Source organism: Erythrolamprus reginae, chromosome 4 (assembly GCF_031021105.1).
Source record: "Erythrolamprus reginae isolate rEryReg1 chromosome 4, rEryReg1.hap1, whole genome shotgun sequence".
NCBI lineage: Eukaryota > Metazoa > Chordata > Lepidosauria > Squamata > Dipsadidae > Erythrolamprus > Erythrolamprus reginae.
In genome coordinates, this window is record NC_091953.1 from 41,322,922 (window position 1) to 41,467,100 (window position 144,179).

Consider the following 144,179-nt stretch of genomic DNA (forward strand, 5'->3'; position numbering starts at 1 on the left):
CATCTTTCAGACTGTTGATAAAATATAAAGACCTGAATGTTCTGCCAAATATTAGGATTGGATCTGCCAAAGGTATTGTTGGATGTTTAGCTGAAGGATGGTTGAGACACCAATTTTGGTTGAATTGGTGAAATGGGACTGTTTTTTTTAATTACTGTTGTTGCCCAGAATTTTGAGTCTTGTTGGCAGCCATGGTAATCTTATATATAAATAAATATATTTTCATGAGCAGAGATGTTCTGGCCAAACATAGAAAAAAGACAATTCTTTTCTAATCCACCTAGAGAACATGGCCTCACTGGCTTGATGTCCTTCATGTCTATTGATCTTCAATGTTCAGGATGGTTGAGGAATTAAGAGACCTGAAACCTCAAACCTCTAAATAATGTGCACTGAATTAGGATATTGAACTGTCAATATGGACAGAATGACAGAGAAACTGTATTAGTGGTCTATAAGTGTTAAACCATGTCACTATAGTAAATCCCGAGTACAGACCAAGGTGAGTACAGAATAAAGAGAAGTTGTACCAAGCTGACTTGTTCAGGCAACGGTTACAGGCACAGGTCTTTCCTATGGCAATCTATGAAGTACTTTGAAGAATCAAGACACAACCTCAACACTATTGTTAGAAGGAAAGCTATTATTTCTTCCAGCAGCACATTATTTTCTTGCCACAGGCTGACCCACAACTCACAATGTCACAGCTGTCCTTAATGCCTGGCAAGGTGTTCTCTTCCTGACGTTTTCACCCTTTTTTTCTCCAATTTTATTTTGCGTGTTTGTGGCTAAACAAGTTCACTTTTTGTTTCCTCAGTCTGAAACACTTTGTTCCAAAATATTTCAGGCTTATCAGTTTTATTTTGCATACTTTAGATGATGTCTTTGGTGATGAGGTCATAGGATAAAAAATGCTCTTCTGACAACTTTCACTTGTATGAGCAACGCTGCACATGGATTGTGGACAACCACAACAGCGTCAGCTAAACTTTTCAGAAGCTGGTTTCTTGGAGGGTGGGTGTGTTGCAAATCTGGCCAATTTTCAAAAATACTAGGAAATATCTTTCTTAGTCTTCCAGTTTCTGCTTTGATTTCAGTAATGTCATGTAACTTTTTTTAACAATATTTTTCATACTGGAAATGGATAGCTGGAAGTGTTTAGAGATCTTTTATAGCCCTACTGTGCTTTATAAGTGTGAATTCTTCATGTTCAAATGATCAGACATCTGCTTAGAGGAGCCCATGGCTATTAAAAGTAGGCAGAACAGCAATCACAATATGAGAGCTGAAAGAGCTAGTATTTGTTCCTCTGTGGAACTGTGTTCATCTGGATAATAATAAATCTAATGTTTGGGGCTTTATTAATTTACATTAAAAAAAAGTAATCTCAATCAACTAGAATGGTATTCAAAATTGACTTGCCATATTCACTATTTTTTTATTTTGAATTTGAAAAAAACTGAACTCGAAATTTGCACAGGTACTGTATATTATGTGTTATTTTGTATTATGTAGAAACTGCCAGCCTCTTTTCACATAGGGATTAATAATAATAATAATAATAATAATAATAATAATAATAATAATAATAATAATAAAATCATCATCATCATCAGGCAGTCCTAGGTGGTTGAGAAGCGCCCGACCGGTGATGAAATACGAAATCCAGCATAGTGATCTTGTTCGCTGTGTTGTATTGACATAATAATAATAATAATAATAATAATAATAATAATAATAATAATTTATTAGATGTGTATGCCGTCCCTCTCCTAAGACTCATTGAAACAGACTTATTGAAACAGAATAATTTGAGCAGTGGGATGGTGGTGGAGGAGTTTTGCTTTAGATAATTTGCAGGTAGACCAAAGAAAAAATGAACTGGCAGGGACTTATCTAAAGGTCAGAAACCCAGTCACAAAATGCCAGCTCCTGAAATGTTACCTGTTCAAGTGTCTAGAACTGAGTCCTTGGATCTGAGCCTAAGAATCAGACATAAGATTCTTATCATATGAGGATTTAATCCTATGTGCACAACACCTCTGAGGATCCCACATTACTCCGTTTCCAGTTTGAAGGATTGTAAGCCACTCCTTCCTAAAGATAAAAGTCTGGAATCTGCTAGGTACTCTGAAATAATTCCTTCAGCAGAGCATCCAGAGTGTTTGCATGTGAAGCTCACATTTTAAATATCAGAGAATATTTGGGAGCAAGGTTTTCACATGGCAATAAACAGTGCAGTATATCAGTCGTGGGTTCTAAAACCCATTGCTACCAGTTCGCATGCGCAGAAGCATCCCAGGTGGAGGGGCAGAGCCTGCCACCACCACTACTGGTTCAAAGAACCAGGCCAAACCGGAAGCAACCGACCACTGCAGTGCATGTGATGAAATAGTAATTACTGTTCTTTGGGCTTCATCAAAAAAGCTTCTGATATTATTATTTAAGGCAATGCATTAGGAAAAAAAACTTGTTTTAGTCTACTTATCTTTTATTTATTTCTTCTCAAGGATTTAACATGTTAGACACAAAATGGAACATAAAATTATTCAGTGTCCATACCATATACGTATATCCAAAAGAATTATTAGGAATGTGACCTTCATACTATATCCATAGCTTTATAGGCGTTTATATAGGAACACATCTAAATAAGTGTGTATATGCTGTATCATAAAAGAGCATAGTAATCTGCATCATTTATTTCAAATACCATCCCCCAAATTACTATTTTTATAATTAATAAAAATTAGGATATCTTTAATCTTGAGCCTGAACCTTTTTATTAATATGGTTCATGTATCACACTAAGATACGATGGTTAACCATGTTTATTATTGAATGAATCACAGGTTTTGAGTTATGTATTGCACTAAGCCATTAAGTTAGGACATCACTTCTAACTCAACCTCTGTACCTGCTGACAAGATGGTTTTTCAATAATATGGATATGCTTGGATATCAAATTTCTACTTAAGAAACCGAGCCCGGAAAAATTTCCTAGTAAATTTGAGAGCGGCATGAAGGCCCGGCCAGTTTCCTGCCATTCCCCCTTTAATCACGGCCATCTCAAGCTTTTCTGGGCTGCCAGAGGAGCCTTTTGGTGGCGCTTAAAGAGGCTTAGGGAACCCAGAGCGAAGAGAGGGAGGCGCATGCTCCTCCTCACCACTTCAGAGTCCCTTTTTTTTAAAACCTTAAAGTTTTGGATTTTTTTGATTCCCCTCACCTCACCTTCTTCCTTCAGCGACTGTACTCCTCCTCCTCTTCTTCTTCCTCCTCCTCCTCCCACTCAAATTCCGAGCCTTTATTTCTTTCCTAATGGGTTTGCAAGCATTATTTGCTTTTATATTGATTCCTATGGGGAAAATTGCTTCTACTTAAGAACTTTTCTACTTAAGAAGCTGGTCACGAACTGAATTAAGTTCTTAAGTAAAGGTACCACTATATATGTATGTATGTGTGTGTATGGTTTATTTTTCTGTGGAATGATCTATACTAGTCTCCCTTTCTTTCCATTATCAGCAACAATGTGTTACATATACATACATACATATATACACATATAAAAGCATATTTAGGAAACATTATTAAACTCAAAAACAGACAACATTACTATCCATCCAAGATAAAGACATTTCATTTCCAAAAATATAGAAGACAAGAATATTGCTATGTTGGTTACGTTGGCTGTTTCTATCATTAGCAGTATTCATATTTCAACAATTACAAAGTAATGCTATAAAATTTCATTTTGCATTTATTTTGAAAGTTTTATTTATTTATTTATTTATTTATTATTTAGATTTGTATGCTGCCCCTCTCCGTGGACTCGGGGCGGCTCACAACAAGGCATAAACAAATCGTAACAAATCTAAATAAATTTAAATATTTAAAAAAGTTTAAAAAGAACCCCAATATACTAACAAGCACACACACAAACATACCATACATAAATTGTACATGCCCGGGGGAGATGTCTCAGTTCCTCCATGCCTGACGACAGAGGTGGGTTTTAAGAACTTTACGGAAGGCAGGGAGAGTAGGGGCAGTTCTAATCTCCGGGGGGAGTTGGTTCCAGAGAGTCGGGGACGCCACAGAGAAGGCTCTTCCCCTGGGGCCCGCCAACCGACATTGTTTAGTTGACGGGACCCGGAGAAGGCCCACTCTGTGGGACCTAATCAGTCGCTGGGATTCGTGTGGCAGGAGGCGGTCTCGGAGGTATTCTGGTCCAATGCCATGAAGGGCTTTAAAGCTCATAACCAACACTTTGAATTGTGACTGGAAATTGATCGGCAACCAATGCAGACTGCGGAGTGATGGCGAAACATGGCCATACCTAGGTAAGCCCATGACTGCTCTCGCAGCTGCATTCTGCACGATCTGAAGTTTCCGAACACTTTTCAAAGGTAGCCCCATGTAGAGAGCGTTACAGTAGTCGAACCTCGAGGTGATAAGGGCATGAGTGACTGTGAGCAATGAGTCCCGGTCCAGATAGGGCCGCAACTGGTGCACCAGGCGAACCTTTTTTTCTATAATTATATCTCTCCATCCATCCAGAAATGATATTCCTTAAATGGATATATAATCAATTTTTTTCATTATTGGGATAAATTTCTAATTCTCAAATTGGACTTCTTAATAGAATACCTTGTTATTTTATTAAAAACATCTATCATTTGCATCAACATCGGAACAGTAGTATAAGGTTTGAAAATGAACGTAAGGATGTCAACTGGAAAAGCCATTTTGTGTTCAACTGAGTTATGGACATTAATTAAGACAGAGTCTGATTTTTACCTGCTTTTGATATAATTATTTATTATTTATTTATTTATTTATTTATTTTATTACTTAGATTTGTATGCCGCCCCTCTCCGAAGACTCAGATCAAATGTGACTGATAAAATTCCCTCATCAAATATTTCATCATACAATTGACAATGTTGAGACACCAAGAAGTTTATAAATGTTCTATACTACCCAATGGGGAAACTATCTAATCCTGGTGTTTCACCACTTGCCATTTTTTAAAATTATGTGTTTGGCATATCTACCTTAAATACAGGAGCAAGTTAAGTATCATATAACTGGTATATATATAACTTTATTTAAACAATATTTTATGTCTACATTTTCTGATTTGCCAAAGAATTCTGAATAACATTTAAAAAGTAAGAGTTTGGATGCATTGAAGTTTTATTTAGTTCATCCTTTTCACCTTTAATAATTGGAATTGCCCTAAGTTTCTTTTGCATTAAACGAATAGCCAAATTCTTACTAGGTTTTTCACCATGGATGTGAGGGCCATCTGGCTGCGCCACTCTCATTCCATAGATTAAAAGCTCTGATATGACCAGTGCAGGTTGCTATTTCCTTCATCATTGCTTCCATCATTTTCCTCAATCATTACTTCATATGCACTCATGTGTATCAGGATGAGGATGACCATCCCAGAAAGATTTTACCAAGCTCTGTCAACTATGTACAATAGCTGCACTCCCATTAGAACCTCCAAACAATCGGATCCAAGTAAAGAGTTATGGGCAGGTAAATGAATGTCTGAGTTAAATATGTTGTGTTAATGCAATCTGTGGTACTTTCTTCCAGAGAAATATGACTAAGATTGTACAATCAGAATAGAAGTCCTCTATTAATCTCTCAGTAGACCTTTTCTTATAATATCTTGTTTCAATGTCAATACAAAAAGATCTGACATCTCCCCAGTGAGATAAATTCTATCATTGTAACATACGGTATTTGTCATTGATATCACAGCATGATTTTACAGAGTAAAGTGTTTACTCTTCCACTGAGATCCCACAGTTGGTCTCCTCCAGGTCCTGTCAGCTAAACAGTGTCAGTTGACGGGTGTGCGGGGGGAAGGACCTTCTCTGTAGTTGCCTCGGATCTCTGGAACCAGTTACTTCTGGAAGTCAGGACTGCCCCCACCGTATTGGTGTTCTGAAAAGCAGTTAAGACCTGGCTTTTCCAGCAGGCCTGGGACCGTTCAGCTCGCAGCTGTAATTAGCGAGATCCGGCCATGGAATGATATGTATGGGTTTTAATTGTTTTAATGCTTACAATGTTTTTAATATTTGATTCTATTGTTAAGCCACCCAGAGTCCTTTGGGAGTTGAGTGACATATAAATTTAATAAATAATAATTCATAATATTACTTGATCTGATGATATAGCTAATGTTCTAGTAGTTTTTTCACCTGTCATACTCTACTCAGACCTTATCATTTAATAAGATGGTTCAAAACTTGTGGTATATTGTCTTACTATTTTGATATGTGAAAACATTAATCCCTAAAAAGCTTTGCATAAATGTTCTTCTTATAACAGACTCACTTCTCCAAAAAATGTTGTAGTGCTAAGCCCACCAAAAGTTTTGACTAGTTAGGTTGTGAATAATTGGTAAATTAAAGTAATTGTGAAGACAGAAAACTATCTCTACTAACGTGCCTTGTAAATTTTCCTAATCTCCTAAATTGCTATGGACTGTTTGTTAGCAAATATCCTTAATACATAACTGGATTTTGATAATCAGGCCATTATTAGAAATAAATTTAGCTGATAACGAGAATTTGTTCACTATTTAAATTCACCAGCACTACAGAATTAAAACTGTTCATGTTGATTAATGTATTACACATTTTATCACATTTAAGATTATTTTCCCCATATGAATATTTCATTGAATATTACTTTGTGTTGCCTATGTACTAGGATGTGTCCAAATATTTTCAATTGTAGCAGCTTACAACTTAAAACAAATACATTTTAAAATACATCTAAATAAATCAGAATTCTATAGAGGAACAAAGGATTAGCTCCACACAGCTTCAGAATACAGATGAAAACCTCTTAATATAATATTTTCCTATCAAATAATCTTCTCTTTTTTCCCTACAAAATAGCATGTTAGAAAGAAAAACTGAGACCTTGGCCAGAAATAAACACATTTACTCAGTGTTGACAGTACAAACATGTAGTGCCAATCATAAAACTGAACTAGGAATGATCCCAATATATTACATTATTTCAATAACTATCAAAATAAAGGTGATAAGATTACTTTATCAGCTAAGAAATTAGATTATAAGCACAGTTATTGGATTTTTAATTATATGAACTTCCGGAAGGAATCCTGAACATAAAAAAGCTAGTAGCTGCATAGTATTCCAATTTACAGCTATCACAGTCTATCATTTAGGTGGTGATACTAGGAATCTCCTTTGCACTTCACGCTACAGTTTTTACTTTTGACTCTGCACACTTTTGCCCTTCAAGCACAGCATGTTCCAAGTAAGCAGAAGGAATTGATGCAATTTGGATTAAATTGTTTCTGTTAGGGACTTCCCTGCCTTGGGCTGCCCACAGATCCAAGTGAAACATTGCCTGCATAACACAGAGAAAAATATACACATAAAACCCAGCCCTTGTACTATCAAATATACTATATCCAGTTTAATCTTGTTTCTAATAGGGACAGCAATTAACCTCCAGGAAAAATAAAAGCAGGCTGTAAAGATAATGTCCCCCATCTCTCCACTGCCTGTCCAAACCATTAAATAGTGACGATTTAACACTATAATACCTGGTTATCTTACCAAAAAATAGGTCCCAGTTTTGAAAATCTATTTTGTGTACTTATTTATTTGATTTTTATCCTGCCTTTATTATTGTTTATAAATAAAACAAAGTGATTAACACAACAAACAGCAATAGCAATAACACTTAGCCATTTATTATTATTATTATCATTATCATTATTATTAATTAGATTTGTATGCCACCCCTCTCTGGAGACTCAGAGTGGTTCACAACAACAAAACACAGTACAAATCCAATAATTAAAAATAGTTAAAACCCTTAGCATAAAAACAATCATACACCCCAAACAAACCATACATAAAATGAAATGGCCAGGGGGAGTCAATTTACCCATGCCAGGTGGCAAAGGTGGGTTTTTAAGAGTTTGCAAAAGGCAAGGAGGGTGGGGGCCGTCCTGATCTCCGGAGGGAGTTGATTCAAGGGTCGGAGCTGCCACAGAGAAGGCTCTTCCCCTGGGTCCCGCCAGACGACATTGTTTCGTCAACGGGACCAGGGGAAGGCCAACTCTGTGGGACTTAATTGGTCGCTGGGATTCATGCGGCAGAAGGCAGTTCTGGAGGTATTTTGGTTCAATGCCATGAAGGGCTTTATAGGTCATAACCAACACTTTGAATATAGTCACAGTGCTTTACTCCTTTCTTCTATTTTCTTCACAACTACCATTCTGTGAGGTGAATTGGTTTGAAAGAGACTAGCGCAGTCATCTAACCATCTTTCATGCCTAAGACAAGACTGGAACTCCCAGTTCCCAGGCCAGCAACTTAACCAATACACAGGGGGCCCGGGGGAAAAGCATTTTGAAATTTCCTGATATTTCCCTGACATTTCACTGTAACTTGCGATCTAGTTAAGGTGCAGTTGTACATGACCTCATACAAAACGGATAAGTCGTGGAAGAATATCGGTAACTGAGGAAGCAAGTTGTTGCCACAGTTATGCTTATTTTTGCTTGACTTTATTTATTTATTTATTATTTAGATTTGTATGCTGCCCCTCTCCGAAGACTCTGCTAGGCAGTGCGATCCGTTGAGGGGTTTTTTACATTATTTCCCCCTGACTTTTAAACATTATAATACAGATGGTTTTTTCCCCTGATTTATTCCGTTTTTTTCACAAATTCCCTGATAATACCCTGATATTTCCAGAACCGTCGATTTCCCTGATAATTCCCTGATTTCCAGTTTTGCTGGACACCCTGAATACAACATACAGGTTCTATTCTATTCTAAGATATTTATTAAGATATGCTTTCCAACATGCGGTAAGATGTTTGATGGCTGAAGTTTCAAAATAAATATTTACATACACAATTACAGTGAGCCAGGTATGAAAAACTCACAGCATTAAGACACCTACACTTAAGACTATACGCTGAGAGCATTTGCACCAAGACAAATTCCTTGTGTGTCCAATCACACTTGGCCAATAAAATTCTATTCTATTCTATTCTATACACAAAATTCAAAACTTGGTCATTTTTTTTCAAACACGACACATGTTCATTTAGCATAGGGAAACTAAATATATACTCTTAATTAAGAATTGTACATACTGTGATAAATAAAACAACGCTATGTATATGAAACCATTTAATTTGAATCTTTCTATATGCTGAATTCCTTCTATATGCATTCATATTCAGAATAAGGCCATCATTAGCTACCTTACATTATTATTCTTTTCAAAAGGTGCAGAATAAAGAACAAATCATTACAGTCCAAAAGATCTCTCTGGGAAGGACCACATATCACAGAATCAGGGTCTCAGTATGTGCCAATTTCTCAGAGCCACACACATGACATGTTCATAAACATTCTTCCATCATCTCCTCATTTCCAAACCCCATTATTTCTAAAGAGATCTGATTGGCTAAAAGGATTGGGAACATGATATGCTGCTTTTCAGTCCTGCCAATTCTAATCTCTTTCCACAGTGCAACAGCTCACCACCTCAGACTTTAATGGACTGTGCAAAATGAGCTTTGGGGCTACCTTACCAGTACAAAGCAAGCATCCACAACAACAACAACGACCCTACGAAAGGACAGTTGTTGCAGATAGGTAAGCAAGTAAAACAAATCCACCCTCGAAAATAAAAGACTCTTCTAAAGTTTGCACCGTCACGGTCTCATTTTTTTCCTCCTCTCCTATTTCTACTCGCTTCTGTTGAAGAGATATACAACTGAAAAATTACTATCTACTTCATTGGCCATTAACTTGGCAGACAGCATCACATTTTTAATTATTCGGTAATAGAGTGTCTCATCCTAACTTTAGTCAGCCAGACTATTTCCTTCCCGTCTCCTCCAATTTGTTGTCCATCATCAGCCACAAAGGCAACAACGTAAAACTCCACAATTTTTTTTTTTTTAAAAAACACAATACTCTTCAGGTTCGTGCAAAATCGTCCCCACGAAGATGCGGGATGGGGCGGGAAGGAATCCCACACTGGCGTTAGCGTGGCGAACCACTCCCGGCGCAGGCAAATATGGGAAGTCGTGTCACGGCTACACGATATTGGTGGCGAGGAATTGCTGGGTTTTGGGGCGGGAAAGCTGACGATGGTTTGCATCGAGTCTGGGAGTAAAAAAACCCCGATCTTCATTTCCTTTCTCCTTCTTGATGTGTGTTTGTAGTACTCTGGTTCACGGCTCTTTTAGCTGGTCGGAGGACACAATTATTCCAGGGATAAAGCGAAAGAGTGAGCTAGCAAAGGCATTTTGTCAGCAAGCCAAGTTTTTTCCAGCATCGTGAGAGATTTTGCAGTAACAATGCCAAAGAATAAATGAAGAGGATGGGAGGAAAAGAAAATAAGGACTGTGGAAGTAAGAAAAAAGATGGAAGGAGGAAATTATGGCCAAGAACTATATCACCGGTTAGAAACAAAGAACGCGCAGAAAGACTCTACGGAGAAAGGAAAAAATGTGGATGAAGCAAAAAAAAAAAGCGAGAGAAAAGAAAAGCAATGATTCCACCCTCTCCCCCCCCCCTTTTGGGTTGGTACAAGTGAGTAGGGGGAAGGAATGGAACGAACCAATGACATTTACGGGGGGACGAAGAAGACATTGTGACATATCCGAGATGTCCAGTTTCCCAGGAGGTCCTACGTCACCCAGACAGGGGACAACTCCTTAGGGAATGGCCTTCAAGAAGGGAGACGCTTCGGGCGCCGCGGCTCAGCGCGCATGGGGGGAAAGTCCGCCTTTCCTCCCCCCTCCTCTGGCAGGCGGGGTGGTGTGTCCCGTTCCTTTGAAGGGAGGGGCGGCGGGGGCGGTGCCTTCCCTCACAGTGACACACGGACCCGGCGCAGGGAAGAGGAGAAGGAGGCTGTAGCGGGAGCGCTTGGGAGTCGTAGCGGCGGCGGTTGGGAGTAGTTTCTAGCCTCCAGCATGGCCGGGTCCATAGAGACGACCGTTCCGCCCGGCCGCGAGTTAACCTCCTCCTCTTCTTCCCCGTCGGCCCAGCATTGCTGCTGCTGCCGCCGCCGAACCATGCCTGCCTTACCCGGCTTGCTCTCGTTGGGTTTGCTCCTCTCCCGCGTCTGCTGCGGTGAGTAGTGCAGAAACTTTTTCTTTTCTTTTTTTTTTCCGGGAAGGGGGCGGCGGTTTGCCGGACCAAACCAGTTTTCCTCCCAGAGTCCGTCTCCAACGTGGAGCTCGAAAAGGGGGCTGCTGTTGGTGAGCGGAGTGGGCGGGCGGGGACTTCGGGGGAAACTTTTTCTTTCGGCCGCTCCGCCAGCGAAGTTTCGGTCGGGGAATAAAGGGGGGCGGCGGTGAGGCGAGAGAACAAAACGCCCCTCGTGTCTTCAGAAAGGGGCCGAAAAGAATAGTGTTAACACTACCCCCACCCCTGACAAACCCCGTCTTCTTTCGTTCCTGAGGGCATTTCGTTCCAGCGTTAATATTTCACCCGCATGTAAATGCAGCGGAGGAGAGGCGGTAGTATAGGGTGGCCGCTGCGGACCGGCCGTGGCATTCGCGAGTGCAGGCGGAGAGAGACCGCGAATTCAGCGGGGAGGGGGAGAAACCAGGTGGCGAGAAAGGGAGGCGTGAGGGAGAAAAAAAAGAGTTGCCTCGGTCGGCGTTTCTCTTTCGCGGGACTTTCAGTATTTTGGTGCGAAACTTGGTTTCAACGCGCGTTGCATCGTTAGCCGGGATCCGAGCCTGTGTGGAGAATAAACATTTGTGACCGTCGCGCCCTGAGCGTCTCTCTCTCCCCCGGTAGGCGTTTCTTTCCGGCGGTGATTTGGTCCAAGCCTGCAATTCATTCTTTTAGAAACGTGTGTGTGTGTGTCTGTGCGTCTGCCTCAGGCTTACGTTTCTATAAGAAGCGCGCCTCCCTGCGGGCGGACGTTGGGGGGGGGGGGAGAGACGGAGGACACACGAAGTGTGTCGTCCCGCCGCCTTGTTATGGTTTGTTGTCGGCGCTGTTGCTGGGAGTTAAAAGCTTGTTAGGGATATTCCACTTGTCACTTGGAGCCGCCGCCGCCGCCGAGACCGTTACACGTCCAGCATTCTGGGAGGACCGTGACGGGCAGGGCAGACTGGAAGCTGCATTTTTGCCTGCTTCTCCTCGCCGTCTGGGCTTGATGGAAGGGGGGATAGCTCTAATTGGGGGGTGGGGAAGGGGTGGAGGACAGTCGGGTGTCATTATATAGCTGGACTCCGCCCTTTTCAATGCATTCCATTCTGGATTCCCTACCTTTCCCGGGATTGGGCGGGAGACGAGGGTGGGGGTGGGGAGAGAGAAACTCCCACTAACTGATTAGGATTGGCAAATAACTAGCTTGATGTTTATTAGCAGGTGCTGAAGTGAGCGCGACACTGTAGGACATTCGGGTTCTCTACTTCAGTGTTTCCCAACCTTGGCAACTTGAAGATATTTGGACTTCAACTCCCAGAATTCCCCAGCCAGCATTTGCAAATGCTGGCTGGGGAATTCTGGGAGTTGAAGTCCAGATATGTTCAAGTTGCCAAGGTTGGGAAACACTGTTCTATTTCAGAATACTGTATACTGTATATATATATTAGTCTTAAGCCTACTCCTTAGTTTTGTCTTTGTTTTAAAATCAGCTCTACCTGTTAGAGAAAGCGGAAAGGCAGGTATCGAACTCAAAAAGAGAATGAGGACCTAGCTAAACTATAAACTCCATAAACCTACTTTGGGAAGGATTAAAGGTGGATTTGTGTGAAGTGATTGCAAAAAACAGCATGTAAAGATTATTGAACTTGCACAGTGCTAAGGCTGCCTTATCTGATCTTCTGGGAGCTTAATCAAAAGTAAATACTGCTGAGTTTGTTTCAGGCAAGCAAGAATGGCACTGCAAACTTAATTTTCTAGTCTTTTGTAGCTGGAATATGAAGGGCAGAGGATAATGCCTAGTTGTCTGTGTTAGTTCTACTCTGCCATAGAGTTGTGATATGAAAAGGGAAATAAAATGTCCTATGGTGAAATATTTTGGGTAAACCTGGATGTATGGAAGACTACCTACCACAAGAGTTAAATGGCTGCATCCTTCGAAAGGTGAGAAGAGTGAGCATACTGAATGCACTTAATGGTTTACTATTGTAATAAAGATTGTGACTTGTGACCTGAAACAGATTTTAAATGGAAATAAAATAGTCCTATATATATGATAGAAAGCTAATCTTTTTAAAATAATAGCTTGTTTATTATGCCTCTTGAGTTTTTCCAAGAGTAAGTTTTACTAGTTAAAATATGTTGAAGTTTGACAGGATGATTTGATATTGGAAAAGGCTGAAGGCAGAAGATGAATCACACTAATCCATTCATAGAAAATTGTCATTGTATACAAATTTATAAGGCATTTATGAGCATAAGAAAGCTTTTCTTCAATTTAAATCATTTGAACTTGGAGGAAATTGTTATATTTAACAAAATGTTTTTTTAAAAACCCTTAATTTACTGTGCTTTTGCATGCTATACTCAAACAGGTATTAATCCATTTTGGCTTGTTATTTTGTGTAGGCAGAGATCAATACTAGCTGAACTCAATGTGTGATTTAAAGTTAATGCCTCCTCCACTCTGCTGGCATACCTTTAGAAGCAGAATAAATTCAGTAGAACTTAATTTAAAATACATTTGGATAAAATTTTAAAATGTTGACAAGTTATAAGAGCTACGTGTGAATCTAAATTTGTTGAGAAAAATATGGTTTCTAGAAAAGCCAGAATATCCTTAACATTGTATTTGTAATGAATAGCTAATCCCACAGAAGTCGTGTGTGTGTGTGTGTGTGTGTGTATAACATATTTTTACTGATAATATATATATCCTTTAACATGAAATGTCTTTCAACATTCAGTACAGCTCTTGGATTTTTATTAAAAGTTTCAAACATATTTGAAGGCTATCTATTGAGAGGTCTATTTCCTTTTTAATAGTCCTGGAATGTGCCTCAGTTTCTGGAAATGATTATTTTTTTTAGTTGTTTTTTTTTTTTTGCTTTATTCTACATAGAAAACCATTTATGAATTCACATTCTCTCTTATTGAGCTTAGTTTGAAAAAGTATGAAGCTGACATATTTTTCAGCTCTATTATGTTTTTTTTTCAAGTTATATGAGACTGGAACAAAACACGTTGAACTCCAAAGGATGTTATGCCAATTATTTTATCTACTAAAACAAACTTTTCATGCCACCAAGAGACTGAAATAAATTTTGAGCTAAATTTATTGCAGAATTCCTACTCAAAATGAAATTTGTAAAAAGTGATTTGTCTAGCAAAGATTAAGATGGAATGTGTGAGCCTTATCATATGCTCCTTTACCATTAGATTTGAATAAACCTAGAGTAAATTCTTTGGGATGTAATGCTATTCATAGGACAGCTGACTTATACAGCTCTTTTTGCTGCTGAGTCATCTAAGCTTGAAGTAATATCTGTGCTTCAGAGTTTATAGGATATCTCGTAATGTAAGGGAATTTAGGCACTACCAGGGATTGTGACTTAGGTGTGTGGTTATTGGGCTTCTTGGTCCCTGGATAATTTCAGAAAGCAATCTGCAAAAAGCTAAGAATGTATTGCATTGGGATAACTGACCTTTATTTACATGCATACTTTAATAGTTATGTGCAATTAGGCATTATACGCTACTATTTATATAAGTCATTGTTCTTCCTCTGAAATAGTCAAATTAAATTGGAGTTGTCCTTCTGTTCCAGTTGAAATACTTGACAATCTGTGTATAGAAAATGTATGCCATGTTTGATTTAGAGAAACAAAAATGGATAGATAGAATCATGTTTTGTGCAAAGGTGGTAATTCGGGTTATTTGCTGAATATAGTAAAAGAACATATAATGAAAAAAGTATGTTTGAGAATACATAGCTATGCTTAAGGCTCAACACAGAACAAGAGTAAACAATCCATAATGTCTTAATCATTTAATGTATGTATAGATGAACAAATAATGTTTGTTATGTTAGAGATATGTTGGTTAAGGATGTGGATGTGTGAGAATTTTTATCTGTAGGTGAGTTTATGTTAGCTGAAAATCCAATCAATCCAATAATGGCTCAGTAAAGAATATGGATTTGAAAATGTACAAAGAGTGACATACTTATTGTAAGAATTATTGTAATTATGCATACATTGTGAAAATCTACCGTAGAAAAAGTAAATTTGTATACTTTGCCAGAAACATTTCTAAAGATGAGAAAGTGATCATAGAACTTTTTAAGATTTGAAATTCTGGCATAAAGAATGGTTAGTACATGTTCCCTTTCACAGAATGTTTGTTGAAAGCTAAAAAGTTAATAAAAACTTTTGCCCATTTTCCTATATAGAAGTGAGAATTAGTTGTGTCAGGAAGTGAGATCTGAGTTGAATGCATGGGAATGGAGTGAATTTATTGGAACTGGAATAGTTAAATGTCCATACTAGTCAGATTGTATTTCCATTTTTAAAATAATGTTTGGGAAAAAAATGTGAGATGGAGGTATTCACAATTACTGTATAAGATGCAACTTTTTCACCCCTAAAAGAAGGTGGAAATGTTGGTGCATCTTATACATTAAATACAGCCATTTGTGGCCTCCCGAAGCCCCATTCCCGCATCCCATTTTTGTGAACATTGGGAGTTTGGGAGTGCTCCTGGGGGCCAGGGAGAGCAAAAACTTTTTTTCCTTACTTATCTCTTTGAAATCTTGGTGCATCTTATAGTCTGAAAATACGGTACTAGAATTTCAATTTAAATTTCACCCATTTATCAGCGGAGTATTCAAGCTGTCTTCAAGGTAAGTTTGAATGCCATAGAGAGCATACACGTTACAGATAAACTAACATATGAAAATAAATATATGTACAATCATAAAGTTAGTCGAGACCATGTAATCTATTGTATCAGATCTTCTTTTTCATGCGGAGAATCCAATCTAAAGTATTCCCAACAGGTGATACTTTAATGTGACTGGGAAAGAAGAATTAACTCTTCCATAATTAGTTATGTATTGATAATTAAGAAATCTTTCAGTTGATGTCTGCCTTTCTGTAATTTAAGACCATTCCACATTGTGCTTGTGAAGATAACAAGGAACAAATCATCTATAGCAGTGATTCTAATGCCACATCCCCTTAAATACTTTCAATTTTAGTTTCCTTTGTTTACAATGGTATACAGTCAGTGCCCAATGTAAACGCAAGGACTGGTTAATTTTTCAATGTCATTGTAACTTTGAATGGTCATTAAAGAGGGCAATCAAGAACTATCTAGACCAATGGTTCTCAACCTTTCTAATGCCACAACGCCTTAATACAGTTCCTTATATTGAGATGACCCGCCCAACTATAAGTCTAGCACCAATTCTTGCAACAGAGCTTTAAGCTGATTGGCAGGAAGGTCAGAGGAACACCCCCGTTGATTGGTCAGATTGAAAAAATATGTTCCAAGGCACCAGAATATAAGCTTTAGTTCCTAACGCCACGGGAAATTTGTCTTTTCCATGGTCTTAGGCAACCCCTGTGAAATGATTGTTTGACCCCTAAAGTGGTCCTGACCCCCAGGTTGAGAACTACTGATCTATAGCACATAGTCTCCTTTTAAATACATATACCAATTTTCTCATTCTTTGCAAAGTTGTGTTTCCAGGCATCTAATAATAATCATTATATCATTTTGTATTCTTTTTCATTTTCTTTGAATATTTCTTTTATGCTGAAGGAAAAAATAATATTGTGATTATGCAGTCTGAAAGTCCATCCATGTTCAGGAACATGTTTTCATTTGTGCGAAGAGCATCATTAAAATTGCAATTAGTGAAATGTGTTAGCTAAATCTGAAAGTCTGAATATCAGTACGAGGTAATGCAAATGAAGAATAAATGCTCCAAACTTCCAAATGTGAGTTTGGAGGAAGGATAGAATGCAAATATATAAATAGGTACCACTTCAGTGGGAAGGGAAGAGTGCTCCATGATGTCTTGCTGGCCACATTGTGGAAATACATTTGGACAGTACTGGCTTAGTGGCCCCCAAAAAGGAAATGAATACCTGTTCCTATAGTTGCCAATGATTAACAGAGTAAAATCCACATTTATCTTTATCAGAAGGTGATGGTTAGGATCAGTTTAATTATATCTTGAATTGCATGGAATCATACACTCTTCATATTTGAGAAAGTGCATGCATCTCTTTATATATTTTTCTACCTCTACTACACTGCTCAAAAAAATAAAGGGAACACTTAAACAACAGAATATAACTCCAAGTAAATCAAACTGTCCACTTAGGAAGCAACACTGATTGACAGTCAATTTCACATGCTGTTGTGCAAATGGAATAGTTGTGCAAATGAAATATTCAATGAGAGTATTTCATTCAGATCTAGGATGTATTATTTGAGTGTTCCCTTTATTATTTTGAGCAGTATATTTTCTGAGTAAAGATTTTTGGAAATAATAATAATAATAATAATAATAATAATAATAATAATTTATTAGATTTGTATGCTGCCCCTCTACAAAGACTCGTGGCGGCTCACAACAATAATAAAACAATATTACAATGAAACAAATCTAATATTAAAAAACATCTAAAACCCCATCATTTAAAACCATGCAGCACACGCATACCAAACACAAAGTATAAAAGCCTGGGGGAAGGTGTCTCAGTTCCCCCATGCCTGGCGATACAGGTGGGTCTTAAATAATTTGCGAAAGACAAGGAGGGTGGGGGCAGTTCTAATCTCTGGGGGGAGTTGATTTTGGAACTAATCTTGCATTACAGTACTCACCTTATGTTGATTAGTGTACCACTTTGTATTTATAGACAGAAACTGAAGGTAAAGTCTTGTAAAGTGGCATAAAAAGAACAATTTATTTGCAGATAATCCTTATGACCACAATTGTGCCTGCTTTTACAACCATTTTGATGATCACTGAACACAAATCACTACATTCGTTAAGCAAATCACATGGTCATTAAGCTAATTGGGTTTCTCCAATTGATTTTGCTTGTCGGAACCCCCTCCCCCCCAAAGGTTACAGAATGGCAATCACATGACCCTGGGATGCTTCAACTGTCGTAAATTCATGTTGGTTGCCAAGCACCTGAATTTTAGTCATGGGACCATGGAGATAGGGCAAAGCTGGTAAGTGCAAGTACATCACTTTTTGGGTGCTTTTGTAAGACTGAATGGTTGCTAAACAAAAGTTGAGTACTTGTATAGATATTGTATGTGCTGTATATCACATTCAAAAACTAAAAGATGCTTCAAACCATGTCGCTATAGTGCAGAAGGAAACTTTTTCTGCAACTCCTTATAGCAAGTGTACTGTATTTTTCAGAGTATAAGACGCACCTTTTTACCTCCCAAAAGAGGGTGAAAACTTGGCTGTGTCTTATATGAATGTAGCCCCACCCAGTGACCCCCAAAGAATAATTTACCTCCTTGCAGCAAACAGCAGCAGAGCCTGATTAGCATAAACTACTGATTATCTGCCTCCCAACACTCCCATGATTGATTGAAGTTGCTGCAAGCCCACCTGTGGTAAAATGAAAGTGAAACTAAAACTACACAGAGACATTGCTGCAGGGAGAGGTAACTGCTGAAACTGGCTGTTTTTTTGCTGCATGGAGGTAAGTAAATAATAATAACAACAACAACAACATTCATCATCATTATTTTATTTATTAGATTTATATTCTGCCCCTCTCCGCAGACTCGGGGCAGCCTATAGAATGTTCAAATTATTGGACTTATTTTTTAAACACTGCCTTATTATTCTAGACAACTTAACAAAATGAAGAAGCTTTTTAAAATAAATTCTTGATTTGAAGAGGCCCAGTGCTATCGTATCTTTTAAATAGCAGAGAATACTTCCAGAAAACCAGATCAGTTTTAAAGATCTGTAAAAGTATAATCTGCAATGTCCTGGTTTTGTATTAAGTATTAAGATAAAGCAGCTGAGTTAAACCCTCAGTCATGTTTGGAGAAGATCTATTTAAATAATTGGGAGGAGTTAGTGCGATTACATTTAAAAAAACTTTCTGGGATTAATATGCTGTCATAATGTACATTTCTCCAAATCTTTGCTTTTTCTATGTGTCAGGCACACATGCATAGAAATATACAGTGAACAGTGTACATCGTCTGTGCTGTTTGGCAAATTGCTAGGAGGCAAAAGCCTTTTTTCCTTGTTTTCCTCCCTCAAAACTAAGGTGTGTCTTATACTTCAGTGCATCTTATACTCAGGAAAATACGGTGTATTTACTTTAGTTATTTGGTAGCAACTGCATCCCAAATAAGATACATCTGCTTTAAGGAGTTAGACAGGTGTCACATTCATGCTCCAGCATACACTTTTTGTCTTAAATTTGAAGTGCTGGGAAATCATATTATTTAGTGAAATGCTAGCAATAAAACACTCAATTTTAAGAAAAAAAGTACTGATTCATGTTAATACAAAAATAAACCTAAGGAAGTATTTTGGGAAACAGTAAATCTATGATTTAGGCAAACAACTCCCAATCTTGGCGGGTGAGTGGATGGATGGATGGATGAACTGGATTATGAGAATAATAAAAATTTAATTTGTCAACTATCTTTTAAATATTTTTCATAATTATACATGTAAATATTTTTATAATATGGAAATAATAATACATTTGTTCTAATATTGTACAGGTAGTCCTCAACTTACAACAGTTCATTTAGTGAATATTCAAAGTTACAATACTGAAAAAGTGACTTATGACTTTTCACACTTACAATCAAACCATCGTAGCATCCCCATGGCCACATGATTAAAATTCAGATCAAAATTCAGGTAGCTGGTTCATATTTAAGATGGTTGCAGTGTCCCAGGGTTATGGGATCACCTATTGATATCTTCGGACAAGCAAAGTCAATGGGGAAACCAGTTTCACTTAACAACCGTGTTACTAACTTAACAAATTCAATGATTCACTTAACAACTGTGGCAAGAAAAGTCATTAAATGGGGCAAACACACTTAAATGTTTCACATAGCAAAATAAATGTTGGGCTCAATTGTGAACGTAACTTGAGGATTACATATATTTGCAAAATTACCATGTTCCCCTGAAAATAAGATCCTTCCCCGAAAATAAAGCCTTCCTCGAAAATAAGCCCTCCCTAGAAAATAGCATTTCCTCTGGTTAAGGCTAACCTGACTGGTGACTCCTCAACCATGAGAAAGAGCGTATCAGGTGAGTCAACACTATTTCCTCTGGTTAAGGTTAGGGAAATGGAGCTAAAAATCAGCTAAGACAGCAAGAGGAGCCTGTCTTGTTCCACGCACCCCAAAATAATAAGGCCAAGCACTTATTTCAGGGTTCAACAAATAAAAGACTGGGTCTTATTTTCAGGGAAAGATGGTACCAGATATAAAATAAGTTTGAATCAGAACTATTGCTACTGTTTTGAATGAAATTCAATAGGCTTTCTGTGCTACCTGACTTGAATTTTATTAGGAATTCTTTAATCAAGACCAATTAAGTGAATAATACTTATTCAGAATGCTAGCCTTCAGCATCCTGTTCATTAAAAAAAAATAATCTGTCTGGACACTGCAATTTTTCTGAGCAAACCTCTTATTCTGCAAACTTTTTTTGCAATCTTAACATTTCATGTAGCAGATCTGTGACTTAAATCTTCAAACGTGTGTTCAGAACATCATTCTCTTTGTTTTAATTGCAATCTATTGGTTCTTATACAAGCAATGTAAATTTTCATTCTTCACAAATTCAGATTCGTTATGCACTTGAAAGTCAATTTTATTCCTAGAGCATAACTGAGACGCATTTAACAATAGAAATTTGTTTTGCTTTCCTCAATATCCATCACTGTCCCTTTTTTTGGTAAGACTTGGCTCAACACTATATATACTTCAAAGATTCTGCAAACTGGATGAGATACTCATCCCCTATTGCAGGTTTCTGTTTAATCTCTAATGAAGCTTTTTTTAGAAATGAGTATTAAAAACCTTTTTAAAAATTCCCTTTAAGATTCTATACTACCTGAGAGGGAGCAGTTGGTTCTGTTGGGCATGTTCTAGATACTTCTATTTTTCATATTTTGCTATCTTCATTATTTCCAACTTGCACCTATAGTTGTAGAATTTTACCCACCAGCCATTTCTGCCCAGTCCACCCATTGCATAGCCAGCTTTCTTGCCATTTCAACAATAACAGAACCATCACCATTATTCATCTATTTTTCTTTTCCAACTGGCATTTGGAGATAGTTACTCCTATCATATTGGTAGTGTCCCATGAAAAAGGCAAAGAAAAAATGAGTATGGTGCAAAGACCTATATTTTGAATAAGAAAAAAATCATATGGAATATATACTGGGCATGGAGAATAGTTTCTCTATATACATGAAAGTATGTATCCACAGCCACATCTTAAAAATGCCATGTCCATTAGCATGTAATGGAAGACTTTTATTATTAATGTAATTCTGTTATAAACTGTATATAGTTTATCACAATTAGATACTACAGAATATAACTTAAAATATTCTTTGAATATTATTTTGGATTTTTTTTTCTGTGAATAGGTAGGCAATAATCAGTGTAGTGAATGAATACAACTGCTTTGTTTGCTATGATCAGAGTACATTATCCTGTCTTGTTTTATTTCTGCTGCCTGTCTTACTAATGTGTATAATATAATAATATTATAATTATCATATAATTCTAAAATGTATATTAAACTCAGACTGAGCAGTATCTAAATTGGTGAGAAAAATTCCTATTAAAATTAGAGGAAGCCAGTCAAGACCAAGCCTCATAGATAGGGCCCCAGAGGGTCAACTTAAAAGGGGGGTGCAATCTAGAGAGATCTCACTCATCATAGTTAGTCCCTGCAACTGCAGCCGAATGCATGGAACATACAAATTCAGGCCAGCCACCACAGATATATGCCCGTGAATTACACTCACTGTGAGGACGCTGCTCCTGATCCCAGGAGACTCACTGCAGAATGGCTGAGAGCTTGGTGGGTCAGTGTTCTGGAGCAAATACATGGTTGCAGCCATAATCTGCTGTCCCCCACAGCTGGATTGCCATCATGTAGCCTTTGGCAGGCTCGGATGAATGCCCTTCATGCCGGAATAGCAAGTGTATTGCTGAAGCCGCCACACAGCCTTTGGTGGGTTCGAGCGAAAGCCCTTCACGTGGGAACAATACTTAAAGTCAATTTGCCACCACATAGCCTTCAGCAGGCTCAGGCCCAAGCTTTTCACACTGGGATCATCCAAGGAAGGAAAAATGTGTCATGCTGCCTTCGGTAATTTTGGACAAGAGCCCTTCATGCCGGAAAAGCTTTGAAAGGAATTTCGCCAGTACAGTGATCCCTCGAGTTTCGCGATCTCGATCTTCGCGAAACGCTATATCGCGTTTGGCTTCAGGACTCAGCTGGGAAGCGGCGCGGCTGTTTTAAAAGGTCGCAGCCGGCCTGGGGGGCTTCCCAGCACCCCCCCGAACCCCCAACCCCAGGGAGGCCCGCCCCACTATTTAAGAAACACTGGCCTAGTGAAAGATGATAGGGGAGAAAGGGTCATGGGAATTGTGGACACCTTCCTGTATGAGGAACTATAGGCTTCTTATATCTGACAGCATAATTCTTAACTATCAGTATTGAAAGCACACTTTAAATGCTCACTATTAGGAACTTGCTTAATTTAGCAAGATGATCACTTGACATTTGGCTAGATCACTGTTTCTCAACCTTGGCAGCTTTAAGCTGTATGGACTCCAACTCCCAGAATTCCCCAGTCAGCATATGCCAAGGTTGAGAAACACTGGGCTAGGTGGAAAGTAATATTGTACAGGTGCCCCAGTCTCCCTAGGATCACCAGTCATCTGCCACTCACTGATGATCACAATGCTGATATAAAGAAGGAAGTAAATAAACTATTTTGCTTGAAGATGACTGATTTGTTTCTTCTTCTTTTGTTTATACCTAAAATAGTCAGACTGGAAAAGAGTCTGCAGAAGGAGAAGGCATTGAATTGATTAAAGGAGACACTTCTGGCCGCAAGAGGGCATTCCAACCTAGGAAATAGGAGAGAATGCTTTGAGATCATTAAATAAGTTGAGTGGCATATTATTATGGTTAGTTGTATATTTAGGTGTTTACTGGATTTTCCATTTTCATCCACCGATTGAGCCTAACCCAAGGACTTGGGATAGGCAGATGGTGTTTTTTCATTATGTTAAAACAACATTATGGATGTTAACTGTTCCAATAAAGTTGCCTCTGGAAGTTATTTTGTCAATGCCAATGGCGTTCAGTGGTGTTCCAGATATTATGGGATTGCATCCAAGGCATCTATTGCTATTGGTACTGACTTTGCTTTCTATTTCTGTTTGCAGGCCTTTTGTAGAAGAACATTTAAAGGAGTTGTAGTCTCTTATTTAATTGCCTGCATAATTTTATATTTCCATCATGCAAGTCCAGTGGCTTCTAATGAATGAATACTCATGAATTCAGGACTTCCACCTTTTCTCTAGAATAAAAATATGGAAATGACCCAGCATAGTGATAAAAGCAGGCCTAATTTCTATATAACCTTTCATCCTGATTTGTACATACTGTAAAGATGAGTGAGAAAGTGGAATAGTAGTGTCAGAAAGTCTACAAGTAATCATAAAGCTGCCCTTTAGTTCCACCCTAAAAATGTATGGCTCATCTCCCCAGAAATTAGATTGGGCCTGACCCTATCAGCATTTAGTAATATTATGAAGACATGGCTCTGCCATTTTGCTTGGGAGACCAGTAATAGTTGTGGACTTTCACAATGGTTATTTTTGTTTTAAACTGATTATTGACATTTTATGTTACATATTTTTAGCTTGTTTTTATTGGATTGTTGATTTAACTGTCACTTAGATGAGTTGGTTTAACTGTCACTTAGATGAGATGGGCAGCCAAACACATTGAACAGTTTATTAATGTATATTAGGATTATGCTTGTTCGTTGTGAAACTAGTCCTTGAAGATCAATTGAACAAATTAATGTTGAGACAAAATATGGGAAAATATTGTTTCTCCACATGTCAAGTTGTCTAATTGTGTCTGAGTCTGTAGCTGAGCAATGTCAGAAAGTTATTTTTTATTCTGTTCTGTGCATTTTTATCTGTTTAAATTTAATAAATTAGTTGCTCCAGAATTAAAAATAATATGGGATGTTTAGGCTGATCAAGATTTGAGTACTTCACAACCAGCAGATGGTTATGAATATTGCAGCATCCCATAGTGAGTTGATTGCCATTTGAGAGCTTTGTGGGTTCTGACAAGCAGAATCAACAGAGAAGCTGGTACTAAAATCATTAGTCATGGTCATATGATGACTTGGTTAAAAATTAAATGAGAAATGGAGTAAGTCCATTGCAGTCACATAATGTGTTGTTTAAAGTCAAATCATTCAGTAATAGAATTGCTTGTTCCAATTATAGTTGCTAAAACAAAAGTCTATCTATACTGAAGACATTTTAAACATCAGGAATGCTGCCACATTTGTACAACACCAATAACCTTATAACTTAAAGAGCTAGTTTGGTGTAGTGGTTAAGGTGTTGTCTTAGAAATCAGGAGACTGGTTCTAATTCCCCCTTAGTCATGAAAGCTGGTCGGCCTTTAACAACTGAAAATGCCTCTCTGCCCAGAGACCCAACTTCAGGGCTTCTCTCATCAGGGCCTTGGACCTGGTGCCCCCTTGTCTGCAAATATGACTCTTTGTGGATATATTGTCCGCAAGAATCAGAACATGTTGATTGATGATGTATGGTTTGAATTGTTTGAGGGCTAAGGACACTGCTCTCAATTCCAGCCAGTTGATAAGTCTGGTAGCCTCCTCTGCTGACCACGTGCCTTGGGCTATCGCCCTGGGCATGGGCTCCCCAGCCCGATAAGCTGGCATCCGTGGTGATGGTGAATTGGTCTGGACACCTGAAGGGAGATCCCTTGTCCAGGGCAGAGGAGATCTACCACGTAAGGGATCTTAAAACTGTGGATGGGATAGTGATGAGGTGTGTCGAATTGCTGTTCCCTGATCTCTGGAACGGTAACAGAAGCCATTGGAGATCCCTGGCATGAAGACGGGCCCAGGGGATAATGCCAATGCAGGATACCATCTTTCCCAGTAGAGAAGATAGGGTAACGATGGAAGTCCTTCTCTGAGATCGTATTTGGGAAATGAGCTCCTTAATACTGACTTTTCTCTCAGTAGAGAGAAAAACCTGAGAGAGATCTGAGTTAATGATGGCTCCCAGCTGTTGAATAGAAGTAGACAGATGGAGCTGACTTTTTTTGAGATTAATGGAGAAACCATGATCCTGTAGGATAGACATGGTAATGTTGAGGTCTGAGCTGGTGCCCTCTTTAGAGGCCCCATGAATTAATACGTCATCCAAATAGCATAAAATATGAATGGGCGTGGCTCGAATGTGATCCGCCAGGGCTCCTAGGAGCTTAGTAAAGACTCGAGGAGCCGAGGAGAGCAAAGCATAGAAATTTTCTGTGACCTTTGGCAATGGGAATATGAAGATAGGCTTCCGTGAGATCCAAGGAGACCATAAAGTCCCCAGAATGGATAGGGGCTAAGATGGATGACAAAGAATGCATCTTGAATTTCCTATATTTAATAAACTGATTCAAATTTTTAAGGTCCAAGATGGCTCTCCATCCTCCAGAAGTCTTAGGGACCACGAAGAGGATGGAGTAGAAGCCCAGACCTCTTTGGGAAAATGGAACAGGTTGGATAGCCCTGATAGACAACAGATGTTGAATAGCTTCCTCCATTCGGATACGAGATGGGGAAGACCTGGGGGTTGGGCATGAAATAAAACGTTTAGGAGGTATGGAAATAAACTCCAACTGAAGGCCCCATTCCACAGTAGCAATAACCCAGGGGTCTTTACAGGAATGGCGCCATCTGGAGGAGAACCAAGCCAGGTGCCCCCCTATGGGAGTGGAATGAAGCTCACCATCTGGGCTTTCTGGAAGCTCTGGTCGAGGAGGAACCGCTTTGTTAATGGGATCTTCTACCCCTGGGGTTTCTGCCAGCTTGGGAGCGAAAACAAGGGGAATACTGACCTGAGTTTCTTTAGAAAGTGAGACCTTGATCCTGTTGACGATTAGGACGTCGAAAGGGTTGAGTTTTGATGGCATTTTTGTTGGTGGGCCCCAAAACTTTTCTTTTTGTCAGCGGTTTCAGTGAGAATGGGGTCCAGGAGGTTGCCAATAGGTGATCGCGCTTTAAAGCAGAGGTCCCCAACCGCCGGTCCGCGGACCGGGACCGGGCCGTTGGGGTTTTCCAGCCGGTCCGCGGCGTCGGAGACCCAAAGCCCATGTGGAGGAAGACGGAGCCAAGCGGGGCCACCCGGAGACCTTTTCCCGTCTTCTTCTCCTCGCTCGCTCCCCTCATAGCCAGCAGCCCCGCTCGCGGGGGGATGCCCGTTCGTAGCTACCAGCCCGCCAAGCGTCGAGGGGGCTTCCGAGGCTGAAGGGAAGAGCCGGAATGCCCTTCCCGGGTTTAGATTGCTTGCTGTTGGGGGAAACGGAGGAGGCGGCGGCGGCGGTGGGGCGCGATCGCCTACTTTCTGGAGCGAGGAGAAAAGAACCGCCGCCTCCTCCGTTTTCCCCAACAGCAAGCAATCTAAACCCGGGAAGGGCATTCCGGCTCTTCCCTTCAGCCTCGGAAGCCCCCTCGACGCTTGGCGGGCTGGTAGCTACGAACGGGCATCCCCCCGCGAGCGGGGCTGCTGGCTGTGAGGGGAGCGAGCGAGGAGAAGAAGACGGGAAAAGGTCTCCGGGTGGCCCCGCTTGGCTCCGTCTTCCTCCACGCAGGATGGGCTTTGGGTCTCCGACGCCCTCGCCCGTTCCCTCAGGAGCGATGAGTGGGACGTCTTCTTCTCCTCGCTCGCTCCCCTCATAACCATCCCTCCAGCGTCGAGGGGGCTTCCGAGGCTGAAGGGAAGAGCCGGAATGCCCTTCCCGGGTTTAGATTGCTTGCTGTTGGGGAAAACGGAGGAGGCGGCGGCGGCGGTGGGGCGCGATCGCCTACTTTCTGGAGCGAGGAGAAAAGAACCGCCGCCTCCTCCGTTTTCCCCAACAGCAAGCAATCTAAACCCGGGAAGGGCATTCCGGCTCTTCCCTTCAGCCTCGGAAGCCCCCCTCGACGCTTGGCGGGCTGGTAGCTACGAACGGGCATCCCCCCGCGAGCGGGGCTGCTGGCTGTGAGAGGAGCGAGCGAGGAGAAGAAGACGGGAAAAGGTCTCCGGGTGGCCCCGCTTGGCTCCGTCTCCCTCCACACAGGATGGGCTTTGGGTCTCCGACGCCCTCGCCCGTTCCCTCAGGAGCGATGAGTGGGACGTCTTCTTCTCCTCGCTCGCTCCCCTCATAACCATCCCTCCAGCGTCGAGGGGGCTTCTGAGGCTGAAGGGAAGCGCCGGAATGCCCTTCCCGCGTTTAGATTGCTTGCCGTTGGGGGAAACGGAGGAGGCGGCGGCGGTGGGGCGCGATCGCCAAGTTTCTGGAGCAGATAGGCTTTGAGTTTTTGGCTGGGGGGGGAGAAGTAGGACCTTCCTAAGTTCCCCCCCCCAGTCAAAATCACAAAGCCAGGCAGCCCCCAGCCGCCAAAGGAGCCTCCTCATTCTCCCTGCCCTGTGGAGAAGTGTGGAGGGCTGCGTCACTAAGCTCCACCCCTCCATAACCCCACCCCCATATGACCAAAGCCCCCCCCCACCGGGCCGTAGAAAACTCGTCTAACTTAAAGCCGGTCCCTGGTGCTAAAAAGGTTGGGGACCTCTGCTTTAAAGGACCCATGGCTAGCTGCCATTTTTGCCTCACTCCCGCCTGCCACGGGCGCAGCCATAGAAGCCTTCTGGCCATTGTTGAGGCTGCTACTGACCTGGCTGCAAATCTTGATGATTGCAGGGTAGCATCAGCTACATATTGGGCCGCTGCAAAAACTTTGTTAAAATCCTCATAGATCATCGGGGGATGTGCTGCTTGGATGTGCTGCTTGGCCTCGTAGATCATCAGGGGAGATATGCTGCTGGAGCTGTTGAAGCCATAAAAGCATAGCTCTAGAAAAGAAAGATGCTGCTGCTGCACTCTTGATAGCCCAGGTATCTGTGAGGAAACATCTTTTGAGCATTTGCTCTAAGCGTTTGTCTTTGGGTTTCAAAACCTCCTCTGCTTCACCCGGCATAGCTGTCGCAGAGTGTAGAGTCTTAACAGGTTCATCAGGTTTAGGACAGACAAGGAGATCTTCATAAGAAAGAGAAAGCTTATATAATTTCTTGTCCTTGGTTGTGGGGTTGAAGCCAAGGGCTGGATGGTCCCACTGCTTGAGCAGAGCATCTTTAAACAATTTGGGCATTGGAATGACCTCTTTGACTTCCTGTTCCTCCATGAAGTATGGTAAGTTTTCCTCAGGAGGATCTGTGGAAGGAGCAGACTGTTTATCTTGCCTAGCTAAGCCTGTAGAAACTCTTGCTTTAAATAGAAGAGATTTGAAGAGTTGGAATGGAAAGATCACAGCCGTGGCTGGAATCTTAATTTGAGATTCCTCATCTTCTGACAGGCGCTGAAAAGGGTCATCATTATCCTCTATGTCCACGTCCTCATTACCATCCTGGAAAGAATCCAAATCCTCATTAATTGGAACTCTGTAGGATGAGAGGGAACTCACGGGCCGGGGAGCGCGTGAAAGGGGACGAGAGTGAGAAGGCACATTGATAGCCAAGAGCTTGGCATCAATGGCTTTTGACAAGGCAGAAAATATAGATTGAAACTCTGGAGGCAGATTAGTAATGGTTGCAGGTAAAGATGGAGATTCCCTAAAGGCCTAGGATGGTTCTGGCTCGGAGGGATCCTCCATAATATGTGACTCCTCTGGACCTAAGCCCCATAAGTTAGGTTGGGGTCTGTTTAGGTTTGGCTCATCCAGAGAAAACACAGGGAGGCAGGTTAGAAGCCTCTGGGGGGGGGGGGGGGGTCAGGGCTAATGTGCACTTGGGCCTGCACCTTTAAATGTTTAGTTGATTTTTCATGGATTCTCTGCAATGCTAGGTCCCTTCTCTTCTCAGCCCTGGTAGGTCTAGCCATTGTAGGGGCTCTTGAGGAAGAGGAGGAAGAGGCCTGGGGGATATTATCAATTTCATCACCAGTAGGCCTAACCTCTCTGGGACCTTTAGATGTGCCTCTCTTGGGAAACGAAGTCATGGCCTGAACAAATTACAGGGACAAGACCTGAGCCAAAATCTGAAGGGAGAAGCTTCTAGGGCAACGTTCACAAGAGGAAGGGGGCCCTGCTCCTAGGCCCAGGAGCGTCTGCAACTCAAAGTCAATCTGGTCGGTACCAGAGTTCGTGCCAGGGAGTGCAGAAGGGCAGGCCTCGCTAATCTTAATCAAAAAAGTAAACCAAGGCACACTGGTTTGGAGGCCTAGCCAGGGAGAAAAGACCTTAGGGACTCAAAGCTTACTCCAGGGCCAAGCGGCGGACTTACTGGTGCGTGTGGGCGATCCGCAAGGGCTGACAATTACTGGGCTCTGAGGGCCTTTATGCCAAAATAAACTGCTTCAAGATTTTTAAAATGGAGGGTAGTCTAAAGTCCGGGGACAATCAAGGGAAACTTGCTAACAGTCCCACTCCGCAGGAGGAAAAAGAGCCCTTTTTTCCCCTTTTTAAATCAATCCTTAGCTTGCCGGTAAACCTCCTGGCCGAGTAGATTTACTTTTAAATGCAATCCGGCAGCAGCGTGAGCAGGACGTTTATAAAAATACCGCAGGAGCCGCGCTGTGGCTTCTTCGGCGCCAAGCCCAGTAAGGCTGGTGCGCAACCAAGGCAAGCTCTAGTAAAAAACAGAATTAAATTTTACTTATCTGAATAGAAAGAAGGGAAGGTGTTTTGTGAGAGGAACGAGCCACCACATGTCCTGCTGGATCACAGGACCGAGTGAATTCTGGGGAAGGGGCGGATCCAGCAGGCTTTTTAAAGACTAGGCTCGGTCCTCGACGGATTGAACAGCGAGCAACCCACGTGACTGCTGGACCCGCTCTCTTAGTACGGAGAAGGACACAGGATATTTTGGATACAATTAATCAAATAGTGTCCAGTAGTAATCAATCACAGAATAACTTTACATAACCTGCTATTTTGTGTGGTGGAAGTTACTAGTTTCCAGTCTTTGGGGGCTTCCTACTAACTATACGATTTGTTATATACAACTTTCAGTAATTAAATGATGTTCTCCTTTGTTCAGATATGCAAAGCAAAAACATTGGGATTTCAGATCAAGAAAAGCCCAGATACCCCTCATTTATCAGACTTCATAGGAAAGTGGTGAATTCTTTTTCCTTGGAGTTTTTAAAATAGGTACTACCTCTTGCTTAAGCAACTGCATTAGCAAGAGGTAATAAACCGTGTGCAACCTGACAAGGCAGACATATCTTTGATGCTTCAAACAGCAAGTATAGAAAATCATAGCTGAGCCAAGTTCTGCCCATTACCAGTTCTACTTGAATTCCAAGGAGTAAAGTGCTTTGAGAAACAGAGGAGTTGTAAATACTGTAGTTGATGAAGTAGAAATCAATAGACATCCACATATACCAGGTGGTTTTGAAGGCTACCAAGGAAAAATCCACGTAGCCATTCAGTTTGCAAGATGGAAGACCTTTAGTATCAAGTTTGAATGCAGACCTATATAAAAGCTCTTGACTTCAGAGTAATACTGTGCACAAATCATTTTGTGTATATAGTTTTATTCTCTGCAATAAAGGAGCATCATATCTAGCTAGATTGTTTTCTTCTGAGTAAATTACATTTTGAATAAAGGTAAGAGGTGCCTGTAGAACCAAGATTTATAGCTATGACATTCAAAACCAAGAGATGTAGTTTTGGTCAATTGAAACCAGTTTCTATTGCTATTTACTTGAAACCAGTTTCTGTTACTTCATTGCTGAGCTCAGTTCTATGATTAATTATACAGATGCATTTTTCTTTTTAAAAAATACTTTCAACTTTAGTTTCCTTTGTTTGCAATGGTATACAGTCAGTGGCCATTGTAAATGCAAGGACTGGTTAAGTTAATTTTTCAATGTCATTGTAACATTGAATGGCCGTTAAACAGGGCAGTCAAGAACTACTTAGACCAGTGGTTCCCAACCTTTCTAATGCCGTGACCCCTTAATACAGTTGTGGTGACCCCCCCAACCATAAGTCTAGCGCCAATTCTCCCAACAGAGTTTTAAGTTGATTGGCAGGATAGTCAGAGGAACACCCCCACTGTAAATGCCTGATTGGTTGGATTGTAAAAATACATTCCAAGGCACCAGAATAAAATATTTAGTTCCTAACACAATGGGAAATTTGTCTTTTCTCATGGTCTTAGGTGACCCCTGTGAAATGGTCGTTCAACCCCCAAAGGGGTCCCGACCCCTAGGTTGAGAACCACTGACCACTCTTCTATTTCACAATATTTATAAACATTTTAAACAAACAGAGGCAAAAAGGTATTATCATCTTAAGTTGTTACTATCTTGCTTAGTTAAATTAGTTAATTCCAGAGGTGAGTTCTTCCCGGTTCAGGTTGGTTCTATAGAACCATTAGTAACATGGTGGCTGGGTCACTGGAACCAGCAGCAACCCAGGCCTGCCACACCTCAGAGCTTGTTCTCTCGGCACCATAGGCATTTCCATTTGGTTTTCTGCACATGTACAGATGGGGTTTGTACTGCGCATGCACAGAGGGTCATTTCTGGGAAGTGCGTGAGTGAGTGAAGCACACATGCACAAAACATGCATTTTCATTGCGATGCGAACCGGTGGGGAAGGTAAATAAAACCCACCAATGTTTCCTCTAATTATTTTTGGTGCGTGCAGAAAGTAGAGTGTCTGAGCAGCACATTTTCATTCCTGAGTATCTAATTTTTTTTCACAGATGTCACCTAAAACAACAACAAAATCAGTGTTATTGATTTCGCAAAGCTTCCTTTGCAGAATATGTTCAACAGCTTTCTGAGATTTCAGTTTGGGATTGTTTTTATTTTGGTATGTTCTTCACACCTAAATAAATAAACAAACAAAATATTTTTGCTGATAATAAAAAAAATAGGAGAAATAGGAGATTACTATTAGTCTACTTCAAACTCTTTTGCTCTCTGTGGCTGTCTTACCAGAATTTGAACCTATGGGGTTTGGTTTACAAAGCTGCAGCTTTAACCTCTAGACCACAGGATTTCACCCCTGCAGCCATATGGTTTTTCTGTAGAATCACCCTGGTATACCCAAATAAGGGAGGGAGTGCACAGCTTCCTTTTTGCCTATTTGTCCCTCCAGAGTTCCTTAAAAAATAAAAAGTGTAAAGAAATTTCCCCTGAATTTTTTTTCTTTCCTAAACCAGTATCCTTCTGGTATTCCAAAATAATGTGAATTTTTTTTTCCAATTTTCACATCCCCCTCCAATATGAATTAACCCTGCTGTTCTGTTAAAAAAAAACTCCCTAATGTTATGTTCCCGGGTCTATTTGACCCGGACTGCAAATTGATCATTTTAGGTACTTATATTTGGTCTTTTTGAAAGCTTTTTTCACCTGGAAACAAGTTTGAACATTTCTGCACACAATGGAATGAAAATTGAACTGAAAAAATTAATACTTATTGGTTTATTTTGCACATAAATGTGCCTCCCCCCCGTTTTTGTGAAAGTTTTTTCAATTTATGGATAGTTTTGCTTGCAAAATCCATTCTATTTTACTAAAGTTGGTGTGTGATTGGTAGCTTGTACCTTTCTGAACATAATGATATGAAAATTGAACTGAAAAAAATGATCCTTATTGGTTTATTTTGCTCATAAATGGGCCCCCATGCTTATACTCAAATAGGCTTATACTCGAGTAGGCTTATACTCGAGTATAAAATGATATGGTCTTATATTCAAAAATAAACCAATAAGAATCATTTTTTTCAGTTCATTTCTATTTTTCTTATGTTTAGGATTGTTCAATTTAGTATATCAAAACTTGAGTTTATTGATAATTTTGCCTGCAAAATGCATTCTATTTTACTATTCTATTTTGGTGTGGGATTGGTAGCTTGAACCTTTCTGAACATAATGATATGAAAATTAAACTGAAAAAATGATCCTTATTGGTTTATTTTGCTCATAAATGGGCCCCCATGCTTATACTCAAATAGGCTTATACTCGAGTAGGCTTATACTCGAGTATAAAACAATAAACCAATAAGAGTCATTTTTTTCAGTTCATTTATATTTTTCTTATGTTCAGGATTGTTCAATTTAGTATATCAAACCTTTTGGGGGGAAATTCCTTAGGGATTTGTAGCCTTAAAAAATATAAATTGACACGAAATTCAAAAAGGATGGGGGGAGGGGCTTTTTGATCAAAATAAAAATATAAGTCTCAATTTTTCCAGTTCAATTTTCATATCATTATGTTCAGAAAGGTTCAAACTAGTTTTCCAGTGGAAAAAGATTTCAAAAAGACCAAATTCAAGTACCTAAAGAAAATCATTTTGATCCGGGTCTATATGACCCGAACAGAGTAAACGTGACTTTTTTTGCCAAGAAAAAATTTTTTCCCTCACCCCACAAATATTTTTTTGATGATCAGCATTGTTAAATTGAGTAAATGAATGCCTAAGATTTTAAAGAATATTTCGGATTTGGAGCATAAAAAAATAAAAAGTGAAAATGGTTGCAAGCAGCCAGGGGGGGGGGGGGGCTTATTTCTGATGTTAAAAAAACAGTAAGAATCATTTTTTTCAGTTCCTTTATATTTTTCTTATATTCAGAAATGTTCAAGCTACCAATCCCACACCAACTCCAGTAAAATAGAATGCATTTTGCAAGCAAAACTATCCATAAATTGAAAAAACTTTCACAAAAACGGGGGGGAGGCACATTTATGTGCAAAATAAACCAATAAGGATTAATTTTTTCAGTTCAATTTTCATTCCATTGTGTGCAGAAATGTTCAAACTTGTTTCCAGATGAAAAAAGCTTTCAAAAAGACCAAATATAAGTATCTAAAATGATCACTTTGCAGTCCGGGTCAAATAGACCCGGGAACATAACATTAGGGAGTTTTTTTGCCCAGCAAAAACTAAGCCCCCCACCCCCAAAAAAAAATTCTCATAGAGAGAACCCCTGAAATGATGAAAAGTCATGAAATTTCAAGTTTCAGATATGCAGGGAAAATGTTTTACAGGGGACTCAAACTTGGTTTCGGGTCACATACGACCCGAACAGAACAGCAGGGTTAAGGTAACACTGGAACTCTGCTGATGATTGGCCCAAAGTTGCCCATTATTCATGGCTAAAGCAGGACTAGAACTCAAGTCCCCTGATTGTCTACAAGTCGTCCATTTGTCTCGGCCCTGCGTTGCTGTAGCCTCCGAGGCTGCCCACCGTGGAGATCCCCTTGCTCTAACGGAGGCAGCGGCAGCAGCAACCTCAGAGGCTGCAGCAACGCAGCGCCGAGAAGGACCGGCTGTTGGTCCCTTGAAGCCACCACCACCTTCATTTGGGCAAGGGGATCTCCGCGGGGTCTCCAAAGCCACCGCCCACCGTGGAAATCACTTCGCCCAAACGGAGGCGGTGGTGGCAGCAGTGGCTTCGAAGCTGTCCCCGGGTTGTCGTAAGGACGAAACGTCGTACATCGGGGATTATGTAACTTGGGGACTACCTGTATTCAATTCATTTAAAATTTTAGATACATCTAGGATGTACTAAGACCGCTATAACTCACTTGAGTTGATAACCTATGGCAAAAATGAGACTGATGTAATGCAGCCCTTTTAATTTTAATGTGATAAATCTACTAATGATGTACATTGTGCCGCTCTACCTTGTTTCCCTGGTGCTACTGTCAACAGGGAAAACTATGAGCCTTCTTGAGCCAGTCAGACTTCTTGACAAATGGCCACAGTCTGTTTACCACTAGTTTTGGCAATCCTTGAAAAGTTGCCAAAAATTGTAAATGGTAAAAATTAACAGCAATATGGTAAATCACATAATATGAAAAGATTAGCTTTAGGTACCAGTTACCTATTGAACACAATTTAAGATATAATAAGGCAGCAACTCCCAACCTTTTGGGCACCAGGGATTGGTTCCTTGGAGAGGGGTGATTCTCCAGAGTGCTGCGTGGAGAATCCAAGCATGGGTTGACTTCCATCTATTTTCTAGAGACTTGAGTGTTGATTTTTTTGTTGTTGTTATTGACCATGCCTCTTCCTCGACTGAGCTTCCATTTTTTCACTCAATCTAGCTAGAGAGACATGTGTTTATTGTCTCTGACAACTAGATACGATTTCAATCTATGTTTTGGATTTTCCAATCAGACAGGAACTGAAGATTCAGGAGCAAAAGGAAAAAGGATACTCTCTTTTTCTGCTGCAGTACACTCTTTGGGCTGTCAGCAGCTTCTAGGCTGCTGGCAGGTGCCTTGGTCTCCCCTGAAGCTCCAGGCTGACCCCCACTGCTTAACTAGGCAGCATCTGGAGTTTAGCTCTCATTGTGGGCTTTTCCAGTAGTTACTGGTCTGCTCCCCCATTTTAATTTGCCACCAGTGAGTGAATGAGCTGTTTCCTAGTCCATCAGAACAACCACCACCACCACTTCAGCTCCACTTGCTCTGGGTGGCTCTGGAGTCACTGCCCAGTCTGCTGGACTACACTCCGAGATACTACCTGCTCTTTCTCTTTTTTTCCATAGATAAATAGGATCTTCTTTGTAACTTTTGAGTTGATTAATACTTTTGGAATGAAAGTATTGTACATCTGTATATTTTTATTTAGCTTTTATCCCACCCTTATGAGCTGTTCTCCCATGCCTCCTGGAAGGAGAGTCCAGCATGGGTTTAGCTCAAGTCTTATTGGTAGGACTGAGTTTCAAATTAACATAAATAAATAATAATTAGGTACCGCCCCCTTGCTGCCCCAAGTACCCAGTTTTAAAAAACTCAGTCGAGGTTAAGGACATGAGTTTTTTCTCTCCCTTTTAGGTTGAGTATATAAAGTGAATTAATGTATAATAAATATTATGTGAACCTTTTAATTTTGTTCCCTTTTCTTTTCAATAGGTTCCTGATCTGATGGGGTCTCTGCCCTCCGCGGGCACCACCCCCACCTTTCTCCTTTTGGGGCCTCTTCTCTCAGCGGGTACTGCCCACCGAGGAGCAACGGGGCTATAATGGAATCATTATAGGGCCTGATGGTCCAATAAGCCCAAATCACCCCAGATGGGGGGGGTCCGTCCCTCCCCATTTTCGGGGGCTGCGGATGGCTATGAACGCCTAAAGGAAGCCGCGGCGGCCCTTCAAAGCCGCCTAACAGCTGATTGACCGCTCGCAGGGGCGAGCGGCAAAGGGAGGCGTCGGCAGCCTCAGAGCGGCGGCGTGGGACAGAGAGCGCCTAAGGAAAGCCGCGGCGGCCTTTTAAAGCCGCCTAACAGCTGTTCGATAGCTCGCAGGGGCGAGCGGCAAGAGGAGGCTTTGGCAACCTCCCTGCGACGGGCAAATTGTCGCTGGCGGCGGCGGCGAGGCTTCCCGACCTCGCTGAAGTACATACTCGCCCTGTGAGGCGTTTTTCCTCTGGCCGCCATGTTTTTTGTTGGCAACGGGCCAAGAGCGCGAACGGCATAGCCTTGCCGTTTTAATTAGGCGCGAAATGGCAGCGGGCCAAGTGTCAGTCTCCTGAAACCTGCCCGGAGACAGCCGACGAGGTCACGTGGTAGGCTGTCAGCCTATTGAAACGCTTCCTTTTTCACTGTCAGCTCTGTATTCATGCCATTGCTTGCAAGTGAGAGCCTTCTGTTTCTCAATATAACTGTGGCTGTGCACGTTTTGTGGATTCGATCGTGAGTACGCTGCCCCATATTAATTTCATGAATATGGCAGACCAACTGGTTATTGCAGAGGAACAGGCCCAGACTGTCACTCCTATCAAAGGGAAGGATAAGGCCACCAAGCCTAAGAATAAGTCCTCCCAATCAGGTTCCTCCCTTCGTGAGGCTGAGAGGAAGATCAAGGCCCTAGAGCAACGTTTGGAGGCGGCCTTGTCCCCCCCCATCGTAGGTGGACTCACTATAGGCCCTTTCCAGCCTCTTCCTCCATCTGCCCTTCCACCTGCTGCTTCCATGGGTCTCCAGGGCACCGCAACGGAGAGAGACTGGTCCCCTGACAGGCAGATCCCCCCTCCATTGCCATCACCTGCAGCGAGGTCTGAGAGGCCTACCTCTTCTCATAGGCAGGTTCTGTCTCAAGTGGAGTTACAGGCACCATGTTATTTGCCTTCATCTACCTTCACCCCCACGGCAGCGGGGCTTAGAGACAATGCAGATGCTTGGCAGGCATTTGCCCCTGCCATACAGGACATTGTGGCCAATGCATTTACGCAGGGCATAGCTGCGGCATCACAACGAGCCAATGTATTTCCCTCTCAGCCTATCCAGCCCAGAGACATTTGGTCAGCACCACCGCCCCCGACTGGGTTGGGTTCTGTATCCATTGACCACACTGAATTTGAGGAGGACAGTGACCACGGTGACGGCCTGTCAGATGATGAATTCACTGTTCCAGAGCAGCCAGCAGTGGCGGGACTTTTTAAACCCTCCTTGTATAGGGTTTTATTGCGCAAGGCAAAGCAAGCCTTAGATGTACCAGGAGCAACGTCATTAGTGGAGTCTTCAGACGGGCCACGCACCTCGGCTGCTCTATGCAAGGAACCCGCTAAGGAATCGGACAAGGTTCCTGCATTGGAGATTTTCCTTGAAAATGTCAAGCGCCCGTGGCAACATCCGGCGGCGGCGCAAGGGCCTTCTAACCTGGAACGCCGGTTTTATACCTTTGATGACAGCATGGAGACGCTGCTCCAGTTCCCCCCCGTGGACAAGCCGGTGGCCACTTTGGTTTCCCGCACGGTTGTGCCTTCAGAGACGGCGGACAATTTGAAACCGGATGAAAGGAGAGCGGAAACTCTTCTCAAAAAGACCCACCAGATGGCCGCTTGGGCTCTTCGAGCAGCTTCCACGGCCTCCTTCTTCAGTCGGGCGTCCATTATGTGGATTCAGGAGGTTCAGGCGAGACTGGCTCCTGAGGAGACTCGACTGCGGCAGGACCTGAATAAGCTCCTCGCGACTGCGGAATTTTCCACAGATGCCACCCTGCATGCCGCGAAATTTGCCTCCAGGGCTATGGCTTCCACCATTGCGTCAAGGCGCCTGCTTTGGCTCAGGAACTGGCAGGTGGATGCCAAGTCCAAGTGGACTCTGTCTTCAGCTCCCTTTGAGGGTACAAAATTGTTCGGGGAGGCCCTAGATCCTGTCCTGGTGGAGGATAAGGATAAAAGAAAGGTCCTCCCAAGATCTTTCCGCCGCCAGGACCGCAGGGCTGGCCCGTACTCCCGTAGGCAGTCCTTTCGGTGGGACTCGTGGTCCGCCCCTTCGCAGCAGACCAGACCTTACTCGCAGGGGGCCTTTTCCACATCCTATAGGAATGACCGACAGTATTCCCAGGAACGAGGCAGAGGCTTCTCCCAGACGAGACGCCCATACCGGGGATACCAACAACGGAACGCCAGACGTGCCAAGTGACTGCCTGGACGACATTCCTTTGGGGGGCAGGCTACAAAAGTTCAGCGACAGATGGCGAGCTACCACCTCAGACCCTTGGGTCTTAGCCACTATCTCGCAGGGGCTAAAGATCGAGTTTCTACACGATCCTCCAAACCATTTTACTGCCTGTCCGGTCCCCAGAGACTTCGAAAGGAGGTCTCTGTTAGATCAGGAAATTCTCCACCTTTTACAAATCCAGGCGATCGAACCCGTTCAGGACAATTCCAAGGGTACGGGATTCTATTCAAGGGTGTTCCTTGTACCCAAGGCCTCCGGGGGTTGCAGGCTCATCTTGAACCTCAAACGTCTCAACCAGTATATTCTGTACCGACGGTTCAAGATGGCCTCCCTCCGCTCCATCCTGGCCTCTGTTCGGGCAGGGGACCTGCTTACTTCAGTGGATCTAAAGGAGGCCTACCTGCACATCCCCATACACCCGTACCATCGACAATTTCTTCGATTCTGTCTACACAACGTCCATTACCAGTACAGGGCCATGCCCTTTGGCCTATCATCGGCCCCACGTACCTTTACGAAGGTACTGGATGCACTACTGGCCGATCTGCGGTCCCGACCTATACGGATTCTCGCATATCTGGACGACATCTTACTTCTGTCTCCAACCCGCCAGAGGGCGCACAAGGACTTACGAACCACGATGTCTTGTCTACAGCGTCATGGTTTTACCATCAACATGCCAAAAAGCCATTTGGCTCCTGTCACCAGACTCATTCATCTGGGTGCGGTGATAGATACGGTCTCTCAAAGAGTGTATCTATCTCCGGAGAGACAGCACCGCATCTGTTCTCTCATAGGCGGCCTTCAGCAGAGCCGAACGGTGCCGTTGTCCTTCCTGTCAAAGGTACTCGGGACCCTGGTATCCTGTGTGGACATTGTCCCTTGGGCCCGTTACCATTATCGACTGCTCCAGTGGACCTTGCTTCCGTTTCAGCGTCGCAGACTGAGCCATACACACCGTCTAACCGTCGTGGGACGCGAGTTGCAACTCTCTCTCCGCTGGTGGAGATCTGCAGCACTGCGGCAGGGCACTTCCTTCGGACCATGCCATCACACGATCCTCACCACAGACGCCAGCCTGTTGGGGTGGGGGGCTCACACCCAGTCTCAGGTGGCTCAGGGCTTCTGGAGCCCCCAGGAGCTATGTCCAATAAACATCAATTTCTTGGAGTTGAGAGCTGTCCGCTTGGCCTTGCTGGCCTTCGCCACCTTACTGGAAGGTCACCACGTCCTTGTACGCACGGACAACGTTGCGACCAGGGCGCATTTAAATCACCAGGGCGGAACGCGCTCTCTCAGGTTGATGGAAGAGACGGTCCTCCTCTTCAACTGGGCGGAGACTCATCTTTCCTCCCTCCATGCAGAGCACATCGCGGGGGAGGACAACAAGCAGGCGGATTGGCTCAGTCGCCAGGAACTGGACCCGGCGGAGTGGCGGCTCGATCCGGACCTGTTCCAGGAAGTCTCGCGTCGGTTCGGGGAACCGGTGGTGGATCTCTTCGCTACCCCCCAGAATACCCAACTCCGGAGGTTCTACTCCCGGTTTCCGACCCCGGGAGCCGAAGGAGTCAATGCACTACATCTTCAGTGGCCAAAGGTCCTACTGTACGCCTTCCCCCCATTCCACTCATTCCATCAGTGGTAAGGAAGATCCTGTCGGAGGAGGCGGAGGTGATCTTGCTAGCGCCTCATTGGCCTCGGAGACCGTGGTTTGCGGACCTCAGAGAACTGTCCATTTCTCCACCGTGGAGGATACCGGACGACCGGATATGCCTCAGCCAGGGGTTCGTGTACCACCCGGAACCTCAATGGTTTCACTTAACCGCATGGCATTTGAAGGGGACAGGTTGAGGAGCTGTCTCCTTCCCGAGAATGTTATCGCGACTATTCAAGCGGCTCGACGCCCTTCCACAGTCCGAATTTATCAGGCAACATGGGCAGCCTTTCATTCCTTCTGCAATGACAGGAACCTTCGACCACAGGATTCCTCAGTCATCCCTGTCCTGGAATTCTTGCAGAAGGGTTTGGAGAACGGTTTGGCGCCGAACACGCTAAAACGCCAGGTCGCAGCGCTTGCCACCATTATAAAGCAGGACGATGGGGGACCTTTAACTAGTCACCCTTGGATTAAGGATTTTCTCAGAGGGGCTACCAACACGCATCCCCCTCCTGTTCGTCGTTTTCCCACATGGGACTTGACCTTGGTCCTTCAGGCCCTCACGGGGCCACCGTTTGAACCGTTGAGAACTGTTCCATTGCGTTACCTTTCCTTTAAGACGGCCTTTTTGGTGGCAGTCACCTCGGCAAGGCGGGTTTCCGAACTGTCCGCCCTGTCGGTCAGATCAGACTTGTGTCAATTTTATCCAGACAGAGTTTGTTTACGTCTGGACCCCACCTTTCTTCCAAAGATTAACACTCACTTTCACAGGGCTCTAGAGCTGGTGTTACCGGATTTCTGTGCTCACGGTACTCACCCTTTAGAGCTTAAATGGCACAAGATAGACGTACGCAGAGCACTGAAGCTTTACATCAGGCGTACCGGCAGTTCACGCAAGACTGAGGCTTTGTTTGTTTCGTTTAGTGCTAGCAAACTGGGCCTCAAGGTATCTTCTAATACTATCAGCCAGTGGGTGAGACTATGTATAGTTGAGGCATACAAGGCGAGCGCCAGGACTCCACCGAGTGGTATACAGGCTCATTCGACAAGGAGTGCGGCTTCTTCGGCAGCTTGGGCGTCACAAGCCCCCCTTGAAGATATCTGCAGAGCCGCGGCCTGGAGTTCACCCACAACTTTTATTCGCCATTACAAATTGGACACCTTCGCTTCAGCTGAAGCTGCTTTTGGCAGACGGGTACTCCAGAAGGTGTGCGGGGAGGTACCACCCATGGTTCACAATCTCCCTCCCTGAACCTTGGACCTTGGGTATATCCCATGCTGGACTCTCCTTCCAGGAGGCATGGGAGAAGAACCGTTGTACCTACCTGAACGGTCTTCTCGATGCCCTGGAAGGAGAGTCCATACCCTCCCGAAGAACCATGGGAGTTTGGTTTGATGATACTGTTTTCTTATGTTATTATGGTTGTTAATAAAGTTCATTACCTTTACATCTTTTCGTTTTTTAAAACTGGGTACTTGGGGCAGCAAGGGGGCGGTACCTAATTATTATTTATTTATGTTAATTTGAAACTCAGTCCTACCAATAAGACTTGAGCTAAACCCATGCTGGACTCTCCTTCCAGGGCATCGAGAAGACCGTTCAGGTAGGTACAACGGTTCTTTCCTAGTCCATCAGAACAACCACCACCACCACTTCAGCTCCACTTGCTCTGGGTGGCTCTGGAGTCACTGCCCAGTCTGCTGGACTACACTCCGAGATACTACCTGCTCTTTCTCTTTTTTTCCATAGATAAATAGGATCTTCTTTGTAACTTTTGAGTTGATTAATACTTTTGGAATGAAAGTATTGTACATCTGTATATTTTTATTTAGCTTTTATCCCACCCTTATTTTTATTTGTAAATAAGTCAAGATAGCATACGTACTTAATGTTCCTCCATCATCCTATTTTCCCGCCAACTCCAGGAGTAAACAGGAGGTGTACCAGATAATAGGTATGATATAAACATGAACAAAAGCAAAGTAGGTATAAGTAAATTTGAACAATAGAACAGGGACGGTAGGCACAATGGTGTGCTTATGCACACCCCTTACAGACTTCTTAGGAATAGATTGAGGTAGACGGTCTAAACTTAAAGGTTTTGGGGACTGGGGAAAAAACCACAGAGTCAGGTAGTGCATTTCACGCATTGATCACTCTGTTACTGAAGTCGTATTTTCTGCAGTTGAGTTTCGAGTGGTTTTCATTGAGTTTGGATCTATTTTGTGCTCATGTGTTGTTGCAGTTGAAGCTGAAGTATTCATTGACATGTAAGACATTGTGGTAGATGATTTTATGAACTACATTTGGATCAGATCGAAGGCGACATAGCTCTAGCTGCCACCCTGATGATTTTAAGGAAGTCTCAGAAACCCTGGCTGTTCCTCAGGTCTATGATCTTTACTAAGCTTCTATAAACTTCTCTATTTTTCTACCTGTGCATAAGGTCCCCCCCCCCCTTATTTCTGAGTGTGCATAGATTTTTGGTATTAAATGGCCTTTTAATTCTCACAAAAGGAAGGAAGAAAAAGATATGATACATCTATCTAGTTCCTAAGCAAATTGGCACCTAAGGATGAAATTGGATTACCAATTAAGACAAAGTATCCTACAAACATACTTGTGGAACATATAACTTAACTAATACTTTGCCCTATTTTCCTCCTCTTTTTTAGGTGCCTTAGCTGGACCAAGAGTTGATCCACATGTGAAAGCAATTTGGGGAAAGAATGTTACTTTGAAGTGCATAATTGATATCAACGATACATTAACACAGATTACATGGGAAAAGATAAACGGGAAAACTGTTCAACTTATTGCAGTTCATAACCCTAGCTATGGATTTTCTGTTCAAGGAGAATATGAAGGAAGAGTATTATTGAAAAACACTTCACTAACTGATTCATCTATCATCTTAATTAATGTTACCTTTTCTGATTCTGGTGAATATATGTGCAAAGTAGCTACATTCCCTTTAGGATATTCCCAGTCATCAACAATTGTAGCTGTATTGGGTAAGTCTATTTTATATTTATTTTATAAGTCTTCTCCAAAATATTTGAAATTCAAAATTAAATTTGGCAACCTTACCATGAATCAATCAATAACATTTATTTATTAGCACACAACGAAACATTACCGTGAACAAAAGCCAAAACATATTATATTTGTAAATTTGATTTACTTATAATAGAGATCCAGTGGAGATACTCTGTTGAAGGAAAAGTTAGAACAATTACTGCAGTTCAAATATATTCATTTCAAAGCAGATATTCAGAAGCATAGATGACAGGGCATGGACATTTGGAAATAATTATTTCAGCAGGAGTATTCAGTTCATCTCACAATTTGGATCGTTTAGTGAATTAGTAAAATGATTAATATGTACTGTATCTGGAGAAGGAAGCCTCTGATTTATTTTTTCATTTAAAAGAATTGCAAAATTACACATTTTTGGGGGGGAAATATGAAACAATGAAAGATGATCTAGAGTCCCCCTTTGGGTGGATGTGACTATAATTTTTCAACCATCTGGGTTTTTTAAAAAGAGTTTTTACTTAGTGCCCACTTCACTTAATGACTTAAGTGCAGCCACAGTTGTTGTTAAACGAGGACTACCTGTATTCTTATTGAAAAAGTCTTTAGGCTACCAGTATTTAATAAAGGTAGAGTTGAAATTGTCTTTCTCAAATAGTTTGAAAGATGGTTTGAAATTGTTCTGGATAATTTTCATTGAAGATTCCCTAAAGCTGAGACATAATTATATCTCTAAGTTAAAAAAAAAAGATATTTGAGATTGACTAGGAATTAGTTATGTGGTGATCAAATTAGAACAATTGGTAGAACAATTTCTTCAATTTTCTGATTTAGGTTATACAGTACCACAATCTCAACCTCATATGATTCAAAATCAAACTGTAATAGTTGCATAACCAAATTTTCAAAGCAAGAAATTGTAGTTCTTGTTTTAATATATATAAATGGCAATAGCTGCCAAGATTTCAAAGGTGAAATGTGTTTATTTCCAAATGGGCTCAGAGAGGAAAGTAGTCAAAATAAGTCTCATTCCAGAAAGTTAGAATTGGTAAGAAAAAGTCCAAAGATGTACTTGAAAATCTGAAAGCTAACACTGGTATACTCATTAAATAACTACAATTTGAACAAAGATGTTCTAGGAGCATTAGCCTACTGTAATATTTTCATTAATTTGTCCATCTGTTTGAAATATGTAATGAAATTTACATTAAAATAATCCTTTAAAAGTAGACTAATTTTGATACAGTATTCACTTTACTAATGTTAATCTTACTGTAAAGAATTAATGGGAGTTAAATTAATGACCATCAAATTAATTTTCACTGAAATTATATCAGTACATTTAGGTCTTTTTAACTCAATCTTTTGTGATATACCTCTGAAGAGAAGTGAATCCAATCATTTAATAGATTATATAGAAAATGTAAATTCTAATCTCCTACATTGATATATAATAAGAATTGGTCCCAAAGGCTTTTACAGATTTACTCCAAATAGTATATTCTCCAACCTGTGGTGGAACCAGCCTTTACAAAAGGGAGTTCCTCGATCAGTCATCTTGAGAATCGAGTCAATCAATTTGAATACTTGCTTGGATCCGCCTTGCAACCCCAGATCTGACTCGATCCTTCAAGAGAATAGATATGGCTGAGCTCCTTCCTGGGATTATAGATTTTTGGCTTCCTTTGACTTTTTCTGAATTACCTTCCAATCTGCCGTAACCTTTCTTTAGCTCCTGATTACTTCCTAATTGGTTTAATCCTTTCCTATCTTTCCAAATTACGAAAGTAGATTTAAATTAGTTTCAACCTTTCCTTCTTCAACTGCCCTTATCAGGGCTCACCTCACCAGCTCTCATTAGAGCTGGGGACTCGTGTTCTTGGCTAAGCTGTCGGATCAAGATTTCTGTGGAGGAGGACTCAGCGAACTCAACCAGCTTCTCAGGCAAGCACCCGGCTATGGGAATTCCCACCCCAGTACCAGTTAAACAGCACCTAGATTTAACCATAGGATGCCTCTGGAACCATGGCTTGGAAACTTGGAAAAGAGCCATCTCTTACCCTCCACAACCACCCAACACCTAAGAGCCATCATTCTCCGTGACATGTACCGTATAAGGGTTCAGCTCCCTCCGCAAGTGTACAGATCCCTGTCCTGGTAGAATTCGTCAGCCATCTCCAAAGGCAGCTCCTTCTGGACTTCTCCCAGAATAGTGGTAACCATGGATGCCAGCTTGACAGGGTGGGGAGCCCACGTTCAGAGAGCAATAGCTCAAGGTCAGTGGTCACCCCGCGAAGCCTCCCACTCAATCAACTGGTTGGCGCTGAAGGCTGTCTACCTGGCTCTAAAACAATTACTACACCTCATCTCAGGATGTGATATTCTGGTCCTGACAGACAATACATCACCAAAGGTCCATATCAATCAACAAGGGGGAGGGCCCACACTCCAGTTCCCTCCAAGCAGAAACTAGGAGGCTGGGCCTGTGGGCAGAAAAGCATCTTCTATCACTGACCTTGGACCACGTATCGGGGAGCTGCAGCTCACAGGCAGACTGGCTAAGCTGCTCGCAAGTGGATCAAGCAGAGTGGCAGAGTCCCATTTCCCTTCCCAGAACGCAGAACAGACAAACGCTCTAAGGAGCCCGTGTCCCCAGTGTCTCCTGTACACATTCCCACCACTTCTAGTGATACCGGAGTTTCTATAAAAGGCCCAGGTAGAGCAAGCAGAGCTGATCCTGGTGACCCCATTCAGGCCTTGGCGAGCATGGTTTGCCAACCTTCAGGCTTGCTCAATCTCCCAGCCCTGGTGGTTGCCTCCTTCAGAAAACATGCTCTCACGGGGCACCTTGCGTCATCCAGACTTGGCCTGGTTACAGCTGACCACATGGAGATTGAGAGGTGTGACCTAGCAAGACAAAACTATGACCAGGAAGTTATCTTCATCATGCAGGCGTCTCAGCACCCATCTACCAATCGCATATATACCACCACGTGGAAGACCTTTTGCAGATAGTGTACTAGGAAAAAACTGTCCATTGCACATCCTTCTTTCTAAAATCCCGAAATTCCTGAAGGATGGCCTTGACAAGTGCCTCTCTCCCAGCATCCTTCATAGGCAAGTGGCGGCATTCTCATCAGTTCTATCCTGCAACCAGTGCAAGTCACTTTCACAATTCCCAGCCATCCGCCATTTTCTCAGAGGGGCTACAAATATACACCCCAGACAATACATTGCTATCCCACCTGGAACCTTCCCCAGGTCTTGGCATCCTTTATGGGGTCCCCCTATGAACCACTTTGGGAAGTGTCGCTGAGACACTTGTTGATAAAGGTAGCCTTCTTGGTAGCCATCACGTCTGCACAACCATTTTGGAGCTGTCAGCGCTTCAGTCAGAAGTCACTTGTGCATCTTCCAACCAGATAAGGTGATTTTTAGATTCAATCCGTTCTTCCTCTCAAAGGTGAACTCGGTCTTCAACCGATCTCAAAAACTTCTTTCTGCGCTCACCAACTCATCCAATGGATGTGCAAAGAGCACTCAAGATCTATCTGAATCGCACAAAGAGCTTCCAAAAAACGGAGGCTTTCTTCGTAAAGTTCCATCCCAGATTTCTGGGCAACTGAGTGTCTTCATCCACCATGGGACACTGGATCAGGAACGCCATCGGCAAAGCCTACAAGCTAGCTTCCTTGTCCGTGCCGTCAGAAATCACAGCACATTCAACCAGGAGTGCGGCTGCATCTGCGGCCTGGTCCACGCAGGCGTCACTTGAAGATGTCTGTTGGGTGGTCACCTGAGAACATTGTTTCCAGTTCATTAACCACTACAAAATGGACTCTGACGCATCAGCAGACGTCACCTTCAGCAGGAGAGTCCTGCAACAGATGTATCACACTCATTAATTCAGACAGTACAATCTTGCCCCACCTCTTGGGACCTCTGCTTTGGTAAGTCCCATTGTGAAGGCTGGTTCCACCACAAGATGGAGAATAAGCCTGTAACCTTACTTGAACGCCTCTTTTCATCCGGTGAAACCAGCCTTCAGTTCCCACCCTTTCTCTTTCGCTTCCCTTTGCATCTCACTTCTTACTTCTAGTCTAACTCGGAGACTCAGGAAGGAGACTTCGCTTAGTCCAAATACCATTCACCAGCATGCCACGTTTGAGTCTAGGCTTCGGATTCGTCACATCTGGGGTCGTATGGCAGTTCCAAGCAAGTATTCAAATTGATTGACTTGATCCTCAAGATGATTGGTCAAGGAACTCCCCATTGTGACGGCTGGTTCCACCAGATGAGAAGAGGCATTCAGGTAAGATAACAACACCTATTTTACAAAATATAAACAATATTGTTCTATTCCAACTAGTTTAATTATATAATTGCCAAGGATAGCCAAGATATCACTGGTAAATAAGTGCAATTTATATTTAATGTCAAATGCCGCCATGTCCATCTAACAGGAAAAGTAAAAAATCAAAAAATATAGGAAATAAGAACAATCCTTACCAGAGTTCACAATTTAATTTGAAGTATTGAGAGTCAAATCAAATGATGCTATAGATAACTGGCCACAGACTGAAGATATCAGATTGTAATTTAGTGATAAAAAGATAAGAGAAATTAAAGTAAGTTTTTAAAGTAGTTAAAACATTTGATTATTATTATTATTATTTGTATTTTTTCTGTAGTTGAACCAACTGTGAGCTTAACAAAGGGACCAAATCCTTTAATAGATGGTGCCAATCAGACAGTTGCAGCCATTTGTACTGCAGCCACTGGAAAACCAGCTGCAGAAGTTTTCTGGGAAGGCGATCTTGGTGAAATGGAATCCACTTCAACGTCATATCCAAATGAAACAGTCACAGTGCAGAGCAAGTACAAGCTTGTTCCTACTCGCTTTGCTAGAGGAAGACGTATAGCTTGTATTGTGAGACACCCAGCCTTAGAAAAAGAGATAAGAATGCTTTATGTGCTTGATATTCAATGTAAGTAATGATACATTTATAGGTATATATTTTGTTTTTGTATGCACACCTAAATTTTTGGACAGACGTGGACTATAGGTCTGGGTCAGGTTTCACAAGTGGGTGTGAGAAAAAAATTCCTATATTTTTCTTGGTTTGGAATAATATATCACACACGCACATTCAAATCTGTTCTTTCATACATGTCATGGATCAGAATGATTATGATCATTCTGATTTTCAGCAATTGTAGTTCAGAGATGCCTTCAAGTGCTATAAAATGGAGGCTTGCATTTTAGTTCTATCAGTTTTCAAGTGATGAATGTTAGCATAATCTTTAATCAGCTTCAAATGGGTCTGAAACATTATTATTATTATTCAATGCTTTTTCATCAATGTTGATACCTGATGACTGCCTGGACAAGATCCTGCAGTTTTTTTGCCAAGATTTCAGAAGTGGTTTGCCATTGCCTGCTTCCTAGGGCTAAGAGAGTTTACTGGCCCAAAGTCACATAGCTGGCTTTGTACCTAAGGTGGAACTTGAACAAACACTTTACCAGTTTCTAGCCCAGTATCTTAACTACTACAGCAAACTGACTCTTTAAAACAAAAATATTTAGGTTACATAAAAATTGAGTTAACTTTTTAAATATGTATTTTATTATAGGCATGTAATGATGCATTGGCACAGTAATAATGGAGGCTATGTAATTTGCCACTATTTCATTTGGAATTGTATGCTTTGATACTCTTAAACATGTTTAAAGTGCTTTTCAGAATTTAGGCCTCGTGAATTTGCACATCAACATACAGCTGTATTTTTGATTCCCTAATTATCTAAATTTTGAGATGCAATTATTCAGGTTGAGCATACTAAAATAAATCTTAAAAGTGTTCAGTTCATGAAAATGTTTAAAGAAGTTAAATTGTGTTTGAAAGTAACAATAATGGAACATATATTATGAATGAACATAAAACTAATATACTGAAGATAACAAATTTGTCTGCAACTAATTATTTCTGCTGATATTGGATTTTGCATTGTAAAAATTGAGTCTAAATAAGTTATCAATCAAAAGAAAATTATTTCTTGTTTCCATTTAGAGAAGCAAAGTCAGACTAATTTTGGCTCTGTTTCTAATATATCCATAAAACACAAAACAATAAAAAATAGCATTGCTGCCTGGTCATTTTATTATGGGTCTTGATAAAACCATTATCAACTTTATCAGATTTGCTGTGTAAAACGTGCTTTGTTCCATCTATCACATTTTAAATATTATGAATCAGAAGTTGTATTCAGCAGTTTCTGACCAGTTCTGGATAACTGGTAGCATAAATTTTTAATAGTTGGAGAACTGGTAAATACCCCCTCTGACAGGCCCCCTCCCCATCTATGGTGTGCCTGCACAGTCCAAGCTGATCAGGAGAAAATGGGGGGTTTGCAGTAACCTTCCCCTTGAGTGGGGAGGAAATAGAGATTTACAGTATCCTTCCCCTGGAGTGGGGTGGGAATGGAGATTTTACTGTATCCTTCCCCTACAGTGCCCACCAAGTAATGCCACGGCCACAAAACCAGTGGTAAAAAAATTTGAATCCCACCATATGAATGGTTAAGAACCAATTTACATTTATCTTAGAAGTGTTGATATAGGTAGTTTGAGTTAGGAAGCTAACATAGATTATTATTTTGTACTAGTAGTGCAATCCTTTAAGATTATGAAGTAAAATTGCCTGTCTTTAGATTCTATTCTGGACTTGAATTTAAGTACTTCCATAATGGCTTATGCAACTGCATATAATTATGTATATTTATAGATTCTCCTGAGGTTACAGTAACTGGATATGATGGAAACTGGTATATTGGAAGAGAAAATGTTTTGCTCAGGTGTAATGCTGATGCAAATCCATTACCAATGGAGTTTACATGGAGTCGGTAAGTCATTCTTAAAATAAATTAAATTTAGATAAATTAGATCAATTTAATAATAGTTTATAATAGTATATTCATATCAGAATATATTGCACAGGTAATCATCAACTTATAGCAGTTCATTTAGTGACTGTTTGAGTTTACAACATCATTGAAAAAATGAATTATGACAATTTTTCAACTGCATCCCCATGGGTCATGTGATCAAAATTTGGATACTTGGCACCTGGCTCATATTGATGACAGTTGCAGTGCCCCAAGGTCATGTGATCATCTTTTCTGGTCTTGTGACAAGCAATCAATGCAGCAGTCAGATTCATTTAACCATGTTACTAACTTAACTCCAGTTTTTCACAATAGTGGCAAGAAAGGTCGTAAAATAGGGCAAAATTCATTTAACAGCTATCTCACTTAATGACATAGGTTTTAGGTTCAATTGAAGTCATAAGTGGAGGATTTCTTGTACCCACAAAAGTATTTAATTGGCTATAAAACTATAGATTAAAAGGCACTTTTTCTGAGCCAGTAAATCAAAACTGACAAATAGCAGCATTGAAATGCTGGACTAATTTTCAACCAATTTAGCATAATTACATTTCCTAGATACTAAATAACTTAAATATATGTACAATTTGAATAATTTATTTTTAAAAAGTTAAACTAATTAAGTGTATCATAAACACTGCGTTTAAAGCATGCATAAAACTGAATATTCCTAATTGATGAAATAAATTAGTTTATTTTATATCCAACCTGTGTAGAACTAACCAGAAACTAGGCCAAAATAGTTTATTTCTTGTTGATCTTCTATTTACAAGAATCTTGCCAAACTAACTGCATTCTATTGTGAAAGGCTTCAATATTCTTGTCTCTGCCACTTTCTCCCACAGAGCAACTGCAAGCTAGGCTGACTCTTTTCTCCTCACTTCTCTAATTGGTGATTTTACCATCCTGATTCCACAAGTTGTCTTAAAGAACAAATAAAAATAAAATATTATATTTTATTGTAGTAGTTCATACCTTATAGAAAAATGTTCATGATTCATATAGAACTAATTACAGGATTCCAAAGCAATATTTTCAGAAAATCTTGGTAACCATATACCATATTTTTCGGAATATATGACACACCGGAGTACGAGACACACCTAGATTTTAGAAATGGAAAACAAGGAAAAAAGTATTCTGTGGTGTAGTGATATATTATTTTAAAAAGCTTCTTCATTTTGTTAAGTTGTTTAGAACAATAATAAGGCAGTCTTTAAGAAATAAGTGTAATAATTATTATAATTATTCAAATTATAATTTCAATATTGCATAGGCATTTATAGTTATTCACTTACCTCCTTGCAGCAAACAACGAACAGCCAGTTTCAGAACAGCTTGATTAAGTGCAAGAAAATAAAAAATCTGCCTCTACCTCCCAGCAATTTGCCTCCTTGCAGTTTTATTTTCACTTTCAGTTTTAGCACAAGCAGCTAATAGTTTCACACTGCAGGGATTGCCATAATCTGTTGCCGCTTGCCTACAGCCTGAATCATCTGATGGTTGGGAGGCTGATGATCAGCTGCTTGTGTTAATCATGCGTTGTGCTGTTTGCTGCAAGGAGGCAAATTGCTAGGAGGCAGAAGCCAAAGGGTGGGAGTGGCTGAGTGGATCTATATTAGGTGTATAAGACGCACCTAAATTTTCACCCTCTTTGGGGGGGGAGTGCGTCTTATACTCCTGTATATATTCTAAGGAACAGATTTCAGAGTATGAATGCTGTAAATAACTATCTATAAAGATGCTTTTTAAAATATGTGGTTTTATTTCCATTAACAAAGTTTTATACATTATGTTTTTGTATACTTTTGGTGTTCCGTTGATACTATTTACCCATTATAAATTCTAGATAAGACTTCTGGAAGTGATTAGACACCTTTGTAAATAGAACTTGCTTGTCTTGTATTTCATGACAAACTAATGATTCTGTTGAATTCTTTTGTTAGTATAATCATTGGTTTCATGAAAGTGAGAATATTCTGTTCTGGAAAATGAGAACAATCAGTATTCCAAATGAATTATTATTTGCAAAATGCTCATATTGCTCTAAATATTTTACAATTCAGGCTGGATGGACATTGGCCTGAGGGATTACAACCTTCCAACAATACCTTGCATTTCAACAGTCCTTTGTCTTACAATTATACTGGAACATACATTTGTAAAGTGGCCAATTCACTTGGTCAAAAAAGTGATCAAAAGACTATTTACATATTAGGTAAGTTTTCCCCCTCCCCTTTGGTTATTCCCCCTCCCGTTCTTTCCCTTATATATATATTTTTCTTAAATGTTATATCAGAGTATTGTCTAATATAGTTGACTTCTAAAATCATTTTTCAAGATATGGTCTCTACTGCATAATTGCTTATCTGCATAAGACCTGGTTTTTTTCACCTAAGCCCCTCCAGTTGAAAGGCAAAAGCAAACTTCTTTTCAGAACTTTTATTTTAAATATGCTTACTGCTTTATCCTATATTTTGTGGTTGGTATTGCCTCACTAAATCATTTTTTTGTTAAAATGTTTTATAGGACGTAGCAAATAAATAATAAATTATATCATATATAATTACATAACATTTTACATTTTGGCTTGAAAAATAAAACTTCCAAATTATTTATACATTAAATAAAATTAAATGCCAAGCACTCATGTTCTTTTTGTTTGACTTCAGGTTTACTTCAACCTAATTGTGATTTTAAAAGTATAGATATCTATACACAACAGTGACAAAAATGGTATAATTATTGTTACAGTACTGGTACAAGAAGCTGATCACAAATTGTATATTTTTGAGTAGAAAACTAGTGTAGCATAAGGCTACTTGAAATATGAAATTGGAAATATTAGTACCAAGAATTAATTCTGTCTTTTTGTCAATTACTAACAAGCCAGTCTGTTTCAGTTTCAGCCCCTCTACATATGTCAGGGTGTCCAGCAAACCTGGAAAACAGAGAAATCAGGGAATTATCAGAGAAATCGGTGGTTCGGGAAATATCAGGGAAATTGTGTAAAAAAACGGAATAAATCGGGGGGAAACAAACTGTTTGTTTAAAAGTCAGGGGAAAATCATGTAAAAAAAAAAAAAAGGATCGCATGCCTGGCAGAGTCAAGCAAAACTGAGCATAATTGTGGCAACAACTTGCTTCCTCAGCTACCAATATTTCTCCACGGCTTAGCCGTTTGGTATGATGTCATCTATGACCACGCCTTAACTAGATCGCAAGTTACAGGGAAATGTCAGAGAAATATCAGGGAATTTCAAAATGCTTTCCCCCTGGACACCCTGTAAGTAGATTCAACGATATAGCTGAGTGTGAAAAATGACCATGAAATGGGGTTACAGTGTTCCCTCGATTTTCGCGGGGGTTGTGTTCCAAGACTGCCCGCAAAAGTCGAATTTCCGCGAAATAGCGGTGCGGAAGTAAAAACACCATTTTTGGCTATGGACAGCCAAAAACTACCCACACACACACTTTTTCAAGGCAGCACAAGGAGCCGGGCTTGAAGTTGGGGGCGGGGAGCGATGAAAGTGCGGAGGCCGGCAAAGATTGTTTTGAATGTCGGCTGCCCCCGCCCCCCCAGCGCCTCCGGCAACCTCGCCGCTACCGCCCGCCCGATCCACCCCTCTCACCGGCTTTCTTGGGACACGTGTCCTCCTGCAGCAGCGCTGGCGGCTACGGCTTCTCACCCTCATTCGGCCGGTAGCCGCTCTGAGCGCTTTGAGAATGCCTGCCTCGCCCCTCTCACAGTCCCTTAGCTGAGAGCGCTTTCGTCCCAGCTATCAGCGAGGGGGCTGCAGGAGAGGTGGGGCAGGGGTTCTCACAGAGAGGGAGAGAGAGGGGGAGAAAGAGAGAGAGAGCAAGAGGGGGGAGAGTGGAAGGTAGAGAGAGAAAAAAATGATAGAAAAAGGGAGAAAAAAAGAGAAATGAGAAAATGATTGAAGCAGAGAATGACAGGAAAGAAAGAGAGAGAGAAGTGACTCTTGGTGATGACGTATGACGTCATCGGGTGGGAAAAACCGTGGTATAGAAAAAAAACCGCGGAGTATTTTTTAATTAATATTTTGTAAAAAAACGTGGTATAGCCGTTTCGCGAAGTTTGAACCCGCGAAAATCGAGGGATCACTGTATTACAAGTATGGAAGCATTTTAGGTTCAAACTGATTGATTCTATGTTCAAAACAATATTTGAATGGCCTTTTGCACTAAAAAGATTTTCAACTTCCAAACATGCAGAATTTTACACAGCCGATTAGGTCCCACAGAGTTGGCCTTCTCCAGGTCCCGTCGACTAAACAATGTCGTCTGGTGGGACTTAGGGGAAGAGCCTTCTTTGTGGCGGCCCCGGCCCCCTGAAACCACCCCCATCCTCCTTGCCTTCCGCAAGACTCTGAAAACCTATTTATGTCGCCAGGCATGGGGTAATTAATATATCCCCTTTCTGACTAGTAAGATTTATGTATGGTGATGATTGTGTAATTTTGATTGTTTGAATGATACTGGGTTTTTAGCTATAGTTTTTCATCATTAGATTTGTATTGCATTATTGTTGTTGTGAGCCACCCCATACAAGTCTAATAAATTATTATTATTATTATTATTATTATTATTATTATTATTATTATTAAAAAACAAAATATTTTATATATTTAAAAGATAATTCAGTTGATCTGAATTTTACTGAGTTATAAAAATATATGCAAAATATTTCGAACCTATGCTATATATTAAAGTAAATGATTTATTTTAGATTCCAGACAAGTAGGATATGTGTCTCATGAAAACAGCATGGTTCCTTCCATCATTTTTCAGGCTATCTAGAAAGTTATTTAATGACTTTGTGCATGAGCTGTGCTGAATTTTCATACATAAAGTCTGGATATAATGTGATATATGTTGTTCAAAAATATCCTTTAAAATCTTGAACTATGTTAGCATTTCCCCCCCTAGTAGTTGTACCTCTGACAGAAATCCTGTTGGTTCAGATCAGCATCTAGTTGTCTATTCTATTTCCTAGTGAGATGTAAGAAAAGCATGAGAGCAGAGAAAGAATTATAGACTATTTCAAAATACAAATAAAATAGTAGGAGTGGGTGAGTTTCCCAGGGTTTTATATGTCACCAAACTGAAGCAATTTAATATCATTTCCATTAAATCAAAAAAGAAACCCATTACTGCTAAGCCAGACCTAAAAATGTAATGTAACAAATGATGCCATCAAAAAACATAATTGGGCTGTAGTTCCACACTTTATATTGAAATAATAAGGAATCGAACAAATCTTTCCCTAGATGCGTAATCCATGTTGCTCTTTTAACAGCATGCCCTCTGCTGGGTTGGTGAAAATAAGGCTTTCACATCTGTTGAATGTTGAAAACCAGAAGCATCCTTAATGCATGATATAATGATTGAATCCATGCTTGGAAATGTCATTAGTATTTAAAATATGGAGATAATACATTAGTAATACAAGAGCAGAAAGTATCAATAGAGAAAAATTCTGTGATATTAGCTGCAAAATCAGCAAGCATTCTTTCACAAAGAGGCAAGTAGAAAAGTAGAAAAGTTTGTAAGTAGAACCAATTTTTCCCAGAGGAATCAATGTAAAAACAAATAATGCATACAAACCCATTCGGAAAGAAATAAAAACTTAGAATTTGATTCAGTCAGTGTGAAGCGCCCCCTTTTGCCTTTCCGCACCCAGACGCTCCGGGAAGCAACCTCGCGCTGGAAGGTATGAGTTTGTATGGGAGGCAGCGCAAGAGAGTCACCACAGTGAAGTGGTTTACTGCCCAGAGCGAAGGGAGTGTTTCTTTTCTCTGGGCACTGGCAGAGATTTATTCCCTCTCCAAGCACCCAGAGAAAGGAAAATGCTTTGTTCGCTCTGGACTTTGTTCGCCAAAGCCTCCTTAAGCGCCACTAAAAAGCTCCTCTAGCAGCCCAGAAAAGCCTGAAATGGCCGTGATTAAAGGGGGAATGGCAGGAAACTGGCCGGGCCTTCATGCTGCTCTCAAATTTTCTGGGAAATTTTTCTGGGTTCGGATTCTTAAGTAGAAAATGGTTCTTAAGAAGAGGCAAATAAATCTTGAACACCCGGTTCTTATCTAGAAAAGTTCTTAAGTAGAGGCATTCTTAAGTAGAGGTACCAATGTATTTAGAATATATTTTTGATATTTTACATATGGGAATTGCTATGACTTCTGTTAAAATATGAGGGCATTTATTGCTTTGTATATTAAATGTATTAATGCCCTATTGATAGATTATGTACCATCTGACTGATGAACTCTGATTAGTCATATAGAAAGATCTTCAAAAGTGCTAACCACATAGATAGACATTCTCCAGAATTATGACTCCCCAACCTGGCTTTTTACAAAAACAGGGTCATTATCGCTGTAACCAAGCCACATTTTTATATATATTTATTTTATATTTTTTTTCCTATTTCCTAGCAATAGAAAGTTCTCAGTGGGAGGGTCTCTTCATAATGTATACAAAATATAATTGGAGCCTAATTATTTGTACCTTGAGTGGGAACTTTGTATTGAGGTGTTCTAAAGTCTATGTATTTGTTGGGGGGGGGGGGGGTTGGCTATTTACTCTAGAGTCTCTTTTGCTTTTGGTATTAATTTTCTCCAAAATTCAAAAGCATCAGTTTTCCTTTTGTCTTGTTTCTTGATTCCATTTTCCTAAGGATATTTCACACTTGACATAATTCAAACAAAGGCTTTTCTATAATCAATGAAGCATTAATTTAACTTCTGTATTCTTTGACTATTATCTATTGTCAATCAGCAATATAATGTCATGTTCCTTAGTTTTTTAAAAACTCTAAATTTCTGGCCACTCTTTCCATGTGATGCTCTAATTTGCATTGCCTTAATCCCAAACCTTATTTTGCTAGTCTATAAAGTTAAAGATGTTATTTGATAGTTTGTATGCAATGTTAAAGCTCTCTTTTGATTGGTAATGTAGACTGATATCTCTCTGTTGGACCCTGTCATTTTTATATTTGCTGACTTAATATGCTTTGAAACTATAGATTCTTCTTGTGTTATTTGCTGTAATTTTGTAGATATTCTATCAATTTTTACCTCCTTCAACTTGATAATACTACTTGACCTAGTTCTACTACTAGAAGATCATATAAATAGAGAATACCTTCTAAATCAGTGGTCCCCAACCTTTTTTCCACCAGGGACCAGTTTCAGCAAGACAATTTTACTATGGCCCGGTGGGGGGCGGAAAGGGGTGTGGTTGGGGGCGGGATTAAGCATGGGGGTGTAGATTAGAATCATGTACACATGAAAACACAAGATAAAGTGCAAACCATATAATTTTTATTATATTTAATGTGACTCAAGTCACCATAAGGCAGAATCAGTGGGAGCACTGAGCTTGTTTCCCTGTAACGAGATGGTCCCAGTGTGTTCCTTATGTCCAGTCTACTCCGTAATCTCGTTTTGGTTGCTGTCATTGCAGAAAACCCTGTTTCACAAAGATAGGATGTTGCAAATGGAAGCAGCGTTTTCAGTGCTTGTGAGGCGATATCAGGATATTCTGCCTTGACTTTAATCTAACTTTGGGAGATTTGAAGTGTCAAACATACTTTTAAGGTCACCGGCATTTGCAATCTCAAGCAGTTGGTCTTCCTCCAGCACGGACAAGGTCGATTCAACTGGTTTGTTCACAAATGGGTTGTGGACCCATTTCTTATCAGTTCTCGGGTCTTTTGTGGATGGAAAGTAACGTTCAAACTGTTCTAAAAGCTGAGATAGGTGGTCATGCAGCAGTTGAAAGAATGAAGACCCAGGATCAGTCTCTTCCAAAATTCCTGCTAAAGTTTGAAACATGTCAAATATACTCCTATTTTCACTCACTGTCCCCACAATTCTAGTTTGGCTATGAGTGCAGCCACTTTATCTGCCAACTTAAAGATATTTGTCATTCTCCCCTGAAGTGACAGATTTAGTTCATTCAATAAGTTGAATATGTCACACAAGTAAGCAAGTTTTGTGACCCATTCTGTACTACTGAAATGTGCTGCAAGTGGCGATTCTTTTTCTAAAAGAAATCTATGAAGCGGCTCTCGTAACTCAAAAACTCTGGCCAGTGCTCTTCCTTTAGAAAGCCATCTCATTTCTCTGTGTAAGAGAATACGTTTGTGCTCCGTGTCCATCTCTTCACAGAACTGCTCAAAGAGATGAGAATTCAGGGCATGTACTTTGATGTGATTAATAACTTTAATGACATCTTGCAAAATGCTGTTAAGTTCAGGTGACATTTTTCGGCTAGCTAGCATTTCTCTATGGATCACACAGTGTGTAGATTCGCATTCAGTCGCTACCTCTTTAACCCGACTAGTTAAACCAGAAAGCCGTCCAGTCATAGGCAGCCGTACTCCGACACAAAAAGACCAGTTTAGTTTGCCCGATATGTAATCATCCAAAGATTTGAATAGTTCTGCACCTGTGGTGTTGGTTGGCAACAATAATGCACATAAAATATCCTCATACACATCCTCCTGAAAAATATATCTTAACATAAACAAGCATCATTGCCTTGTTGTCAATGTCAGTGGACTCGTCAACCTGGATGGCGTACCACGGTGATGTATTAATCCTCTCTATCAATTGTTCCTCAATGTCCTCTGCTATTTCATCTATTATTCTAGTGACAGTGCTAGGCGAAAGAGAAACCTGCGCTAATTTTTTAACTGCAGCCTCTCCTAGAAGTTCACGGCAAATGTCCTTCGCAGCACAGCAGGAAGGATCAAATCTTCACCAATAGTGAAGGGCTTCTTTGCCTTGGCAATGCGGTTAGCCACTAAGAATGATGCTCTCAGTGCACATTTTTTTTGTTGATGTGGAGGCCTTTAATGACTGCTTCTGCTCTTTGTGTTCACGTTTTTTTCTTTCAAAAAACTCCAAAGGCTTGTCTTTTAATTCAGGGTGCTTGGTCACTAAGTGTCTAACCAGTTTGGAAGACTTCATGGATAGTCGATCGCCACATATTAGACAGAGTGGGCTTGGGGCATGTGAATCACCTGTTGCAATAAACCCGTGATTTAAATAAGACTCTTGGAATTTTCTTTTAAATGCAGCTTTCTTTCTTTTTTGGTAGTCATAAGTTTGTTTACCCTTTTCAAAGAAGCTTCTCAGCAATGTTTGTTTTTTGCTCATTTTTAAGGGTTTTAGGCAGAGGTGTAACCAGGTTTTCAACACAAGGAGGTGCTAAGAAGGTGGGTCTAAGTGCCGCCTAAGATGGCTACTGATGACGGACACTGCAGGTTATGAAGATGGCTACTGATGACTTCCTAATGCTTCTATTAACTTCACTACAGCCTCACTACAGCTACAATGTAAATCTACATATCACAGAGTTTAGCTAATCTCTCTATCTATACAGATAGAGTCCATCATATAAACATGTATATCATAGAGCCCAGCTTCTCTCCTCTATTATTTTTTATAATTTTATAAAAAATTATAATTTATACTTATAATATAAAGTTTATATCGCAGTCTGCTTCTGCTTCTCTCCACTTGTCCCTGTGACTGTAATGTAGCTGCTACATTACACATCACAGGGACAAGTGACGTGTAATGTAGTTGCCCAAAGTTTGGTGGGCGAGTACAGGGTTTAGCCAAGACCCGCTGCATGTCCTGCACATAGTACTAGAATCCCGGACATACAGTGGGTCCCAGCTCAATCCCGCACCTTATCCCGATGAGTGTCAGTGTTGTGGAGCCGGCTGGCAGGTCCTGGATCACTCGCCGGCTCCACAGCAGCTGCTGACTCCGCAGACCGGTGCAACAGTACTAGTCCGCGGACCAGCGGTTGGGGATCCCTGTTCTAAATTATCTTGAATGTTGGCATCTACAGGATTTCAGTAGATTGCTATCTTAGTTTGTACTTCTTTGAATCAGTTACTATCTGTCCATTGGCATCCTTTAACAAAGCAGTTTGAAGCGGGAACTTCTTCGTAATCTTGCAATCATTGGAAGAATATTCTTATTTTTCTAGTTTTTACCTTCGTAATCAATGTCTTTACAAATTTCATTGCCATTTTTCCTTATTTTTTTTTAACAACACTCTGAAATGTTTTGCTGTGTTGCTTCCCGAGTTTTTTTTTCTTATTTAGCTTTGATTATTCGTGGCAATTTCTACTTTCTATTCTGACGTCTATCTTGCTTTCTTTTATTTCTTGGTTTTTTTGCCAATTTCTTTTCATATTATCCTTAACTGACCATTAATGAGATCAGAACTTTGAAACCATGTCTGATAGTCTCCTCGAAAATGGTGGATTTCTGTTCTGCAGTCAATCCTGGCCATGTCTTGACTTTTATAACTTAGTTTTTCCATCTCCTTGCTCCAATAATATAGTCAATTTCATTTAGTCTACATTTGTACTATATATACTCTATATCCATGTACAGAGGTATTATTTTGGTTGTTTAAAGACTGTTAGCAATGATGAACCATGTGATTAATAAAATATTTTCATAAGATCTTTTTTTTAAAGGAGGCAACGTTTGAGATACTTTTGTTTGAAGAAAATGCAGAAGATTAGGCTTTGAGTTTTGCTTGTTTTTAAGTTGTAAGATGGTGATGGGAATCAGTGGTTTTCATTCATTTTTTAAAACTAAACCTGTTATAGATCCATTCATTTATCTCTGTAGTACAGTATTTCTAAGTTCATCTGTTTTATATTTCATTTAATACAGTTCAATATGGGCATAATTAATTTAACAAATTACATAACAACAATGAATAAGTTACATATGGTGTAGACCTAACAGTAATTTTTAACTACCCTAAATGTATTTTTAACTTAATGTGTATTTTTTAACTTGATAGCAGGACATTACAAAAATAAGCTCTATAAGCTGTTTAAAGAAATGAAAAAATGAATTTGATTAATAGAAATATTTGGTATACATCATTGTCGATTATAATCCTCCAAGTAATTAAAATACCTTAGTTTCTTACATTGAGCTTAGATTTTGTCTTGCTACATTGCTAATGATATCTTTTAATGTTTAAATATTATTCTTAATAACACCTACTATAACTTTCTACAGTTGTTAATAGCCTGCTGCTCAGAAAACTATTTTTTAAAAACACTAAATGACCATCAGCTTTTTTTAACACTTGCATTTTCTTCAAGATACTTTTCATAATATGTATAATTTATTTTCACATGAATCATAATTGTTAATGTTCAGTAGAGACTAGAGATCCACAATTTGCTGGCATGTTTGGCATATTTTAACCCATTTTTCTAGATACATTGGTAATGTCATAGACTAATAAAACTAAAATTATTTTCTAATATAACATTAGAACAGAGCATGTTTGTTTGTTTGTTTGTTTGTTTGTTTGTTTGTTTGTTTGTTTGACTTACATGCTGCCCTTCTCCGAGGACTCAGGGTGGCTCACAACATATAAAATACAAAAACCAATTCAGAAGTCCAATATTAACACAATCTAAAAATCCCTAATTTAAAATCATATAGCCGTATTCACTCATATCACAGTCATACTAAATGCTGGGGCTAGATATTAAAGTTCAGCAGCCCCAGGCCTGCCGGCAAAGGTAAGTTTTCAAAGCCTTCCGGAAGGCCAAGAGAGTGGGGAGGCAGTACAAATCTCTGGAGGGAGTTGGTTCCAAAGGGCCGGTGCCACCACAGAGAAGGCTCTTCCCCTAGGTCCCGCCAGACAACATTGCCTGGCTAACAAGACCTGGAGAAAGCCAACTCTGTGGAACCTGACCTATCGTTGGGATACATACTGCAGAAGAGGGTCCCATAGGTAATCTGGTCCTTGTTTCATATGCACAGCTTTCTAGTTTGTATCTTCAGCTTTTAACATGCCATCTATATATAGCAAAGAATTCCAGTGCTTCAATTTAAATAGGCATTCAGTTTGCACAATTAGTCCCTGTAAATGTGAGCAATGCTGATAGTCCACATTGTTTATATGCATTTCCTAGACTTAAAACAACATTCCCATAGTAGAGGAAAAGTCTTTGTTTTATGTCAGGTAGACAATTCTATACACTTCATATAAAATTTTAAAATGATTTTAATTTTAGAATTATTTCTAAGGGTTAATTTTAGTTTTTGTGTTTGATTAACTATTTAAGCAGAAACCAAGAATATCGTAAGCATTGTAATGAAAATCCAACCAACAATTAATGCACTGATTTCTAAATCTTAACTATAAATCATACTATATTTTGGAGGCAAGGTTTAAATTATACTTACCGATAGCTAACTTAGCATGCATTTTTTGTTTTTAGTTTTTCATTCTTTAATACAGTATTTCCTAAGGAATATAAAATCCATGAGGGTTTTCATTAGTTTATTTTGAACTCTGACTTGGATAATAAAGAATTGACTAACTTCTCAGCTGATGGAATTGTTCCATGTTTGCTACAAAACAACATGGAAGCATTGCCTTATTAAATTACTTTGATACTATATATATGTCCATCAATGGTAAACAGTTTTATAATAAAATGAAGAATGAAAAACTATGTTAAAGTACACTTTCTTACTCATCAACTGTGCTTTCTTATCAGCTCTTAACTTAAAATAGTTTGCATTGACATTTTCTGCCTTTTCTGTCTTGTGTATCTCTTTGCTCTTCCATTAGATCCTCCCACTACTACCACTTCACCATTCACGATTCCATGGCTTCCTTCAACTGATGACAACACAGGTTTAGCAACTCAACCAAAACTAAAGCTTTTTCCAACATCATCCTGGCCAGAAATACAGGAAGACAATTGGGGCACCATCATCGGTAGTGCAGTGGGCGGGGCTCTTTTCCTGATACTTGTATGTGTCCTGGTTGGAGCTGTCTGGTATAGGAGAAGGAGGACGTTCCGTGGTGACTACTTCGCTAAGAACTACACTCCACCTTCAGATATGCAAAAGGAGTCCCAGATAGATACCCTGCAGGTTGAGGATGTGGATTCTTACCCTGACAGTGTGAAAAAAGAAATAAAACTTCCTGTGAACAGTCTCTTAACTAAAGACTACATGGGAGAAACTGAAAAAACAGACTGGAACAAAGTAGATACTATTAACAGATACCAGGACAGGTATGAAAGACCAATGGATTACTATGAAAGTGGAACTCTGGGAATGAAATACTTGGGTGATGAATGTTATGATGAAAATGAAGATGACTTAGTTTCACATGTAGATGGCTCTGTAATATCTCGGAAGGAGTGGTATGTGTAACAGTAACATCCACTTTCATTTCTTGACTATATATAAAGTTCCTTCGTTAGCTGATCACTTTCAGATTGTTTATACTTTTTCTTGAGGAATAAGCTTTTCCAAGTTGATTTTCAAGCTTTTTATATTCTAACTTGACAAATGAAATGTAAAAAACCTCATTTAAATGTACTGAAGCTGCTTTATGATTTCCCCCCCCCCCAATGCTGTACTACTGTCTTTCATAAAATGAAAATGAATTTTAATATAGTGCTCTATTTGGCATTATAGCACAAGATAAGAACAACCTGCTACGTTTAAAAAATGAAATTCTTATAAAAAGTTTGAATTGAAACAGCTGTTGTTATTGTAAATTTATGGTAAAAATTACCTTTCTGAACTATAGTTCTACTTAATGGGAACATTATGATGACTCCTAATCAGAGCTGATCTACGGCACATTTTGTTTACAGAAATGACTTATGATATGCCAATAATCTGATGGCACAGTTTTTTCAAAGCTTTATTGTTAGGTTTTCCGCACAGAATGTAATACCTCTACATTTTTGAGCCTTGCCATAATTAGATACTGTACCTTTAACAGATTGTTGCACTGAACCTGCTGCAATGGACATTTCAATGAACAGAAATTGCAATGTAACAGGAACATTATATTTTTTTACACTGCATCTTATTTCCAAGCGCTGGAATATGAGAATTCAAATCTTTTAGTTCAATTTCCAGAACAATCCCTTTCATATATTGTTATATATTGTTTCAATCAAACAATTTTCCTTAAATATTGTTCAGGAAAGACTAAGTTTCCCTAACCATTCTACTGAATATTTGTTAAGCACAAACCTATAAATGCATTGAATCTGAGATGCAACTTCTATATTCAATGAAGGTGCATTTTAAGAAATAAACATTTGACTTATCACAGAATTGGTGGTGTTTCGAGACATATATGGGCTATATAAAGATTTTTTACAGAGCAGGGGCCACTTTAAATGGAAACTAACTATGGTAAGCTGCAATCGTGGATAATTTGGGGAAAAAGAATGAAAGGCAAATATAAAATATGGCTTAAAGAGAAATATTTCCTAACTCTTGTGAGATATTTGGGGAAATGTATGTTGTTTCAGAAGAAATGTTGTGGAAGCTTACTGTTAATCTAAGGAATTAAATAGATGGGAGAAGCAAATATATATAACAAAAGGGATGTATGATCTCTGCTGAAAAAGAGTAACCCTGGTGTTTTAAAATTCTATCAATAGATTTAGAACGTAGTTCATTGTACGGAGGATAATGCAGTGCAACCAATAAGAATAAAATAGTAGTTGTAAGCATACATGCTTAGATGCAAAATCCATTGAAATCAGTGGAATTTTTCTTTTCATTAACTATAAAACTGAAAAGGTGAGTGTGTTTAAAAAAGTTGAAGTAACTTTAAAATATTAGTTGAATTTGACGGCATGAATATATGAAAAATAGCGCTGCTTAGCAACTGTTTTCCAATATATACTTGGAGTATTATGAACACATTACAAAAAGATCCATAGTATTGTAGAGCTTTTCAGCAATTATAGTATCTATATATAAGGGTGCAATTTTGACAGTACACTGTGATTTGGTTGCAATGTCTTTAAAAATGTGACTGCAGCTTAGTAGTTATGCATTAAACTGGTTCTCAACATCTCTCTCTCACACACATAATTAAAGTGTTAACATTTTATTTGACCAAAATTACTTTTCAGTGTTTTTAGAAGTTAAATTATTACACCATATTTCCTGTGAACTCAAATGAATTTTTTGTGATCTGATTTATCATCTACCTGAAGAACTTGTTTATAATCAAAGTTAGCTTTTAGTCAGATGCTTAAGCTGATAATGGATTCTAAACTGTTTGGTTGGAGGAGGCACGATTTTGGATTTTGTTTTGAAGGATTTTTTCCCCTTTTGGATTTGAATATAGCTTGTGGTCCTAGGAACATCTCCATTTGTAATATGCTCTGTATGGTCTATAAATGCTGTTTTGTAACACAAAAATCTAAAAATACCCAATATTCTGTTTTTAATTATAATTTGTTATATTTATCAAGAGTTTTACAGTTGAATATGAACAGATTCATAATAGGTTTACAGTGTTCAATGTTGCAGTGTTTCTTAATGTATGTTTGGTGTAAATAGAGAAGTTTATTGTAAGTATGAATAGTTCTGTCAAATAAATCTTTTGTTAAATTAACTTCTTGAATGTAGGTCATGCATAAATGACTGAAATGCATATAAAATAAAACATCTATATTCAGCAAGTGCGGTAGGATGGAAAATTATAGAAAAATATAGAAAGTTTCAAGTATTTTGGCATAATTAAATATGGCAATTATGAAGTTATTAAACAATTTTGCAAACCACTTTTATAGTTGAAGTTTACATAATTTGCACAATTTACACTACGTTGTACCAGAACAAGTGTTTTTTTTATACTGTTGTTAAAAATTGTCAGTACAATTATTTGTTGACTATTTTAATTGAGGAAAATGTGTAAGAAAGTTAGCCATGAGTAAAATTTTAATAATAATCTTGCAAGCACATAAAAAGAAAGCATGTTCTGTGGATGGTCTATATAGACGAGTAGATATAACTCCAGCAGGACATAAGCATAATAGCTTTTTTTCCATTTCTATTGTCTATCAATAATTGTTGAAATGTATTTTAGAAGTACAGTATTATGATAGAAAAACAGCCCTTGTTAAATTTGTCTTCTTTGAATTTATATAATGGCATTCTCATTTAATTTTCCCTGGATTTGAAACAAAGTGCCAATTGTCTTTGCAGAAAATGTAGGTAGTGGACCATTGTAAAATCTGCATATTATGTATGATTTAGTAAGTTGGTAACTTTTTTCAGAATGCTTTATTAAGTTATTGCCACTAGTAGCTTCACTTTAAAGAACACACAAAACCGACACTTTATATTTAATAGAAATTATTTGCAAAATATGATTCATAGATGGAATTATATAATTTGTCACTTGAATCTTAATAAACAATCGTGTAGTTATTTATTTCACATATTCCAATTCATCAAAAGTGCTAAACTTGAAGCTTGCACATAAGTATCATATTCAAATATTTTTAAACAGACTGTTCTCCGTTCAGCATATGTAGCAAAATTGTCATTAGATGTTCATTTGTCGGCTTGGATAGCTTAACACAGGAAATTCATTCTGCATATGCTCATATAATTTGGGATATTTTTGAAAGATCAAAAACATGATATTGATGTTATTGAAATTTGAAAATACTAGATTACTGGAATGTTGCCTATATAATACAATATATATATATATATATATATATATATATATATATATATATATATATATATATATATATATATATACACACACACAAAATTAGAGCTAGTACTGAAATATTCTGAAGAATTATAGAGAAAATTTGATTTTGAAAATATGTGTATTTGTTTAGTAAATGTAAGGCTTTCTAATACAGTGATACCTTGTCTTACGAACTTAATTGGTTCTGGGATGAGTTTCGTAAGGTGAAAAGTTCATAAGATGAAACATTGTTTCCCATAGGAATTAAGGTAAAAGCAAATAATGTGTGCAAACCCATTAGGAAAATCCAAACTTTAAGGCTTAAAGAAAAAGCGGCAGGCGGACAAAGTGAAGGCTAATGGAGTGGAGACAGACAGCGAAGAGAAGCGAGGAATGGAGGTCCTAACGAAGGCTAACACCACCCCAAATTCCCCCAAAAATCGCCACTTCAAGAGCTTCCTATCTTGCCCTAAATTCCCCCAAAAACCGCCACTTCAGAAGCTTCCTATCTTTCCCTAAATTCCCCCAAAAATCACCATTCCAAAAGCTTCCTATCTTGCCTTAAATTCATCCCTCCAGCCACTTCCTATGCCACCCAAATCGATGTCCTAACAAAGGCAAATGGAGTGAAGAAAGACAGCAATGAGAAATGAGGAAGACTTTGAAAGTGATTTGGGATGGCTTAGGAACCTTTTGGACGGGTGATTTTTGGTGGTATTTAGGGCAAGATATAAAGCTTTTGGAATGGCGGGTTCGTATCTCGAAAAGTTTGTATGACGAGGGATTTGTAAAACGAGGTATCACCTTAGGCTTTGATTTTCGTACTTACCTATTTATATTTTAAAAATAGGTTTTATTTACTGTATTTTTCGGAGATACACCTTTTTTCCTCCATAAGATGCACCTTTTCCCCTTTCTAAAAGAAGCTGAAAATTTGGGTGTGTCTTATACTCCAAATGTACCTTTTTCAAATCTTTTTCCCCCCAGCCCTAAATATGTGCTAACAATCTTTCCAGCTTCCTACTTCCTCTGAAGAAGTTTTTTTCAGCCCTAAGTTTTTGCAGGCTTGTTTTCATTCCTACTCTCTCTGAAGGCTTTTTCAACCCTAACATGGTGCTAATGATCTTCCGGGCTTGCAGCATTCATTTTTATTCCTACTCCCTCCAAGGCAGTTTTTCTGTCCTGATGAGATAAAATAATATGCTGAAGCTGAACAGACTAAGGACGCTAGCCAGATGAATACCTGATAGGTAGACACCCCCCCCCCCATTTTCCTCTCCAAAAGTAAGATTTGTCTTATACTCTAGTGCAGGGGTCTCCAACCGCCGGTCCGCGGACCAGGACCGGGCCGTTGGGGTTTTTCAGCCGGTCCGCGGCGCCAGGGCCCCCTCGGCCTTTCCGCACTGCCCACCGCTCGCCCGATTTGCCCCCTCTGCTCCTCTGCCACCTCCTGCCTTTCACCGCAGCTCCTCCTGCACCCGGAACACACGCCCTGCCCGCCTCACATTTGCCGAGAGCACTTTCGCCCCGGGCTCTCAGCAAGGGGGTTTGCAGGAGAGGCGGGGCCGGCGGAAGGTGATATTGAATGTCGGGGGCGCACGGGCGGTTGCGCGCGCTCCCTATCTCCCTGCTAGCCCACTCGGAATATTCAAAATAAGAAAAACCTTCGCCGGCAAAGGCTTTTCTTATTTTGAATATTCCGAGTGGGCTAGGAAGAGAAGGGGGAGAAAGTAGAAAGGAGGATGGGGACCAAGAAACGAGGAGGAAGAAGAGGCGCGCGATCCTTCCGAAGGGCCAAGGAAAGACCGGAGCGCGCAGCCTAGCGGGGGCTTCTCTCCGCTCCGCCGGCGCCTCCAGACCTCTGAGTTCCTCGGGCTGCTTGCGGACAGGCTGGCCTCCTCGCCAGCCTGTCCGCAAGCAGAAAGAGAGGGAGAAAGAGAGGGAAAGGGGGGAGAGATAGCAAGAGAGGGAGAGAGAGAGAAAGAGAGAGGGAAAGGGGGAGAGAGGGGGGAGAGAAAGAGAGGGAGAGAGAGAGAGGAGATAAAGGAAGAGGAGAGAGAGAAAGGAAGAGAAAGAAAGAGGGATAGAAAGAGAGAGAGAGATGCTCAGTGAGCCTTTCTTTGAAGTTGCCTTTCTTTCTTTCTTGCTTGCTTTCTTTCTTGCTCTTTTTCTTTCTCTCTCTTACCTTCCCTTCCTCTATTTCTTTTCTTTCTCCTTCCTACCTTCTTCCCTCCCTCCCTCCCTCCAGTCCTTCCTCTCTTACTCTCCCCTTTCATATGTTTCCTTGCTTCCTTCCTCTGTTCCTGTCCCTTCCCTCTTTCCTTCTTTCTTTCCTTCCTTCCTTTCCTCCCTCCATTTCTTGCTTTCCTTTTCCTTCCTCCCTTCTTTCCTCCCTCATTCCCTTCTTTCACTCCTTCCTCTCTTACTCTCCCCTTTCACACCTTTCTTTGCTTCTTTGCACCCTTCTTCCTGTACCTTCCCTCTTTCCTTTCTTCCTTCCCACCCTCCGTCCATTCATTCACCCATTCCTCTCTTGATCGCCCCTTTTATGGCGCCGCTGACAGCTAGCTCCCCCCACCCCCACCGGGCCATGGAAAACTGGTCTAGCTTAAAGCCGGTCCCTGGTGCAAAAAAGGTTGGGGACCTCTGCTCTAGTGCATCTTATACTTTGAAAAATACAGTACTTATTTAGATGTATTACTGTAACAATCCATATTTACAGTTAGTACAGTGCCAAACTTTGTTGATAGAAAATAGATAATTCAGTTACAATAACAATTATTTTGCTGACAATGAACAAGAAAGATTGGTTGCTTAAATATGACTGTCGCTTCATATATTCTTGTTGATAAAATTTCACATAATGGTTTCTAAAATGTTTCAGTCTCTTATGTAATTAATACATGTATCAAAATCCAAATTTTTGCTAAGCTAAAATATATTAGAAATTTGTAAAGGCAATTTTCTCAATTTTTGTAGGCATGGCACTGAATTTTGGTTTTTTATTTTCAACATTTAAATTGTTGACCTTTTTCATACTACAAGGCTTTCTCCACTGCACTGCTTGGAGAGTCCAATGTGGGTTATTCTTCAGCCTCATTGGCAGGGACTGAGTTAAAAATTAACAAATTTATTATGCCCCGCCTACCAACTGCCCCATTAGGTCAGTCTTAAAAAAACTCAGCAATTGAAAGTGATTCCTGGTGCGTTCGAATCAGCTCTTTGTCAGCCCCTTTCCGTTGTCAATCTTTAGCAGCGATGCGTGCAGCCAAGCCAGGGAAGAGAGTGCTCTCCCAGCCGCCCGAAGTTGCGTCTGCCATTTTGGGGGTGTTTCCGGACCTACCAGGCAAGCGTTGGAGGTGACTGTGCATCTCCGCCATTTTGGGAGCTGAATTTCCCGCCAAGCTCGCAGCCGCCATTTTAGAGGGGGCATTACCATGGCGATCGGTGAGGTTGCTAGGCCTCTTGCCGGGCCTTCAACCCATTACAATTCGTCACATTGGTGACGCGTTTATCTGGAGACTCAGGGCCGCACTCACATCACCATTTTCTTGGGATTCTACATCGTGTAAAGCCTCTTCTCGTAGCAGCAAGCACCGTGAGTGTTACTGACCCCGTTTACCATGTCTCAGCAACCCCAAGTAAACCCCAGCGACCCTGCTGTTTCCTTGGTTGCCAAAGGGAAGGAAAAAGGCCATAGCTACCAGTCCACAAGCAAGGACTCTCAGGCCTCAACAGCTTTAAAGGAGGCTGAAAAGAAAATCAAGGCCCTTGAGGCACAGTTGGAAATTGCCAGAACTAGACCTGGGCTTAGCCCATCGGCCAGAATTATTCCAGCTCATCAACACAGCCCATTAGCCTCGGCTACCCTTCCAACTGTGCCATTTGAGGGACCCACCCTAACTAGAACAGGGAACCTGTCGCCAGACTGCCCACTAAGCATCCCCTTACCACCTGAAGGGGTTCAAAGGCCAGAGTGGATTAGGCCAATTTCTCAACCCTGGCCTCAACCATCCCAGCCACAATCTGCAGCAGCTACCTTCACCCCAACTGCAGCAGGCCTCCATCGTCCCATGGATAACTGGCAAACCATGTCCCCATCACTGCAGAACATGATTGCCTCTGCATAATCGCAGGGTATTGTGATAGGCGTACAACAATGCCCATCTCCATTATCATCCCATACCAGCTGTCAAGAGCTTTGAGCAGCATCAGCACCACCACCATCCTTACATGACTCCTTTCAGGAAGAACATGGACCAAGAGAGGTGGCCATAGCCCTGGATGAGCTTTCTGAAGATGAGGCTAACTTACCTGAACAGCCAGCCTTTGCCGGCTTCTTCAAGCCGTCACTTTTCCGGGTTCTACTAAACAAAGCAAAACTGACAGGTCAAGCTTTGGGCATTCTGCCGGCCGCTAGACTCTTTAATGAGCCGCAGAAAGACTCAGAACACATTCCTTCATCTCCCATTTTCTCAGAGAACATAAAGAGACCCTGGCAACACCCAGTTGTAACTCTAGGGCCCTCATCATTGGACTGAAAATTTTATTCTTTTGATCCGGACTTAGAGGCCTTGCTTCAATATCCATCTGTGGACACACCTGTGACCGCGCTGGTATCTAATGCCTTGGTACTGTCAGACATGGTGGACGACTTGAGACCTGATGACAGAAAGGTGGAGAACTTAACTAGAAAACTACACCAACTATCCACCTGGTCCCTAAGAGCAGCATCGGCTGCATCCTTTTTCAATAGGGCCTCAATCCTGTGGCTGCAGGATATCCTCCTTAGACTTGGTCCAGAGGACACTCGCCTGCAACAGGACATCAATAAGCTCATTGCTGCCACAGAATTTTCAGCTGACGCCACCTTATCCGCAGCAAAATTTTCATCCCGAGCACTTGCAACCAATCTTTCTGCTTGTCGTTTACTGTGTTTACGCTCATGGCAGGCAGATACAAAATCGAAGTGGCGACTTGCCACAGCTCCATACCAGGGATCAAAACTCTTTGGAGAATCATTGGACGCCATACTAATTAAAGATAGAGACAAGAAGAAGGTGTTACCAAGGACGGCCAGGAGACAGGACAGACGTGGGGCTCCATATTTCCGAAGACAGCCCTTTCAAGCGGAACCCGGTCGCCAGGTCCTATGGGCAAGGGGCTTACCCACAGTCATCTTACAGGTCGGAAACAACCAGCTATGGAGACAGAAACTGCCAATTTCAGCAGCCCCATAGATCCTTCAGAGGATCTAACAGGCGGATATCGCAGATAGAAGTGACTCCGCACACGAGATTCCCATCTGTGATCGCCTGCAGTTCTTCACCTTGGGAAACTATATCCATCGACGCCTGGGCGTTGGACACCATAGTGCAATGCCTGCAGATAAATTTCTTACAAACCCCGTCAAACAGATTCATGCAATGCCCAATATTGACAAATTTCCGGAAACAGGCTCTTCTATTCCAAGAAGTTGAACATATTTTAGACATTAGAGCAGTAGAACCGGTGCTGGCAACGCAGCAGGGACAGGGGATCTATGCCATAGTTTTTGTGGTTCCCAAAACCTCCGGCAGATGCCGCTTGATTCTGAATCTCACACAGCTAAATATATACATCCACTATCAGAAGTTCAAGATGAATTCCTTGCCCACAATTCTTGCATCTATCAGAAAACAGGATTGGATGACCTCCATAGATTTCAAGGAAGCATATTTACATGTTCACCTGCGACATCGTCGCTTCCTCTGCTTCTGTATTGAAGACCAGCACTTCCAGTACTTGGGCCGTGCCCTTCGGCTTGTCTTCGGCCCCAAGAACATTCACCAAGCTCTTGGACGTTCTGACAGCTGACCTCGGGACTCGTTCTCTGCTCCTCTTAGCATATCTGGATGATATAATCATCCTGTCCAGAAGCCCACAGCAAGCCAGGAGGGATCTAGCAGAGACTATAGAGTCCTTAGAGAAGCGAGGATTCATGATCATGATCAATTATGGCAAAAGTCATCTACAACCAACCAGATGCCTACTCAACCTGGGTACCACAAAAGACACATCGACCTGCAAGGTGTACCTCTCAACAGAACGACAAGAGAAAATTACAGCAATGGTGAATATACAGCATCACAGCAGAGTACCTTTAGCATTCCTATCTCAGTTACTAGGAATCTTCATCTCTTGCATAAACATTGTACCATGGGCTCGTCTTCACGCCCGACCGCTACAGTGGCTTCTGCTCCCCTTTCAAAGGGCATGGGTCAGCCAATCCAGACAACGAGTGTCGTTAACTGCAGAGGTCCGTCATTCCCTCCTTTGGTGGACCTCCCCAGCCCTAATCAGGGGTTCATCCTTCCTCTACCATCAAGAGGTGACCATTACCACAGATGCCAGCCTCTCCGGCTGGGGAGCACATTCCAGATCCCAAGTCGCCCAGGGCTGATGGACGACAGAGGACTTGATAGACTTCAACATCAATCTTCTGGAGCTTCAAGCGGTGTTACAAGCGCTGCAGAGCTTCATGGACTTGGTCGAGGGCCAACATGTCCTCATCTTGACAGACAACATAGCGACAAGTGCTCACGTGAATCATCAAGGAGGTATGAAGTCGGGCCACCTGATGCAGGAAGTCCACACTCTATTTACATGGGCGGAGTTACACCTAGCCTTGGCTAAGTCGAATGACTCGACCCCGGAGAGTGGTGCCTGAACCTGGAAGTGTTTCAGGACATTGTTCGTCACTACAGCAACCCAGAGGTGGACTTATTCGCATCACATCACAACAACCAGGTTCCACGGTTCTCCCGCTTCCCATCCCCGGGAGCCGAACAGGTTAATGCACTACTCTCACCATGGCCAAGAGGACTCCTACATGCCTTCCCTCCAGTTTACCTAATCCCCAGAGTAGTCTCCAAGATTATCCTAGAACGAGCAGAGGTGCTACTAGTTGCACCGTACTAACCCAGGCGTCCATGGTTCACGGACCTTATGGACCTATCAATCTCCCCTCCATAGAACATCCCACACCACCGTCTCTCCCTGACTCAGGGGTCAATAATCCACCCAGACCTACAGTGGTGGAGACTTGCCATGTGGCAATTGAAGGGGACCGCATGAGGAAAGAACGTCTCCCTGAAAACGTCATCCATACCATCCAAGCCGCTCATCGACCATCAACAACTCGCATATATCAAGCCACTTGGGCAGGTTACTGTAGATTTTGTAAAGCCCAAGGCCTACAACCTCAATTGTCTTCTGTACTTCATCTTCTAGACTTCCTACAGAAGAGCCTAGACGAAGGGTTGGCATCCAACACTTTACCTAGACATGTGACAGCTATAGCCACAGTTCTATGACCAAACCTCCTATGCCCAATTTCCCATCATCCGTGGATAAAAGACTTTCTCCAGGGAGTGGCGAATCTGTCTCCACCAGTCATCCATTGCTTTCTATCCTGGGATCTACCCTTGGTCCTGCAGGCCCTTACAGGGCCTCCCTTCAAACCATTAAGGGAGGTCTCACTTCGTATCCTATCTGCTAAGGTGGCCTTTCTGGTGCCCATTACTTCAGCGCGCAGAGTCTCAGAGTTGTCGGCGTTATCAGTCGGTCCAGACCTCTTTGTCTTCTACCACGACAGGGTAACCCTGCGATTAGTCCCCTGTTTTTTGACCAAAATCAACACAAAATTCCACCGGTCTCAAGACATAGTCCTCTGTACACCCGTCGCACCTGATCGCACCCGTCAGAGCTGCGATGGCACAAGGTAGATGACTATAGGGCATTGAAAATATATGTATGTCGTACTGAAACTTTTAGGAAATCAGATGAATTATTTGTTTCATTTCTCCCAGCATCCATGGGTAACAGAGTATCGGCCAAGACAATCAGCAGATGGATCCGTTCCTGCATTATGGAAGTGTACAAGGCGAGTTCTACACCCTTGCCAGCTTGAGTCATAGCCCACTCCACTAGGAGTGTGGCTACTACCACTGCTTGGACCACACAAGCTCCAATCGAAGATATTTGTTGGACTGCGACTTGGTCCGCCCCCACGACTTTTATAAGACACTATCATCTAGACTCTTGCCTCAGCGGAAGCAGCCTTTGGACGTAGAGTGCTGCAAAGGGTTTGTGCTACGGTGCCTCTGGTCCAGCCTGTCCTGCCCTGATTCAGTTTGCTTGGGTATATCCCACATTGGACTCTCCGAGCAGTGCAGTGGAGAAGGACTGTTGAACTTACCTGAACGGTCTTCTCGATGCACTGCGAGGAGAGTCCAAACCCACCTGGCCTATTTGGCCCAAGAATGCACTTCCCATTGTCTTCGTATTGATAGTTTTAAAGTTAATAAAGTTTGGTTGTCTTTACACTATTCCTTTGTTTTTTATTGACTGACCTAATGGGACAGTTGGTGGGCGGGACATAATAAATATGTTAATTTTTAACTTAGTCCCTGCCAATGAGGATGAAGAATAACCCACATTGGACTCTCCTCGCAGTACATCGAGAAGACCGTTCAGGTAAGTTCAATGGTCCATTCGTTCATATGCAATGAAAATAATTTTAAATTCTGTGAAATATTTTTAAAGGCAGAAACTTACAATTTATTTATATAATTTAAGATATATTAACCACATTGTTTGTACCAATTGGTGACTTACATTTCAGATGTGCCATATAAGCAGTCATCATCAGTAGCTGTAGCTGGGGCTGTAATAGGCGCAGTACTTGCTCTCTTTATTATTGCCATCTTTATCATAGTGTTACTGACTCCCAGAAAAAAACGATCATCTTATTTGGACAAAATGTAAGTTGTTTGGTATTTTATTTCAAACTTTATTCAAGTTCTTGGTTTGTAAAAGTATAAACACTGCTTTAAATATATGCTTTTACCTTTGTCCTGAATTCATATTGGATTTGGAAGCCCAGGTACTAAAATTAGTAAGGCAAAAGTGAGAACAGGTTTGTTTGTTGTAGAAATGCTCTTATTCTTAAGTACAGTATCTGCTTTTTAGAGATCAATTGCTTGGTTTTCCTTAAGCAAATGGCAATTATTGCATTAGCAGTGAAAGGTAATTGCATATTCTGTGTAAATTTAGCCTTTTATATATCTTACGAAAAAGTTCAAGTGAGCTAGGGAGAAAAAAATCTACAGTATTACGTGCATGTAATCTCTTTTACAGTAAAATTGTGACTAGGCATCAGAAATTAGACCGCATGTTGTCCAGTTCAAAATTTATCTTCAAAATTTAATGGCATACACCATTAAATACAGATTAAAAATACCATATTTTTGGAGTCTAAGCCATACCTTTTTATCCCCCCCAAAAGAGGGTGAAAACCTGGGTATGTCTTATACATCAAATGTAGCCCCACCCAGCCACTCCACCCTTTGGTCTCTGCCTCCCATCAATGTAACTCCTTGCAGCAAACAGCACAGAGCTCATTAGCACAAGCCACTTATTATCTGCCTCTGGAGGCAGCTGATTAATTGAAGCTGCAGGCAAGCCCACATACTAAAATGAAAGTGAACCTAAAGCTGCAAGGAGTCAAATTGCTGTGAAGGAAAGGCAAAAGCAGTATTTTATTTTCTTGTGCTAATTGGCTGTTTGTTGTTTGCTGCAAGAAGGTAAGTCAATATAAGTGCCTATAGAACGTTCAAATTATTAGACTTATTTTTTAAAATAAGCTTTTTAAAATAAATGCTTGATCTGAAAACACCCATTACTATTACTATTGTATCTTCTTTTAAATAGCAAAGAATAACTATACTTCCAAGAAGCCACATAAACTTTAAAGATCTGTACAAGTATAATCTGAAATGTAGCAGTGTCCTGTTTAATATTAAGATAAGGCAGCTGAATTAAACTACTCCTACTCTATTTTAATAATTGGTAGGAGTTAGTGTGACCACATTTAAGAAAACTTTCTGGTATTAATATATTGCCATAATGTACATTTCTCCAATTCTTTGCTATTTCTATGAGCCAGGCCCACATGCACAGAAATATACAGCAAACAGTGTATATCATCTATGCTGGTTACTGGAAGGCAAATTGCTGGGAGGCAGAGGTAGATTTGTTTTTTCCTTGTTTTTCTCACACCCCCCCCCGGTGCGTCTTATACTCTGGTGCATCATACTCCAAAAATATGGTAATTATCAAAAGATGAAGCAACATAGAAGTCTAAACTTCTATGAATCCTTAGTAGGCTTTTCTTATTGCAGAAATTTGTAGATGTTATTTGCCTGTATTAGATAAGAAATGATTGGGCAATTAATAATTTTATTGCTATTTAATGGGTATAGTTCTTTCTATGCACATAATGATTATTCTGATCCATAAAAAAGTTAATGAAAGAGACCTCAAATAATGAAAAATTCATAGATGAATATAAACAGCAGAATTGCAACAATCTCTTTTGAAAGGTTTTGCTGGCGTTTTGCCATTGTATAGAGCCATGATAGTGAACCTATGGCATGAGTGCACAGGAGACACGCAGAGCCAGATCTGCCAGCACTCAAGCTGTTGCCCTTGCTTAGCTCCAGTGTGCCAACCAGCTGGTTTTTGGCACACACGGAGGCTCTGGGAGGCATTTTCGGCCTCCAGGGGCAAGGAGGGTGTTTTCACCCTCCCCAGGCTCCAAGAAAGCCTCTGGAGCCTGGCGAGGGTGATTTAGGGAGAATCTCAGTCAAATAGCTATATTTGCTGTTAAATAAATATATATTACAATCATTCCAAGATGTTATTTCCTTTAGTGAAGTGAGGCAGTTGCATTATAAATAAAATCCGTACATATGATTCCTAAAAATATATAACAATTCTAATGAAATTCTAAATGCATCTTCTGAAATTGTATTAATTTCTTACCCTGTTTTCAGTTTTGGTTGATATTTGTTATGCCACTTTAAAAGAATATCAAATACAAAATTTGCAAGATTCCATCAATGTAAAATTACGCTACTGCAGAAATGCATTTATTCAACTTCCAATCTAATATGAATTTATTTTTATCAGGCAGTGATAATTACTAAATCATACATTTTTTAATTTAGGATTGATCTTCCACCAACACACAAGCCTACATCTTCCTATGAGAAAAGACATCTTTCTCGTTCTCAGAAAGAAATAATCAATGCAGTAAGTTGTTAATTAAAGTCACACTTTCAAAGCAAAGACTCATACACTCCTACTGTGTACGATATCCCATATTTGGAATTCGTATTTTCATTTGTAGATAACAGTTGATGATACTTATACCTGTCAGTCTAGAGCTGATTTAACTAAAATTTTAGATTGTGAAAGACTCACTGGGATTGTCCCAAGTTATTTGAAGAATTGTTACTGAGGGATGTGATACGTTCATAAAGTGTAGTTAGCACCATCTTTTTCCCTTTTCTTCTCCTGATATAATTACATAATTAACACTGACCTTTAACATGTCAGACAGACTTTTTATAACTGAATCAACCATAAAAGGTCAGGATTGGAAGGAGCAGCTTTTAGCTGTGCTAGATGGGTTTCTTACTTAGAATAGCCAGAAGCAGCTCCCACTATAGGGCTCATTTCTATCAAAGAACCAGACTAGCAAGGGAAGGAGCTCAGAAGCCAGCAACATCAGATGCCTCATTCCTTCCCATTCCCATTGCTGAGGGAACAACATTTAAACTCAAGCTATGCCAAGCAATTCGTAGCATAAACATAGTTATCCAGACTAACTCCTGGCTCCCTTGAAGTGGGCCTCTGAACCCAGACATCTTTTTACAAAGTCAGTTCTTCAAACAGGACTGTGTGCAAGGGACAAGCTCGTTGGAGAGAGACGGTTGGCTCAATGAAAACTGGACCCCAAAGGAAAAGATACAGGAGTTACATGCTTTTTCAGTAGGTAGGTTTGCTTCTAAAGCAAATGTTAGCAAAGTAATATTTTGCATCAATATCCTAATTTTGAAGTTTTATATCTTTCCTATGTGTTAACTGGCACATTTTGGGAGGGGGGGGGGGAGAGACATACTTATGAATAAGATAATTTTAGGTGGCAAAATATGATCACAGTTGATCATATTATATGGTAATAAAGTGCGATAATACACTATATGCAGAGACAGGCTGCTAAGGTGCAACAGTGACGTGTGCTTGCCCCCGTGACTGAGTGCAAGCGGAGTCCAGCGCAATTATGCAGTGTGCAGTTAGCAGAATCGCACAGAGACGCAGGTGCGCCTGTGTTTCAATGCTTTTTTTTTTGCAAAAAATGCATCGAAACATGGGCGCACCTGTGTCTCCATGCACAATTCTGCCACCTGCACATTTGCAGCAGCAGAATTGCGCTGGACTCAGCTAGCATTCAGAGCCACGGGGGCAAGCACATGTCACCGTTCCACTTTTGGAGCCCACCTCTGCCTATATGTACTCATGGGTAGATCTATCCATGGATACGCTGACTCCAGTTTTTAAGCAAATACTATTAAAAATGGTTAAATCAATCAACAGTGTACATTCTGGAACAATATATTTAATACCATCAAATAAGATCTGCTTATCGCTTCTTAAAAGCCACCTAATCCAATAATAGTATTATTGTGATGCATGAACAAAATCTAAAAAAGGAAATGGAACGTGGAAGGTCAAAGAAGATTTATTTATGATATTCATTTGCCCTTTTTCCACCCTAGAAAATGAAAAATTGCAGCCAATTTAGCTATGAAGATGAAAACCCTGCATCTCAAGGCAACAATCAACAAATGTACCCAGAAACAAAAGAAACAAATTGCAAATATTGGATCAATAAGAAACATCCAAATACAAGCAATGGAAGAATATACAGCAATCCCAGGGAAGATTATGTATGATTGTCTGTGAACTAATGTTGAAACATTTATTACTTTTTCTAATCATAATTTTACCTACCAGTAATTTTTGATAATCTGTTCAAGTTAGTGGCTTTCTCGTTTTGTGAAAGAAATATACATGTTTAAAGTATGTCATCAACCATTCTCTGTGCTGTTTAAGAAATATCATTTTATTATCTATTAATTATATGTGCATATAATAATGGTTAGAATATTTTCTACTATTCCTCTGAATTATTTCTACCTGAAACCTTATTTATTAGCATAGCCTTCCCTTCTGTATACATTTTCCTGGTCTTGCATAGTTGTTAACCTATTCTATTTTGTAGTAAGAGGAAAGGCTACATGGGGTTCTTTTGATATTAGTTTTAGCCCTGATCACAATGATTTGCTTCCAGAAAAAACAGTTTCTGTGTCATGCAGTGTAATGATAAGTGCTGCCCACTTCATATATCAACTGTACTTGCGCCTTTTTGCTAATGTCTAGCGTTGACACTGGCTAACATACCTTGTCATATCTTCAAATATATAGTACTATCACTTAAAGTTACAGACTGAAACTTTTAGGATTAGTTGTGATATAAATTATTTTTAAAAGCTGATGTATTGCCCATGTTGGAAATAACAGTTGGAGATTAAAAGAAAAGATTTAAGTGTTCCAGAATGAATTATACATGCAAAATTTAAGGATAACAGTAATTAAAGCTGTTTTGCTTCATGCAGTCATTGAATTGAGGGTGGGAAATGGGGAACCCAATTTCATTCAGCATTTCTTCTGTGTTTTCCACATGACCTATTCTGTGCTAATCCTAGCACAATAGTATATAATCTCATAGGCATAAAAAGCTCCCACATTCAATGTTTACATCCCACTGCAAGATACATCAAGCAGTTACTTTGCTTGCTTCTTCAGTATAGTTTAAGATTAACTTCACCTAGTGTGCCTTTTCTTCTTCACAAATGGGGAAGTTTTTTCATGCTGATAGTAACAGTAATAACAGAAATATAGATCCAGACACCTACATTACACTGCTTTTTTGTTGGTTTTCTTATTGTATGATGCTGTTTCATGGAATTTATAAAATGCAAATAGCTTTTAAACAGTTTTGAGTGTATTGCTAAAGATAACTATAGAATAAATTGCAAATAACTTTGAAATATAAATCAAGTACTAACATATATGTAAGGATAACATAAATGTAAGGTTTTACCGGTATGCTGTGGGAAGGTATGAACAATGCCATACTATCCATTAGGTTTTATATTTGCCTATATGATTTTGCAGTACAAATATATGTCTTAGGGAAAATGTAGAAAAAATGTAGATCATAATGTATATTTTCAAAATACATTAATTTGACATTTTTTAAAAAAAGGAGTTACTAAGTTTTCTTGAAATACTAAAAATATGTATTTTATTAGTCTGAAAATGTAATGTTGATTCTGAATTAAATCAAGAACATGTATTTTCATCTATATAATTTATTTCAAGACAATGTTTAGATGGAGCTTTTTAATTCAATTATTCTAAATCGGCATAGTCAGAATTAATAGTTTCAGACTATATTCATTATGCTCAAATGAGAGAAGAGGAAAGTTGGAAATGTTTGGTGAAATACTTCCAATCCACCAACGCAACTTTGATCTTTATATGGACCAGTTCAGAGCTTCACTTTGGGTTTTTTCTGTAGTCAAGCAGGATGAGAATAATTAATATTTACAATAATACCTAAAACTGATGTTCCTATAACTACTTATAAATCGAGTAAGGAAAGCAATTGCATTTTGGATGTAAGTGAATTCAAGACAAATTGCATGTTCACATTACATATTTATTGCCCAATATTTTTAAAAAATGAATGGCACAGAACTCTTGTTATTTAATTCTTGATTTTATGTAGCAGATATACATTAATTTGCATTTTCTTTTTCATTTTGGAGCAGTCCGTGGAAAACTACATCCTTGCCCACATTATCATAGTTCAACATGTTGATCTTCATTAACAACATAGTACAAATTTATTCACATGCTACTTTCTAAAGGATCATCATGAGACTTTATCTTAGCATACTTGATGCTAATAAGTCCTAGTGTTCAAACTTCTTATCCATGTTTCTTGTTCAAGAAGCTTCTAATAACTAGCATCTCTGTTTCAAAAGAAATGTAACCTCTGAGAAGCAAGGAGAAGATGCCAATTTCCTTAAGGGGAAGCAGAGAAAAAAGTTCCCACTCTCCCCAAAAGAAAGCAGTCCAGTGTAACCCAAACAAAGCAGTGTTATTTCAGGCAGAAAAAGAGTATGAGTAAAATATGTGGTTTGGGGAAATAAAAGGGGAGTCAAGTATTTATTTATCAAATTTATATAGACACCCATCTCACAAAGCAACTCTGGGTAGCATACAGTATTGAATGGCTGATTAGATTTATTTAGTGCATGGCATACAATGTCAGTGAAATCTACGTATGTTGGACACAATGCCGCCCTGGTGGCCTACAATGCTCATTCATTCTGTTCAGCGTTTATGCACCTGTCCTTGGTGCACCTCAAGAGGCAAACTAGCTTTACACCAGCTAACTACTGATACTTAGGTTGCTGGATCTTCTGCGCTCCGCCATTGTTCTTGCCTTGCCTTATGTCCTAATGCCTCTTGTCTGACTAAGTCCAGCACCAGCTTCTGCTCTCTGCATACACACAGGTTTTTTCCATAGAACTGGTACCCATTTATCTATTTGCGATATTATGAATAGATAAATTTCAAACTTCTGGGTGGGCAGGAGCTAGGGATTGAGCAGAGGGGGCTTATTCCATCTCATGGAGCTGGGTTCAAACTGCCAGAGTGCAGACCATCTCTGGCTGACAATTCCAGCATCATTAAGTCTCTGTACCATAGTACAGAGTCTCCCGGGTGATTAGAATCAAATGCCTACTAGGTCCTAGTAAGTAGGTATTGAATTAAGCCATAAAATAATGATGTGTCTAGTGGCTTATCACAAATGAATACTTAAAGCTGAAATAATGGTTTTGATCCAATTGGGGGTGGTCACGGGGACTAGATGTTTTGTCTTTGGCGTTTAGCTAGAGAGAAATTCCCTGAAGAGGGTTCTAGCCCGAATCCAAAAGTTTGGAAGACAAAATCTGCTCTTGGTGACCAACCCAGATTGGATCCTACAACATTATTCTGAAATATGTATATTTGCCTTCATAATGACTTTTGAGTTTTAATTAGGATTTTGGATAGATATAATTCAGTCTGGTGTAAACTAATATAAATGTTCACACCAAATTATGGAAATTACATGCACTGTTGGTAGTAATAATTTAAAATGCATTTTATAACTGATGCTATATTTTATAACTTAATAACTTAAAATAATGTTGAGTACATTGGAAACATCAGATAATAGGGAATTTTATGGATTTGCCTAATATGGAAACAAAGGTTTGCACACATTAACCATAGTTATGTTCATTTTATGTCATATTTAAACTTAAATTCTTCAATCACGTAGATTTTGCAATTGGTAAATTCTATTAAAATTTTAAAATCTTCATTCCAATAGAATGGTGTAAAATTGGGGGGAAAGGAACATAGGATTCCTATTTGTCAGTAAGACATTTTCAAAAGCTGAACAGAACAGGCTTAAATTCATACGGTGGTAGAATCCAGCAAGTAGAAAGTTCAACCATTGGCTAGAATCAATTTTGGAAGAAGAAAAACCTCTGTCCTTAATGAAGATGTTATAGTTGGAATGTTGCTGACTGCTCCACTCTAAATCCATCTAGACAAGTAACCCGGGATTTGCATTCCACCCCATGTTTCCCAGTGCTGATCAGTTGATTTTCCAGTTGATTGATTTGGCTTCTCAAAAGGTCCTAAAAGGTGATCTCATAACCTCATGACACTGCAGCCATCTTAAATACGAACCAGTTGCCAAGCATTTTAATTTGATCACATAACCACAAGTGTGAAAAAATCATAAACCCCTTTTTTCAGTATCCTTGAAACCTTGAACAGTGACTAATTGAAATGTAAGTTGAAGATTACAAGTATAATGATGATGGAACAACTGCTAAGATATGAATTTGTGTGATTCTTGGGACTGAAACCCATTTTTGAAATTTAATTCTCCAAAATATATTACACCGCAAACATGTTAATATTGTATGTCATTTTAGGCAACAAGGAATAAATATTGGGGAGATGAAATATCTAATATAACAATAGTGGAAGAAGTCATCTTCCAGTAAAGTCATTATTCCTCCAAATATTAGAATGGCCTCAACTCTAACACTATTCCAGAAGTTGCTGAAGACCTGGTTCTGCCGGCAGGCCGGGGAAACCTGGAGCAGGAGAGCCCGTTAAATGGTTGGTATGATGTGTAGTCGCTGAGGTGAGGGGGCTATTTTATTATTTCATTATTTTTTGGGTATATATTTTTTATTTTTTTTCCTCCACACCTTACAGAAATACAAATTTACATACCTTCAAATTAGAATACAATACAATATAGTATCAATTGCCAAATTCTTAATCAAAATTTTTAATTAATTGTTTTGTTTTGGTATACATCATTTATCTTGTGCTACCTCCTTTTCTGATTTTGTCATCTGGATTTCAAATATTGTTTTCTGTTCTTATTTGGGTTCAAAATGCAATTAGCTATCAAAATTTCTCTTGGCTATTTGCTTGTTTCTACTAAAACTATGCCATAGTGCTTCAGTCAATTTCTTAAATTCTTAGTTATCTCAAGTTTTTTAAACCTTCATTTTAATATGACTGCCCTTTACGAGGAAAGTTCCAAATTTACTTTTCTTCATACAACAATATTTCATTATTTTGATATATGATATTTTTATACCCCTGCAATCTGCCTTGAGTCACCATGTGCGAATAGGCAGCAATATAAATCTTCAAATAAATAAATAAATATACCTGATGTCGGTAAAACTCTTGTGGAAATACCCATTTCACAAGAGCAAATCCCTTAGTTTTGACTATTCAGAACAAACTATTCAGAACTATTCAGAGTTCAGAACAGAGTTGAATTTGCAATGTTCCAATTTAGGATAATTGAATATCTATTTGCTCTGTATGTAATAATTCTATGTACAGTGCCTATGAGAAACCATATTAGATAAAAGGCTATGCTGACTGAACTTTGACTTTGGTTATACATAAATTGATTTCTTGATAAGGTAGTTTCTTGTGGCTTGTGAGCCTCTCTGAGTCCATGGAGGGAGGCGGCATACAAATCTAATAAATTATTATTATTATTATTATTATTATTATTATTATTATTATTATCTCATTTAGCAGCGCTATTAGTAATCCAAAACATCCTTAACTGTGCCAAGCAACTTTAAGAAGAAAACTGTTGTTTTAATTCATCTTATTATTGTCTAATTTGTCTTTTCTTCTTTGCTCGCTCCAAAACCATTTATCAAATTAGAACTAGAAATGTGTTAGATTTATTTAATAAAATTAAATAATTGTCATTTAAAAACACAAGCTCTTTATGAAGTCTAATTCGAAATTTGGAAATCCCACTTTGTTTTTATTGCAGATACTATATACAAACTCTTAATTTTCTACTTCCCTTCTAACTATTTATAGTAACACAATAAGAATGTGTTTGTTCATTTATTTATCTGATGTCCATAATATCCAACTTCAAAGATGGTATTTACAGTAAGAAAATATATCAATAGTACATCAACAATTTCTGAATGAACAAATCTAACCACTTAACCATCCTTCTGAACTGCCTTTGGGGATAGGGGCACTGTATTGCAGTTCAGTGGTGAGTTGTAAAATATTTTGCCACCAGTTCATGTATGCGCTTGTGTGTGATGCTTCTGCGCATGCACAGTAGCTTCTGTGCATGCACAGAAGCATCCCAGGTGAGTTGATGGAGCCTCCCACCCCTGCCACTACATGTTCTAATAACCAATCTAAACCGGAAGCAACCCACCACTGTTCCAATCGTTGTGCTCCTTCCTTCTTGGATGGGTGGGGTAAAATCATTCCAAATGTTTCATTGTGTACTATTTTCTTTTAAATATGAACTTGGTGGAAGATGTCATCTTAAAGGTATAGGGTTCAATATTGTCAATATACTGTCCTGATTCTGTGGAGCAACCTCATATAAATATCTGATCACTCTCATTGCTCAAAGCAAAGCTTCCTGAGGATATTTGAACATTGAATGCTTGGTTTTGTTATATTTAAATTTATTTAATTTAACTTTATTCTGTTTCTCAGTAGTCTATTGTCCTTTATTTGTATCCCCAATTGATACCCAGTTATACATCCCCCCCCCCATGCCAATTCAGTGAAAGAGTTGATGCCAGTGCCTGGAAGCTGTGAGGGTCTGGATGAGAGCCAATAGGCTGAAGCTCAACCATGACAAGACCGAGTGGCCCTGAGCATTTTCTCTGAAGGACCATATCTGTCTGTCTATTGTTTTGGGGGGGAAGATCTTAACCCCCTTAGATAAAGTCTGTAATCTGGGTGTCATCCTGGATCCAAAGTTGAGATTTGACCAACTTCTCTAAGCTGTGGCCAGGAAACCTTTTCCCAGGTTTGTCTGGTCCACCAGTTACAGTCCTATCTGGATCTGGAGGCTCTGCTCACGGTCACTCATGCCCTCATCACCTTACATCTTGATTATTGCAATGTACTCTGCATGGGGCTACCTTTAAAAAGTGTTCGGAGACTACAGCTAATCCAGAATGTGGCTGTTGAGTGTACCTAGGTACACCCACATAACACCAACACTCCACAGCCTGCATTGGTTACCATTTAGTCTCCAGTCAATTCAAGGTGTTGGTTATCACCTATGAAGCCCTACATGGCTTAGGACCAGACTATTTACAGGACCGTATCCTGCCACACTCCTCCCAGAGACCAATTAGCCTTTTCAGGGTCCCATCAACTAAGCAATGTTATTTGGTGGGCTCGCAAGGGAGGGCCTTCTCTGTGGTGATCCAGACTCTTTGGAACCAACTACTCCCTGAGGTCCATATTGCTCCTACCCTACTGACCTTCAGTAAACCGTTGAAGACCTGGCTCTGCTGACAGAACTGGGGGCCATGAGAACTAACAGCTCTCTCAAGCAACATCATCTGACTGATGTGAAAGTATTGATTGAATTCAGGGATTATTATTATTATTATTATTATTATTATTATTATTATTATTATTATTATTATTATTATGGGTTTTTAGTCTTTATTAATGGGTTTATATTGAGGAGTTTTTACCATTATTAATTGTTCAAATTTGACTTTTTATTGTATAGTTTGTTATTATGAGCCACTCTGAGTCCTACAGGATTGGACAGCATACAAATCAAATAAATAAATATTTTTGTGTACTGTATCTCAAAGGTGATTCTGGTTGACATTAGACAATGAAAGCCAATGGGTCCTAAATGGGTGGGTTCCACTTGCCTTCCCTACTGCTTCGCATCGCGATGGAAGTACACGTTTTGCATGCTCGCTTCGCTCACGTGCACGCCCCATCCTGTCAAACAAAACGCTTTTGTGCATGCGCAGATGGGTATTTTTGCAAGCCGTGGCGATCATGGACGGCCAGTCATTGCTGCCAGTTTGGTGAGTGGTGGTAATTTTCTGCTAATGGTTCTAAACCAGTCTGAACTGGCAGCAACCCACCACTGATCCTAAAGTTTGAGACGCAGCTTGCTCTTCTCCTAATGGAAGTACTCATCTTCATCATGATGTCAGTACTATAGATTCAGTTCTCCACAATATCTGTGAAATAAGGGGCCATATGCATTTGATCAATAAATAAAATATCACCAGTGATGAGACTTGAGTGAATATATCTCCTTTTTACCAGAAATCTCTTACGGTGAGTGTGAGAGGGCTGTCAAACTATATGGTACTGGCCTTTGGGATTTGCTTTGCTGTCCACTCTGTAAAGATGTACCGGTATCTATTTCATAGGTTCTAGGGTGATTTTAATACTTAGTTGATAAGTTACGTTTATATTGTTATTGTTGTGCATTCTGCAGGAAATTTGGACCTAATTTAAGTAAATAAAAAGAATAGTTATTTTATTTCTGCCGAAGATGAAGGATGACATAGACAAACGTGTATGGGAAAAAATAAGTTTGCAACCAGGGATGTAGCAGACAAATGTGCATCTGATTTTTTTTAAAGTTCAGAATGAGTTGATTATGCTCAAACATTAATCCAAAGATTAGTATTAATAAATAACAAAATATTTTTAAAAGTAAAGAAAGAGTAAATAGTTAATAAAAATAATTCATATTTACCAGTGAAAGGCTCCACTTACTTTTTCCTACTGGTACTGGGTTTCCAAGGCCGGCGCAGGCGCCCAAAACATGTGCACACACTCACACATGAGATTTTGCGGATGAGATTTTGGCAAATTTCGCCTTTTTTTTTTTTGCTTCTGCGCGTATTTGAATGTTTTAATCAATAAGAAACCAAGCCATCTGGAGAAATGTATTTAGAAAAGAAAGTGCTAATGAGGGAGAAAATATAGACAAGAAGACAATACAACAAAATTTAAATGGAGCATATTGTATCACTCCTACTGATCCTAAATATCTCTAAAACTGTAGCAATTATAATTAATTCAGTTAGAACATTTCTAAACTGGTGCCCTTCACATATTTAAACAATCCAAGGAAAGACAGAAGTAGAAACTTAACCTATTACTCCCCGTTGCATTTATCAGATGTTATTTATATCAAATTCCGCTACATGAAACAAACAATTATCAAGCACTAAGAGTTTCTGTTTCTGATACATTGATGAAATGTACTAATTTTAAAAAAACATAATCTGTAACTTTCAAAATCAATAGAATGCATGCTAGGATACAATTTAGCTAGATGGATTTATCACATTAACCTATTTTTGTGGAGCAGTTAAAAGTATTTGATTAGGAACAAAAATACTGAAAAATTGACTTCTAGTCTCATCTATGGGAGTGGTCTAGATATTTCTCAGATCAAATATCAACTTTGGACAAAATAATATTGCTTAGCTCATCTCACCTTGCAGAATTGTATTAGAAGAAAATTGGAAGAAGAAATTGTTAACGATGTTGATTTCCTGGCGGAGAGATGGAATTGAAATCATAATAAAAATAATATTTTTATGGATTAAGGCTAGGTCTGCACATGGAGTTAACTACAAGGACTGGGCTCACACATAAATGAACGTTTATGAATATAGATATTAGTTAACAATGAAATGAAGTGAAATTCATCTTAAAACCAATGTCATTCTAACTAATTAGGACTATGGCAATGAATTTTTTAAGTTTTAAAAAAATGTAATAAAGCATACTGTTTTATATCTACTAGTTTTAGAAAGCTGGCACCTATTCCTGCCATAATTTCTATCAAAAAACAATTTTTTCCCAAGGTTTTCTAAACCTCTCTGTAATTGCTGCCATGTAAAATAGCAAAGAACCCTGTAGATCTTTTTCATAGTAATTGTATAATTCCTTGTTAATTCTAACCAACGGCTCAGCATGTGAATTAAGGAGTGTTTCATGGCTTTTTGTCTCCATTAACAGTCTTGAAAATGTGCATTAAGCACCAAATAAATGCCCTTGCTGCATAGGACGTTGGAAGATAGTGGAATTACCTTTGTTGTTGTTTGTAGCTCATTTATAGCTTAATCTTCGCCATTTGTTCAAACTGCCACACGCCTTTGTCAAACTACATTTCTTTGTTGCTTTAACTTCTGAATTATTTGTTATAAATCCTGTATTCTCGCTCCATTCATCAATGAAACAACCTTCACTCTGTCATTTAGAATCCTTGACTCCATGATTTCATATTGAAAAAAAGATTTGACAGACTCAGTCCTCATTCTGAATGGATGAGGTCAACCCATTCCTGGATGCTAGTTCCACCCTATGAGAAGAAGTGTATCAGGTAAGACCACTGCCCCATTTAGTTTTTTTTTAAAAAAAGGTCACAGGAATAAATTGCTCTACTTCTTCCCATACTGATTATTGCATACAGTGTGCATTTATAACCAATAATCAACCAGATCAGAGAGACAGAAAGATTTAAAGGTCTGGCAATGAATTCTGTCTGTAAGGCTTCTAAACACACCTTACAGACAGAAGGATTTTCAGCTCAGTGATAACACCCTCAATTTCTAATTGCTTTTTCTCTTCCTATTGTAACCCAATACAAATAGTCCTCAACTTACAACCATTAGTTTAGTGACCATTTGAAGTTATAATGGCATTGAAAACTGACTTATTATAAGCTCTCATACCTATGACTGTTGCAGCATCCAACAGTAACATGATCAAAATTTGACCGCTTGTCAAATAGCATGTATATACAATGATTGTAACATTTCAGGGTCCTGGAATTGTCTTTTGAAACCTTCCTAGGGAGCTTCTGATAAGCAAAGTCAATGGGAAAAGCAGGTTCACTTATCAAATGCATTATTCATTTCACTATTGTGGGATTCACTTAACAACCATAGCAAAAAAAAGTTATAAAATGGGGTATGGCTCATCTAACACTTACTTGACAACAGAAATATTGGGATAAATTGTGGTTGTCAGTGGATAACTACTTGAATATTCAAATCATGGGGAAGGGCAAAACATACACTCTATTTTACTGAGCAATCAGTTACTCAGCAATAGCAACACGCAACTATGAACGGTGACCACTGGATATTTTCCAACAGCCCCTTTCCCTACCAGTTTGATCCCTTTTGTACAAGTTTCATCTTTATAGGCTCACTCCACAGCAAATTGGATTATTTATTTAGCATAGAACAATGGTATAATTAACCAGGAAACTGCAATGTGAATACATAGTAGTTATTTGGCTGCCAAAGACTTTAGTCCATTTAGTTTGTGCTCACACACAAATCCAGGGCTGCACTACAGGGAGAGAACTTGCTCTGCACCAGAAAGATGAGCGGTATCCTATGGCATCATCCAGAGGCTTCTTTCAACACTGATGTCTCCTTGCAGTCAGGCAAGGCATCTGATCAGGTCCAACACCGTCAGAGGTCCAACTATCTGCATGAAACACCACTGTGTTTCTCACAAAAGTGGTACTTATTTATCTACTCCCATGAGCCGGAGTGGCGCAGCAGGTAGAGTGCTGTACTGCAGGTCGCTGAAGCTGACTGTAGATCTGTAGGTCAGCGGTTCAAATCTCATCACCGGCTCAATGTTGACTCAACCTTCCATCCTTCCGAGGTGGGTAAAATGAGGACACGGATTGTGGGGGCAATATGCTGGCTCTGTTAAAAAGTACTATTGCTAACATGTTGTAAGTCGCCCTGAGTCTAAGGAGAAGGGCAGCATAAAAATCGAATGAATGAATGAATGAATGAATGAATGAATGAATAAATAAATAAATAAATAAATAAATAAATAAAGTAGCATCCTGTCAAACTGCTAGGTTAGCAGAAGCTGAGGCAAGTGATGGAAGCTCACTGCCTCACAGTGCTAGGACTTGGACTACTGAAGCAGAGGTCATCTTCAGCATCTTTAAACCATTGAGCCACCTTGCTTCTTAGCAGACTGTATGACTGATAGATATAAAAGTTATTACCTCCGTCCCTCTCTCACACACACACACATACACACACACACACACACATCCTTCTGCCCTAGAATGTGTCACACAGTGATGAACGATCAGCTTTTAAAAGTAAACATCCAATCTGTGTTGAATCTTAGAGTACATATAAATAAAATTAGTGGCAATTCTAATAAGTGCTTTCATACTCCAGGCATCCACTTAAAAGCAGATGATTCATTTTTAACAGTTATGTTTAAATGAAGTGCACTAGTGCCTAAACACATATTGATATAATCTGCAGGCTGATAAAGGAGTCCTTGCTTAAAGTTCTATTCTACAAAATCAATCATTCAAATTTAATCAACCTGGAACATGCTGTATGTCTTAAACATTTTTGTTCATTTGTGGCCTCTTTCCACAAAATAGAAGACTCTGAATAGCCATTCTGTTTGATTCTGGTGTTTAATGTTGATCCATGGTGCAGATTAAAAGTCAGCAATCTGGTAAGAACAACAAAATGAATGTAACCAAGCACGTAGTTGGATGTCTAACAGGAAATATCAGAGTTAATTGTTGAAAGTGGTCCCATGTAATTTCAGCACATCCTTACAATGTAATGCCAGCAATTTTGCCAGAGCTATAATTTCCAAAACATAATGAGTTGGCCATTACGTGGGTAATGGATGCATATATTCAGACTAATAGAAGCTGTACAGCTATAGTCACAGTTATATTTGACTTTATCTTTCCTAGCCTAGTCACTCTAAAAATGAAATGTGTATGAGAGAATACTGAACAGAAAGGCTTAGATCTTGTACTCCCACAACTTAGAAACATAGAAACATAGAAGTCTGACGGCAGAAAAAGACCTCCTGGTCCATCTAGTCTGCCCTTATACTATTTTCTGTATTTTATCTTAGAAAATAGTGGTGTTTTAACTTAAAACATCCTATCCTGCACACAGAGTAGATTATTTCATTAGAACTTTATTTGCCTTCTGTTCTGTCTGGGTCACTCCAGAAGTCAATACCAACCCAAAAAGAGAAGTCAGACACACTGGTAAAAGGCAAAGGCAGTTTTATAAAATTCAAGAAAAACACAGGTAACAGAAAATGTCCTTACAAACAGGAAAATGCTGTATCTTCAGATATATCCACGAAGGCCAAAAGTCCATGCAGCAATACAGAATTCTTGCTGCCAAGCCAAGGCTGTAGATAGCAGACCTACACCTCCCACAGATCTTCCAAAGCTGCTGGGCCACAAGCCAGGAACAGAGACGCCGAGAAACAAGACAGGCTAACGCCACGCCAAGCTGATAACACTCCACATGGCTTCAAGGGCTTGCCTGCCTTTTAAACCCTGCTGATGAGGACCACACCCAAACCCAGCTGTTTCTAATTCAATGGTGATAATATTTCTTTAACTGCTCCTTTCGTTGCTCTGAACGTCTCTGTCTCATGTCAATGACAGCTTGTGCGTCATCACCTAATGACGCCAAGCTACTGGCTGGGGAGAGCCCCCCCCCAGGGGGCTCTCCTGCTGTTCTCCTTCATCCCATTCCTGAACTGATAAGGGACTTGTACAAATTACCAGTTTGGTTGGAGACAAGTGCTCTTTGCTATACCAAAAGAGGGCTTAGTTTAAGTGAATTTTCATTATAAAGAACATTGTTTTGAATTTTCAAATGTGTGTGTGTCTTAAATTTGTACCTGTGAATTTTTGGGAGGATTCTACTAGAGAGCCCGGCAGAACAAATATATTAACCAAACTATTTAATATAGATTAGACCATAATCTGAATTCCCAAATATTGTTTTATGTCTGTCTGTTTGCCTGGTATTGATCCCTACTTATCCATAACATTTTGGAAGACAAAGCCATGAAAATAAGTGACTATAAAAAAAAAAAGAAAAGAAAGAAAAAGACTACAATACATCCAGTGATGGGCCCCACCCAGTACGGATGGGATCGGTGATCCGGTTAGCATTTTTTTAAGAGGTTCCGTAGGCCAGGCCAGCCACATGCGCACCCAACGTGTGTGTGTGCCTCCATGCACGTTTTCACTTCTGCACATGTATGAGGGCACTTGCGTAGATTAGATTTCAACAATTTCTGCCCTCTTTTTGCTTCTGCGCATGTGCAGAAGCAAAAAAAGGGCAAAGATTGCCGAAATCTCACGCACACGAGCATCCTCACATGAGATTTCAGATTTCACGTGCTTCAGGCACATTCGCAAAATCGAAATCTCGCATGGGGAAGCATGCATATGTGTCGGGCGTGCCCATGCCCGCCCCGGCCTCAAGATCCTGTAATGGGAAGAAAAAGTAAGTGGTGCCCTTCACTGAATACATCTCTTCCAACAGCCAACATTGAGATAAACAGGCATCAAATGCTAGATAAAAGATCAGGTAGAAAACCAATCGAGGAACCAATAAGGAGAAAACCACATCCCCACCAATGGCAAGGCTCTATTTATTTACAGGGAGGAAACCTCTTACTCACTTGCACTGAAGTTACATAACAAAATATCTGCAAGTAAATACAATCTGAGAGTTCATAGTTCAACGCTGAGCAACTTTCTTCTATAATTGAAACAATTATTATTTTAGTGAGTGGATTTAGAATTTGCAAGTAAGAGATTTTATTTATTATTAGATTTGTATGCTGCCCCTCTCTGAAGACTTGGGGCGGCTCACAACACAATAAAACAGTTCATAACAAATCTAATAATTTACAATTTAAAAAACATTTAAAAAACCCCATTATTAAAGCAGACATACACACAAACATACCATACATAAATTGTATAGGCCAGGGGAGATATCTCAATTCCCCCATGCCTGATGACAAAGGTGGGTTTTGAGGAGTTTACGAAAGGCAAGGAGGGTAGGGGGAGTTCTAATCTCTGGGGGAAGCTGGTTCCAGAGAGTTGGGGCCACCACAGAGAAGGCTCTTCCCCTGGGGCCCACCAACCAACATTGTTTAGTTGACGGGACCCGGAGAAGGCCCACTCTGTGGGACCTAATCGGTCGCTGGGATCCGTGCAGCAGAAGGCGGTCTCGGAGATATTCTGGTCCGATGCCATGAAGGGCTTTATAGGTCATAACCAACACTTTGAATTGTGACCAGAAATTGATGGGCAACCAATGCAGACTGTGGAGTGTTGGTGTAACATGGGCATATCTTGGGAAGCCCATGACTGCTCTCGCAGCTGCATTCTGCACGATCTGAAGATGTCTGCACGATCTGAAGATGTCCTGAGGAAGAAACCTTCATTAGAATTCATTAAACAGTTTTATGACAAAGGAGATGGATGAATAGCTAACGGTTTCCCCAAACCTGTTATCCCCAATGAGCTGGAACAGCAGCTCCCCAAATTTGTGTCTGAATTTTCTCCAAACCAATTTTAAATGACAGATTCTAGGAATAATCCTTCTATTTTCCCACAAACAAACAAAAATTAGAGATGCTTTTAAGAAATAAGAAGCAAGAGAAGATGTTAAGCAGTAAAGAAAACAAAAGTTAATCATGCCTTGCTACATTAGAGACAGCTGCTGGGCTCCGTTGCTTGGTTTGATGGCCAGGAAATCATAGCATTTTCTTGTCACAGCTGCTTCAACCCATTTGGAGCTATTCTCTCATTATTTAACTTATTCTCTCTGCATTAACTCATCCTTCCCTCTTTCCCTACTTAATTTCATTATGTATTTAAGGTAAGCTACAGCATGGAAGAAAGCTTAGGCGATGAGTAAGCCATGTGATGGCTCCTGGCAAAAAGGCCAAACTCACTTAATGGAAATTATACCCCCAGGTCCAACCTGACTAGCTTTCTAATAAGTTTGTGCAAAACTTTAAGGAGCTATTTCACCCAGATGGTTCAAGCAAAATACTTCTTCAAAGCTGCTTCATGTAGAAATGTGGTCATTTTGCTTTTAAGAGTGGAATGTCTGTATCCTTCTGCTCTGGCTGGAGGGGTTGGGAGTGGGAGGCACTGTCCTTCAGTGGTTCTCCTCCTACCTCTCCGGTCGGTCACAGTTGGTGTTAGTGGGGGATCAGAGGTCGACCTCTAGGTTTCTCCCTTGTGTGGTGCCTCAGCGGTCGGTCCTCTCCCCCCTGCTATTTAATATCTACATGAAACCGCTGGGCAAGATCATCCAGGGGCATAGAGTGAGGTATCATCAGTATGCTGATGATAGTGCAGCTGTACATCTCCACCCCATATCCAATCAACAAAGCAGTGGAAGTGATGTGCCGGTGCCTGGAGGCTGTTAGGGTTTGGATGGATGTCAACAGACTCAAACTCAACCCTGATAAGATGGAGTGACTGTGGGTTTTGCCTCCCAAGGACAATTCCATCTGTCCATCCATTACCCTGGTGGGACCCAGGGGAAGAGCCTTCTATGTGGCATCCCCAACCCTCTGGAATTAAATCCTCCCGGAGATCAGGATTGCCCCCACCCTCCTTGCCTTTCGCAAACTCCTTAAAACCCACCTCTGCCGTCAGGCACGGGGAAATTGATTCCCCCCGGGCCGTTTCCATTTTATGTATGGTTTGTCTGACATGTATGACTGCTTTTTTATATTAAGGGTTTAAAATTGTTTTTAATCATTGGATTTGTGCTGTTTTGTTGTTGTGAGCTGCTCCGAGTCTTCGGAGAGGGGCAGCATACAAATCTAATTAATAAATAAATAAAATAAATACCCCTGAGTAAACCAACTTGTGTCAAATGCATAGAGGTTTTTTTGTTAATAATAATAATAATAATAATAATAATAATAATAATAATAATAATAATGATAATATGTTGCTGAGCTTCACAGACCCTCTAAGGGAGGGGTGTCAAACTCGCAGCATCATCACATGACGTATCACAACTTTTCCCCTCTTTGCTAAACCAGGGGTGGACGTGGCCAGTGAATGATACATCTGGCCTCTGGGCCATGAGTTTGACACTTCTGCTCTAAGACACTGTCTGCAGAACTTGTATTATGCAGGAGGACTGAAAGACTCATTCTATAGTGAATACTGAAAGATAAAGCAACCTACTGCTACAGCGTTAATTGCAGTTCTGGCATGTCTCCAAGCTGTCTAGCCTGAAAATACTTCAGCCAGAGTTAGGAGAGACAGGTGAGAAGTCATCTGCAGCATTGGCCTAAAGTGGACCCATGGTGGCACAGTGGTTAAAATGTAGTATTGCAGGCTAACTTTGCTCACTGCCAGAAATTTGATCCTGACCAGCTCAAGGTTGATTCAGACTTCCATCCTCCCGAGATCTGTAAAATGAGGACTCAGATTGAGGGGGAGGGGATAATATGCTCTGAAAACCACTTAGGGAATGTTGTAAAGCACTAGGAATGGGGTACATGAACCTAAGAACTTGTGTTAAAGTAGTTAAATGCAACATCCATGCTTCATCAAGGTGAGTCATATCCCATCTTTGTTTCATTGAAAGGAATCATATTGCCTCTATTACATGAATTTTTGTCAATGTACTTCTAAATTACTTTCTGGATGAGTTAAATTTGGCACTGGACTGATGTGTTGCTCTAAATATTTCTAATTGTACAGTTAAAAAAAGGATATTCCTGTAAAAAAGGCATCACAGTGATACTTCAATTGCTTACCCCTTAAAATGTGCTAGCATCATAACATGTCCATATATAGTTATTTTAATCTGTTTTGCTTAACTAGAAGGTCAAGTAGTAGATCTATATTGGCATTCAAGTAGATCCTTATTGGCATTCAAGAAAGAATTTTCTAGTTTTCTAGATATGTTCTTCTCTGGCTAACCAGGCTTTGGCACAATTGGGTCCTATGGATAGTACAACATGCTGTGTATAATCACAGTATATATATAGAACAGATATATGGTACATTTAGAAGATGAAATTGAAGGAACTAATTTGATGAAGTGAAAAATTATTTTAGATAATAATTTAGTGTATTAGACCTCATCAGAGTTTCAATTTTATTTACATCATATTTTAAGCAGGATATTTTTTGAAAACAGAAGTACCTGAAATATATTTATTGGGAATTTACATATACTATGTAAATACTTACATCACCAATGTTATATTTTTGCAGCATCCTATCTGTATTCCATACAGATGTTGCACTCATTATTTAGCAAAAGGTACTTTAATTTCTAAATTATATCATTGTGATAGATGCTATTCCTCAAGATTTATAGGTAGTGCAGTGGTTAGAGTGCAGCACTGTAGGCTACTTCAGCTAACTGCTAGCTGTAGTTCAGCAGTTCAAATCTCACCACTGGCTCAAGGTTGACTCAGCCTTCCATCCTTCTGAGGTGGGTAAAATGAGGAGCCAGATTGCTGGGGGCAATATGCTGATTCTGTAAACTGTTTATAGAGAGCTGTAATAGCACAATGAAGTGGTATATAAGTCTAAATGCTATTGCTACTGCTAATGTACTATAAATGGCTTCCTGTAACATGGAAGACTATTCTCAATTATTAAAATAATTGGACATGGTATGGCTTATGCCCATTTAGTTTCCACCTATGGACTTTTGGGCACTTTGCAAATACTGTAATCTTGATCTTATTGCAATTATTCTCTAAAATTTCCTCTGTGCACTAATGTACAATTGAATCCAAAGGCTTTTACTTAAGTACTAATGGATGGGCACCTGGAAAGTGTGTGTGTGTGTGTGTGTGTGTGTGTGTGTGTGTGTGTGTGTGTGTGTGTAAAATAACTGCAACAAGATTATTTCTCTTTTCTCATAAAAAGATTAAAGACAATCTCTACATATATAGCTGACTGGAGCTGAAACCAACAAAATTGCAGTTTTGTCTTGGTGTTTTGATTTTAATGAAAAATATCAAATAACAGAAAAAGCTAGGGGTGTTTTTTTTTAAAAAAAACAACAACCAATAGATTAAAAGGTAATTTTATAATCACTTTTGTATTTTATTTGTATGCAAGTAAAATCGAATGCTTCTTTCATTCTTTTTAACCTTTCTTTTTTGCCCCTTTGTCTTTGCTTTTTTTGTCTTTGCTCCTTTGCTTTCTTTGCTTCTTTATTCTGCATGAATTATGGTTTGTATTTTCTTTTTTAACAATTTAATAAAAGTAATCCTTTGTATAATAATTTGCAAGTATTATAAGTCCCTTTTCAGATCAACCTGGGCTAGTAACAGTGTTAATTATTAGTGCTAATATTGCTTGCAGAAAGATTTTAAACATGTGAACAAGCTTTGGGACGGATACAATCCTGACTAACTCTTGTAATCATCAAGATTTCTCTAGTGTAATGGCCTCATATTACAGTTGCGTTTATATTGTTTATGAATATAATGTGTGAACATAGGAAGCAACAAATGCTGTGTCAGTCCATCTAGCCCAGTATTTGTTCTACCGGCGTGTCTCAACCGCCCGTAATTACAGGGTAATTAGTCCAGGAAGACACACACCACACGATAAAAGGAAAACCCAAAGGTTTTTATAAACAGAAAAGCAGAAACAGCTCCCTTTTTAAATATCAAAGGGATTTTCTGGTACACACAAGGCACAGGTTAAATGCAGTCCAATTGCTCACCCAATAACTGGGAAATTGAGTCCAATTCTAAAGTCCAGAGAGTCCACACACACAATCCAGAACAGCAAAAACCACGATCTTGATGAAACAATGCATCTGATAAATTGCCATGAGGCTAAAACACCAGGCTGCACTTTTATCTATAGCACTAATTACAGCAGCCCCACCCAACCACAGGTGGCCTCATTTTCTCTTGTAATAATTCTTCAGTTGTTGTCTCCTATGCATCATTCTACGCATGTGTGGATGTGTCATTAATTCTTGTTCAGAATTCAGGGATGATACAGATGACTGATCTCCTCCTGGGCTGTTTGCCAAACTCCCCTCTTCCCTGTCACTCACGCTCCCTTGGTCAGAGGAGACTTCGTCGGCAGATTCTACTAGGAGCAAAACAGTCCTGCGGCATGTGGATGTCTCCCCCACATCCACCTCCACATTCCTTGGGGCAGGAGCTGGGCCAGAGCTACCCACAACAGTATTATTGACACTAATTTTGCAGCAAGTCTCCAGGATTTCAAGCGGTGTATTTTTGTCCTTACCCAGAGATATCTGGAATTGAATCTGAAACCATCTGCATCAATGCTTGTAAACCACTGTTAATTAATTACATTTCTTTGACTAGAGTATAGAAAATGGAATGTGAAAGAGAAAAAAAACATGTTACATGTTTCTAGAGAAAGCAACTAAGGAGCCTATGTCTGAAATTTCTTCTTATTCCAGACCAAATGGTACGAAATGGTATGAAATCATGCTATGGAAGCTGATTGTTCATTCTGATTAGCAATAGAGTACTTGCTACATGTGAAAATGTAATTGAAGTCAAGTCATCACTTGAGTCATCCCTGCATACGTTGCTTAAAAAGGGTAGAAGAATTACTTAGAAGTATTAATAATCTGCAGAGCTTCAGCTAATCCCTCAAACCAAAAATCACAGTGATATGATTATGCTTTGAAGAATAGCATGTCTGGATTTTCTAGGAACCCAATTCAAAAAATATTTTATAGATAGTTCTGGGCAGTTTACAATATAAATATATCAATATTAAAACTCATATTTTAAAACATTTTTTAAAAAAAATCACAAATCTATTGGATTAAAAAATATATAAATATAATTAAATAAAATTCCTGAAATCCTAAAAGATATAGATAAATAGGTTTGATGCCCTTTATAAATTTTAGTATCAGCTTTCTTCACAATGATAACCCCACTGTGGAAAAAGCAAATTTTTTTTATTTATTTATTTATCTATCTATCTATCTATCTATCTATCTATCTATCTATCTATTTATTTATTGGATTTATATGCTGCCCCTCTCCGAAGACTCGGGGCGGCTAACAGCAATCATAAAACAGTGTACAATAGTAATCCAATACTAAAAATGAATTAAAAACCCCTTAATATAAAAAACCAAACATACATACAAACATACCATGCATAAAATTGTAAAGGCCTAGGGGAAAAGGAATCTTAATTCCCCCATGCCTGGTGGCAGAGGTGGGTATTAAGTAGCTTACGAAAGGCAAGGAGGATGGGGACAATTCTAATATCTGGGGGGGAGTTGGTTCTAGAGGGCCGGGGCTGCCACAGAGAAGGCTCTTCCCCTGGGTCCCGCCAAGTGACATTGTTTAGTTGACAGGGCCCGGAGAAGACCCACTCTGTGGGACCTGACTGGTTGCTGGGATTCGTGCCGCAGAAGGCGGTCCCTATTGCTCTCATGTCTATACTAACTGGATAGCAGTTAAGGATGTATTTATAATCTGTCACCTCTCAAGTCATTCAACTTGTGACCAACCAAAACAAATATAAAGAGATTCCTATGATCTCTTTGTAAAGAACAATTCTCCAGAGTGAAAATAGGCAATGCTCTGATCTCTTATTCTGTGAAGATATTTTCATCAGACATATCCTATCACTTGGCCATTGATTTTGCCATAGTACTGTTTCTTCTTATGGATCTGCTTACCATACATCATAATACACTATAGTGACCATCTTGAATCAGGCTTAGACAGTGAACATAATGTTAACTGTTTCAATCTAGAGGTGATGAAGGACTTCTGGGAGATGTCACACACTGTCCTTATTGTTGAATTTTGGTTGAGTTGATATTTTGGAACTATCTTCAAGAGATGAAGTGCATTCAAATAATAACCTCAAGTTTACCAGTTTGCATGTCACTGACATGTGGCTTTCTACTCTAGAGGTGGGGGATTATAACTGGTTTATCTATTAAAGTCTGAAATGTTTTATTGTGAACTAGTTCTATAAAGGAAACTAGCTTGGAAACAACAACAACACTTGAAAATTTATTTATTTATTTATTTATATTTGTATGCCGCCCCTCTCCGCAGACTTGTCCAAAGATATTTCACCAGAAGAGCCCTTCACTCCTCTACTCAAAACAGAATATCCTACGAAAATAGACTAACAATCCTGGGCCTAGAAAGCCTAGAACTACGGCGCCTAAAACACGATTTTAGTATTGCCCACAAGATCATATGCTGCAACGTCCTACCAGTCAATGACTACTTCAGCTTCAACCGCAACAACACAAGAGCACGCAACAGATTCAAACTTAATACGAACCGCTCCAAACTTGACTGTAAAAAATATGATTTCAACAATCGAGTTATCGAAGCGTGGAACTCATTGCCGGACTCAATTGTGTCAACCCCAACCCCCAACATTTCTCCCTTAGACTCTCCACGATTGACCTCTCCAGGTTCCTAAGAGGCCAGTAAGGGGCGTACATAAGTGCACTGATGTGCCTTTTGTCCCCTGTCCAATTGTCTTTCCTTTCTCTCACTTATCATATATATTTTCTTTCTTTCATATATCCTCTTCTCTAAGTTCACTTTACCCTTATATATATTACTACATGTCTATTTTTCTTCCTATGTATTTGTGTATTGGACAAATGAATAAATAAAATAAATAAAATAAATAAATAAATAAAAATCCTGCACCTCAATGCCCAGAATCAGCCACAATTCTACCTTTTCTAAACCTAGCTGTATCTTTTTCTTTGATGGGGAACATTATAAAGTGTAATCATATAACTGAGATTTATTGCGACATCATAATCATGAGTCAGGCGCCAAATGTGTGGATCATGATTATATGACCAAGGAAACCCCAAGAACTCACTCTGATTCAGCATTGTCACAAATGTGAACAGTCACTTAATGAATGGTCATAACCTGAAGCCCACTCATATCAGTTTTTCAGTGGCAAACTCACACCAAACTCATAGATTATCTTTTCAAGACATTTCAACAAAACTATGTCTTTCCAGGATGACATAATCGTATCACAGAAATATATTTTTATATTTTAAAGCTTGAGATTCTGATAAGTTCTTCCACTAACTAAACTGTGCACATAAATGTGGAGAAAGGAGCATTTATAACGGTAGAATTGTTTCTTTGGGATGTTTTTCTAAGACAATTAATATGACAAGCATTCAGATATCTTTTTTTTTGGAACACTTAAAGATCTTTTTGTTTTTCTCAGAAATGTCAGATTCAAATTGTAGTTGAACTTTTGTTTACTTCATTCACATTCAACATGCATAAATTTATTATTTATTTATTTTATTGCATTTTGGCAATTTTATTGTAAGACACCTAATATGTTTGGAGAATGAGTATATGTATCTAAATAATAAATACAACTATTTAGTAGTTTAGTGGAGAAGAAAATTGCTGTTGGTTGGGGAATAGAATGCATTTTCTCAAAGACTCTAAATATAACATGTGCTCTCCGCCACATCTGTTTGCAACTTCCAAGCAACCTGCACAATTTTGCAAAACCTGAATTCTAAAGTAGCTAAAATGATGTATAAGTATAAGTATAGAATAAGTATATACAGTATTGGAATAGGAAGATTGACATAGTATCCATGATGATAATGTGTGAAAGACAAGCCTTTTTTGGGGGGTTCATGCTGTCGTTAGTGCTTCCCTACTTGAAGAACAACTAGTTACTTTAAATCTGTTTAAATTTAAGATAATTTAAAAGAGAAATAAACAGAACAAGGAAGTAATGCAGTTTCAAGATGCCTATTTATTCAGTTCAACTCTATTTTGGTTAACATTTTCAGAAACAAAAGAAGCTGTATCTGTCCGCAGAAATGTCTACAAATGCATTTGGTAGTATCTATGCCTGCCTTTTGAGAAAGATCAAGCACTGAATCCCAACTGGTGAAATAAGATATTAGTTCTTTTATTATATTCTCTGGTCAAACAGTTTGCAAAATTATTTTCTGTTGAAGCTTTATAAACTGACACTTGAAATCCCTAAATCAATTGCTACGATTTGTTTCTAATTTCTGAATATTACAACAGAATCCACATATTTCAGTGGTCTATATTTTCTCCTTCATCTTCTTCATAAAGAGGAAAGACCTGGAAAATAAGCTATTAGATTGGACCTCATCCTTTAAAAGTTTATCTTGGAAACTATCCCAATTTAATAGTGGTTTCCAATGATCAAGTAATTCAAGGGTACGAAACATCAAGCAACAGAATCCTTGAAACTTAGCTTGCTATACAACTTCTTCTCTGTAGTATTTTTTATTAAGATTGAGTTCATAGTTGGGTTGCTCCTGGTATGGACTAGTTCTATAGAACCAGTAGTGGGAATTTTCGCCACTCACAACTGGGAGCAATCATCAGTTGGCCATGCCCTCAAACCGGCTCTAATTTTGTTTTTGACGTCTGCACAAGTGCAGAAGCCATGTTTTTAGAACTGTGCATGTGTGTGTGCCCGTGCAAAGCATGCACGTGGCATGGCCATGCAACACGCAATGTGCACACAGCAGTGATGGGCTCATACGGGTTCAGTCAGGTAGGCAGAACTGGTAGAAAAATTTTGAATTTTTTTCTTTTTTTCCCTTCTGGGCTCTGGGTATGTTTTTCCTATCACAGTAAATGAGGTTGAATGTGTATATTTTTTAAAAAGATATCTCTGTGTATATACACATACAGTTTCTATAGCAGATAATGTATATTTTTGTGTGTCTGTGTGTAATATGTATGTACACATATGGCATATATACATAGAATTAAATACAGTGGTACCTCATGATACGAACTTAATTGGTTCCAGGAGGAGGTTCGTAAGGTGAAAAGTTCGTAAGATGAAACTATGTTTCCCATAGGAATCAATGTAAAAGCAAATAATGCGTGCAAATCCTTCAGGAAAATCCCAAACCTTAGAAGGGAGGCGAACAGAGGGCAGGGAGGAGCAGCTAAATGGGGCAGGTAGAAGAAGCAAGGCTAGGCTAAAGGGTGAGTGGGAAGGAAGAAAGGCAAGGGGGGCACCCCTCCCTTTTCTTTCTTCAAAAGACACTCTTTCAGTGCCTGCAAACAAGCTGTTCTCCTAGTTATTTAAATGCAGTCTTTTCCCCCTCCAAGCCGCCCCTCCCTTTTCTTTCTTCAAAAGACACTCTTTCAGTGCCTGCAAACACGCTGTTCTCCTAGTTATTTAAATGCAGTCTTTTCCCCCTCCAAGCCACCCCTCCCTTTTCTTTCTTCAAAAGACACCCTTTCAGTGCCTGCAAACACCCTGTTCTCCTAGTTATTTAAATGCAGTCTTTTCCCCCTCCAAGCCACCCCTCCCTTTTCTTTCTTCAAAAGACACCCTTTCAGTGCCTGCAAACACGCTGTTCTCCTAGTTATTTAAATGCAGTCTTTCCCCCCCCAAGCCGCCCCCCCTTTTCTTTCTTCAAAAAAGGGGGGAAAAAGAAACCCCTTCATCCCAGCAGCAGCGGCTTGGGTTCGTAAGGTGAAAACAGTTCAGAAGAAGAGGCAAAAAAATCTTAAACACCGGGTTCGTATCTTGAAAAGTTCATTAGAAGAGGTGTTTGTAAGATGAGGTACCACTGTAGTATATTTTGTATGTTCAGTAATAGTAAATAGGGAAATTGTATCTCTTTGAGGCGAGGAGAAGCCAGGCACCCTAACCCAAACTCTTGATGTGAGTGATGTCAAGTTGGCCACCTTTAAGCCAGTCACATGATCTTTAAGCCACCCCCCGGGTCACATGATCATCAAGCCACTCCCACCTGGTCACATGGCCGGCAAGCCACACCCACAAAATAAGCCACGGCCACAGTGTGGTAGTAAATTTTTTTGCAGCCCTTCATTGGCACACAGCCACAAACATGGGAGATAGCAAACCGGCAGGGTGGTAAGTTAGAACCCGCCCTTGATTCAGTTTCTCTATAACTCTTTTCATTTAAAAAATTCTGCTTATTTTAAAGGGCTGTGTGTAATATATTCACAACTATGTCAAGGTAGAGTAGGTAGGGTTTGTTAGTGTTATCTGTTCATAGCAACGTTAAGTCCAGAGGTGAGTTCCTACCAGTTCTAAACAGATCTTTAGAACTGTTAGTAGTTTGTGATGACGTCACAGATCAGGTTCTGTCAGTGTCTCAGTGGGTACCACTATCTTGGATTTTGCTTCTGCCCATACACAGAAGCTATTTTTTTATTGCTGCAGGCGCGCGCAGAGGCAAAGCATGTGCACACATGGCGCAACCCTAAGTGAACCAGCAGGAAAATGGTCCAGAATTCACTCCTGGTGAAGTCATAGTTGAAAATTATTTAGCTGCTGTTGACCTTCATACACATCAAATACTTCCCAGCAACTTAGGATGTCATGAAGTAGTGATGCAGATTCAAGGAGGGAGGCCTTTTCCGACTGACAAAAGATTTTCTAAGTGCCATCCCAAATGTTTGCACATGGCAGCCAGAAGTCACCACAGCCAGTTCATACAAAAAAAATATTAATTTCTGTCTTCGAATATTAATACTTTGTGACCCTCTTGAATTCTTTCTTCTATTGTACTGTTCCTGGATATTGCCACATCAATTATCTACTTTCTTCTTTGTGAAACACGACTATATCACTGTGTTATGATCAAGATTTTATCCATCTATCTTTAAATACACATAATAATTTAACCTGATTATTTTCAATTATTTTTTCAACTATGTGTAACTTAGTTGCATGGTGATTTTTACACATGCTCCAGTAAATCATTTTGGCAACTATGTTATATCCTTGTTGATCATCAATTTATCTACTTGCACAAGCTGAGTATATGATCGATTCTTCTTTGCATAATCTGAATTATTTGTTGCTTTTTCATTTCTGACATTTTATTGCATGGGTGTCAAACCTGTCATCTCACATTGCCATCGCATGACTTAGCTCAATGCTTTTTTTTTCCTTTGTGGAGTTGAGGTGACCGTGGCCTGTGCATGACATATTTGGCCCACCGGCCACCAGTTTGACACCCTGTTTTATTGCATTAGTTTTTTAAATGTTCCACTTGTCATTGTCAGGATTCATCTTTATTTACATTCATTTTAATCGTTTGTAGAAGTTGACTGTGTATTCCTTTTCCTTGTCAGCATTCTGTTCACGGTTTTATTACTTTATTTGGTTATTCGCTTTTTCTTTCCTGTATATTTAGTAACTTGCGATTATTTAAACTAGTATCAATGCTTGTTCTTGGCTGTCTTTTATATAATCAGACAATGCACACATTTCTTCTTCAACAGTTTGTTTAAATTGAAGTAAAGCCCTGTGTCCATTATTATATGGTATGGTATGGTATGTTAGCAATAGCACTTTTTAACAGAGCTAGGCTATTGCCCCCACAATCCAGGTCATCATTTTACCCACCTTGGAAGGATGGAAGGCTGAGTCAACCTTGAGCCGGTGATGATATTTGAACCGCTGACCTTCAGATCTACAGTCAACTTCAGTGGCCTGCAGTACAGCACTCTACCTGCTGCGCCAGCCCGGCTCCATATAATCTATCAACATCACTATGGTAATGTAATACATAGTGAATGCTCATCTGTTTCCTTGTTTTTCATGACAAGTTGTCCAGTTCAAATAATTGTCCAGTTCATAATTTCAGAAGTGTATCATATCACAGGTATAATCCAAGTATTGGTGACTGTGATGGTGCTTCCGTTATTCAATTTTCTGCTCTTGGATATATTCTTTACTGATCACCTTTTTAACTTGCTCATGCTTGATGATATCCAACTGTAAATAATATTTTTATTTTGGGAAATTTAGGGGAGGTGGAACCTAGCAATGGATATGTCATAAATAGACTAAATAAGATATGATGAAATTGCTACTACTATTTCATTATTACACTTTTTGTCCCACTATTCCTACAAGATGCTCATGAGGCTGCCATTATCTCACACCTCATAACTTTTAGATAAATAACTAAAGAATAAATAAGGAAAGAGAGAGAGAGAGAGAGACATACAGACAGACAGACAGACAGTCAGACAGAGAGAGAGAGAGAGAGATGGAGGGAGGGAGAAGGGGAAGAAAGGAAGGGAGGGGAGTGTGGGGGAAATTGTAAGATAGTAAACAAGCAGAAGCAAAGATATTTTGTCCATGAAATATACTGCTCAAAAAAATTAAAGGGAACACTTAAACAACAGAATATAACTCCAAGTAAATCAAACTTCTGTGAAATCAAACTGTCCACTTAGGAAGCAACACTGATTGACAATCAACTTCATTTTGTTGTCAACACATTCAACTTTGTACAGGACAAAGTATTCAATGAGAATATTTCATCCATTCATATCTGAGATGTGTTATTTGAGTATTCCCTTTATTTTTTTGAGCAGTATATGTTGTGAAAAAAGCACTGAACCATATGTGTTTTGCTACTGTTACTTCACTACTGTTTTGTACATTTGTTAATTACTTGCCTTTAATTAATAAGTTAAAACTTGGTTCACATTCACTGCACTGTTAATTTTGAGCAGATGTTTCACTGCAATTCAGCATCTTAAGCAGAGCTCTGGTTTGAGGACAAATGATGTTACTCTTTTAGTTATAAAATAATAAGTTTATGTTGTCCAACAGCACACTAACTGGGATTTTTAAAAGATCAAATGGCACAGTAAGAATGTCCTCATTTACAATTCAATCAAGTCAATGAGCTGAAAGAAGTTCAGATCAATCATCTACCTACTAATTAGTACAATTCTAAGATCTAAAGAAAATCCCTTCAAGGCATTAATGCCTTTGCTAAATTCTAAGCATACGTCTTCTCCCTTATAATAGGACAGACTGGGTAGAAATGTTGAATCAAAGCTTCAGTCTTTGAAGCTTAACTGTGCATTAAATATAGTGAGGAATAATAATACAGTGTCTGATTATACATTGATTAAAAACAATCAAACTAAACCTTTATTATTGTCAAAGATGAGCATAAGGATGGTGGCCTACAAAAATTATGAATCATAAAAATAAAACAGAATAAAATTACCTATATGCCGGCAGAACACATATGTGTTCGGAAACTTCAGATCGTGCAGAATGCAGCTGCGAGAGCAGTCATGGGCTTCCCCAAATATGCCCATGTTACACCAACACTTCGCAGTCTGCATTGGTTGCCGATCAGTTTCTGGTCACAATTCAAAGTGTTGGTTATGACCTATAAAACCCTTCATGGCACCGGACCAGATTATCTCAGGGACCGCCTTCTGCTGCATGAATCCCAGTGACCAGTTAGGTCCCACAGAGTGGGCCTTCTCCGGGTCCCGTCAACTAAACAATGTCATTTGGCGGGACTCAGGGGAAGAGCCTTCTCTGTGGTGGCCCCGGCCCTTTGGAACCAACTCCCCCCAGAGATTAGAATTGCCCCCACACTCCTCACCTTTCGTAAACTCCTCATCCGGGATCTGATCCTGGATGAGGAGGCCGACCTGGCATGTATTACTGAAACCTGGCTGGGCCCAGAGGGAGGTGTTCCTCTCTCTGAAATTTGCCCAGCTGGGTTTCAGATATGGCATCAACCTCGACCCCAGGGAAGGGGGGGAGGAGTGGCTATTATAGCCAGGGAGAGCCTTTGCCTACGTGGACTCATTGCCCCGGAAATTGCGGGTTGCGAGTCACTCTTGATGAAGTTGGACCTAGGGGTTCAGGTGGGCTTATTTCTCACGTACCTGCCTCCCAGCTGCGTGTCAAAAGCCCTGCCTGTGCTACTCGAGGAGGTAGCCGGGTTGGCGGTGGAGTTCCCCAGACTTATTGTCTTGGGGGACTTCAACCTGCCGTCACTCGGCGAAACCTCTGGGTTGGCACAGGAGTTCATGGCCACCATGACAGCCATGGACCTGACTCAAGTAGTACGGGGTCCGACTCATGAGGGGGGGCACGCACCCGACATGGTATTCCTTTCCGAGCAACTGAGTAATGGTCTGAGACTAAGGGGCTTAGAAGCAGTGCCTTTGTCATGGTCAGACAATTTTCTACTACGGCTTGACTTCCTGGCTCCAATCCTTCCCCGCAGGGAGGCGGAACCAATTAAGATGTTCTGCCCCAGACGCCTGATGGACCCAGAGGGCTTTCAGACGGCGCTTGGGGTTATACCAGAGGCACTTGTCCACAGTTCGGCAGAGTCTCTTGCGAAAGCCTGGAACGAGGCTGCAGCAGAGGCCCTTGACCGGATTGCGCCTTTGCGACCTCTCCGTGGCGCTAGACCCCATAGAGCTCCATGGTTCAACGAGGAGCTCCGGGAGTTGAAACGCCAGAAGAGACGTCTAGAGAAGCGATGGAGGAAGAGTAGGTCTGAATCTGATCGAACACTTGTAAGAGCTTTTATTAAGACTTACAAAGTGGCGCTCAAGGCGGCAAGATGCGTGTACCATGCCACCTTGATTGCATCAGCTGAATCCCGCCCGGCCGCTCTGTTTAGGGTGACCCGCTCCCTTCTTAATCAGGGGGGAGTTGGGGAGCCCTTGCAGAGTAGTGCCGAGGACTTTAACTCGTTTTTCGCTGATAAAGTCGCTCGGATTCGGGCCGACCTCGACTCCAATTGTATAGCAGAGTCGACTGACAACGAGTCAGTCGAGGTGACTGGGGCACGTACTTGTCCACCTGTCTGGGAAGAGTTTGATCTGGTGACACCTGATGAAGTGGACAAGGCCATTGGAGCTGTGAGTTCCGCCACCTGTTTACTGGATCCGTGTCCCTCCTGGTTGGTCTCGGCCAGCAGGGAGGTGACACGGAGCTGGGCCCAGGAGATTACCAACGCTTCCTTGGGGAGGGGAATTTTTCCATCACTCTATAAAGAAGCGCTTGTGCACCCCCTCCTCAAGAAGCCCTCCCTGAACCCAGCTGTGCTTAATAACTACCGTCCAGTCTCCAACCTTCCCTTTATGGGGAAGGTTGTTGAGAAGGTGGTGGCACTCCAGCTCCAGCGGTCCTTGGAAGAAGCCGATTATCTAGGTCCCCAGCAGTCGGGTTTCAGGCCCGGTTACAGCACGGAAACCGCTTTGGTCGCGTTGATGGATGATCTCTGGCGGGCCCGGGACAGGGGTTTATCCTCTGTCCTGGTGCTCCTTGACTTCTCAGCGGCTTTCGATACCATCGACCTGTCGGGATTAGAAGACCCCCTTACCTTAGACAAGGCGCTCAGCCCGTGAGGAATGAGCCGGGAGCTTCCAGAGGTGATGGATAGTGAAGTACAGACAAGCATGTTCGAATGAACAAGTTACTTTTTATTAGAAAAGTATAAAAACAATAAATGTCTGGAGAGACATGAAAAGCACATCCTCTAGGTAGGATGTATAGAGAAAAAGATGTCCTCTAAAAAAGGACCGCCCTTCTTCTTGGAGAAGAGACAGGATGTGAGCAAAAGGTTACATCACACAGGAGGAGCTACCTTACTAGACAGAATTAACTCTCTAACTACTGGATGTTTCTCAATGTCATGGGGGCTGGCAATTTCCAGCGTGACACCCCTTCTTTGTCAGTCATCAGAGACAAGAGGGACATCAGGACATCAAGACATCAATTCACTTAAGGCACAATTTGTTGGTGAGGTATTCATGTTGATCAGCTGGCAATGGCTTATTCAGCAAGTCAGCGATCTGCTCAGTAGTAGCCACATACTGAAATTTCACGAAACCATCTTTCACCTTCTCTCGGATATTTTGATACCGGATGTGAATGTGCCGTGAACGAGCTCCAACAAATTCAGCTTCAGCAATGAATGCAACTGAAATATTATCCTCCATAATAACAATTGGTGTCATAGGACCTTTCCAAATACTATCAATGAGAGGAAAAAGAGACATTAATGCATTACAGCAATCAGAAACACATGCATATTCAGATTCAGTTGAAGAGCAAGAAATAAACTTCTGCTGCCTAACTTTCCAAAAGAAAGGACAACCATTTAAAAACATGATATAACCAGAAGTACTTTTTCGTGTTTCTGTGTCACTTGCCCAGTCAGCATCAGCATAACAAATCACTTCAGGGTACTCAACATGATCTGGCTCAAGGTACAGCTTCTTGCCTTTCGTGAGCTTCATGTATTTGAGCAGCTTCTTTATGCAAGACCAATGAAACGTGGTAGCCTTTCCAACGTATCTGGACAGTAGATTCACACTCAGTGAAATGTCAGGTCTCGTCCAGCTGCTGATGTACAATAGCGATCCAATCACTGACCGGTACAATGTTTTGTTCTCAAAATCAGGATACTCTTCTCGGGTTAACCTGTAAAAGTCAGTTTGCATAGGAGAACGACAAGTATGCGCATCAGACATGTTACAATTTTGCAAAAGCTGGTCAACCTTACTTTCTTGTGAAAGAGAGAACCCCTTCTCAGTTTTCTCAAACTGAACACCTAGATAATCATTGATATGCCCTAGGCTTTTCAAGGTGAAATGTTTCTCAAGGCCCTTAGCAAAAGTTTGACTAGTGCTTTCATTGAGACCTACATAAACAATATCATCAACATAAACAAGAACAATTTCATAAGTCTTACCTTGCCCTTTTGTGAACACGCATCCATCAGATTCGGACTTAATAAAGCCCATTGAATTTAGCTTTTGGGATAATAATTTGTACCAGCAGAGGGCGCTCTGTTTGAGGCCGTATAAAGACTTGCTCAGAAACCAAACCTCTCCTTCTCGGTTCTGGAATCCAGGAGCACCTTTGACGTAGATCTCTTCATTCAGATCAGCGTTCAAATAGGCAGTCTCTACATCAAACTGGAAAACTTCTAAACCCAAAGCAATAGCAGTGATTAGGGCAATCTTGACACTTTCATTTCTGACTGTGGGTGAGTATGTATCTGTGTAGTCTTCCGGATAAACTTGAGAAAATCCTTGAGCTACAAGCCTAGCTTTGTACAGCTTTTCCTCATTAGGCTTTTGTTTGACTTTATACACCCAGCGTGTGCCAATAACTTTCTTCTTGTTAGGAGGCTCCACCTTCTGGAACACATTAAGTTTCTTTAAACAGTCCAGTTCGTGTTCCATAGCCTCATGCCATTTTTCTTGTTCAGATTCAGGCAAAAGTTTGATCTGGTGAAAATGATCAGGTGGAAGTGTAAGATTGTTACACATGAAAAGATAAGGAGAGTCAGATACTTGCTGTGCAAATCTCTTTGGAGGAGTTCCTTTGGTAGTTCTCTTGGAACGTCTGGGAACGCTGTTCCATCCTTCATCATCATCTCCGCCTTCAAGTTCATCACCAGAGGTTTCCTCGGCAACTGTCGAAGGCTGTTCATCATCTGGAACATCAGGAATATCTGGCACAGCTTCCTGGGCATCAGGACTCTGCACACTTTCCTTAGGAAAATAAACTGAAGTATCATTACTATGTATACTGGACCAATTTGTGTCTTCCTCAAATTTGGCTGAATTAGAAATATAAACTCTGTGATGAGAGTCAGCAAATTTGTGGTACTTGGAGACTTCATCAAAGCCGATGAATCTCATTCTTTCTGACACAGGACCTCCTTTTCTTCTCTGTTCAACTGGAATGTTAACAGTGGCATAACAACCAAAAATGTAAATGTTTTGAATGTCAGGTTTCTTGCCATGGAGCAAGTAATAAGGAGTGTCTTGAATGACGCTACTCCATGTTCTGTTAACAATGTAATTAGCATACCTTAATGCTTCGCCCCAGTATGAAAAGTCCACGTTTGCATCCTCAATGAGACAACGAAACATTGTCTGCAGAATCCCGTTCCTGCGTTCGCACACACCGTTGTGAGCCGGCGTCCCGGGTGATGAGGTCTGCTGGCGGATTCCATTCCTGGCCATCCATCCTTGGAACTGTTGCGACATAAATTCGCCTCCACGATCACTTTGAATCCGCTTGATCCAGACGTCGTGTTGGGTAAGTATCTCTGCAGCAAAGCCTTTAAAAGCCTCAAACGCCTCTGATTTGTGTTTTAAAGGAAAAACAAAGCCAAATCGTGAGTAACTGTCAACTACAGTTAAGAAGTACTTACGTTTACCAACAGTAGGCCGAAATGGACCGACAACGTCGGTATGGACCAATTCAAAGATGCGTGTACACTGGCGGACAGGAAATCTGGGAATTGTGAGATCCTGAAGTATGGCAGTGTTACAAATTCTACAATCAAGGTAAACTTTGCAAGCCCCATCAATTGTGAAACCATCAACATATTCAGACGTCTTTGCTAAAACGGGGTAAGAAGCATGCCCCAAGCGACGATGCCATCTGTGAATGCACCTGGAATGAAAAGATTTGTTTGTTAACATATGTTTAACATTTTTAACAGCATTAGGAACCTCAGGGGTTTCATTGGTTTTAGGAACCTTTGAACTAGCGGTGGCACCAGGGTTTCTCTCTGGACCTGTGCATACGCCCTTTGGAACGCTTATACTTACACTACCTTTGCTGGCAGGTTTGGGTTGCAAATAAAAGACACCTTTGATGGGGATGGCAGTAGCAAGAAGTTTGCCATCCTTGATAATGTTGGTGTCAACAAGTTCAAAGTTTATTACAACCTTCAATTCTTCTCTCAGGCAATATCCACTAAGGATGTTGTTCTTGGCAGTTGGAACGTAGAAAACATTTGAGATAAGGGAGTCCAGTTCTTTGACGAAGACTTTTCCTTTTCCTTCCACCTTGGAACGTAGACCACCAACTCCATACACTTCTTTGACATCTGTCGGGTGTAGCTCACTGAAGGATTCCTTCCGGTACGCGATGTGTGCCGCTGCTCCACTGTCTAGGGTCCATAACTCACGAATGTCGTAGAGTGGACTCTTGTCAGGAACAATGCTGAGGTGGATGGTACCAACATAAGTAGGTTTCTCATCTTTTGAGTCTTTGGGAGTTGACTTTGCAGCTCCAGAACTCTTTCCTCTGGATCCTTTCTTGTGTGCGCCTTTAGGCTGGGTTGGATAAGGTGGATGATCAGTCTCGCCAGACTTCACACTTTGCACATCAGGAGATTTGCGAGTGTCATCCTTCTTAAAAGGTTTCTGGCGTGAGTACTTTGGAGTACTTGTTTTCTGCTGACCGCCCTTGGCCAAGTTAGATTTAAATGCTGCTGACATAGGTCTAAGGCCAGTGTTCAGCAACTCTGCTTCTTCAGTTAGCATGTTACAGAGTCTCTGAGTAGATTTAAAAGGCAGTGAATATCTGCTGAATCTGTCAACAACGTTCTTCCATTCAGGAGTACTTGGGTTGAACAAAACATCAGAGTCTATAGACATGAGTATAAAGATCAGTCCTATCCTGCAAAGCCATACTTTAAAATCCAGTTGATTTGGTAACAGCACAAACTCACCTTTCAGTGTAGGAGAGGTGATGGCATGCCTTGCTGGAGCAGTTATCTGAACTGCTTGGAGTTGCAGGGGTTGAGCCCCTACTCCTCCTGGCAAACCTTGTGGCTGTCCCATCTGGGAAAGTTGTGCTTGCATCTGTGGAATGAAGACTGGAGGTCTCTGTGGTGAAACAAAAGTACCTAAAACATGAGGAGCCGATTGCCTTTGCATCTTAGCTGTGAGGGAAACTCTAATTGCATTAGGCTTCACTTCAGATGCTTTTGTTTCAGGAATTAACTGTGCCTGTGGCGCATTCCATCCACTAGTGGCCGCTGCTGCGTAACTTTGCTGCAATGGGGGAATTTGCCCCCCCGCACTGCTTGTAGTTTCAAACTGCAGTAAATTCGGCTTTTTTACGGTGGGGTGACTAGCCCCTCCTTTTCCCTCCTTTGAGGCCTCTATGTTTGTTATTTGAGCAGGGAAGATTTGCTTAGCCACTGGAGAGTGAGTTATGTGCGCATGCTTATCTTCGGGGGGATAGGAGGAGTGCATTCCTACGCTATCTCCCTGTGGAGAATGAACATACGTGGCACTTTTCAGGGTCATAGCCTCCATCTTTTTAATAAGAATTCTAAGCTGGAGTTTCTTGAGAGATCGTAATTCAGTCCTGACTTCATTAGCCATTTTTAAATAACTGAAATAGATTTCTTGCTGCTCTATAGTTTTCATTGTAGGAAGATTATCAAAACGGAGACAGACTGATTCTAAAGAATTTATCTCCTTCTCATCCTTGTCAATGAGCTCTTCAATTTTCTGCAGGTTTAAGGAAGTTCCTTTTATTTTAGCAGAAGTGAGAGAGCTAAAATCATCTAGGTGCCTTGTCTTGGTTTGAGCCTTAACGTGGGTGCCGGATGATTGCGAGGGGAACAGAGTTAACGTCTCCTCCTCTTCATCTTCGCTAGGATTAATGGAAAGACTGCCGGAGGGCTCACCCTGGGTAGATTTACAATCCTTTTCCCTGGTTTCTACATCATCAATCAAGTAAGATTCACTTACGGTTTGTTGAGTGCAGGGGTCAGCTAGAAGAAGTTCCTTCTCACCTTGTAGAGACATGGTTGGATTCCTTTTACAATCGGTTACACGAATTGTCTCCTTGAGTTGGGCCAATTGGTCACTCGTGAGGGAATCAACGTATGACTGCGTGAGAGGATTACGTTTCTTTTTCGCTGGCATCAGGGAAAGATTCCTAGGAAGCTTACGGGGTGTAAGCGGGGTCTATTACTTCAATAATAACCGTGCTCGGCTACCATGTCGGGATTAGAAGACCCCCTTACCTTAGACAAGGCGCTCAGCCCGTGAGGAATGAGCCGGGAGCTTCCAGAGGTGATGGATAGTGAAGTACAGACAAGCATGTTCGAATGAACAAGTTACTTTTTATTAGAAAAGTATAAAAACAATAAATGTCTGGAGAGACATGAAAAGCACATCCTCTAGGTAGGATGTATAGAGAAAAAGATGTCCTCTAAAAAAGGACCGCCCTTCTTCTTGGAGAAGAGACAGGATGTGAGCAAAAGGTTACATCACACAGGAGGAGCTACCTTACTAGACAGAATTAACTCTCTAACTACTGGATGTTTCTCAATGTCATGGGGGCTGGCAATTTCCAGCGTGACACGACCATGGTATCCTTCTGCGCCAGCTGGAGGGGTTGGGAGTGGGAGGCACTGTTCTTCAGTGGTTCTCCTCCTACCTCTCTGGCCGGTTGCAGTCGGTGTTAGTGGGGGGACAGAGGTCGACTCCTAGGTCTCTCCCTTGTGGGGTGCCTCAGGGGTCGGTCCTCTCCCCCCTGCTATTTAACATCTACATGAAACCGCTGGGTGAGATCATCCAAGGACATGGGGTGAGGTATCACCAATATGCCGATGATACCCAGCTTTACATCTCCACCCCATGCCCAGTCAACGAAGCGGTGGAAGTGATGTGCCAGTGCCTGGAGGCTGTTGGGGCCTGGATGGGTGTCAACAGACTCAAACTCAACCCGGATAAGACGGAGTGGCTGTGGGTTTTGCCTCCCAAGGACAATCCCATCTGTCCGTCCATTACCCTGGGGGGGGAATTATTGACCCCCTCAGAGAGGGTCCGCAACTTGGGCGTCCTCCTCGATCCACAGCTCACATTAGAAAACCATCTCTCAGCTGTGGCGAGGGGGGCGTTTGCCCAGGTTCGCCTGGTGCACCAGTTGCGGCCCTATCTGGACCGGGACTCATTGCTCACAGTCACTCATGCCCTCATCACCTCGAGGTTCGACTACTGTAATGCTCTCTACATGGGGCTACCCTTGAAAAGTGTTCGGAAACTTCAGATCGTGCAGAATGCAGCTGCGAGAGCAGTCATGGGCTTACCCAGGTATGCCCATGTTTCACCATCACTCCGCAGTCTGCATTGGCTGCCGATCAGTTTCCGGTCACAATTCAAAGTGTTGGTTATGACCTTTAAAGCCCTTCATGGCACTGGACCAGAATATCTCCGAGACCGCCTCCTGCCGCACGAATCCCAGCGACCAATTAGGTCCCACAGAGTGGGCCTTCTCCGGGTCCCGTCAACTAAGCAATGTCGGTTGGCGGGCCCCAGGGGAAGAGCCTTCTCTGTGGCGGCACCGGCCCTCTGGAACCAACTCCCCCCGGAGATTAGAACTGCCCCTACTCTTCCTGCCTTCCGCAAACTTCTTAAAACCCACCTTTGCCGTCAGGCATGGGGGAATTGAAACATCCCCCCCCCCTGGGCACGTTGAATTTATATATGGTATGCTTGTGTGTGAGTCTGTTAGTTTGTGGGGTTTTTTTAAATCTTTAAAATTTTAAATTGTTGATTACTTATGATTTGTCTTTTACATGTTGTGAGCCGCCCCGAGTCTTCGGAGAGGGGCGGCATACAAATCCAAGTAATAAAATAAATAAATAAAGTAATAATAAACTTCTTAAAACCCACCTCTGCCATCAGCCATGGGGAAACTGAGATATTCTTTCCTAGGCCTTTACAATTTACGCATGGTATGTCTGTATGTATGTTTGGTTTTTATAATAAGGTTTTTTTTAGTTATTTTAGTATTGGATTGGATTGTTACATGCTGTTTTTATCATTGTTGTTAGCCGCCCTGAGTCTACGAAGAGGGGCGGCATACAAATCCAATAAATAAAATAAATAAATAAAATAAAATAAATAGAAAGCTAAAAAGTACAAAAACAAAAAATCTTACTTCCTTTCTCTGACCATAATTCTTCAGCAGGTTATCTCTGCTAGCATTTTCTCCTTCTACTACCTCATGGCATCATGAGGAATCTACTATAATCTCCAAACAGCATGTTCAAAGACATCTGGCAGATACCAGATTTGTTATGTCTACAGGACAGTTTGTTATGGGTAACCGCCCCCAACCCTTGGGCGGGAAAATACAGAAACAGGATTGGTTGGCCCAGCCTGGCAGCAGGCATATAAATAGCTGCCAGGCACAGCCATGTTGTCATTGTCTTTAATCTTGTTCCAGTTTGCTCTGAGCTTTGGTGGGCTGAGCTGGCAGTTGTTGATTATCAATATATGGATATGAAAATGTTTTTTTATATATTGCAAATTCAGAACGACTTGAACATTTGATCAAAATTTTGATAAATATTGGTTGACTATCTAATGCTGCAGTCCCCTTTCCAGCTTGGCTGTCTTTCCAGTTTGAGGGCCCGGTGCAGTGTTCCCTCTAATTTTTTGGGGGGGTGGGCGGAAAAGTATAGTGTCTGAGCGGCAGTCCCTTCGGGACTGGGTGGCACAGAAATAATAAATAAATAAATAAGTAAGTAAGTAAGTAAGTAAGTAAGTAAGTAAGTAAGTAAGTAAGTAGGTTCCTGGCGCTTTCCCGAGCACCGAACTCAAAAGTTCAGCAAAAGTTCGGGTTTGGGTTCAGGTGCCAAACCCGAACTTTTTAAAAAATGTGGGTGCCTAACCCGAACCCGAACTTCGTTGGGTTCGCCCAACACTATTCCTGAGTTGTCTCAGAACTGTTGAGCATAATTACCATGCATTGATATTCTATCTCATATATATATATATATATTTTAAACATCTTTTTTTTAAAAAAACCTAAGTACTCCTATCAGTTCAAGAGAACTGAGTCTGGGTAGCAACAATATAAGTCAAGATACAGACTACCTATGGATGGGCAGCTTAATTAAAGGTTCAAACGAATTCTTGAATACAGCTCACCTGCATGGAATCCACACTGCATAACAAACATTAATACAATTGAAGGAGTCCAGAAATACTTCACAAGAACAGTCCTCCACTCCTCCTCACGCAACAAATTATCTTACTCCTCCAGGCTTCAATTACTATATTTAGAAAATTTACAGCTACGCCGCCTTCAAACTGATTTAATTTTAGTTCATAAAATCATACATCACAATGTACTCCCTGTTGGCGACTATTTTGCCTTTAACAACAACTCAAGAGCATGCAACAGATACAAACTAAATGTAAATCGCTCCAAACTAGACTGCAGAAAATACAATTTCAGCAATAGAGTGGTCAACACCTGGAATTCACTACCGGACTCTGTTGTTTCTTCCCCCAATCCCAAAATCTTCAAACGTACATTATCTACAATAGGCCTTTTCTAAGAGGTCTGTAAGGGGTTTGCATGTGCACCTTTGTGCCTACCGTTCCGGTCCTAATGTCTTTTTATCTTTTCTATCTCTACTTTATACTTATATTATGTTAAACATACTACAGTACAATACTATATTTGTATGACAAATAAATAAATAAACAAACAAACAAACAAACAAACATGTTTAAATAATGTGACTTTAATTTGCTAACAATAGTAAGGATTTGAGCAATGTCTATTTCTGGAAAAGGTCTTACAGAAGTGGGAGCACAGTGGTCCATATATCAGGAATATTTAATATTGTCTGACACATTCTGGCACTATATTATAATAACTTTAAAAGTATTAATAATAATATAATTCAGAAAAACAAGAAATCTCATATTTCTTCATGTTCTGTAATATGTCCAACTTAGACTAGTGTGGTGACATTCAGTTAGTATTATCAGCATATTGATAATACCTCACTGCAAGCCAATGAATAACTTCTACCACTTTTTTCATGTGTCTGTTAAATAATATAGCAGAGAGAACCAAACCTAGGAGACTCCATATTTAAGCTCCAAAGGACTCAGCATTGGCCTCCTCTATTACACCAAAAGGAACATTGGAATGGCGTTCACAGCTCTCAGCAATTTACAGGATAATATGGTTAATGATACTGAACAATAATAAATGTTCTAATAGAAAATTGGTGGGGAACATCCCTCCAACTAGTTTTTAACAAAAGTAATCTACAAGAGCAACCAACTCAGTGGCATATGCAGTTAAAGAAACAAGATGACAGAATGGACAAATGTTATCACATCTTTTTGAAGAGAATGGGTGATTCAGAAATGTGAAAAAATAAATAATAATAAACTATAGTACATCAGCATTAACATTCATGACTTACTTTGTGGGTGCCACTGATCAATTATATTTTTGTCCCAATCACACTTGAATCCTGACTAAATAGTATCCAAATAAGTAATTTTTATAGGATCTCTATAGCTGATTTCCACAGTCTATATTCTGTAATCTTCCCCTTGGGAGAAAGTTGTTAAATATAGCTGGATCAAAAGACTTATTTAGGATAATTTAAAGGCAGGTGGCACCATACCATGCTTACCTTCAAACACAGGCTGACTTTCTCCACGATCCTGCTGCTCAGACTCTAAAGGAGCCAAGAGGGAGATGGATATCCTCTGCTATATTATTTCCAACCTTCCCTTTGTGGGAAAGGTGGTAGAGAAAGTGGTGGCACTTCAACTCTTATGGTCATTGGATGAAATGGATTATCTGGACCCTTGTCAATTTGGCTTCAGACCTGGCTATAGCATGGAAAGCCAGAGGATCATTCCTCTATCATGGTACTGCTTGACCTCTCAGCGGCTTTCAATCCTTCTGGGATGACTAAGGGTTGGGAGGCTATCATCTGTAGGAACTTCCTTTCCTAAAATTTATCTTCCAAATTAAAAGCATGCACTTTTACTTTACATTATATTTACATTTACATTAGTCCTACCAATTAATTAAGGATTTAACATATAACTTGAGCACCATCTCTAATCCAAAGCAATTTAACAAATTTGTAGACATCAATGAAAAAGCATTCTGAATTGGAGAGGTGTTGCCACCAAGACACGGGTAAGCTAAGGCAAGGGTCTCCAACCTTGGCAACTTTAAAACTTGTGAATTTCAACTCCCAGGATTCCTCAGCCAGCTTTGCTTTGCTGGCTGAGGAACTCTGGGAATTGAAGTCCACAAGTCTTAAAGTTGTCAAGGTTGGAGATCCCTAATCTAGGGAATTCTTCATGAAGTCTGGATGTTTGCTTAATAGTTTTCTATTAGGTTTGAAAGTCACAGCTGCCCCATCCTTAACACAACTGTCTTAACTCACAAATTGATAGCCTGAAGGACAGTTTTTAGGTCCCAGTGCTATATAAAAATGTTACTAATGACTTCATGGCAAGAAACCGACTTCCTTTGTTTTTCTTCAATTCTGACAGCTTGATTCCAGGCAATTAATAACACATCTCTATCCTTAAAGTAGCCAATAAATATGAATATGCTGATTCAGTTATGTTTGCCAGTCTGTCCAAAGTAGTTTAAAATTTCATCATTTAGCAAAATTAGAAAATGCCTATTTACATTGGAGTTGGGAGTTAAAATAACTTGCCAGAAATAATTGAATTGCTTTATTTTACTAGATTTAAGTTGATAGTATATTAAAATAGCACTGCATGCCTTTTATTAGCCCTTTCAGCTCAGAAAATAAACTGTTACACAGGAAACTCAGAGTTTGTTTTCTGCTTTTTCATAAATGCCTCATTGTCTAGAAATAAGAATGCAAAATAAAGATGTAATATAATACCAAGGCAATAAGAAATCTGTTTTCTGTGTGCAGCAGAACTACAAGTCATTCAGATATGACCTTCCAGCATTGAAGGCAAGAAAATTGGTATTTCTAATTATGCTCCACAAATGCCAACATCTTTTCAGTCCATATTCAGCAGTGATGAAACTGAGCTTTATAGATGTGCAGTACTTTCTTTCTGATCAACTGGACACTGCTTTCCCATCAAATGGTTATACACATTCACTGAACCATCAGTGCATAGCCTAGTGGGCGCAGTCCAGTTCCTTTAGCTTGGATTTATGAATAGGTAGGGGATGATTCTATGAAAATTTATAGCAAAATATTTTATAGGCACACCCATGGGAGTAATCTAGTTTAAATATACTGCATTGTGCTCTGCTATGGTATTTGTTGTGTACATATGTAGATTGATTTGACTGAGTCAATTGATATGTTTGTTTTGACTTATAGAGAAGCACACACATTTGTAGTTTAATTTTAGTAATTCATGCAATACCTTTGTGTAAAGCAGGGGTGTCAAACTCAATTTGATTAAGGGCTGAATCAAGATTGTGTTTGACCTCAGGGGGGCAGGGGACATGGCAGGGGACATGGTCAGCTCAATGTCACTTGGGGGCAATTGTGGTGGCCATGTTCTAAGGCAGGACTTCCTTTAGACCCGCCCTCCCTTCCTTCCTTCCTCACTCCCCTCATCCCCTGAACTCCATTTTTACTGGCGGAGGCACTGTGGGCCAGTCCTTTGCTGTTTTCAGAGTGGCCCTGTAGACCAGATCTAAGCAACCCATGGGCCAGATTTGGCTTGCAGGCTTTGTGTTACACACTGGTGTAAAGAAACTCTTTAAATATGCCTCAAGGTAGAAATATAGTATATAAAGGAGACAGACATGGAGCCGTGTTGTTGGTCACATATTATCCTTAATGTCTTCATCCTTTCTTCTACACTCTTCTGAGTGGGATGGTCTGAACAGAGTACCTAAAGTAGATGAAAAAATGAAGGAGGAATAAAAATATATGTGGTTTCTTTCTTTTTCTTTTTTTAAAAAAAGAATAAATCAGCATAGGCAAGCCATGTTTTCTAATCAATATAGCTTCAAAGAATAATCATGTTCATGTGACCAACAATCATATATACTACTAGTTACCACCCAATTAATGGCATAGCTTAATCATAACTATATATCCATTTTAATTTCTATGGTTTTAAAATTTAAATAACTTATTCAAGAATTAGTATTCTACACTCTATATCAGACTTGAATTCAATTACTGAGTTCAGTAAGCAAACTTAACCAAAATGATAGATGTTCCCTGTATTATAGCAACAGTAATAGCAATAGCATTTAGACTTATATACCGCTTCATAGTGCTTTTACAGCCTTCTCTAAGCAGTTTACAGAATCAGCATATTGCCCCCAAGAATCTGGCTCCTCAATTTTATCCACCTCAGAAGGATGGAAGGCTGAGTCAACCTTGAGCAGGTGGTGAGATTACATCTAGTAGTTGTGATGGACACAGGATTAAACACATGGACCCCGTCGCAACCGCTGTCCAGCCTCGAGTGGCTAGCCCTCTTTTAGCTGAAGTAGCCTGCAGTGCTGCACTCTAATCACTGTGATATAGCAATACTGTATTACTCTAATACAGTAATATTACAGAAATATTACTGTAATACAGAAAGTCTGTATTACTCTACAGAAAGTCTGTATTGACTTTTGGACAGTGAAAGAGAGAAAGACAGTGAGGGGGGGGTCTCTATTAGCAGATTTATTTATTTGTTACATTTTATTACTACTATAAACAATTTGTGTCACTTTTCTTTAAAAATATTAAAAATATACATCCTTGGCATCTTTTTGCCACCGGAATTCAAAGAAATTGGTATGGGATGTGCTGTTTTAGTCAGTGTCTCTTGTAATTATAGCTCTGTGCTTTGAAATTGACCTTCAAGAACTAAACAAAAGTCATTGTAATTTAAAAGCAAAAGCAATGAGGTAGCAGAATATGTAATCTCCCTTAGACAGAGAATCAGAATTTGAAGGAAAAATTGCACCAGCTTGTTAATGTTCAGTGGTTGCATCTACTTGCTGTTGAATTGTTAACGTGCAGTGTGTCTCTTTTCTGTTGTGTAAAAATAACTATGCAAGTCATAGAGCACATCTAACCCAAAGTCAGAAGTCTTTGTAGAAAAGGAACTTGATTTGTAGAAGGTTATATTTCTATACAGCTCCCATGGGATTGGCAGGCTTTTGCATTCACGCCTTCAAGAAAGGAATGCAAAGAAATAAACTCCTCTTTGTACGATTGGCTGTCTTGGGAATAAGCTATGCTAATTTGGGGGTAGAAATTCAAGAGCATTGGTAGATTCATCTGATTAATTAAAATATTAGAATATCATATATATTCCTGAAATACAAATGTCATCCTGATTTTTTTCTACCAGTGAGGATATTCCTTAGCTCATATAATAGCTAAAAAGAATTGAGATGATTTCTAACACTTAATATTTATAAGCCAATAGTATTTATTTTATTTATTTATTTATTAGATTTGTATGCCGCCCCTCTCCGTAGACTCGGGGCGGCATACAAATAGTCTGTTATGTTACTTAATATTTATATGCCAATAGTATTTATTTTATTTATTTATTTATTAGATTTGTATGCCGCCCCTCTCCGTAGACTCGGGGCGGCATACAAATAGTCTGTTATGTTACTTCGAATTTTGATTTATTATTCTGTGGTTGTGGAACTATAGTCAACATTGCGCTATCCAAGCCTGAAAAGGAAGCACCAGCCTTCTGAAATTTGCAGATGTTGAACAGCAAACTCTAAGGGGAAACCTCAGTGACACAGACTGTATCAGTCCCAGGAGAGAGACTATAAAATGGAATGGAAATGGCTAAAGAGGAAGAAGACAGAGACATATTGATACCATAGTAAAAAAAAAAAGTAGTCATATCACTGCCTCCAAATATCTCCCTGGCCCTGCTGAGAAGATACTTTAAACTGATAATACATTTTAATGGAGCTGGGATCAGCATAAATGGGTGTATTGCCATCCACGCCAAACGCAATCCTACATAGAAGAGGAAACAATGTCCCAAATCTCACGACAGACCAAAAATCAATACAAACATGCTCAGCTGCTCTGGAATTCTCTTTTAGACTTTTTCAGTTAAAAACAACAAGAACAACTGATCAGAGGAGTTGCTGGGTTGTCAAAGGAGTGCCTGAAGCCCTGGGAAGAGGTCCTCCATTCAAATTGTTCTCAAAAGTAGGAAATATGGTCTTTGCTGCTTCAAAACTAGTCTGTTGAAGCTGGTCTGAGTTCTGCATTTCTTTATATAGATGCAGCATTTAATACTATGATATATTGGTCACAAATAATGCAACCTTGCGTACAGTGGCACCTCTACTTACAAACTTAATTCGTTCCGTGATCAGGTTCTTAAGTAGAAAAGTTTGTAAGAAGAAGCAATTTTTCCCATAGGAATCAATGTAAAAGCAAATAATGTGTGCGATTGGGAAAGCCACAGGGAGGGTGGAGGCCCTGTTTCTTCCCAGGAGATTCCTAGAGAGGCCCCACGGAGGCTTTTCTGGCCCTGTTTCATCCCAGGAGATTCCTAGAGAGGCCCCACAGAGGCATCTCCTTGCCTTTTTCAGTTACAGTTTTGGAGGCTTGGGTTTGTAAGTGGAAAATGGTTCTTGAGAAGAGGGAAAAAAATTGAACATCCGGTTCTTATCTAGAAAAGTTCGTAAGTAGACGCGTTTGTAGGTAGAGGTACCACTGTATATACAAACAAAATGTCTAAATAATCAAATGCAGTTGAATTGCTATATAAGACCTAGCAGTTCAAAGCATGCAAATGTGAGTGGATAAATAGGTACTACTTTAGTGGGAAGGTAACCGCATTCTGTGTCTCTCAAATGTATAGTCATGCTGGCCATTTGACCATGGAAGTGTCTTTAGTCAATGGTGGCTTCCTTGGCTAAGAAATGGAGATGAACATTCTTCCCTAGAGTTGGACACAACTGGACAGGGAAAACCTTTACCTTTATAAGAAGAAAAAAAGGTGGATTGACAGCAGAGAATGGGCAAAAGCTACGTAGATCACTAAAATAGCAGTGGGAATAAATGCATTATATTCAAACAATTGGTTACTGCAGAAGTTAGAGCCATCCTGGGGGGCACGTGAGGCATTGCCCTATGTCAGCTCCAGTATACAAGTGTATGCTAGCCAGCTAATTTTCAGCCTTGGGGAAGGCCATTTTGCCCTCTGGAGACTTCAGGAAAGCTTCCCAGAAGCCCCAGAGTGCCAAAAACCACCCAATGGGCAAACCGGAAGTTCAGAAAAACGGACTTCTAGTTTGCCCGTTGTGCGGTTTTTTTGTATGCCAGTGCATTAAGAAACTTCCCTGAAGGCTCCAGAGTATGAAAAACAGCACAATGGACTAATGGTTTGCCAATTTGGCTGTTTTTTCACCATCCCAGGCTTCAGTGAGGCCTGTGCACATGCGCAGGGACAAGGGGGGATTGTGCACATGTGCAGGGGTGCGCATGCATGGGGGTGAGGGAATGGATGTGGGCAAGTGCACCTGTGTTAGCACAAACGCACACCTTTTGGCACATGAATCAAAAAAGGTTCACCATCACTGAGTTAGAACATTACCTTTTCACATAGTGGATCTAGTTCAAACTCTGATACCTACCTTAACAGTAGGATCTTTGGAGAGAGCACCCTATTTATTTATTTTTATTTATTTATTTATTTATTTTGTCAAACAATTATAGGGTGATAATTTGTACAAATAAAACATTAGTTAAGTAATGATAAAAAGTAACAAAAGAAGACAATAGGATAGGGACGGTAGGCACAGTGGTGTGCTTATGCACGCCCCTTACAGACCTCTTAGAAAGGGGGAGAGGTCAATTGTAGTTAGTCTAAGGTTAAAGGTTTTGGGGTTAGGAGTAGAAACCACAGAATCAGGTAGTGCATTCCAGGCGTTGATTACTCTGTTGCTGAAGTCGTATTTTTTGCAGTCAAGTTTGGAGCGGTTGACATTTAGTTTAAATCGATTTCGTGCTTGTGTGTTGTTGCGGTTGAAGGTGAAGTAGTCGTTAACAGGTAAGACATTTTCGTATATGATTTTATGAACTATAGTTAAGTCGGAACGGAGACGACAGAGTTGTAAGTTGTCTAAACCAAGAATTTCAAGTCTGGCGGAGTAAGGTATTTTGTTGTGAGAAGAGGAATGAAGGACTCTTTTTTGTGAAATATTTCCCTACCACTTAACCTGCCTGTTTTGGCTATGGGAAGGGCACAAATTAAGGAAGTTTGTCACAAATGTGTTGTTGCTGCAGTTTATAACAAATGATCTAAATCAAGAGAGCTAAACTACAGCACTGTTAGTTAGACCTGGTTTTACTTTGCTCCACTATTCTCATTTACTTTTTCCTTGCAAATTATTTTGCCTTCTCCTTGACCACACAGTGTATCTCGAAATCAGTAGAGATTTCCAGGCTGAGTTGATTTCTCACTCAGTACCATCTATGTTTCAGTATTTAATATTCCACACAGTGTAGATACATCATCCTGCTCTACCCATTCAAAAATATTTCAATGGACTGTCACAATATGTCTTTATGGCTTGTCAACTGTTTATTGCTTTTGGAGTGAATTCTCATGCTGTGACAATTTGCTGGTGAAAGTAAACTTGGGCATGTGGAGAATTCAGAAAAGAACTGCATTTTTTCCCCTGAATATCTTCAAAAATGTCATTAGTGAACTAAAAATATGTATAACTGTTCTCTGTATTTATTTAAAGGCAGCATCAGAGTGGCTTGAAAATATTTCAACAGTTTTAGGTCAACTTAACATTTGATTTTTGCAAAAGTAATCAAGGACATTTCACAATGGATTTTTTTTCTCAAGAAGAAGTTTTAGTTAGGAAGAGAAGCTCTTTTATATTATCTTGATGTATTGTGCTCCCTCTTTTTTTTAATTAAATGAAAACAAAAAATGAAACATCATGTCAGATTAATTCATGCCACTATCAGTAAATATCTTAATAAATTGTGATTTTTATCACTGATAATGTCTCAGATCATGCATCATAAAAAAATTGTGGTTTCAGTTTGAATATTATTTTCAGAATTCTCTGGGTGTTTTGGTGTATTTCTTTCCAATATTTCTTTCCTTTTATATAGCCATCATAGGGTACATGGTAATATGTTCCTTCTTTGATATAGCATTCCCAAGATTTATTGCTGGACGATTGGTCCATGAGATTGCCTTGATGTAAATATTATTGCTTTTTTGCACAGTTTTTCCTAATATTCTACTGTTATTACTTTTTAAAATGTTCCATCAATTTTTTTTATCATGAAGTGTTTGATTTGTTTTATCTCTCTATGATATTTCAGTAACAATAAATATATCATAATAAATGGTCTTGGTTCTATATAAACATTTCGGATTCTGCCACTTAGATTTCTTTTTATTTTTCCAGTTAACCATGGTGGATTCCTACCTTCATTAAGCAATTCTTACTGTGCCTTTAGTCCATTTCTCAAGTCCAAATGCATCATACTGGCATTGAAGATCAGAACTTTATTTTTATAATTAATCTTGAAATTTAAATAATCTGTTTGATGGTGATACTGGTGTGAATTATTTGAGGTAGCCTTACTTTCAAGGGATTCCAAATTTTTAACAATTTTCTTGTAATTTCTTTAAGTTCTTGTCTTACTTTGTTTCTTTATAGCATAGATATTTATGAAGTCCATTGGTTAGTTGCTTCTTTGATAGTTGATATTATGCTGTTAGGAAATGTTATTTATTTTATTTATTATTTATTTATTATTTAGATTTGTATGCCGCCCCTCTCCGCAGACTTGGGGCGGCTCACAACAGAATAAAAAACAATTTATAACAAATCTAAATTGTAGTATAAAATAATTAAAAAACCCATTTACTAAACAAACATACATACAAACATACCATTCATAAATTGTATATGCCCAGGGGAGATGTCTCAGTTCCCCCATGCCTGACGACAAAGGTGGGTTTTAAGCAGCTTACGAAAGGCAAGGAGAGTAGGGGCAGTTCTAATCTCTGGGGGGAGTTGGTTCAAAGGCTCTTCCCCTGGGCCCCGCCAACCGACATTGTTTAGTTGACGGGACCCGGAGAAGGCCCACTCTGTTATCTGTTCTGTTCTGTCCAGGTTAGACAGTCTTTTTATCATGTAGTCTGAGAAATGTTAGTCCAACTTTCTCTTCCTCTTTCGAGTTTTGCAAATTTGTGGATCTTTCTTTGGGTTCTTTTTCTCGCTCCATATAAATCTGTTGATTGCTCTTTGCCAATCCTGTAGATTTTTGTATGCAATATGGATTTGTATTACTACTTGAAATGTACAAGTTTATCTTATGTAATATGTTCATTTTCATTGCTATAAGTCACAGCCAGGAAAGTTACTGCCAACATTGTTTTGATTATAATACTTTTTTATGGAGACAGTACAAACTACTTACAGCATTAGTCGTACCTACAACGCCTTTGCCACAATTCCTTGCTAATGGTATTTGGCCTTTTGAAACATCTTTGGTAAGATGCCCTGAGCACAAGAAAAACTCATTTCTACTCATTTAAACCATTTATTACCTGCAAGTACTTAGTATCTCTTAACTAGAGACTATTTTGCAAGCTAACATGCCTGTTTCCTATTTAGTGTTATAATAACTGTAATTTCTAATTTTATTAATTTTTGATTATTCAAAATTTTATGTCACTGAGGATTCTTAGTTATATTTCAAGATTAATTATAGTCTCTGTTTTTTCAGTCCCCACTGTTGGAACACACACTGATTGTAAAAAAATAACTGAACAGAAGCTGGTTACTCATTTAATTGGAATTTGAGCTCAATTATTGCATAAAGTCATACTGGAATCAACATTGTTGCCAAAGCAAATGCTCATTAAAACAGAGGCCTTTCCAATTTTTATCAACATAATTTATAATGTTGCTTGTTTGCATCTTATAAGTTCTACAGTATCTATTGTAAATAGGTTTAATTATTTTCAATTAAAATAAATCACTTATAAATCAAAGAAACATTTCTTTCAAAAATATTATAGACATTTTAAAATCAGTGACATTCGTAGATTAGTTCCCCTAGATTCATTTGCTAGCTTCAGTCAAATACATATTAAAAGTACTCTCCATATGTCACTGATTTGAATGAGGACAAATATTCCTTCTTGAAGTAATGCGGTTGCAGACTGTGAGTGGTCCTTCAATTAAGAATGCAATTCCTGCTTCTTCTTTTTGTCTGATTGCAGTTCAGTTAAGTAAATATCTGTATTCCAATGTGACTCATTTTTAAGTGGCTCATTTAGCACAGCAGTCTCTGCACAAGTTTATGATTTCTTTCTCTATGTTTTTGATGTTTAGCATGAATAGGTTATTGGTATTTGACAACTCCATCTGTTTTGTGAAAATGGACAATTCTCATCTCATACTAGCTTTTCTGGAAGTGCCTGAAGTTTTCTGCTGATTTTTTTTGTATGTTGCCTTTGATGGGTCTGTTTTATCTATGGGAATCAAAATATTTCATTTTGTTTCCTTAGTTTGGGTGCTCATATATTTGGGGCATTAAAAAGGCAGATTGCAAAAGCAGTGTTTTTGCACTTTCTATGGATTTAAACTAAGATACTTCCTTGAATATGTAACTCTTAAGTCCATATGCAGCCCACAGCTTAATTTTCTAAGTCGTTTTACCTGATTGCAAAGTCTTCTACATGTGATCCTTTAAAATATTCTGATAAAATTATTGGTCTGAGGATAGAACCAGAAGGCAGAGGAAAAAAGAATATAAGAAGAATGAATATCATATTTTTTAGAAAGGCTCTGTAATGTATTATTATATTATTATTATTATTATTATTATTATTATTATTATTATTATTATTAGATTTCTCTGCAGACTTGGGGCAGCTCACAACAGTGATAAAAACAATACATGGTAACAAATCTAATGATTAAAATTTAAAATAACAGTTTTACATTAAAAAGTCTAAAAAGAAAAAGACTCCAATATATAAAAAGCATACACACAGTCATATCATACACAAACTACATAGGCAAGGGGAGATGTCTCAGTTCCCCCATGCCTGACGGCAGAGGTGGATTTTAAGAAGTTTATGAAAGGTAAGGAGGGTGGGAGCAATCCTAATCTAGGGGGGGAGCTGATTCCAGAGGGTCGGAGCCGCCATAGAGAAGGCTCCTCCCCTGGGTCCCGCCAGACGACATTGTTTAGTCGATGGGACCTCTGTGGGAGCTAACCAGCCGCTGGGATTCATGTGGCAGAAGGCGGTCTTGCAGATAACCTGGTCTGGTGCCATGAAGGGCTTTATGGGTCATAACCAACACTATGAATTGTGACCGGAAATTGATCGGCAACAAATACATTATTATTATTATTATTATTATTATTATTATTATTATTATTATTATCATTATCATTATTATTATGTCAGTACAACAGAGCAAACGAGATCACTATGCTGAATTTCGTATTTCATCACCAGTCGGGCGCTTCCCAAGCACCTAGGACTGCGTGATGTAGCAGCAAATTATGTTTGCTGATCCCAGTAAAGCAGCCTTTTGCAATGGACAGATGGAGATTTTGTCAATTCCAATGGTTTTCAAATGTCCGCTGAGATCCTTTGGTACTGCGCCCAGCGTGCCAAGTACCACTGGGACCACTTTCACTGGCTTATGCTAGAGTCGTTGCAGCTTGATTTTTAGATCTTCGTATTTCACTAATTTCTCTAGCTGCTTCTCCTCAATTCTGCTGTCTCCTGGGATTGCGATGTCGATGATCCATGCTTTCTTTTTCTCCACGATCACAATGTCTGGTGTGTTATGTTTCAGAATTCGGTCAGTCTGAAGTCGGAGGTCCCACAGTAGTTTTGCTTGCTCATTTCCGACCACTTTTTCGGGCTTATGATCCCACCAGTTTTTGCCACTGGTAAATGGTAGTTCCGGCACAAGTTCCAGTGGATTATTTATTTCATCATCATCATCATCATCATCATCATAATAATTATTATTATTATTAATTGGACTTGTATGCCACCTTTCTGAGTGGACTCGGGTCGCGGAGAGGGGTGGCATACTGAATGAATGAATGTTCCTTATTCAGCTCTATTAACTAAAATGGTATTCTAAGGTATTATCTGCAGTTCGTATCTGAACAAGAACTTAAAGAAGTCGGGTTGTCCCTTATTCATTCCATCCCTCTAACAATTGCATAATGTTGGTTCTAAGCCAGGGTTTAGGCCTAGTTCGACCGAGTATGTAGCAGTTGCGCCAGTTGGTTCAGAGAACCGGGATGGCAACATGAGCTCCACTCACCCACTCCAACATCATCACTTTCTGGGTTTTTTTTAAAAAAAATTAAAGCCTTTTCCCCCCTGCTGCTTGCCCTGAAAGAAAAAAAGAGAGGGGGGGAAGAGATACAGGAAGGAAAAGGAAGGGAAGGGAAGGGAGAAAGAAAGAGAAAGAAAGAAAGAAAGAAAGAAAGAAAGAAAGAAAGAAAAAGAAAGAGGTGTTAGAGGGAAAAATCAGTAGTCACAGGGAGTCACAGGGAGATTGCTTGGCAAAGGAGAAAAACAAATGCTGTCACTTTAAATCAGGAGTCTCCAAACTTAGCCATATGGTTGGCTGGGGAATTATAGGAGTTGAAGTCCCCAAGTCTTAATGTTACAAACTTTGGAGACTCCTGCTTTAAACTATTTTATTTTATTTATTTGTTTTGACAAGTAAATATTGCTAATATACAAAGATATAATAATATTTATATACATGCTACTAGTAAAAGAGAAACATTAGGATAGGGGACAGAAGACACTCTGTTGCACTTATGCACCCCCCTTAATGACCTATTAGGAATAACAAGAGGTCAACAGTGGATAGTCTAAGGATAAAGTTTTGGGGGTTAAGTGATGATACTACAGAGTCTGATAGTGAGTTCCATGCATCAACTACTTGGTTACTAAAGTCGTATTTCATGCAATCAAGTTTAGAGTGGTTTACGTTAAGTTTGTATCTGTAGTGTGCTCATGCGTTGTTGGGGTTGAAGCTGAAGTAGTCATTGACAGGAAGGATGTTGTAGCAGATGATTTTATGGGCTATGCAACGTAGTTCTAAGCTTTCCAAACCTAGGATTGTTTATGTCTGAAATGCAGTGTTGGTTCCAGACAGATGATCTCTATTCAAGGATTGGTCTGGTGAAAGTTTTGTATGCTCTGGTTAGTAGTGTGAGATTACCGGAGCAGAAGCTATGTAGGATTAGATTAACAACTCTTGAAGCCTTTTTGGCGATGTTGTTGCAGTGGGGTTTGTCACTTATTTATTTATTAGTTGGTTTGTTTGTTTTGTTTATTGGATTTGTATGCCGCCCGTCTCGGAGGACTCTGGGCGGCTCACAATATGTCAAAAACAATATACCATATGCATATCTAAAAATCCAATTAATATACAAAATATACATATACATTTGATACGAGCATTCCAAGGTCTTTTACAGAGTGAGGGTTGTCTGTAAGGTCTTTAAAAACTCTAATAATATTTAAAATCATTCATTACCATTCACATAGCAAAACATACTACACTCATCTGCCAGGGCGCTAGGGTCTAATGGCTCCAAATCTGGTGGCATAAGTAGGTCTTTAAGCTTTTATAGAAGGCAAGGAGGGTGGGGGCAGTGTGAATCTCTGGGGGGAGCAGATTCCAGAGGGCCAGGGCCCCCACAGAGAAGGCTCTTCCCCTGGGTCCCGCCAAACGACATTGTCTAGTTGACAGGACCTGGAGAAGTCCGACTCTGTGCGACCTAACCTGTTGTTGGGACTCAGTTAGGTCATTTGATACGAGCATTGCAAGATCTTTTACAGAGTGAGAGTTGTCTGTAAGGTCTTGTTTATTCAGCTTGTATTTGGTGTTCTGATTCTTTTTGCCAATGTGTAGGACTGAGCATTTTTTGGTTGAGATTTGGAGTTGCCAGATGTCCGACCATTCAGACACAAAGTCAAGATCTTCTTGAAGAGTAGCTGTGTTATTGGTGGTATTGAAAATTTTACCTCTTCAGCGATGTCTTTGGAAGCTGCTTGCGAGAAGGTTTTTAATTACAGAAGCAAAGTGACATTCAGCAGTAGATAAAATGAAGGATTCTTATATGGTTTTATGTTTTTGAAGTTTGGGGTTTTGTGCAATAGGGGCTTCGTGTTTCTAAAAATAGATGATTCCCATTGTGGCTAAATAAAAAAAGGGGGAGTGACGATGCCCGTCGCCTGCCAGCCTTCCTTCCCTGTGTGGTCTCTCTGCCACACACACACCACTCACCTACACACAAATACACATGCACCTTCTCTCTCACACAGCTTTCTCTCTCTCTCTCTCTCACACAGCTTTCTCTCTCTCTCTCACACACACACACACACACACATACACACACTTTCACACACATATTTACACAACACTCTCTCACACACACACGCACTCTCTCTCTCTCTCTCTCTCTCTCTCTCTCACACACACACCTTTGAAAGCCACCATCTGGACACACATACACACACGTCTGTGGGAAATCCATGCCTCCCCTCCCTCTTTGTGCTCCAATGGTCCGGATTTCCTCCATCCTTTTAAAGCCTTCCTCCCATCTCCTCCCTCCCTCCCAGCCTCCCGACCGGCTGACAGCTCCCCGCCATTTGCCTTCCTCCAGCGCCACTGGCACCCGGCTCCTCCTCCTCTTCTGAGAAGAGGACAGCCAGGCAGCGGCATGGAGGCTGGGAGAGTGGGGGGGATTCCTCTCTGCCTGCCACTGCCCTCCTCCCCTTTCCAAAGAGCGCCGGACTTCAACTCCCAGAGTTCCTCAGCCAGCCAACCTCACTTTAAGACTTTGTGGACTTCAACTCCCAGATTCCTCAGCCAGCTTCGAGCGAACGCCGAACCTGAATACAGACTTTTTAAAAAGTACGGGTTCAGGTTCGGTATGCCGAACACCACAAAGTTCTGCACGGACCTGAACTATGCAAGTTCGATTCGCCCAACACTACTGTTAACCAGTGGAACAGCTTGCCTTCAGAATGATGCCTTATCACTGGAGGATTTTAAGATGAGATTGGACAACCATTTGACTAAAATAGAATATGACAGTGATGGTGGACCTTTTATCCTTCAGGTGCTGAAAGAGTGTGCGTGCGCACTATCGTGCATGCACGAGTGCCCACACCCATCATTCAATGCCTGGGGAGGGCAAAAACAGCTTTCCCCACTACCTTGAGGCCCTCTGGAGACCGGCCTGTTTCCCAACTTCTGATGGACCCAGAAGGCTTGTGTTTTTTCCTCCCCAGTCTCCAAAGGTTTCCCTGGAGCCATGGAGGGTAAAAACGCCCTCCCCCACCCCCTGGAGACTTTCTGGAAGCCAACAATGCCCTCCCAGAGCCTCTGTGTGAGCCAAAAATCAGCTGGCCAGCACATATATGCACATTGGAGCTGAGCTAGGGCAACGGCTTGTGTACCAGCAGATATGACTCCACGTGCCACCTGTGGCACCCATGCCATAGGTTCGCCATCACTGGAATAGGATCTCCTGCTTGAGCACGGGTGGGTGTCAAACTGGTGTCAGAGGTGTCAAACTGGTGGCCTGCAGGTTGGATGCATCGCACACAAGCCACGCCAGCTCTGAGAAGGTAAAAAAATATATTGTGATACATCACCTGACATCAACATGACATGACAAGTTTCACACCCATGGACTAGAAGACCTCTAAGGTCTCTTTCAGCTCTATTCTATAACTACCCTAGGACCTCTAGCCATTTCGCTGATTGTTTTTGGACTCTTCACTGTCTTTCATTCCTTCACTGAAGGAAAGAATACACCATCTAAACTCCTGAAGGAAAAGTAGTAAGTAAGCAAATAAATAATGAGGGCAACCCAGCAAGTAAAATCAAGCAACTGAGAACCATGTGACTTCTTTGCCCTTGTCTTTGGCAACTACTGCAGTTTAGAATCTGGCAGCTGCGGTGATATGTGAAATGCATCTTAGTTCATTAAGATCAAAGAAACCAGGCATTTGTTCCCAGTGTGGATGTCTCCAGCCAAAAGTACTTATGCTGATTAACGGCTTTTGCTTGAATTGTTAACCTTCAAACAAGCTACTCCTTGGGGAATTGCTGATGCCACTGCCACTTGTCTCAAAACTCAGCTGTCTGCTTTTTATTCAACTTGATGTACAAATATTTAAATGATAATTGAAACACTAATTAAAGATTATTCAGGCATTCATAAATGAGATAAATAACCTAATGACAATTTCCCAGAGCTAAAAAGCAAGGTTATAGATTGAGCCATGGACAGTCCCTCATTCTTTATCTAATCACTGTCCATCAGAATAAATTTTTTAAAAGAAATTATTATTATTATTATTATTATTATTATTATTATTATTATTATTATTATTATTGTTGTTGTTGTTGTTTTGTTGTTGTTTTGTTGTTGTTATTGCTATTGTTATTATTTCTTATAAACCTGAGAAAGTAGTTAAAAACAAACATGCCAAAATACTTTGGGACTTTCGAATTCAAACTGACAAGGTTTTGAAATGCAATACACCAGATCTCACCATTGTGGAAAACAAAAAAGTGTCGAATTGATGAAAAACAACAAGAAAAACTTAGCCGATATCATGATCTTGAAATCGAACTACAACGACTCTGGCATAAAGCAGTACAGGTGGTCCCAGTAGTACAAGACCTCAGCCTGCATTTGAAAACAATAAACATTGACAAAATCATGATCTGTCAATTGCAAAAGGCCAATGTACTTAGATCTGCACACATCATATGAAAATACATCACACAGTCCTAGATGCTTGGGAAGTGTTCGGCTTATGATGTTGTGATACAAAATCCAGCATATCAATCTTGTTTTTTATTAATATAATAATAATAATAATAATAATAATAATAATAATAATAATAATAATAATAATAGCGTTTCCTTGGATGATTTCAATATTAGCATAGACACAATCGAGTTGCTAAATTAGTCCACTGGTCATTATATAAAAAATATGACATACCTGTATCTGAAAAGTCATGGGAGCACAAAAGTGGAAAAAGTTACTGAAAATGAGATGGTGAAGATCTTATTGGACTTTCAAATACAGATTGTTCGTCATTTGGAACACAATACGGTTGTTGGGGGCCAATGCATACAGTTTATTGATATTGCTGTATCAGGAGATGCCAGTGTCGAACAAAAAGAACTAGAAAAAATTATGAAATATCACAACCTGGCCATCTAAAATACACAGCTATGGATGAAACATGTAACAGTGATATCCACTGTCATCAAGACACTTGTTACCAGGTATAAGAATTTCCTGAAACACATCAAGAAATTGCACCTTCCTGGAACTGCAAAAACTGTGCTACTCGGAACATCATATATTTTAAGAAGATACTTGATTGATACCTAGGATGCTGGCAGCAATCTGTATCAACCATCAGCACCAATCAATGATATTTATGACACATTTTTAAATGTTCAGTTGACCGAGTTTCATGTTTAATGAATAAAAGATGAATAATAATAGATTACCTTGCATGATTTCAATATTAGCATAACTGTCAAATTATTCCTCCGTTACAAAAGGGCAATTCAAATGACCATTTCAGATGGTAGATTTTCAAGAAGCAAACTGACAGAAATTTGCTATCATCAATAATAACATCAGAATAATATTTTAACAATAAGCTTGATTTTGTTTTGCGAATTAGTAGTCTTCATTGATCAAATGGCTTTGAAATCCCTGAACAAATCAAGTTGGTTAAAGATCTGTCTCTGGAAACTAATAGTCAGTTAGTTCTGACCCCGCCTGTCTTTGACAAGGCATTAAGGATTATTTTTTTCATTAGCCTTGGGGACAGAAAGTGGTATGAACCATATGATGATTTCCATCACTACCACTCTCCAGCATTCAGACATTTCTATGAAGTTGGTTGAGATTACATTTTTATATTTTGTTTTATTAAATGTTTTTATTGACTTGTCACTGTTTGTTGATAATGAATGTTAGCCTCAGTTGTATACTATGCAGGACAACTACATAAATAGATTAAATCAATCAATCTCTATGGACTTATCTGAGCATGAGTAAATATTTTTGTGCTTATGGTTTAGTATTCTATATATGTTCTGTATTAATATCCCTTATTTTTTTTAATATTGTTCTGTCGGGCTCTCTGGTAGACTCCTCCCAAAAATTCACAGGTACAAATTTCAGATACACACACACGTTTGAAAATTCAAAACAATGTTCTTTATAATGAAAATTCACTTAAGCCAAGCCCTCTTTTGGTATAGCAAAGAGCACTCGTCTCCAAACAAACTGGTAATTTGTACAAGTCCCTTATCAGTTTTGTGATACTTAGCTTGCAGCTGTGAGGCAATACACAGTCCTTCTTCTTTCACAAAGTGAAACACACTTTGCCCTGGTTTAGTTTCAAAGCGGGGGGAAATCAGCACACAAAAGGTCAAAGTCAGTAAAGCAGTCACGAAACACAACGATCAGATAATCCTCCACAATGGCCAAACCCAAAGGCTGCTATTTATAGCAGCCTCACTAATTACCACAGCCCCACCCAACCACAGGTGGCCTCATTTTCTTTGATAATAATCTCTCAGTTGTTGTTGCCTATGCATCGCTCTCGCATGCGTGGCTGTATCATTAACTCTTGCTTTGAATCGAAGGAGGAGCTAGATAATTGATCTCCTTCTGAGCTGTCTGCCACACTCTCCTCCTCACTGTCACTCATGTCTTCTTGGTCAGAGGAGTCTTCATCATCAGATTCCACCAGGAGGCAAAACAGGCCTGCAGCATGTGGATGTCTCCCCCACATCCACAGTCCTTGGGGCAGGAGCTGGGCCAGAGCTAACCACAACATATATAGGGAACTCAAGGTTGTTCTATTCTTCAAACTTGTAATGTATTATAATTATTTTACTCCATCTTCTCCCACACCATGTTAAAAAGATATATTTGAATGTCAAAACTATGAAGAACAAAGAAATCTACTCAGCCTTGAACCAATCAGATCATCCTATAATAAACTCATGGCAAAACAAATTGCATAGCACAACAAGTCCTGTACTAATGCAAAGTGGGCTTCAATGTTTTGACTTGTATGTATCAGTTTCACCAGATCAGTCCTTGAATACAGCTCATCTGTCTGGAATCCACACCGCATTTTGGACAAAAATGCATTACAAAGTGTCCAGAGATACTTTACGAGAAGATTCCTCTACTCGCAACAAAATATCGTACGCAACCAGACTTGAAATCCTGGGCTTAGAAAGATTGGAGATTTGTCACCTTAAACACAACCTAAGCATAGCCCATAAAATCATCTGCTACAACGTCCTTCCTGTCAAAGACTACTTCAGCTTCAACCACAACAATACATGAGCACATAACAGATTCAAACTCAAAGTAAAGCACTCCAAACTTGACTGTAGAAAATTCGACTTGAGGAACCGAGTTGTTAATGCATGGAACTCACTACCGGACTCTGTTGTTTCATCACCAAACCCCAAAACCTTACCCTTAGACTATCCACCATTAACCTCACCCAACTCCAAAGAGATAGAAACATAGAAGTCTGACGGCAGAAAAAGACCTCCTGGTCCATCTAGTCTGCCCTTATACTATTTTCTGTATTTTATCTTAGGATGGATATATGTTTATCCCAGGCATGTTTAAATTCAGTTACTGTGGATTTATCTACCACGTCTGCTGGAAGTTTGTTCCAAGGATCTACTACTCTTTCAGTAAAATAATATTTTCTCATGTTGCTTTTGATCTTTCCCCCAACTAACTTCAGATTGTGTCCTCTTGTTCTTGTGTTCACTTTCCTATTAAAAACACTTCCCTCCTGGACCTTATTTAACCCTTTAATATATTTAAATGTTTCGATCATGTCCCCCCTTTTCCTTCTGTCCTCCAGACTATACAGATTGAGTTCATTAAGTCTTTCATGATAGGTTTTATGCTTAAGACCTTACCATTCTTGTAGCCCGTCTTTGGACCCGTTCAATTTTGTCAATATTTTTTTGTAGGTGAGGTCTCCAGAACTGAACACAGTATTCCAAATGTGGTCTCACCAGCATTCTATATAGCGGGATCATAATCTCCCTCTTCCTGCTTGTTATACCTCTAGCTATGCAGCCAAGCATCCTACTTGCTTTCCCTACCGCCTGACTGCACTGTTCACCCATTTTGAGACTGTCAGAAATCACTACACCTAAATCCTTTTCTTCTGAAGTATTTGCTAACACAGAACTGCCAATACAATACTCAGATTGAGGATTCCTTTTCCCCAAGTGCATTATTTGCATAGTGCATAGATCAGTAAGGGGTGGGAATAAGTGCACCAGGGTGCCTATCATCCCCGCCTTGTGTTTCTCTCTTATTAGTAGCAATATCATGTATCATATAAACAATGTTATTTCTTCGTATACTACCAATATGTACTTGACAAAATATGAATAAATGAATGAATAAATGAATGAATGAATGAATAAATAAATAAATGAAAAATAAATAAATAAATAAATAAATAAATAAATAAGTAAGTAAATAAGTAAAAAAATAATAAAGTAAGTAAGTAAATAAATTTCCACTGGAAGTAGATCCCTTTTCCTAAAGTCAAATCTGCCACTGCTCAGATATGGATTACAAAAATATTCTTTCCATTAAGCAGAATAAATTGGAGGGAATTCTTAATGTACATACAGTGTATTCCTTTAAAAGAAAACCACTCTAAGTCATTTATTAATACCCACAGTACTTATCAATAGGCAATTTTAAAAGTTCCTGACTATGAACTTTGCTTTTATTTCTCAGGCCCAAGTTTCAGAACATGCTATAATGAATAGCCATCTCATCCAATCTCTCTAGGGCATCATTTAATTTTATTTGCTGTTCTTTTGAAATGTGCTACAGGTAAGGCAAGGCTTCATCAGATGCAGAAGCTGATTTGAAATAATGATGGTACATATTATCTTTGGTTTGCTTTCATGGGGGAAAAGCAAGAACGAATTCACAGGAGATAATGACAGATGGAAAGGGTAGTATTGGAACAAACAATGTTTGCTTTGTCACGTATGAAGAAAGAAAGGGAAAATGTTTCACTCTGGTTTAAATGAAAAAACATCTCTATACTTTTTTTAAAAAAAGAAATTGATGTTAGCAATTTACAGTTAGAAATTATAAGGAACACACAGATTTTAATTTGTTTTAAGCTGGTTTCTGACTAAAATTAATCTTAAAATTAAAATTGAAATCTAGTCATTTAAGAAAAAACGATTGGATACATTTCTTTTATTTTTGGCTTTATTTGACTATTACCTTGTGCATTTTACTAGGTACGTCTTCTATTTTAAAAAAAGCTATTAAAAACAGTGTAAGTAACTGACACATTCTCAATGTTTTTTACTTTCAGTTCTGGTAAAGAAAAACAATACTAGATTCAAGAAGCAGTGAAAAAATGCTAAAGCCTCTGTGATTAGCAGACAATTGAATCTTGTCAAAATGTCCAATATATCACCTTAAGACTTAGTTATCAGGAGGTTTTTAAACATGTGATCTTAATCTCGTGAATTGAGTTCTCAGGAGAAGAATAGTTGCTCAATTAAGTCAAAGTTAAGAGGAGTGTAGTGTAATTTATATTCCCATTTCAAATACTATTTTTTATGAGAACTTTCGCACTCAAAGTATGAATGCCTGAATACAAAATACAAAAATGGAGTAAGTCCATTTTTATAAGAATTTAACATTTAAAAAAATCAATTTTCATAAGTGTAATTTGCTCATACAGTGATATTTGAAATACTGTAGTTCTTTGTATTAAGAGAGATTTGGGTGATATCTTGGCCCAGGGGAAAAAGCAATTTGGTGAATTTTTTTTTTAAAGAGTTTGAATAAAAACAAATTGATCCATTATATATTTGAATTTGGGACTTAATTCCAAGCCTATTTATTTTTTCCACATTTTATACCACGTTTTATACAGTGGTACCTCTACCTAAGAACTTAATTCGTTCCGTGACCAGGTCCTTAAATAGAAAAGTTTGTAAGTAGAAACAATTTTTCCCATAGGAATCCATGTAAAAGCAAATTACGTGCAAACCCATTAGGAAAGAAATAAAAGCTCGGAATTTGGGTGGAAGGAAGAGGAAGAAGAAGAGGAGGGACATAAGAACATAAGATAATCATCTTATATAATAAACACAATCATCTCTTGTCAGTTTTCCCAGATAGACCATACAGGAAACATGACCAGATTTGCTAATTTTACATTATTATAAAACTACTTTAACAGAATCCTGAAAATCTTATACAGTAATACTTCCAAGTTTTTGTTAATGTAGCCTTACAGTAAATAATCACCCACTGTCTCTTTTACAATTTAAAAAGTTAGTTTGCTTTCTAAGTAGCCTTCTATGTCCATTAGGCAGCTAAAAGTTATGCCCTCTCTTATCTGAATGTTTCCTAGGCAACAGCTCCCCCTCTCACAAGGACATTCTTATATACCTTTATATCTCCTTTGTAGTATATCAAAGTACAATTTGTGTTTGTTTATGTATTGTTAAAATAATATGGCTTGGATGTTTTAGCAGAACCATTTGTTACATTTGTTCATTCAACTAGGAGAAAACTTAGTGGTTATAAATGTGATATTCACCTCCACTCCAAAAATATGGAATTTGACATTTTATAGAGAACTCTGATTGTATCGAGGATAAGGTTTGATTAAGATAATTATTCTACATAAATGGAAAGATAATACACCAATTATTAGAGTTAATTCAAGATATATATTCTGTTTTGATTTTTGATGTTATATTGGAAAGGGACAAAGATTTTTTATACCCTATATAGATATTTTTTTAAAAAGCAGCTCATTTTTGTCACTGGTATCTATATTTTTATTTTTGTTCAAACTTTACAATGCTCTTCAACAAAATCTATGTGAGATTACTTTTTTCATAGCCAATCCAAGTGTTGTTTTGCCAACTGACTTTTTTATTATATATAATAAACAAAAAATATATTATATTATATTATTTTATTATATATATTATTATTATATAATATAATAAAATATATTATATTATTAAACAATATTTTTTTGCATCGTTCTCCCTCTTCCACAGTTCTTATGTATAGGACTATATATATATTTATTATTATTTTTATTTATTAATTGGATTTTTATGCTGCTCCTCTCCAAAGACTCGGGATGGCTTACAACCAGGGGTGGGCAGCAGGCAGGACGGGGTGGAACACAGTTCCACCGGCGGAAATGAAGATGTGTGCACAGCTCCAGCTGATCGGCGGCTGTCACTTCCTGGATTACTGGTCTCAGCTCTCTTTTTTTCCCCTGCTGCTACTGCTGCATCTGGGCTTCGTGCTTTTTTCCTCTTTCCTCCTTCCTGGCCTCAGACAAGCTTCCCTCTGTTGTGCCTGGCTCTCCTCCAGCCTCACGCTGCAATCTCCTGCCTGAGGTGCAAGCAGAAGACGTGGGTGGAAGCGGCGCTGGTAGCATTTATGCTTCTGGCAGCACCCATTCGCCTAGCTACACAGTCTGAGGTGGGGGAGTGACCCAGGAAGGAGAGCATGGGAAACGTGAAGCACATTGTCACCCCAGCAAGTGACACTTACAACTGACAAGGTTGTAAGTTGAAGACTTAACAGTTCATTTGAATGATGATGATCGTTCAAGCCACTCCCATCTGGTCACATGGTCGGCAAACCACTCCTACCAGGTCACATGACCATTAAGCCACACCCACAAATATAAGCCACACCCACAATGTGGCAGTAAAAATTTTGGCTGCCCATTACAGCTTACAACATATAATAAAAACAATAAATTACAGTGGCAAATCCAATTAGTTAACTAAATAACTGACCTAAAATCCCTAATATTTTAAAAATCAGTCGTACATATTCAGACCTCAGCCACATATAACATTCTTTGGCCAGGGGGCCAATATTGAAATTAAATAAAGAAATACATAATAAACTTTCTTTATCTATTTGCCTTGTTGAAAGGAAAAAAATCTGTATACCGACTGCTTAAATGAACCAACATTGCACCTCAAATTCTGTTCACTGTTAACTCTCAGAGTTTTTCAGTCAGAAAATAGCAACTTTCCTAGATTCATTTAACAAATTCATTTTGTATTTTTTACATTCCTGTTTTTTTCCTTTTGTAAGCAGGAATTATCACAGAATTCTTCCAATCATCAGACGTAATCTTCACACACATTCTATGTATCACATTCTTGTACAGAGAAGTTCCCTAAGGACGGGTTTCAGAACAAGTACAAAAGCTCAGAAGACTGATTGGATTGGCCTTCATTCGTTTAATAAAACAGTCCGTGTCATATTATATTTATCCTCTTGTTTTATAAATTTCACAGTTTTTCTGCCTTATGAGAAGAAACCTATTCTATTTCCAACTTCTTATCAGCAACTCATT

At 39.8% G+C, this 144,179-nt stretch overlaps 1 protein-coding gene across 3 annotated transcripts; it reads left to right on the forward strand.

The window, feature by feature from the left end:
* The first annotated feature begins 10,797 nt into the window (after positions 1 to 10,797).
* Positions 10,798 to 81,292, forward strand: NECTIN3 (nectin cell adhesion molecule 3). Of its 3 annotated transcripts, XM_070750136.1 has the most exons (8): positions 10,900 to 11,168; positions 43,105 to 43,443; positions 48,157 to 48,453; positions 50,251 to 50,368; positions 52,477 to 52,628; positions 75,648 to 75,786; positions 78,034 to 78,118; positions 79,648 to 81,292. In XM_070750136.1, the coding sequence occupies exons 1-8, from the start codon at positions 11,009 to 11,011 to the stop codon at positions 79,822 to 79,824; spliced, it is 1,467 nt and encodes a 488-aa protein (XP_070606237.1). In that variant the 5' UTR covers positions 10,900 to 11,008; the 3' UTR covers positions 79,825 to 81,292. The 3 variants fall into 3 exon arrangements, with proteins under 3 accessions (XP_070606235.1, XP_070606237.1, XP_070606236.1); XM_070750134.1 differs by lacking the exons at positions 75,648 to 75,786; positions 78,034 to 78,118; positions 79,648 to 81,292 and adding an exon at positions 63,074 to 64,584 and having other exon boundaries at positions 10,798 to 11,168; XM_070750135.1 differs by lacking the exons at positions 10,900 to 11,168; positions 75,648 to 75,786; positions 78,034 to 78,118; positions 79,648 to 81,292 and adding exons at positions 12,727 to 13,142; positions 63,074 to 64,584.
* The last annotated feature ends 62,887 nt before the right edge of the window (positions 81,293 to 144,179 follow it).

Bases quoted from the DNA above. Each gene is read 5' to 3' on its own strand.
- NECTIN3 (XM_070750134.1), top strand. From the start codon at position 11,009: ATGGCCGGGTCCATAGAGACGACCGTTCCGCCCGGCCGCGAGTTAACC. The intron at 11,169-43,104 runs GTGAGTAGTGCA...CCTCTTTTTTAG, and splicing joins CCTCTCCCGCGTCTGCTGCG to GTGCCTTAGCTGGACCAAGA. The intron at 52,629-63,073 runs GTAAGTTTTCCC...CTCTTCCATTAG, and splicing joins AAAGACTATTTACATATTAG to ATCCTCCCACTACTACCACT.